Raw genomic sequence first — 144,179 nt, 5'->3', positions numbered from 1 at the left:
TATGTCCTAGTCATGCCAATAAATCCAGCCAGAAAACTCTGTTTAATACTTGCATGAGTAGCTGGTATTTTAAGAAGACACCCACACAGAGGGGAGAGGTACAGGGAAAAATCAGATTTTCAAGGACTCAATAGGGGAGTTTGCTTATTCTGTTAAACTCCACCTGCAGTCTAAGCAAGAGTTTGGTGCCGAGTCTGCAATAGCACTATGTGCTTCCTTTATGTCTTGTGTGGGATCTGATAAATTTTTCAGGATCCAGTCCAGCTGTGCTCTCATCACATTGATTTAATGGCCCTTAAGAGAAACCATAAAAGCGCTTTCTGGTTAGTGGGGCCCAGCTGTTTCTCATAGTATTGCATAAGACAGCAAGCTGAGTTAGCTATAGATTAATGATATTAACAATTCAACTTTTCCCATATTGTTTTCTTTTCATACCAAAAAAGACTTAAAGAAAATATGTGATTTGTTAAGTTAGGTTATAAAACCCAAAGTGAAAGGACCCAAAGAGATTATCTGATTTGATTTGATCCAAATAAGCTAATTGAAGCCCTCAAATAAACACTGAGTCATATTAAAATATCTAGTACGTGTATGAATGTGTGTGTGCGTGTGTGTGTGTGCGTGTGTGCATGTGTGTGTGTGTGTGTGTTCCCCAAGGGTGATGTGAAGGCTGAGGGATGGAAGGAAGGCTCTGTTTTCATTACCAGGCAACAGTGTAAGAAGCCAACAAAATTATTTGAGGATTATCAGACTTTCTGATGAGGTTAAGAACACTGAAAGTCAATATGAAATGAATAGCTGTGTAGATTTACAGTGTCATTGATGTCATTTGAGACCTTTGGTTTTCTGCAAGCAAAAGGGTGATTGCACTACCAGGCAATCTGTTAACTGTTAAGTCTGGGTATGAAAATGTTTCTACTCAGAACCAGACATGAAGCATTTAGAGCTTTTTTACTTCAGGTACTTCAGGCAACAAAGTACTCAGTAGTAGAGTAAAATGTTTTCTCCCTCCTGTTTAAACAAGAAGAGGTAGGGAGATGGGGAGAGTTAGAAAAGAAAAGCACTAATTCTAAAACCATGATTTTTTAGTATTTTACCAGATTATAGTTCCTAAATTTAGGGAGTACAATATGTACTCCCTGAAATTAGAAGTAATAGAAATAAATGGCTGGAGAATTATATGACTAATAATTGGTGATCAACACTCTGATTCTAATAGCCTCTTTGACTATGACCACATAGAAGTGATTGATCCTTTGTGATTGTGGGATCACAGAAGGTGAAAGATTATGCATATCAGACTGTTGTGATTTTTAAATATTTGTAGTTTATATAGGAAATAACTACCCTTCTATTGTTCAGTGAAAAAAGATTTTGCTAAATGGGCACCTGCATGCGTTAGTAGGTTAAGCATCCAATTCTTGACTTTGGCTCAGGTGATAATCTCTGGGTCATGAGATCCAGCCCCTTTCCGGGCTCTTCACTGGGTGTGGAGCCTGTTTAAGATTCTCCCTCTCTCTCTCCTTCCCTCGACACCCACCCCCACTTGTGTGTGTGCCCTCTCTCACTAAAAAAAAAAAAAAAAAAAAAAAAAAAAAATCGCTAAGCAAAAATATTTTTAGAAGGAGCTTAACTTAGATACACCCATTTAAATGTAGAGCTTGATATATTCTTATCTACTCATTAATGTGATTTCCAGTAGTAATAACACTTTGATAGCTTATTTTAAACTTCAGTTGATTTTAAAACATCTAAAAGTTGTATACTTCAAATTTAAGGATTTTTTTTCTTCACAAGCTTAAACACTAAAGATATCTATGTGTTTTTTAGAGGCTGTTCCGGGCTTAAGTGAATAAAACTTTCTGAAAATCTACAGACTATCCCATTATAAGAAAGTCTGTGGAACTGTTCTCTGGATGGAGAGGAAATGGCACATTTGTGTAAAACTATGCAATGGTTTACATCGTATAGAACCATCGGTGTTTTTCCTCTGAGGCAACTGAACAAAGACTTTAGAGTTCTTAACAGGAACCTACAGACGGAATGGGAGCAAGAGAGATGATGTTACCAGGGGTGTTTTAAGGTCAGTATTTCAGTAGCTGCTGTTTTTGATTAAGTATCCTGTAGACCAGTTCCTCTCTACTGCATAACATTAGCTTGAAAAATCAAAGGCTTGGTGGCTTAAATAGACAATAATAGCCAATATCTTAACTTTGCCAGATACTTCTGTGGGAAATGCTAAGCCATGTCAATATTGCCATTGTTAACAATTCTATCCAATGCTCTAAAGGCGGAGTCCTGTTGCTTGGTCATGATATGGGAGTGGTGAGGATGAGGGTTCTCTCTGTTCTATTGTTTGCCAACAAAGTCAAGTTTTCTTTTGCCATCAAGAACAGTGCAGTTTGGGCTCTCTGTACTTCTCTGTGGTCTGCATTCAGTCCTGAATTTAGAGACCAGAATAAGAAAGCTGCTGGCAACCACCAGCATGCAAGTCAGAAAAATGCCAGGCTGATGTAATGCAGGCTTCTATTTCACTTCAGAATGAAAATTTAATGTTCTTTGAGAGTGTTTTACAGAGGAATTCATTATGGTTATCTTATGAATGATGGGTTCTGAAAAAATAATGTTTGCACTACATATTTTTGTGGTTATTTCAGAAAATCCATTAAAAAAGCAAACAGCCAGCAGCATGCACCATGCTTCAGACTAAGTTAGAAATAGATCTGGTTCAGCACAAATGAAGTTTTTGTTTATTTGTTTAGGTCAAAGGTAAAGGGCTCTGGAGTGTAGCATGCACTTTTGGGAAGGGTGCCTGTCGTGTAAGGGTTTTTCCCTTCTCTCTTTTGCCCACTTCGAGCAACTGACTCATTTTGAAGTTTTTCTAATTAGTATCATTCTATGTGCTCATTTTGAAAACATGGAAAATGAAAAAAAAAAAAAAGGAGAGTGGAAGTATATCATTCTGACCACATATATGCAACTATTGTCAACATGTTGATGGATTTCCTTCCAATAAAATATTTTGATATATATATGTGTGTGTATATATATATATATATATATACATATAGGCTATAAAAACACCATATGATCATGGTATCAGATCAATATAAAAACATATATGATCCTTACTAGTATCGGATTAATTTTTCATTCAACACTAAGTTCCAAGCATTTTTCATATTTAAAGGAGATATTTCCAGATTCTAACATTAATACCCAAATATTAATAGCCCAGTATCTCAGGTTATTTGATTAGCAGGAAGACTTTTAACAGGCTTCATTCCACAAGTATTTTTCAGATCCTTGGGGAATAGTCACGTGTTGTCACCTTACTGCAATATCACCATAGGTTGCTGCTCTACTGCTGCTCTCCCTTACCACTTTATAAACAGCATTTCCAGCATACATTAGTTCTATCCTGACTGCCATAACTCAAGAATGCACACATGCTAAATTTCCCCAGTAAGAACTAATTCCAGGCAATTAACAGGTAATAAAACTTTGTTAGAATTTGAGGATTACCAGAAAATGCAATGTAACAAAGAAAGAAAAATTAAAATTTTTTAAAAAGCTATCAATATTCTATTGAGGGAAACAATCTGGAATTTCTTAATTGTTGCCCTGTCATTAAGCATTTAGGTTGCTCTCAACTTTTTGTTTTTTAAAATAATTCTCATACAGGTGCAAAATTTTTATAATTTTTTTTACACACCATCTCTGCAGAAAAGGTTCTTAGCCCTTCTCTACCAGAACATTTTATGGGAAAGAAATCTTAGAGGAAGAATTTCTAGATTCATTTACTTCAGTGCTTAACAATTGTTTGTGTTTTCTACTTCTACTTGAGTCAATTTGATAAATTATGTTTTTCTAGGAATTTGAGCCTTTTGTCCAAGTTTCCAAATTTACTGCCATAATCTGTTTATAGTATTCTATTACCTGTTTCTCAGCTGTAGTTACTATTTCTCATTTTTTATATCCAGTATTGTGTGTGTGTGTGTGTGTGTGTGTGTGTGTGCATGCATGTGTGTACCCTTTTTATTTTCCTTGATTGGTTTCCCCAGAGTTTTATTAATTTTTCCAGGGAAAAAATTATGGTTTTATTTTTATGTTTTATTAATACCTTCTTTTATCTTTTTTTATCTTTAAATTGTTCTCTTTTTTCTTTTTATTTTTTTAAATTTTTAATAAACATGTAATGTATTTTTAGCCCCAGGGGTACAGGTCTGTGATTCGCCAGGTTTACACATTTCACAGCACCCATCATAGCACACACCCTCCCCAATGCCCATATCCCCACCACCCTCTCCCATCCACCTTCCCCCCAGCAACCCTCAGTCTGTTTTTTGAGATGAGTCTTTTATGGTTTGTCTCCCTCCTGATCCCATCTTCTTTCATTTTTGCTTTTCCTACTTCCCAAACCCCTCACATTGCATTCCACTTCCTCATATCAGGGAGATCATATGATAGTTGTCTTTCTCTGATTGACTTATTTAGCTCAGCATAATACCCTCTAGCTCCATCCACATCGTCACAAATGAAAAGATTTCATTTCTTTTGATGGCTGCATAGTATTTCATTGTATATATATCCATTCACCTGTTGATGGACATCTAGGTTCTTTCCATAGTTTGGCTATTTTGGACATTGCTGCTATAAACATCCGGGTGCACGTGCCCCTTCGGAGCACCACATTTGTATCTTTAGGATAAATAGTGTGTGATTGCTGGGTCATATGGTAGCTCTATTTTAAGTTTTTTGAGGAATCTCCACACTGTTTTCCAGAGTGGTTGCACCAGCTTGCATTCCCACCAAGAGTGTAGGAGGGTTCCTCTCTCTCTGCATCCTCGCCAGAATCTGTCATTTCTTGACTTGTTAATTTTAGCCATTCTGACTGGTGTGAGGTGGTATCTAATTGTGGTTTTGATTTGTATTTCCCTGATGCCGAGTGATATGGAGCATTTTGTCATGCGTCTGTTGGCCATCTGGATGTCTTCTTTGCAGAAATGTCTGTTTATGTCCTCTGCCTATTTCTTGATTGGATTACTTGTTCTTTGGGTGTTGAGTTTGCTAAGCTCTTTATAGATTTTGGATACTTGCCCTTTATCTGATATGCCATTTGCAAATATCTTCTCCCATTCTGTCAGTTGTCTTTTGGTTTTGTTAACTGTTTCCTTTGCTGTGCAAAAGCTTTTGATCTTAATGAAATCCCAATAGTTCATTTTTGCCCTTGCTTCCCTTGCCTTTGGAGATGTTCCTAGAAAGAAGTTGCTATGGTTGAGGTCAAAGAGGTTGCTGACTGTGTTCTCCTCAAGGATTTTGATGGATTCTTTTCTCACATTGAGGTCCTTCATCCATTTTGAGTCTATTTTCATGTGTGGTGTAAGGAAATAGTCCAATTTCATTTTTCTGCATGTGGCAGTCCAATTTTCCCAGCACCATTTGTTGAAGAGGCAGTCTTTTTTCCATTGGACATTCCTTCCTGCTTTGTCAAAGATTAGTTGACCACAGAGTTGAGGGTCTAATTCTGGGCTCTCTATTCTGTTCTATTGATCTATGTGTCTGTTTTTTGTGCCAGTACCATACTGTCTTGATGATGACAGCTTTGTAATGGAGCTTGAAGTCTGGAATTGTGATGCCAGCAACTTTGGCTTTCTTTTTCAATATTTCTTTGGCTATTCGAGGTCTTTTCTGGATCCATATAAATTTTAGGGTTATTTGTTCTATTTCTTTGGAAAAAAGGATGGGATTTAGATAGGGATTACACTAAATGTGTAGATTGCTTTAGGTAGAATAGACATTTTCACAATATTTGTTCTTGCAATCCATGAGCATGGAACATTTTTCCATTTCTTTGTGTCTTCCTCAAATTCTTTCACGAATACTTTATAGTTTGCTGAGTATAGATTCTTTGCCTCTTTGGTTAGGTTTATTCCTAGGTATCTTATGGTTTTGGGTGCAATTGTAAATGGGATTGACTTCTTAATTTCTCCTTCTTCTGTCTTATTGTTAGTGTAAAGAAATGCAACTGATTTTTGTGCATTGACTTTATATCCTGACACTTTACTGAATTCCTGTACATGTTCTAGCACTTTTGGAGTGGAGCCATTTGGGTTTTCCACATATAGTTTGATTTTTTCTTTGCCAATTTGGATGCCCTTAATTTCTTTTTGTTGTCTGATTGCTGAGGCTAGGACTTCTAGTACTATGTTGTATAGCAGTGGTGATAAAGGACATCCCTGCCATGTTTCTGACCTATGTGGGAAAGCTTTCAGTTTTTCTCCATTGAGAATGATAATTGCAGTGGGTTTTTCATAGATGGCTTTGATAATATTGAGGTATGTGCCCTCTATCCCTATACTTTGAAGAGTATTAATGAGGAAGGGATGCTGTACTTTGTCAAATGCTTTTTCAGCATCTATTGAGAGGATCGTATGGTTCTTGTTCTTTCTTTTATTAATGTATTGTATCACATTGATTGATTTGTGGATGTTGAACCAACCTTGCAGCCCTGGAATAAATCCCACTTGGTTGTGGTGAATAATCTTTTTAATGTACTATTGGATCCTATTGGCCAGTATTTTGGTGAGAATTTTTGCATCTGTGTTCATCAAGGATATTGGTCTGTAATTCTCTTTTTTGATGGGGTACTTGTCTGGGGTTGGGATCAAAGTGATGCTGGCCTCATAAAATGAGTTTGGAAGATTTCCTTTCATTTCTATTTTTTGGAACAGTTTCAGGAGAAAATTAATGAATTCTTCTTTAAATGTTTGGTAGAATTCTCCTGGGAAGCCATCTGGCTCTGGGATTTTGATTGTTTGGAGATTTTTGATGACTGTTTCAAGCTCCTTACTTGTTATGGGTCTGTTCAGGTTTTCTATTTCTTCCTGCTTCAGTTGTGGTAGTTTATATGTCTCTAGAAATGTATCCATTTCTTCCAGATTGTCAATTTTGCTCATAGAGTTGCTCATAGTATGTTCTTATAATTGTTTGTATTTCTTTGGTGTTGGTGTGACATCTCCTCTTTCATTCATTATTTTATTTATTTGGGTCCTTTCTCTTTTCTTTTTGATAAGTCTGGCCAGGGGTTTATCAATCTCATTAATTCTTTCAAAGAACCAGCTTCTAGTTTTGTGGATTTGTTCTATTGTTTTTTGTGGGCTTTTTTTTTTTTTTTTTTGGTTCTATTTCATTGATTTCTGCTCTGATTTTTATGATTTCTTTTTTCCTGCTGGGTTTAGGCTTTCTTTGTTGTTCTTTCTTCAGCTCCTTTAGGTGTAGCTTTAGATTGTGTATTTGAGATCTTTCTTGTTTCTTGAGAAATGCTTGTACCATTATATATTTTTCTCTCAGGACTGCCTTTGTTGTGTCCCACAGATTTTGAACCATTGTGTTTTCATTATCATTTGTTTCTGTGAATATTTTCAATTCTTCTTAGGATGCTCTTTAGTCTCCATGTATTTGGGTTCTTTCCAAATTTCCTCTTGTGACTGAGTTCTAGCTTCAGAGCATTGTGATCTGAAAATATGCATGGAATGATCCCAATCTTTTGATACCAGTTGAGACCTGATTTAGGACCCAGGATGTGATCTATTCTGGAGAATGCTCCATGTGCACTAGAGAAGAATGTGTATTCTGTTGCTTTGGGATGAACTGTTCTGAATGTATCTGTGATGTCCATCTGGTCCAGTGTGTCGTTTAAGGCCTTTATTTCCTTGTTGATCTTTTGCTTGGATGATCTGTCCATTTCAGTGAGGGGAGTGTTAAAGTCCCCTACTATTATTGCATTATTGTTGATGTATTTATTTGATTTTGTTATTAATTGGTTTATATAGTTGGCTGCTCCCATGTTAAGGGCATAGATTTTAAAAATTCTTAGGTCCTCTTGTTGGGCAGACCCTTTGAGTATGATATAGTGTCCTTCCTCATCTCTTATTATAGTCTTTGGCTTAAAATCTATCTAATTGATCTGATATAAGGATTGTCACTCCTGCTTTCTTCTGATGTCCATTAGCATGGTAAATTCTTTTCCACCCCCTCACTTTAAATCTGGAGGTGTCCTTGGGTCTAAAATGAGTTTCTTATAGACAGCATATTGTTGGGTTTTGTTTTTTCATCCATTCCGATGCCCTGTTTCTTTTGATTGGGGCATTTAGCCCATAACATTCAGGGTAACTATTGAGAGGTATGAATTTAGTGCCATTATATTACCTGAGTGGTGACTGTTACTGTATATTGTCTCTGTTCCTTTCTGATCTACTACTTTTAGAGTCTCTCATTGCTTAGAGGGCCCCTTTCAATATTTCCTGTAGAGCTGGTTTGGTGTTTGCAAATTCTTTCAGTTTTTGTTTGTTCTGGAAGCTTTTAATCTCTCCTATTTTCGATGATAACCTAGCTGGATATAGTATTCTTGGCTGCATGTTTTTCTCATTTAGTGCTCTGAATATATTCTTTATATAGTGAATATATAGTTCTTTCTGGCCTGCCCAGTCTCTGTGGATAAGTCTGCTGCCAATCTAATGTTTTTACCCTTTTATGTTACAGACTTCTTTTCCCGGGCTGCTTGCAGGATTTTCTCTTTGTCGCTAAGAGTTGTAAATTTTACTGTCAGGTGACAGTGTGTGTACCTATTTTTATTGATTTTGAGGGGCATTCTTTGCATTTCCTGGATTTTGATGTTTGTTCCCTTTGCCATATTAGGGAAAATCTCTATAATAATTCTCTCCAATATACCTTTTGCTCCCCTCTCTCTTTCTTCTTCTTCTGGAATCCCAATTTTTCTAATGTTGTTTTATCTTATGGTGTCACTTATCTCTCAAATTCTCTCCTCGTGGTCCAGTATTTGTTTGTCTCTCTTTTGCTCAGCTTCTTTATTCTCTGTCATTTTGTCTTCTAAGTCACTAATTCTTTCTTCTGCCTCATTTATCCTAGCAGTAAGAGCTTCCTTTTTTATTGCACCTCATTAATAGCTTTTTTTTATTTTAACTTGGTTAGATTTTCATTCTTTTATTTCTCCAGAAAGGGCTTTTATCTCTTCAGAGAGGGTTTCTCTAATATCTTCTATGCCTTTTTTGAGCCCAGCTAGAATCTTGAGAATTATCATTCTGAACTCTAGATCTGTCATATTACCAATGTCCATATTGATTAGGTCCTCAGTCTTCAGTACTGCCTCTTGTTCTTTTTTTTTTTTTGTGGTGAGTTTTTCCACCTTGTCATTTTGTCCAGATAAGATTTGCTTTCTCCTCCTCTGGAATTCCTCTGTTCTCCTTGGTGAGTGAAGTTGGTCTTGGCTGGGTTTCTTGTTGATCTTCTGGGGGAGGGGCCTTTTGTATTGATTCTCAAGTGTCTTTGCCTCAGGCAGAACTGCACTGCCCTTACCAGGGGTTGGGCTAAGTAATCCGCTCAGGTTTGCTTTCGGGAGCTTTTGTTCCCTGAACGTTTTCCGTAGAGTTCCGGAAGATGGGAATGAAAATCGCAGCCTCCGGCCCAGAGGAGCCGAGAGCTCGGGGTCTGCTCCTCAGTGTGCCCTCAGAGAAAAGTGCCCAACCGCCTCCATCTCCTTGCTTTGGTCATGCTTGGAGAAAAGCTCTCAATCACTAGCGCTTGGAGAAAAGCTCTCAGTTACTTCTGTCTCCCTGGCCTCCAGCCGCATGCTTGGAGAAAAGTGCTCAGTCACTCCATCTCCCTGGCCTCTGGCCACGTTCCAAGCTCACCCAACCTGTGACCAGTTCAAGGTAACCCTGAGCTGAGAGCTCACTCCTCAGTTTTGTCGCTGTATCCAGTTTCCTCACTCTAGTACCTGTGAGCTCTGCAACACTCAGACACCCCCAGTCCTTCTGTGACCCCATGGGACCTGGGGTTACGCTGATCCCGCCTGGGCTTCCCCCCGGTTTAGCCTCTGGAGCAATGTCCCTCAGTGGAGCAGACTTTTAAAAGTCCTGATTTTGTGCTGTGTTGTTCCGCCATTTGCCGGGAGGCAGCCCCTCCCCCCGCGGTCTATCTTCCTGTCACTTTGGATTCACTTCTCCGCAGGTCCTACCTTTCAGAAAGTGATCGATTTTCTGTTTCTAGAATTGTTGCTCTTCTTCTCTTTGATTTCCCATTGGATTTGTAGGTGTTTGCAATGGTTAGATAAGCTATCTAGCTGATCTCCTGCTACCTGATGTCATCTCAGCCTGCTACTTCTCTGCCATCTTGACTCCTAAATTTCTACCTTCTCTTATCTTTATTACTTACTTCCTCCTACTGCTTTTTATTCATTATTTTTCTATTTTAAACTTCTCTATTTGAATGCTTAATTTTCAGTCCTTATCCTTTTCTGTTAGATACATGGCTATATGTATATTTGTCCTAAGCACTTCTTTAGCAGCACCCAGATGTTTTTAATTTATAGTGTTTTTAATATTCTACTTATTAATAAAATACCTTCAGATATTTTCAAATTTCCATGACAATTTATAATTTTTTCTGTCCTTATGCTTATTTAGAAATGTTTTGCTCAATTTCCAAATTTAAGATTTCCTAGTGATCACCTTATCATTTTCTATCTTAATTACACAGAATAATATATATTGTAGTAGTGTGTATTATAAGGTATATAGTATAAGAATACATTATATTACATATGATATTCTATGTTTTACAGTATGCATTGTACCTATCCTTTGAAAGTAATTGAAAGTGGACTTGTGGCCTGTTTTGTGCCCAATTTTTAGTATTCATATGTGCGTGAAAAAACTATGAAATCTACTGTGGTTGGGTATAGTATTTTAAATATAATCCCAGTGGATCAAGTTTACTAATCATGTTATTTAAATCTTCTGTTTCTTTAATGACTTTTTGTCTGTTTTTCCAGTTATTTACTAAAAAATGTATGTTAAAATCTTCAATATGACATGAACTTATATATTTTTCTTATTCTGAAAAATCCATTTTGCTTAAGACTATATTATTTAAGCATATAAAGGTATACAATTGTTATAAATTCTTCAACTTATAATTGAAATCTTTATCATTATGTGCTAACCCTATTTATCTCTAGTAATGATATTTTAAAGATTTTATTTTATTTATTTGACAGAGAGAGACACAGTGAAAGAGGGAATACAAGCAGGGGGAGTGGGAGAGGGAGAAGCAGGCCCCCTGTTGAGTAGGGAGCCCAATGAAGTGCTCTATCCCAAGATCCTAGGATCATCACCTGAGCCAAAGGCAGATGTTTGACAACTGAGCCACCCAGGAACTCCTCTAGTAATGATTTATATTTCAAGTTTAAAAAAAAATGCTAACAAAGCTCCATTAGTTTTGTTTGGTTAGTATTTACTTGATATGTCTTCTTCCTTTATTATTCTCTTTCTATCTTGTTGTATTCTTAGTTCAGAAATGTTACTTGCACACAGAGCACAGGTAGTTTTTTTTTTTTTTTGCACAGATAGATTTTTAAAAGTTGAGATTGACTATCTTGTAATTTATTCTGTTTGATATTCATCAGTTTTCTTGAATTTTCGGATTCATTATGAATTCTAACTAGATGTATGTTGGATCTTCTCATTCTAATGTCATATCTCTTCATCTCCCTATTATATCTTCCATATTTGTTTCTCTAAACTGTATTTCTGATATTTTCTTCAGATCGATGTACTAGTTCAAGAATCCTTTTGGGTTTTATCTAACTTCTGTTTAATACATAAAATATGTTCTTAATTTCAGTTATATTATTTATGTTTTTATTTCCAAGTTTCTTAGTCCTAAAGGCATTCTATCACAAGTTGTTCTGACCTCCAGAGGTTCCTACTGCTTTGGTTTTATAAACTAACAATCTTTGCTTATAGATGACTCATAAATCTCTCAAGACGAGATCCCATACAAAGTCAAAAAGAGATTGGGAAATGTGGCCTTCCTATTGCTGGATTTTCACAGCACTCATTATTTATAAGTGAATTTTAAATTCACTGGTGTTCTCAGTAGTTTGTTTTGACTTTTTTCCCCCAAAATGAACAAAAATGTGTTTTAAATTAAAATAAAATAAAAGATTATTGAATGTGATTACTATGTATGCTATGACAACATTCACTCTTACACTTAGATATGCTGTGACTCAAGTTTTCCTTGCACTTGGCATGCTATTTAATTTATACACATCTTTGACTAAGACTTTTAAACTTTAAATTACTAAGTTTGGCCTCTGGAACCAAGACTTAGAACTTCATCTGTTTGTTGCCAACAGCATATATGAGAGAAAAAAAGCTTAACCTCTTTTGATGAACCTAGAACATATCCTGATATGAATAATATTAAAAGCAATATGTAGTTGAAAGCAAAGGTGAAGTACAGTCAATATACACTGTAGTTCAAAAAGAGGGAAGATCTTGAGGGCAAAAGTGGTGAGGAAATTTTTTATGAAAGAAGATAAACATAAGAGAAATAAGTAGGATTATAAAGGAGATAAGTAATATTATAAAAGAAGAAAACTGACAAGAGAGGAAAAATTATTTGCTCAAGGACAAATCATAAGCCTCAACTTTAGGAACTGAGAACTTCTATTTATAACTAAACTGGGAACAGTGATCATTAAGATTGGGTTACATAATTCTAGGTAATACTAAGACTTGGTTTCTCTCTGCAGAGAAGGAGTTGCCAGCTCTTTTCCTGAGAATTGAAAGAAGAATGGGTATGGAAACATTTTGAAGTCAGAATAAAAAGACAAGGCAGCAAGTTCCTTCGGGTAAGTAAAATAGGGAAAGAGTAGGCATTTGTCAATAGGTGATAAAACAGGTGAAGAGAAATGACAATGGAATTTAGATGAGCAAGAGATAATTTAATTAAATGGCTCCTTCCTATGAATGCTGGATTTACCAAGGATAGTAAGTAGCAGCAATCATGGTAGAAAGAAAACTTGCATATGGGATGCTAGAATCCTCAAGGAATATGATAGTGAATATTAAATCAGAATGTGAAATTTCTGTAAATTTTCATTTCATGCAAATGCTTTATTTTTTATATTTAGGGGAAAGTTAGGGGAACATGGAAATATTTTCAATGTTACATTTATTTTTGTATTCCTTTAAAAATCTATAGTTACCATGTTAATATTTTTAAAAAGATAATTACATGTAATTTTTCTCACAAATATATTTATAAGGAAAGGTTAGGAGGTCAAATTTGTGCATACAAACTTAATACTGATTACATTTTAATGGTTATCTGTCTAATGCAAATAGAAAAATAGGCTGTTGAAATTTACTAATTCTACCATCTCTTAGTTTTTGTAATTTTTATGAGAATCTGGAAAAATGTGAGAAGAGATGATGTCCCCATAACCACTGTTACCACTTCTACAACTCTTGCTAATTCCACTAATAGCACTATTCCAATAGTAGCTTCTGCTGGGTTTCTCTATTGAGTCTGTCTGATGAGCAAACGTTGTACTCAGCAATTTACCTCTCAATTCTTTTCAGCTTTGGAAAAGTCTTTTGAGATAGGTGGCATTACTGTCTTCACTGCCCAGATGAAAAAGGTGAGACTTCAGGAACTTACTTTTGCCAAACTTATGATTTATATATTGTTTACTAATATTTTATCTGTTTTTTTATTACTTTCGAAGATGTGTGTTAACATTTTCCACTGTCATTGTAGATTTTAAAATTTTTCCTTGTAATTTTGGCAAGTTTAATTTTCTTCATTTGGGGATAATTTTGAAAGTTTATGGGAGCTTTATCATTAATTGGTTTCATTAATTTTGTAAATATTCAGTAAATCTCTTTATCTCATGACTATTTTTGCTTTGAGGTCTTTTGTATTTGATATTAATGGGGCTTTGCTAGTTAGTATGTTACTTTGTATTAAGGAAAATTTAGCTGGATATTTTTAAAACTTTAATCTAACTGCTGAATTTAATCCATTTATATTTATTGTGATTACTGATAGAGTTTGATTTATTTCTACATTGTGACACAGTTCCGTTTATAAGTGAGATTGCTTTACAATCTCCTTTTTTAAACTCTTCAGTCATTTGCTGGGTTTGATTTTGTTTTGGTATCATTAAAAAAATGTGGTATCACTTTTTAAAAAAGAAAGGAAAAACACTTAAAATAAGTTCTATCTAAAGACAGCAAATGCATGTGATACAGTTTGGCTAAAGATATATAAAGGGAAGACTGCTGTGGAACTTTTGGTTCTCTGCATGGTGTCATATCTTTTTCTTTCTCTTTTTCCCTTCCAGAAAGTGGATGTGCTGATTGCAGCTATAGCAGTTATCTCGTAACCAAAGGAACAACAAAGACATTGTTAGCCTTAGAACAGAACTTAGCAGCTACCTACCTCTTGTTTTCTTATTATGTGAGAAAAATAATCTGTTTTAAGCTACTGTTGTGGGTTATAAAGAGCCAAACACAGCTAAACTTATATCTTTTTTCCTGCTGTCTTAATTTCTATTTGATGGTAATCCCATCTACTTTTCTTCTTCTGTTAATTTTTTAAAAATAATTCTTATTTATTTGACACAGAGAGAGAGAGATCACAAGTAGGCAGAGAGGCAGGCAGAGAGAGGAAGGGAAGCAGTCTCCCTGCTAGGCAGAGAGCCGGATGCTCCATCCCAGACCCTGGGATCATGACCTGAGCCGAAGGCAGAGGCTTTACCCCACTGAGCCACTCAGGTACCCCGTTCCTCTGTTGATTTTGAAACTGTATGTTAACTGTACATTTAGTTTTAGTTCTTAAGTTGTTATTCTTAATATTTTAAAAACTAGTTTAACTATTGGTTACAAAATAATTGATATCTGTATCCTTCTATATATACAATAAATTTAATATGCTTTAGTCTCAATTATCCTCATCATTCCTTCCCATCTTCTGAATATGCTGTCTTATATTTTAGTTCCAGTTTGTTTTAACCTAGCCATAGTGAATTTTATTGTTGCATCTACCATTAAATCATGTTTAGATCATGTTTAGATTTGCTGATATTTTTCAAATTGCTTTTGTAGACTTCCTTCTGATTTTACTTCTTACCAAATTTCATTCGGTAGTGGTTCTTTCAGTGAGGCCTTTGAAATTTAACTTAGTCTCTGTTTTTCTGATAATATATTATTTAAGCTTTGCATTTGAATGAGTTTAGCCATATAGAATTCTAAGTTAACATTTATATTTCCTTGGCACTTTAAAGATGTTATTGCATTGTCTCTAGCTTCCATTGTGGTTCTCAACAATCTTGTTTCATCTAATTGTCCCTTGTGTGTCTTTTCTCTCTGGTTGCTTTTATGATATCCACCTTGTCTTTGATTTCCCTTCTCTTTCTGCTCCTGGCAGTGGCAGCAACGATGTTCCATCAATGTCAGCACCTCAGACTTCTGGTTCTGCTGTCTAGCAGCTTCAATAGGTAATCTCTAGTGGTAGGAGTAGCAGGCCACAATGGTAGCATGGATAGAGCAGCAACAGTGGGACTATGGCTCCCAGGTATTTCAGTGCCCATAAGAGTGTAAACTATTGGATTCCTGCAATACTGTTGTGTTGTTAGCTTTTCCAACAGCCACAGAGAGAGCAACACTTAGATAACACTACTTTCCCTTTTGCTGTTCTAGCCCTTTTAAAACACTGTGAATAATTCTCTATATTATATACTGCTGCTTGAAATATTTAGAGTGGTTTCTGTTTACCAATTAGATACTAATTAATACAATCTATGTGAGAATATGCTAGATAATATTAATGTGGGAAGATTATACAGTTTTTTTCCATTGGTGTCAATATTAGCCATGTGACTTGTTGCAACCAGTGAAATAGGTACAGAAGTGACATGTGTAATAGCTTAGTGGAAGCTTTAAGAGCCATTTATGTTTCCACATCATTCACTTTACCCTGTGCAAAGAGACCCACAGTGTCCCAGAGAAGAGCTGCCCATTAATTATTAGGATTTGGGAGTGCATGCATGAACCTGAGACATAGTAAGCTTATAATGGATAAATAACCTGAGTAAAAACTATACTGTTGTTTTAGCAAAATACTAAGATTCTTTAGTAATTTATTACTGTAGTATAATTTAACTTAAGATAGCTGATATAGTTTGGGTTTATTTTTATTATACATGAGAATCACTTTATTTTTTTATTCTGAGAAAATGTTATTCTTCAATTCTAAATTGAAGAATTCAGAAATTCTGAAATTCAAAAAATTCAAAAAATTCTGTAATTAAGTCTTTGAATATTGCCTTCTTTTACTCTCAAGTCTCTCTAAAACTAAAATTAAAAATATATTGACTTTTTAGGAATATTAATTTCGCATATATGTGAATTTTCCAATTTCCTTCTATTGTTGACTTTTAGTTTTATTCCATTGTGTTGGAAAAGGAACGTGGCATGATTTCAATCTTTTAAAATTTATTAAGACTTATTTTGTGACCTAATATGTGATCTATCTTGGAAAATGTCCCATGTGTGCTTGAGAGAAATGTTTACTCTGCCACTGTTGGGTGGATGTTCTATACATGTCTTAATATGTATGATCAAACATACATTAGGTATGTTTGATCAATTGTGTTGTACAATACTGATTATTGAATTTTGTTGTGTCCTTTCTATATCCTATATATGTTCTGTCCATTTGTAAAAGTGGCGTATTAAAGTCTCCTACTGTTACTGTAATTGCTGTCTGTTTCTCCTTTCAGTTCTGTAAATGCTTGCTTTAATTCTTAGGTGTTTTGATGTTGGATGCATATGTATTTGTAAATGTTATATTTTCTCAATGAATTGACCATTTTATCATTATATAATGTCCTTCCTGGTTTTTTTTTTTTTTTAATTTTTTATTTTTTATAAACATATATTTTTATCCCCAGGGGTACAGGTCTGTGAATCACCAGGTTTACACACTTCACAGCACTCACCAAATCACATACCCTCCCCAATGTCCATAATCCCACCCCCTTCTCCCAAACCCCCTCCCCCCGGCAACCCTCAGTTTGTTTTGTGAGATTAATGGTTTGTCTCACTCCCAATCCCATCTTGTTTCATTTATTCTTCTTCTACCCACTTAATCCTCCATGTTGCATCACCACTGGGTGGCTCAGTCCGTTAAGCATCTGCCTTCAGCTCAGGTCATGATCCCTGGGTCCTGGGATCGAGCCCTGCATTGGGTTCTCTGCTCAGCAGGGAGCCTGCTTCCCCCTCTCCTTCCTGGTTTTTAAAATGTTTTTTTACTTAGTCTATTTTGCCTGTTTTTAAATTTCAAGTCCCCTTTGTGTGATATAAGTATAGCCAGCCCTATTTTCTTTTAGTTACCATTTGTGTGGAATACTTCTTTCCATCCCTTCACTTTCAGTCTATGTATGTCCTTAAATCTAAAGTGAATCACTTGTAGACAGCATATGGTGAGTCTTGTTCTTTTGTTCATTTCATCCACTCTATGTGTTTTGACTCAAGAATTTAGACTATTTGCATTTAAAGTAATTATTGATAAGTATGTATTTACTTAGCCACCTTGTTAATTTTATACTCTGTGCCTTGTAATTCTTTTGTTCCTATTTTCCTCTTTCCTTCTTTTTGTTTGTTTCATTGATTTTTTGTAGTGATATGCTTTGATTCTTTTACCTTTTTCTTTTGTGTATCTTCTATAGGTATTTACTTTGCAGTTTTCATTAGCTTACATAGAATATGTTATAATTTTAGTAGTCTATTTGAAAAGGATAACAACTTCAGCTGCATACAAAAATGCTATACTTTTACACTCTCCACACTTTGTGTTATTAATGTCACAACTTACATCTTTTATATTGTGTATTCACTAACAATTATTTTTGTTATAGTTATTATTGATATCTTTTTGAACATTTATACTAAAATAAAAGTGATTTACATATCATTGCAGGATTACAACATTCTTTATATATCTAGTTTTATTCATGAGTTTGATACTTTCATTGTCTTTCATAATGCTTTCATTTCATTTCAGAGAACTACTTATAACATTTCTTGTAAGGCATATCTAGTGGTGATGAAATCCTTCAACTTTTGTTTTTTGGGGGAAATATGTATTTCTCATTTATTTTTTAGGGACAGTTTTGTTTGGTATAATGTACTTGGCAGTTTTTGTTTTTCAGCACTCAGAATAGGTTATCCAATTTCCTTCTGTGTTTTAAAATCCACTGATAGTCTTATGGGGTTTCCCTTCTATGTGATAAGTTACTTATCTCTCTGTGCTTTCAAAATTCTCTCTTTACCTGTGACTTTTGACAATTTCGTTATATGTTTTGATGTTGAATTATTTGAGTTCACCCTTTTTGGAATCTTTTGGGATTCATTAATCTGGATGTCCATTTTCCTCCTCAGATTTGAGAATTTTTCAGCTATTATTACTAAATAATCTTTCTGTCCCATTCTTTCTTTTTTCTTTTGAGACTCCCAGAATGAATGCAGTGATTTCTTCATGGTAGGCTTTCTTCACCTTTTTTCTTTCTTTTTGTTCTCTGGGTAATTTCAAATAAATTGTCTTCAAGGTAGCTGATTTGTTTTCTTCTGCTGCTTCATCTAGCTTACTATTGAAGTTATTGAATTTTTCATTTTGATTATTATATTCTTTAGCTCCATAATGTCTATTTTTCTCTTTTTATGTTTTCTATTTCTTTGTTGATATTGTTATTTTGTTGTTTTAGTATTTCCTAATTTCATTTGTCTGTGTTCTCTTATATTTTACTGAGTTTCTTTAAAGCAATTATTTTGGATTCTTTGTCAGGTTATTCATAAATTTCCACTTCATTAAGGTTGATTGTTGGAGGTTTATTTTATTCCTTTGGATGTATCACATTTCCACATTCTTCATGTTCCATGTAGCTTTTGTTGGTGTCTGGACATATGAAGAAACAACCACCTCTGTCTATATTTAAGGGCTGCCTTAACAAAGAAAGAACTTCATCACTCAGCCTGGCTAGATTCTGGGAGGCTTTCAGATTTTTTCTATGGATACTCACACTTCAGTCCTTTCACTCACTGGGGGAAAAGTCTTAGGTTTGTGCATCTTCTCCAAATTTTACAGATTCCTACTGGTAGCAGTAAGCCACCCTTTCCTTTTTTCTTTTCTTTTCTTTTCTTTTCTTTTCTTTTCTTTTCTTTCTTTCTTTCTTTCTTTCTTTCTTTCTTTCTTTTGTCTTTCTTTCTTTTTTTATTTTTATTATTATTTTTTTTTTTTTCTGCCTCAGACATCTAGGTCTTGCCAGGTCTGTCAGTGATCTGTGTGAGGCAAGACATAAAACGGCATCTAGCCAGTTGACTGAAAGGCCTGGGATGTTGGATGCACACTCCTCTCTCTTCCTCAAGGGGGAAATTTTGGATCAAATTGATATTTCTTGGTGCTGATCTGTGCTGGCTTGTGGAAGGAACTGATGCAGCTAAAGTAAAATTCCTCGTCTTACCCATTTTATTTCAGCTATTCTTGATGTGCTCATCTAAGGAAATGCAACTTCTTAACTGAAATCTGTATCCTTCATAAAGCTTTTTGATCAATCTATCATTGTTATTTCAGTATTTCTATGAGATGTATGGGCTGGGACATCCTATTCTGCCATCCTTCTGGTGTCACCTTTCACATTCTTCTTGGTGATGTATTTTCTATCCTTGTGTACTTAGTCTTCAGGTATTTTTTTTTTCTTTACTTGAGATCAGTAGTTTTTCAAGATAAAGATTGGCTCAAATACCTAGTTTTACTTCATTGTTCCACTTTGTTAGAAATCACTCACAAGTTAAAACACAACTTTAAGGAGTCCCCAAAATGTTGAACATATGGTTTTGTCATTTAAATTATTAACATTTAAATTCTGGCTAAGCATGTTGTTGGTATTATAGTAGAATACTAAATATTAATCGTCTTTAAGAGAATATAATTTTAAGATATCTTGTAAATATTAGAATTGTTTATTAATGAATTTAAATTAGTGGCTCTCAAACTTGAGTAGTCATGGGCCCTGAGAATGTATTTACATTTCCCTGAGGGAACCACAGACCCCAGTTTGAGAAATACTAGGCTTAAATCTTGATTTCTATTAAAGGCTTCTCATTAATATACTTCATAAAGTTATACAACTAGAGTTGGCTAAATTTGCTTCTTTTAGCAGCTGAAGACCGCTATTGTTAGGGATAATGATGCTTTTGTTCAACTTAATGATAATTGTATGCAAATTTTAGAATTTGCCACAAGCTTACTATTTGTGGTAAACTTGTGGGAGTAGTTATATTTCCTTTTTCTTTTCAGGAAAACTGCCAGTATCAGGAATCACTGTCTGCCTCAAAATTGCAGCTGTGGTTGTTCTCTCAGATTACAAGGAAATTATAGCAAAGTTTCTAGCAAACTTGAATATTATTATACAGCAAAGAGTTGTTACTAAGAAACACAATTAATGAATAAAGACAGAGGAAAAGAAAGAATAAAAATAAGAGAAAGATCAAGAAATTGTTAAATTAACTAACTGGTCTTATCCTAGAAAAAAGAAGTAATAAAATGTTACAAAAATGCTATCTTTGAATTTCCTCTCCTGAAACTGGATTTCTCATAAACTCTCCTGTTCTTTTTATTTTTATGTATGTATGTATGTATGTGTGTATGTATTTTTATTTGTCAGAGAGAACACAAATAGGCAGAGAGGCAGGCAGAGAGGGGTAAGCAGGCTCCCTGCTGAGCAGAGAGCCTGATGTGGGGTTTGATCACAAGACCCTGAGATCATGACTTGAGTTGAAGGCAGAGGCTTAACCTGCTGAGACATCCAGACACACCCCTTCTGTTCTTTTTAAAAATTTAATCTTTCTATAGGTGATTATTTATTCTTACATATGGATAAAGTTTGAAGAAAAGTTTTAAGCAAAATAGAGATACATAATATGTAATAAATCATGTAAAAATTAATAAGAATTAATAATTATTAGAATTGAAATGTAGTCAGAGATAATGCATCGACTTGTAATAGAAGTCACTACTCCAATTAAATGAAGTAATGCACAAAAAAAATAAATATGTATGAATAATATTAAAATTTATAACATTGCTTCTCTCTAACCTTCTTAGATATGAAGGTATATGTGTTCTATCCAGAGCCAGACTTCATTATGTGAAATTTATTAAAAGTTTGAATGATATTTATTAAGTACTCTAGAAAACCCATTCCACTTCATACAAAGATCTTAAATATGTCGTGAAGATTCTGTGACTTAAGGTACATAACACTTTAAAATAATATTTAAAACAAAAGAAAATTATGTTAAATATTCTGAGGTTATTCATCATTAAAATAATGTTTACTATATGTTCAGGCATAACAGTTGATTTAATTAAAGAAGCTAATTTGGCTTTTAAAATAAGACATTTTCCTCCCTAGTATTATATGCTGAGTCTTTCGATCTTTATCCTCTGACCATGGCTTCATTAAATTTGAACATCAGTTTTCTTCCCTCTGTCAACATTTTTAAGGCAAAAGTTTTCTTCATTGTATCAAACTGACTTATTTTTTTCACAAACCAAATTTTCCTAGGTTCATTGGTCACTTAAAATTATTTTAAAGTCATGGTGAGCTTTTGGGAGATAAATAAGAACCTAGTTTCTTCCTGGTCAATTGTCAGTTAGGATTGGCATTCATATTATCTTAAGATAAATCAGACAATTTGTTTTATACATAGATAGTTCTTAAAAAGACAAAAAAATTGGGTTGGTTTTGCACACAAAATACTCGTTTCCAAATGTGTAAAATGCACAGTTTTTAAAATCCAGCAAGTGATTTTCCAGGAAAACATGCAAAAATGATAAATGCTAAAAACATATGTTAATTTTGCTAACCTCAGATTATTATGGGAATGCCAAATATAAATTTAAGAAAAGAAACTTCTCAGGGACTCCTCTCTGCTTCCTAGATGGGATGATGTCTGATTTGTGAATTCTTTAATAAAGCTAACTAGATCTTCAAATTTACTTGGATGAAAAAGAAAGAAAAAAGAAAAGAAAAGAAAAGGAAGAAAGAAGAAATAAATAAATAAAGAAAGAAAGAAAGAAAGAAAGAAAAAGAAAGAAAGAAAGAAAGAAAAAGAAAGAAAGAAAGAAAGAAAGAAAGAAAGAAAGAAAGAAAGAAAGAAAAGAACTTCTCTTGGTAAGTTTTGACACCCCAAATTTGGTTGTATACTGTTTCTTTAAATAATAATTATGTCAACTAATTTATTGTATTATTTTATATACATACATCTTTTAAGATAAATAATAATAATTTATATTTGCATGACATAAAATGTATCAAATAATCTAACTTTTTTCCTTATCTAAATATATTATTATACTGTAGAATAAATAGATAACAGCACTTGAGGAGCCTCCTATAATTCTGACCTACACTCAAACATCCTATTTCCTAATTTCCTGAAGGTTAGTTTTAAGCTTATGATTCCTTTTGCTAAGGTTTTGAATTAAAAACTTAATAAAAATGTGCACCATAAGAATTTTTAATCTGTGGTAATTTAATAAATCTGTAATTATCTTGATAAAAAGTCTAAAAAAAAGTATTGTCATTATGATTTGGCATGTTGTGATAGCACTTAATGAAAAATTATGAGTGCACTGCATTAGAAAAAAGTATATAGTCCTTATCTGAGAAAGACTCTTTCAAGTGTATTGTAAATGCTGAAAAAACACTATAGAAAAATATTTCACTTGGACTTAAAGTATCAAATATTTTGAAAAAATGCCTATCAGCAAATTTAAGCTATCTTTTTATGGTTGGTGAAATGAACTGAGAGGATATTCTTTATTTAATATAAAATGTGCAGAAAAGTAGTTTAATACATGATAGTAAGGAGATTTATGATGAGTAACACCGTGAGTTCTTGCCTTGCCTCAGTATGTGAATCACATTAATAAAAAATTGTTTAATTACACAAAAGGGGTAATATTCATAGTGTTATCTTAGAGGACTGGATATCAAAATTGGATTTGGTCAGAAAACAACCGTGGTGCCACTGAAACTAAGTTAAAGGTAAGCCAAAGTGTTCAGCCAGCAGATGTCAAAGATTTGATCTCCATCATCATAGATGGCACATTAGTAGCATATTAGAATGGAAAATGAAACCCCACAATTTATACTGGCTGATGGTTGATTGATGACACTGGAAAATTTGAAATGCAGAAATAAAATAGAGGAAAAGGAGAAGAGAAAGAAAATATGAAAGAAAGTGAGTGTATGTGTGTGTGTGAGAGATTCATAGATTGACACACCTTATTTTCTTTTATTAAAGTTTCTGTCAGACTTCAGGCATTATGTAAAGTGAACACCATTGGGTTGAACTATATAAAATTACCGATGATTGGCATCTTTTATCAACAAATATGATTTTTCATATGCTTCAACATAATATAAAGCCCTTACCTGGTCTTTTAATAAGGTTTCAATAGTAGACATTTTCTTACTTTTTCTCATATAATTCATGATACAGTTATTTTCACCCCTCTCATGTTAGCATTCTATAACCCTGCAGAGATTCTAGGGTTCCAGAGTGCTGTTGAAAAAGGAATAGAAATAGAACTTCCTGAAGACCAGAACAAGAGAGGAAAAATAATCCCAGCATTCAATAAATGTTTATTGAACTTTTACAAATGAAACAGAAGAGACAACCTCAGGGAATGTGACCAGAAGTGTCCACTATGTAAAACGAAACATCTTCCCCAAATCCCAGGTTTATCTTTAAATAGCATGTGATTTTTGCAGTCTAAAGTATGTCCATTTTTTCTGTTGTTTTTATGGTCTCAAAATCTTAGGGAAAAAATAATTTCCACAAAAGTATATAAATGTATCATGTGGTTTCTAAAGATTTCTAGATTACCAATTCGTTAACTACCTGGCCAAATTTGAAAAACATGGGACAACTTCAGAAAACACAACTGGAAAAAGGGCTTCTGAAAAGCATAGGCATTGTGAGTTGGAGTAGTTAGATATTGATGGAAGAGACAGAACTTAAGTGTACTTTTAAAGAGGAGTGGAGTTTAGCTAGAGGTAGGGAGTGGAGTCCAAATAAGAATGAGAAATAGAAAAAAAGGAGTGAGAAAAAGTTGGAATCTGTTTTGCATGTGGAAGAAAACCAGCCAAAGATGGATTTGGATTGGAAGAGTTAATATGGTGAAAATGTCCATACTACCTAAAGTGATCTATAGATTCAACGCAGTCCTTACCAAAGTTCTAATCGTATTTTTAAAAAATAGAATAAAATATCTTACAATTTGTATGGAACCACAAGATACCCTGAATAGCCAAAGAAATCTTAAGAAAGGAGAACAAAACTGGAGACATCACACTTCCCAATTGAACTAAATAACAAAGTTAGAATAAAACAGTATGGTACTAGCATAAAAATAGGCACATAAATCAGTGGAACAGAATAGAGAGCTAAGAAATAAATCCAAGCATATATAGTCAACTAACGTTTGACAAAGCCCCAAGAACGTATAATTAGGAGAGTTTAGTCTCCAAAAAATGATGTTTGGAAAACTGGTTATCCACATGCAAAAGAATTAAACTGAATCTTTATCTTATATCACTCAAAAAAAAAAATCAACTCAATATGGATTAAAGACTTAAATGTAAGACCTGAAACTGTAAAACTCCTAGAAGAAAATAAGGTGTAAACTTGACATTGGTCTTGGCAATGGTTTTTTGATTTTGACACCAAAAACATGGGAAAGAAAGCAAAAATAGATAAGTGGGTCTACATCAAACTGAAACACTTCTGCATAGCAAAGGAAACAATCAGCAGAATGGGAGAAAATACTTGCAAACCATCTATCTGAAAAGGACTTAGTATCCAAATTATGTAAAGAGCTCATACAACTCAATAACCAAAAAAACAAATAATCTAATTAAAAGTGGGCAAATGGCCTGAATAGACATTTTTACAAAAAGATGTACACATGACAAAGAAGTACATGAGAAGGTGCTCAAGATTACTAATTAAAACCCAAAAAGATATTATACCAGTTAGGATGGCTTTTACCAGAAAGACAAAAGATAACAAATGTCAGTGAGGAATTAGAGAAAAGAGAACACTTCTACCATGTTGGTGGGGATATAAATTGGTATCTGTACCATTATGCCATTATGGAAAAGTACAGTGGTTCCTCAAAAAATTAAAAATAGAACTACCATATGATATAGCAGTCACAATCCTGGGCATATATCTGAAAGAAATGAAATCAGTGTTTCCAAGAGCAATATAGGAAATCCTGTCATTTGTGACAACATGAACGAAACTGGAGGACATTATGCTAAGTGAAATAAGCCAGACAAAGAAAGACAAATGCTGCATAGTAACATTTATAAGTGGAATCTAAAATATTTTTTTTTAAGTTTCATAAAAACAGAGAATAAAATGGTGGTTGCCTGGCTGGACTAAGGGAGAAATGGGGAAATGTCAACAGATACAACTTTCAGCTATAAGAATAAGTTTGGAGGACCTAATGTACAGCATGGTAGCTTTAGTTAATAATATGGTATTGTACACTTGGAAGTTTCTAAAAGTAGATCTTCAGTGTTCTCACCACACACACACACACATGCACACACACACACACAGAGAGTGAGAGAGAGAAATATGCAGACACACACAGAGCTAACTATGTGAGATGTGATGGATATTTTAATTATTTTAATCTTGGTAATCATTTCATAATGTATATCAAATCATCATGTTGTACACTGTAAGTATCTACAAGTTTTAATTGTCAATTACTTCTCAAAAAAGTTAAAAAAAAAGAAGGGTACAACACACAATGTGGATTTTTCCTCAAATATATCTGGCCTACCCATCTTTTAAGGGATTCTGGCTTTACAAACTGGATCAAGTCATGAAATCGGATTAAGAGGATAGAACTCTCCATTTTGATGACTGAAGACAGGCTTTATATTTATTCCTAGAGTTTGAATCATCAATTAACTACTGCCAACAATCCCTGTAGTTGAAATTTATCTGCTTACTGATCTAGCCATGAAAATTATTTTGATAACCAACTCACCTTGTCTCTGATGATTAAAAGACACTTCTAGCTTGTTGCCACTCTTGGATTCCATTCCTTCCATTAAAATGTACATAAATTTAAAAAAAAAACTACTTAAATTATACATGTAACAGTTCATTCTCAGCCTTTGTCCACAGAGGGTAGCAAATAAATGCTTTCAATAGTGGCTGTGCTTCTCTCACTATGGATTTTGTAATTCCTTGATAATGACACAATCTCTTGGGGTGGGGATGGGAGGATAAAGAATGCTTTAAGGAGAATGATGATAAAATACTAGTCAGTATATAAATTTATATAACTGTCTTCTTTAGCATTATCCAGGACCTGCTTTGATGCCAAAACTATATTCTTGCAATACGCGTGTGTTTACATGTAAGCTTCTATTTAAAACTATCTTAAAAACAAGTGCCTATTCTTATATATATAGTACATTGAGAATAGGTGCTATCTTTTCATTTCTTTTGGTGGTTGTATTCCAAATTTCAGTGCTATTAGGACAGAAAGAACAAAAATAGGTGAAATTTGAAGTATAACATCATGCTCAAAAGCATGGTTTTCATTAGATACGTTTTTGTTGTTTATTTTGGAGTCTTTGATTCACAGGCTATTATTAAGAAAGGCTACTCTATCAATCATTTGGATTTGTTTAAGTAGAACAATGACTTTAGCATAATCATTCTTTTTTTTTTTCTGAAACAGCCTAGCATATATTTATTTGCCTTTAAGAAAATTAAAGAGTGCTGAATCTCCAAGACATCTTTTACTTTATATATCATTTAGTTAGTACTTTACAAGATTTTATGTGCCATTTGCCTTGAGTGGAATAGCAATATGAATACATTTGTGATGTATGCTATGCTTGATTTCACCCAAAATTCTTTGGTTGACTTAGAGCATAAATTGCCAGTAACTCTAGGATACATTTCTCATCCCTGCACTTTTTTATACATGAAATCTGTAACATAAAGTAATAATTGGGAACTAAAATTGGAATTGAAAAGAAGAGAGTCAGTGAGCACACAAGCAATTACACTGTGACCTAACCACTAATACTGGCAGTAAATAACACCTGTGGAAGACCTTTTTAGACCTAGCTGGTAGGAAAAGGAAGAAATGAAATAAGAAAGAAATTGCATCAAAAAAGCAGGAGAAGCAAAAGGAAGAGTAGGATGAAAAGGAGAAGAATAGAGGTTTAGTAATGAAGGAAGGCATGACAGTAGGCTTCCGAGACAACTGTCCAACCTCTTTCAGATCCATGGGTCCTTCTAAAGGAGAGCGAGTTTGGGATTTAAATAATTAAATATATGCCTGACTACAATCTCCTAATAATCTTTGCTATCTCTTCAATCCCTGTGTGCATTTAGCTCCCTCTATTGGACTGGTATTGTTTACACACAAGTGATATTTGCTCTTGGAGAACACAGTCAACATTTCCTTCTAATATTTTACATTTGATGAGGAAAATACTCTCTTCTTAGTGTTTCCACATTTGTATAAATCTTCTAAGCAGTGACCAAGATGAACCGTTTGCACAACTCAAGACTTTTCCTCCAGGTCTTTGTTCTAGTAGAGAAATTTTAGTATTCTGTGTCTTTACCACACTGATTCTCTCGCACCAAGTATTCAAAATTGCAACCACATTAAGGGAGAAGTTTGGAAATTTTCCTATTACAAGGCAATCACAATAATTTTCAGTAACCACTAGACCTCTTGTGATTTTGTGATTTTAATGTAATAACAAAGCTCTCATTCCCAAATGGGTGAAAGGTACACATTTTTCTAATAGCTTTAAGTCATATCTGGAGATAAAACATAAGGCGTAGGAACCCCAGAATTCTGGAAGATTTTGTAGCAGCCAAAATAATTAGAATATATTTATCTATGAATGCTTGGTAATGTGTAATATATGATGCTAGAGTTGTATGCCTTGTATTATTGTATGCCTGTATTATTTTGTGAAGTCTCTCAAGAAATTTTTTATTAGTATACTGATTTTATAAAAAAAATCCTGAAAAAATCAACTTGTAATTTCATTTTTATGATATTTACAAACATTGCTCACTATTTGCTTTTCTGAAACAGCACACTTGATATCTTAAACTGGAGTGCGGGTGAGAGTCCAAAGATTGGAACTGACCCAATCATAAGAGTTCTAGGATTCCTCAAAATTTGAGTATATCTTGGACTGCCTCATGTTGTCTATAGTGGAATAAACTGAAGGATGAACCCTGAAGTTTCTCCCAAGGCCATAGTGTTTCTCTTACTAAGAATGATAACAGTGTACTATATGTTGACCCTTCCATGACTCTCATACTTCATATCTCTGGGAATTCCCTAGATCTTAGGTGTGCATAGGGCTTTATATAAAATTTTGGCTCTTATGTAAATCACATAAATTATATATTTTTTCTCTGTAGCATTTATTTTGCAGACACTATAGTATATTAAAAATGGAAGATCTCATATTGGAAGGCACTGATTGCGTTACGTTACTCAGGTATACGACTATAAGAAAAGAAGAATCTCTCAAGCTACATTTAGTAAATGAGATTTATGGTAGGAAAACAAGGAAACATCATGAAATCCAAACGGAGAAAAGATGAGCTAGCCAAAAATGATTCTGAAATGATGGACTGTTAATGTTGTTTGAGAACTGAAAATGATAATCTCTTGATTTCTTTCCTTCTGGGAACACATGACTCTTCATCTCTATGGACGTCTATTTCATGCCTCTCTGTTCACAGAGCTAATTTTACCACATTCATATGGTTCTGTGTAGCTGCCCCAACCCTTTGTAAACTTCCAAGCCTGGCAGTCATAACTAAGTTAATACGGTTCCTGTGGGGGACCTAGGTTAAAGCCTCTGCCTTCAACTCAGGTCATGATCCCAGGGTCCCGAGATCGAGCCCCTCATTGGGCTCTCTGCTCAGCAGGGAGCCTGCTTCCTCTTCTCTCTCTGCCTGTCCCTCTGCCTGCTTGTGATCTCTGTCTGTCAAATAAATAAATAAAACCTTTAAAAATATATATGATTCCTATGTACTGCTTTTACATTCCTAAGAGAAAGAATATGGTAACTTCAGCTTGTGTCATGTACACTCATAGGCTTAATCAGAGAACTTGGCTTTGAGTCTAGAACAGGAATATTTCAATATCTGCTTACTGGAAAGTTGGTATCAGATTCTCCAAAAGGGGTGTGAAGAAGTCATCAATGGCAGATTCAATATTTCTCCTTCCATGTATAAACAATTCTTTTTAAAGAAGAGAGAGATGAAGGTAATTCTACCACTGAAAGTTAAATGAAAATTGACATTACTTTTAATAATATTCAATTCATTTGAGTAGATGCCAGAAATCATACCAATTTACTAAAAGAAATATGCTAAGTCTATTTTCTTTTCCACAGTACTCTGAGACTTCTAAAATATGGGAGTTTTAAGAACAGCTTTCTTACCTATAATATAGGTAGCCCAGCCAACTGCCCATGAATTAAATTCTGCTATTATTTCCACTTCTAACTGAATAAAAGCATAATAGAAAATTAGCCTATAACAAACACAATGTGAAAGTTTTGAAATATATTTTGAGTTCTCTTGACACCATTTGTAGAGCTGTAGAAAATTTAAACCACTTACAGACTGTGTTAGGTTTCAGAACTTGCATACACACAAATATTCATTCAATTTCATAGAGAAAATTTAGAGCCAGTAATAACTTTGGTATTTATTAAAAGCAGGTCACCCTTTTAATGGTGAAATATCTTGTGCTAAAAGCAGGAATAGTTCTCTTTACTAGATTTGTTAAAGAAGGCTCAAAGAACAAAGAAATGTTTCTTGGAAAGGATAGTTTATAGCACTCAAAATATCCATGAAACCAAATATTTTTATCATATTTTCTATACTGATTAGAGAGCACCTTTATATAAACGAACTATCTGTTAATGTTGAAAAGTACAGGAACAATTTTGTGTTGTTACAGCCAAGTTCTGTCTTAGAGACAATGCTAAATTATTAAAAATAATATCCATTAATCTCTAGGCATATTAAAATACTTACCTTTTCTACATTTTTGTCTGCTGATTGCTTCTACTAAATTCAATCTCTAACATTCTTCATTGACTAAATAATTGTCTTAATATCTTCCTTTTCAAAACATTCTGTTAAAGGAAGGAGGACAGGAAGAATGAATTAACAGTTGTGTAACTATTAAATAAGCCAAGTGCTTTCCACAAGCAAGCATACTTCATCCTTATGACAATGCATGAGAAATATTATTATTTTATTTATAGAAGAAAATTAAGCATCAGAGAGACCAGAAAATTGTCCAAAATCAAATAGCTAGTATGTATCAGAATCAGAAGTCATTAAGTTCTGTGCATCTATAAAGATTTTTTTTTAACTCTGTATATCCTATGTCAATAATTTCTCATTTCTTGTCATGTCAAGTTGAATCTGCTCAGCCTGGCTTTCAAAATCATCTGTTATCTGGTATCTCCTTGGTTAATCAGCCTTCCTTTTCACTGCTCTCCAGCATGAAGTTTCTTCAGCCATCAGTCTATTTCTATCTCCAGGCCTTTATTTTATTCATTCTGGAGCTAGAAGCCTCAAGCCCTCTTTTATATCAATCCAAATCCTAAATACTCCATGACAATCCCTTCCCTTATTATAAATAACATTCCCGGATCTTTCTGAATTCACTTTACTGTCTGCCTGCTGTTTTTCCATGTTTCTCTTCTCTTATTGTGTTCTAGCAACACCCCTTCAGGCTTACCATCCTGTCCTCTTTTCCTCTATGGTATCCCTTTATTACTCTGTCTCTCACTACCTGATTTGAAAATGGGCTGCTTTTCCTCTAAATCCCTTGGATACTACATAATTAGTAACCATATGACCATACTGTTGTGTGCAGAGTAGGGTATAGAAATGTTTATCATCTAAAAGGATTGATTTAACACCTGCTTTTATGAATTTTTAATTCTCTGAAGAAACAAAATATGCAGGTTTTATGTGTGTAAATTGTAATAAAATCCAACATGAAGGCAGAGTTTTATCTAAGTGTGAAGGTATAAAGGAGAACTTTGTTGTTTTTCCTGTTACACACACACACACAATTATGTTACTTTGTATCGTAAGGGATTGTAGGAAGGAAAGAGGAAGGCAAAGACAGATCTTACACCTACCAGAGTACATATCTTTCAATAACTTTCTTGCTTCTCATCACTTCTGTATTGTTATCTATCTTCTTGCTGTATATGACTGACATTAATTCAAGGTTTTGAAAATGAGATAGGTAATTGGACCACATTAAGTTTAGGAAAAATCTTGCATGATAACTTGAGGGAACTGACTTTTAACTCTCATGTCAGTAATAGCAATTTCTCCAGAAAAAGATCAGGGCTGAGGATCTCATGATTCTGCTGCCAAATTTAAGAATCATCAAATGTTTTGTGGTTTCAGACACCATTTTTCCCCTGGTGAATTACTACTTACATGGGGCAGTGTAATTCATGTTTTCCTATATTTAGCTACATTCCAAAGAATTTCATAAGCATTTCCCTGAGCTCATTTTCCCATCCTCAGTCTGATGGCATGAAGCAAGAGGGGATTTTTGATGAATGTACTAATATTTTGTATCTTGGAATGTAGATTAGGGGTATTTTCATAGAGAGCGGAAAAGGGATTGGAAGTGGTGGGAATGAAAGTCATTTCTTCTGGGAATCCTCATTTGTGCACAAGAAGAGGGGCTTCTGTATTGACATGCTTCTCCACTTCCATCTTTTATTTTATCCAAACCTACTTGCATAAATATTATATCATGCTTTACCTCCCCATCCACGAGAGGCTGCTTCTCTAACTTGTCTGTAATAACTGTACTGTGAATGAAGATAAAGGCCACAAGAAGAAAGAGGAATCAATTGTTATTTTTTCATAATTAATCCTCCCCCCCACAATTAAGGCAGAAAATATTCATTAGCGGGGTGCCTGCGTGGCTATCAGCTAAGCATTGGCCTTTGGCTTGGTCATGATCTTGAAGTCCTGGTATAGAGCCCCATGTGGGGCTCCCCACTGGGCAGGGAGCCTACTTCTCCCTCTCCCTCTGCCTCTCCCCCTGTTTGTGTTTTCTCTCTGTGTATCAAATGAGTCAATAAAAACCTTCAAAAAAAAAAAAGAAAGAAAATATTCATTAGCTACTTGACCCCAAAATCATTAAACTTGGCGTTTCTCATCCTCAAAAAAGGAATGTGCTGGTTTTCCTTGGTTCTGACCTCCAGCTTCCTGATGGTGCGCATGAAGTGTGTGTCATCTCCACAAACAAGTTGGGGGAAAGATGAACAGTGGTGCCCACCACTTTCGGAATAGTAAACTGTGTTACCTATTGAAAACTAGCCACATAATCTCCGCCTTCCGGGAGGAATCGTTAGCTCTTATTGTAGTTATACATATCCCGGTTTTATTATCTTTCTTTAGGTTTCTGTTATAGTAAAATTGTATGTAAGTCAAATCAGTCCCTAAAGCTCCACATTAAGGCATCTCATCTAAATCAGGCCAAGAGCAAAACTAATCAACTCCATTTAGAAATTTGATTCCAAATACCAGTTTTTAGAATGTGAAGGTAGGAGGTACTTACAGTTCTAATATCATGTAGATGTAGGAAATTTGTAACTGTTCTGTTATTTGGTCTTTTCCAGTAGATTTTTTTGATGGATCACTGGCCTTTTACAGTATTTGTATATTTCTTTTTTTTTCTCCTATATAATTACATTTTAACTAAATTAAAAACTCTGTAGAATGAGGTTATGTCTTATCTTTTTTAAACTTCTCTTTTCTAAATTAATACACTTTTTGGTTTATTTTGTTTTGTTTTGTTTTTACATCAGAAGAAGTCAGTACATTTTTGTTGTACACATGAATGAATGAATAAATGACAAATTAATTCTGCGTAGGAATGCTCAAGTAATAAGTAACTTTTAAATTTACCATTTCAAAACATTCTGGTTGTAATCTGATACCAATAAATCCCCTCAAATATGACTCATATTTCATCAACAACAAACATACCCAGGCACAGAATAAGCATTTTGGGTAGCATAAGAATATATTAGACTCAGCCCTTGTCTTTCATCAGCTTTCAATCTAGTTGCAAGTTCCTGGGAAATACTTCAGTTTTGACACTAAAGAAATCTCGTGTCAGAAATTTCTGCCGGTACCAATTAAAAATATTTTCCCTCAAGTTCCCTAAGGCTAAAGTATTCAAGGTCTGCAAATTACCTGATTATGGAAATGAGATCTAGAATAAGCATTGCAAAAAAAAAAAAATCCCCAAATTATCAACCAAAGCATTTTTTTTAAAAAAATCAAACATTCTCGGGGCGCCTGGGTGGCTCAGTGGGTTAAAGCCTCTGCCTTCCCCTCATATCATGATCCCAGGGTCCTGGGATTGAGCCCCACATTGAACTCTCTGCTTAGCAGGGATCCTGCTTCCTCCTCTCTCTCTGCTTACTTGTGATCTCTCTTTGTCAAATAAATAAATAAAGTTTTTTAAAACATAAAAAAAAAATCAAACATTCTCAATAGTGGTGCCAGGAGATATACCAGTCAAAGGGGGGGGGGAGCATATTTCACCTGACTACATGTATTTCCTTGTCGGAGCTGCTTAACCTTTTCTTTGGTAGCCAGTGTGCTTATACTAGAAAACCAGAGATGTCAAAGATCTTTTCAAAGCCCATGAAGCTTTTATTTCTTACTTGAAGGAGCCTCAGTATTTCTAAAGATACACAGATTTGCACTGTCTAATTTAAAAAAAAAAATGACTTTGTTCTCCATGCTAACCAAGAAGTTCCTGACAGTGTCAAAAGGCTGGAACTTACTGGATCAATGAGAAGGGACTTCTGGCTTCTCAGTTAGACAAGGATCAGTAGAAGCTGAGCCATGGAAGCCCACCAAAACCACAAAGCATTAACACTGCTGCTCTGCTTCAATCCCTGCTACAGAAGTCATCTGAAGCATTTTTTTTTAATACAGTTCTCAACTTTTAAGAAATTAAGCCCAAAGCATCTTAGTAAACCTTGTGCTTTGATTTAGTAAACATTTAAGAATGCATTTTCTTCCTTTCGTAGATTTGTGTCATGGTTTTATTTTAAAAATGCATGACTTTGTCTCTACTTATTCTTTCCCAGAAATGGTTCCATGTGTACAATACATTCACAGTCTTTTCATTCTCTGAGGATCTCAGCACACTAAAGGAGGAAGAAAATAGTGTGAACACCAAACCAAGAAATTGCTGGCATCTGAACAAGCCTTGCTGCTGGGACCTAGTAAAGATAAATACTCATCCATCCAGTGCCTTCATTTCTGCAATGTCTCACTGTCCAAGTTAATAAATGCTTTCTTGCTAGTTTTTTTGGCATCTCTTTGAATGAGGAATGTAAACTGAAAAGGCCTAGGAGACAAAAACTGGCAAAAAACTCTATGATGAATAATATCAGGAGACACAGAGACTGGCTCAGGAGTCCCATATACAGTGCCACAAGCTCTATCAGAGGACAGATAGATTTGCTGCCTGGGATGGGGCTGTTATATAATTTCTAGATACATGAAAAAATAAAGAAAAGAATAAGAACAAATCCAGGTCCAATTTTATGAAGATAGAAGTATAAAACAAGAGATTTATAGAAAGGATATTAAAGATAACTTAAGCTTGATAAACAGAAGCATCAACATGTATATAATCTTTAGACATTGGGAAATGAAAACAATGTGGATTTTTTGAAGAACACTTAGAAATCTGGGGAGAAACTTCCAGCAAAATTAGACTAAAACTATTATTTAGTTATCTCTGTTTTTGCACTGTATTATAAACTAGTACTGTTTAAAAGCCTAAAAAGCCCCTGGAAAATCAGGCTCATCTTTCCCAAGTTGAATACCATTAAAAAGAAAACTTTCATCTTGGTGCTGAAGAGTCTGACTAAACTTTAGTTCAAATGTTTCACTCAAAGAAGCCCTCAATTATATATTTTTGAAGTTTTTTTTTCTTTTCTTTTCCCATATTAGAAAGTTTTACCCAGGCCATCATGTTCAAATCCTGGCTTAGAATACAAAAATCATATGTCCAGATGATTTGAAATGAGTATTTCTTAATTCAGACCCACTGAGTAAATGGGTAGTTTGATTAATCAATATCTTTTAGGCCTCTAGGAGAACAGTTTTGAAGTGTGTTGCAGAAGATGGAAGTGGAAAATCAGGTAGCTTTCCCTGGGAATGGTTCTCCAACAAAGTTCATTGGTGGGAGGTTGGGGTTGAATATGGTGGCAATAAAGGATGTATTATTTACATTTTGGGCGTTCTATCAAACCAGTAATACAGAGCCCTGATAACTGGAAAGTTTAACTCGTGTTCCAAGATGGTTCTTGGGTGGCATACAGAGAGTTTCAAATAAAGTGGACTTGATTTAGGGAAAAAAAAATGATGGTTCTTGGAACTCCACCCTTTGTATCAATCAGAAAGTAGAAGAGAGAGTTGAAGGTAGAAACACCCTTTTTCTATATGGACATTCCCTAGGAGTTGTGCAGACTTTCTTCTTAAAACAAATTGGCCAGAACTGAGGATCACATCTAGTTGCTAGCAAGGCCAAGAAATGTAGTTATTTCTTCAAATAACCATGGGCCCAGTACAAAATTGAGACTTTAAGGAATAAAAAGAACATGGATATTGGTGATCAAATAGCAGTATGTATCTCAGTAAGAAAAGACTAGAACGATTTGCTTAAATGGAGAACAAGCTTATCTATAATGCTCATTATTGCTCTTCAAAAATAAAAATAACTTTTCTAAATTTTGTTGGTATATTGGAATTATGTTAACTTTACATTACCTTGAAGAAGTTATTGTTAGCCAAAATTTTCTCAATTCTTATGTATCTTTTAACATTCATGCACCATCTGTTAACATACATGACAATGAATCATTTCTAAATAATGAGATTTCAACTAGCACACACATTTGTTGGCACAATATATTTACCTCTCTTGTTAATTATAATCTATTCTTAAGTTTCAATTACATTCTAAATTTAGTCTATTGTTAATTTTCTCCTTTGTTGTTTATTCTCCATAAGAAAAGTTATAGGAACTACATGGGACTATGTATTAGTACATGAAAGTTGGGAGGGGACTGGTTTGGAATGCTTATGACAAGGATCTTTTGGCTAAACCGAATATGTCAGTTTCTTGCAGCCTTGCTTCCTAGAGTCAAGGAGAACAGGAAAGGTGCAATTGGACTGTGGTTCATATTTATTAATTTTAATACTAAACACACTTAAGTTGCCTGTAGATAGTATTCTCTGTAAGTACTCATTTATGTCTGCCATATGAGCTGAACTGGAAGTACACTGTTGGCTAAAATCATGACAACAGTCTTAAAAAAAAAAAAACGTAGTTCCAATAAACTGGTGAATAAAAGTCATGACACAGCCTTGCAATCTAGCCTTAGTTTGTCTCCTATAAAACAGGCATCAAAAGATTCATTGTTATTTAGATGAGACATATTTACATGTTAACAGTCATGTTTATTAACAATCTCAACAAGAAAATATATGAAGTTTACCATTTCCACTATGTATAAGAAAAAATAGTTTTGGCACCAGGACAATTCAGTGTATGTATAGAGTGAGACTCTAGAACATTAGGAAGGTGGTTATTGCAGCTGTGAAAAAAGCACAAACTTGGGACAAGATTTAGGGCACATTTGATGCCTGGTGGATGAAAGACACATGTTTAAGTGATTTCATGCAATTCTGCTTGCTTCCTACAGACTTTTTGCTGTAGTATGATGTATTAGTTACCTATTACTATGTAACAAATTATCCCAAAACTTAATAGCTTTAAAATAACATATTTATTATCTCATAATTGTGATGAATCAGGAATCAAGATATAGCTTAGTTGGCTATCTTTGCCTTGGCCTCTCCCAAAGGCTACAATTGAAGTGTTGGCTAGGACTGTCATTTCAAGGCTCCCTTGAGGGAGAATGGGCATTCAACTCATATGGCTTTTGGCTGGTCTGAAGTTCTTGATGACTCTGCTTGAGACATCAGCTCTTTGCCATGTGAGCCTTTCTACTGGGTCCCTCATCAGAGGAAAGCCAGCTTTCTTCAGAATGAGTGATTAAAAGGGCAAGAGAAGGAGTAATCCAGATGGAAGATACTGTCTCTTTGTTACCTACTTTTGGAAGCCACATTACATCACTCTTTCCAATTTCTATTTACTTCAAGGGCATCACTAGGCCTAGTCCACACCCAAGAGGAGGAAATTACACAAGGGAACAAATATCAGGAGGCAGAGAATCTTTAGGGAGTATTTTAGAGGTTGTCTACCACCTCTTGTGAGGTAACCTGATAAAGAAAACACATGGACTCTTGGACATTCTCTCAGATTTAAGGTAGAATTTGGACTCTGCACCTTACTAGCTGCATGATAATGTGCAATTCTCCAGTCTCCACTGTGAAGATAAATAAATGAATGCTAATGTACCATACCATCCCTCAGTTCAACATATATAGAATGGACACAATAATCTATATCTCTTAGGTGTGTGTAATTAGGATTAAATACAGTAACTTATGCTTAACATATAGGAGGCATGCAGCAGATATCCCCCATCCCTGGTAGAATTAACAGGTTTGTTTGTAAATTCAAGAAAAGCAGCTGTTCACAGTGACTGTCCTGTGAACTTCCTGGGTTCGGCATTGATGCCTTCTTGCAGAATAGCCAACATATTTATATCTTCAGAATTCAGTAAAAGTGGTGGTTATTTTGGACCACTTTCTGTCAGAAGCAGAATATTATGACCCAACTGAAAGGAGATATTTTTTCTAAGGTTTTTTTTTCCTCTCTTCCTGGTACTTGAGTTCAGCCAAGATACAGCAATTCCTCATTATTCTCAGTTAATAGTTAGGCCTCTAAATAGTCTACTTTTTATTTGGCACTGACAACCCAATTGGAGTGTTTTGATAATTTCTAGATGTTACATTTTAGAAGGGGGCATGGACAAATGGGAACGTGTTCAGAAAAATGATCAGACTGACGAGTGGACTATAAAACCAGCCATATGTCATATGAAATATGAACTACCAGAAAAAGAATATTTAACTTAAGGAAGAAAAGACTTAAGGATACATGGTAACTACCTTCAAATATTTTAAACTATTATGTTGAAGAGAGATAATATTTATTTTTTATTGTTTGGAAATCTAAAGCCGGGACAAATGTGTTGGGAAAGATTTCAGGTCAATGTAAAGAAAATTTTCAGAGAGAGTTAAAATGGTGGGAGCTGAATTAGAATCTTGTGCCTCCTACTAGCTGATCTTAAGAAATTTCAACTATCATCTCTGAGACTTGGTCTCTGAATCTGTAAATTTATAATAATCGTCATATATTATGGATGCATGTGCCAGGTACTGAATAAGTTGCTTTGTACATAATATTAATAATGCTAAGGGTGGTTCTTCTTCTTTTACACATAAGGAAAGAGCTTTGCAGCAGTAGGTTTCAACCTTCAGCTGAGGAGTGTCTTCATTATTTGTGTTGGTGCCTGAGACATGCTGGTGCAGAATATTTTTTTTCTAAGTGAAGTTATTGCCTATGCTAGTGATTAAACCTGTCAGTATCACAATTTTATTTGGCTCATAGTCTATTAGTAGAAATTGAAAATGAGTACCTGGAGTGGGCCTTTAAAGGCATAACAGCTATGCTGAAACAGTAATAGGTGAGTATATGTGTGTGCATTTGTGTGTGTATGAGTGTGTGTCTGATATCAGAAAACTATGAGAGCTTTGATTGGTTGATTAATTATAAAATCTTGAAAAAGTTAGCTGGTCTCTTTAAATATCAGAATTTTTTATTTGAATCTCCCTGATGGCTAATGATGATAAGATACCCCCTTATATCAGTTAGAATAACCAAAATCAATAAGACAGTAAACAACAAGTTTTGGAGAGGAAGTGGAGAAAGGAGAAACCTCTTACACTGTTGGTGGGAATGCAACTTGGTGCAGCCACTTTGGAAGACAGTGTGGAGATTCCTTAAGAAATTAAAAATAGAGCTTCCCTATGACCCTGTAATTGTACTGCTGGGTATTTATCCAAAAGATAAGATGTAGTGAAAAAAAGGGCCATATGTACCCCAGTATTCATAGCAGCAGTGGCCTCAGTCTCCCAAGTGTGGAAAGAGCCAAGATGCCCTTCAATAGATGAACGGATAAAGAAGTTATGGTCCATATATACAATGGGGTATTATGCTTCCATCAGAAAGGATGAATACCTAACTTTTGTATCAACATGGACGGGACTGGAAGAGATTATGTGAGTGAAATAAGTCAAGCAGAGAGAGTCAATTATCATATGGTTTTACTTACTTGTTGAGCATAAGGAATAATATGGAAGACATTGGGAGATGGTGAGGAGAAGTGAGTTGGGGGAAATCAGAGGAGGAGACAAACCATGAAAAACTATGGACTCTGAGAAACAAACTGAGGGTTTTGGAGGGGTGGGGTTTACATGTTGGGTGAGCCTGGTGGTGGGTGTTATGGAGGGCACATATTGCATGAAGTACTGGGTGTGGTGCATAAACAATGAATCTTGGAACACTGAAAAAAAATTTAAATAAATAAATAGGTAAATAAGTAAATAAATAAATTAAATATCAGATTTTTTCCTATGAAATGAGGAAACTGTTATAGGTAGTTTCTCTTCATTTCATATCTGGAGCTCTATAAATAGACTGAAAATTACTACATGAGTTGGAAATGATAAATTAATAGGCTTCCTTAGATTTTACTTCTTGCATTTATATATCATAATTTAAGTGAAATGAAATGTCACTGTTTATTATTATTTATATTTATCAGATGGAGTGTTCTTCTGACATTCTTCAGGTTGCCCAGGGTTTATTTCATCAGGACTCGAGTGGAGAATACCATATATTTTATTTTGCAGATAAAGTGATTTCAGTCATAAGTATGACTATGAAATTTAAAATTTAAAATATTATATAACACTTGCTATCTTAACATGGATTTTAATTTTGTTTATATATTATAAAGAGGCAGTGATGTGACACTACATAAGTGAAAGGAAAATGAAGAGAAAAAGGATCCAATTGATTTATAATTGGAGTCCTCAATAAAAGAAACAAAACTTAAAGAAGAACCCCCATAATTACAATTATAATTCAAGATTTTTTAAAGAAATAAAATATATATGAATCTGAATATTAAAAAATGTGCAAGGCATTGTGAAAAATGATTCAGGATGGTCAATACTAAGACATTATTGGACTTGAAAGATAAAGAGCGGATCCCTTTTCAAGATTCTACCAAAAAAAAAACCAAAGAAATAAAAATCACCTAGTAAGTAGTGCATCAGACTGGTCCACATTTTCCCTGCTGTAGTATTCAGTGTCATTCAAACAAATAACATCTAAAAAATTTGATTAAAAAGTGTCAACCCAAGGATGTCATATCCAGCCATACTATCCTTCAAGTTATAAAATACTATACAATAATTTACGTGCAAAGATTCCCTTGAGCTTTTCTGAGAAAACTATCAGTGTGAAGTTCAGCCCACCATGTGATGAATAAAAAAACTATAACAAAAGGACTATGTGAGTACTATATATAAATTTTTAAATACAACTAAAATACATAGAAAACACGTATACAGTACTTCTTTTGTACTAGCCACTGTTCTAAATTCTTGACATATGTTAACTGTAGATACTAGAGTGACTGACAAAAATGTAAATATAATATGCTTTCACAATTTACACATATGCCTCACAATTTAAAGGTAGGGCTTAGAGAAGGTTTGCAGTAAATGTGTTTCATGTAAATGTCGGGATCAAATGACTTAATTTCAAACATACTGAAATAAATCAACTATCAGAATATAAATTGATTTAACCATATAAAATTAAATACTACAAAAGATAATATTACCTAAATTTGGATGGAATGAAGGGAGGTTAAAGAAAAGAAATAGAAGGGGCGCCTGGGTGGCTCAGTGGGTTAAAGCCTCTGCCTTTGGCTCAGGTCATGATTTCAGGGTCTTGGGATCAAGCCCTGCATCGGGCTCTCTGTTTATTGGGGAGTCTGCTTCCCTCACCCCTTCTCTGCCTGCCTCTCTGCCTATTTGTGATCTGTCTGTCAAATAAATAAGTAAAATCTTAAAAAAAAAAATAAAAGAAATAGAAAAAAAAAAGAAATAGGATAATGCTGTATTGATTGTGATAGAAGTATGATGGACACAGTTTTGAAATACCAGGCTGAAAGTAAGACATAAAGTTGTAAAAGTTATCGCTATAATAAAAATATAAAAAATTAAGCATATTAATAATTACAAATATATATAACAAGTAAAGAAAAAAGACTACTGAAAGAATTTTAAAAAACCATAAAAACAAAAAATACAACATAAAATAGAGTCAGAACTAAGGGAAGACATAGGTTCATATATATAGATATTATTTAAAAGAAAAGACAAAGATTTACTAAAAGAAAAGGATTCTCAGACTGAGTCATAAAGTAAAATCTAACTCTGTACCAAATACATGAGATACACCTAAATCCTAAATGAAAGGTAGGAAATGTATAGGTTTACCATGATTATCAGGCAAATGCTAATAAACAAAAGCAAAAATATTATACTATCAAAAATGGCAACATAACTTGTTACAGAACAATCTTTGTTTTGAAAATAAGCAGCAAGAATCACAAACATACAAACACATACACATGTACACACACACACAGAATCTGTTTTGAGACACTGGAGAACAAGGCAGAAAGATCTCAAAGAGGATCAAAGATACTGGACAGAAGGGTGATAAAGAGAAAATCCAATATTCAGCCCATTTTTCTATTTGACATTTGTTAGTTTGCAAGCTGCTGCTGAGAAGGTGAGAAACAACAAAGTCTCCAGGAGTCCTTTGAGAATGTAGAAACAAAAGTTGGACTTCAGACTTTCCAAAGAGAGAGATCTGGCATATAATCCAGGCTTTCAGATGAGATTCCCATTGGGTTACACTCTAAGAGTAAGGGAGAAACAGAAATAGACCAACTCCCCTAAAAATGAAGCCCAATCTAGAAAAGGTAAGGTGATCTGACTTCAGCCTATTTGTGTAAAACAAGATGATTCCTCTCTTGAGGAAGGTAACATCCTCTAAAACTTCAAATTATCCCTATAACCTTTCATTTATTTTTTTTATTTTTATATTTTTACAGTCTTGAGGCTTTTTTTTTTTTACACTTATCATGCTATGAATTCATAGAGAATAGGTTCCAAAAACTCAGGCTCCCGCCCATTAGTTCTTACAAAATGTGTTTTTCTGGGTGGAGTGGGCTGATGCTTCAGTTGAATGCAAGTATCTTTCTTGTAGGCTTCCTTCTTTTTCTGATCATTTTCCTTCAGACACTTTAGGAAGCTACTTTGGCTCTTCAAATGCTTAATATGCTAATACGTGAATTCTGTTGGCAGGAATCTTGCCCTTAACATGTTTGTTTAAAGCAATGCAAACAGCATTTTATATTTTAGTCTAATATTTTAGACTCTTCCAGTTTTGCTATGGTAACATCTGTGGGGCATTCCTGTTTGAACAGTGCCCATTCCCTTGATGTCTACAATACTACCTTTCTTATAGATTTGCATGTATGTGGCCAAAGAAACAACTCTACGTTTTCTAAAAGGTCTAGAGAACACAAAGCAAGTGCCTCTCCTCTTTCCATCTGTGTTGGTCATTTTAGTGAATGACTGGAAGATAAAGGTTCTAGCTGAAAAAGCCCTATAACTTTTCATTTAAAATGTCTGTACTTTAGTGAAAAAATTACCAGGCAAATTTGGAGGCAGAACACGTGACAAAAAAGCTAAGAGGGAAAAACAACTAATAGAAGCAGAACCACAAGAGATACAGACATTTAAGTTACTAGATGCAAGTATGGATTGACTGTGCACTTCTGACTAGGATGTGAAAGACTGTCAAACCTAAGCACTCACAACTCACAACTAAGAGAAAAAGAGAAATTACAAAAAATAATTTTGAAAAGGCAGCCTACAGCCATCGAAGTCATAACTAAATTATATAGAGAGGAAAAACATTCAAAGGTGAGTATATAAATAGCAGCTCAGTTTGTTTGTTTGATATGGGGAATTTGCTAGTTCTTGATGTGAGCTCAAGTGTGTAGCTTGCTCACACAGAGAGCAGAAGTTAAAAGGAGAAACCAATGTAGCAGTTAGCAGTCTCTCGGGGGGTAGAGAGACAAAATTAAAGGCTTGAGGTCTACAGATACATAACCATTTTCCACAAAAGATATTTGCTATATTCTAAGACTACATAAAAGGCTAAAATCCAAACAAAAAGTTTTGAAAGTGAAATCTATTGCAGTCTCATACTTAGGAAACAAAGACCTAAAAACAGAAAAGGCAAGAAATGAAAGCCATAGATGTGGTGTATTGACACTGAGAATCAACAGCCCTTTTTACTAACCAATGCTGAGTACACCAAAAAGTTGAGAAACCAAACCTCTGGCAGACCATTACTGCTGGGATAAAACCATTGGATAAACGTATTTGAGAAGTAGGTTATTTATACAGTCTGGGGGGAAAAATGTTTTCACATATTGTTTAGTAGTAACCGAGGGAAAAATGATATTTATACAGTGAAAAGCAAAACAAAACAAAACAAAAAACAAAAAAAAAAAAAACCCCAAACCTTTGTCTTAACAAAGTGCCGAAAATTGACTTCATCAGCAATAGGGCAAAAAAATATTGTGTGCTTCTAAAATTGGTATACTAAGAAGGTCACAGCATCACTTATATATAGAGAGAGTATTCCTTCCGAGATGGTCATAATCTGAATCTCATCTTGGAAAAAAGCAGCCAACAACCTAAATTGATGGATTTCATATAAAACATCTGACATATATTCTTTATAAAAGTCACATATGAAAGACAAAGTGTTATGTCAGTTCCAGCCTATTGATAGTGATGTTTCTGGCCAGGCTTGCCTAAGGTTCTCACCCAAGGTTTAATATTTACTTGTAGTGAGCCCCACATACATTCCCCCCAACAATACCAAGGACCAATGTTGTGGCTGGACTGGTCCTTAGGGTTCTTATTATGATGATAGGACACACCTAAGCAAAACCACCAGGGAACTTTGAAAAACAAGATTATTTTACCAGTAGGTGCTGGAATATAGACAGCAAACAGTGAGGTCACAGATGGATAGAGAGAGAAGTAGCATGGACCAGGGATTCTGCTTTGATTAGGGTCTGAAGATGGAATGCTTAGAGTTCCAGAGGTTCACCCTTTATTGGTGAATTTAGGGCATTAAGAATGGAAATTAAGTCCCAGGAGAAGAAAAGTGGGGTCACTTAAGTGGCCCATGATCTATATTACCACTGTTTTCTCAAGAGGGAACTTCATGGGTAGGGGTGACCTGGTTCCTTATCTAATTGTTTTACTGTAGCTGTGCCATACAGCTAGCAATAGTTTATTCAGAATGAATGTCTTTGAAATGGATGCCTCAGCAATCAAAAGCTTAATGTCAGACACTTATATTACAATCAAAAAGCTTAATGTCAAGCACTTGCACTACACAAAGAAAGACTAAAAAACTTTTAACTTAAAAGAGATTAAAGACATATGACAAATAAATGGATGCATGATTCTACACTGGATACTTGATCAGAAAAAAAAATTCTACAAAGGACAACATTGAGACAATAGATCAAATAGTTTTGTATTCATGTTTAATTTTTCTGAACTTAGTAGGTGTGCCACGTTCTATGCAAGAAAATGTCCTTTTTTCTTAGGAAACATACACTGAAGTATATGGGGTGAAGAGTCATGATATTTGACACTCTCAAATGTTTCAGCTGATATATAACGTGTATGTATTGTGTATGTGTAGAAAAGAAGGTGTGGCAAAAAATTACCAATTGTCACTCTAGGTGAGTATACGTGGGAGTTCATTGTACTATTCTTGAAATTTTCTTGCAGCTTAAATATTTTTTTAACAAAAGTTTCAAAAAAAAAAAAAAGCATGAGAAAACTCTGGAGAACTACTTATAAGAACAGAAACATGCCAGAGCTAGCCTTAGTCTTGCCATTTAGGTGAGATTATGTTCATTTTGGTGACTAGTTCATCACTGATTGGAGAGTAGTGATCATCTAGTGGACCTGCACTATAAAAGATATTAAGAGTAATCTTTACGCAGCAGGAATATGATACTCAATAAAAACTTGGACCTACATAAAGAAATAAAGAGTGCGGAAAAGAAATAAAGGAGGGTAAAATCAGTTTTTCCCTCTCTGTAGTAGCTCATACGGATCCCCTCTTCTGGTATGTATTACTTACCCTGACTACTCACCTTTGGAACTTTTATCTATTCAGATAAAATTCAGATTTATTCAATTCAGATGTCACCTCTTTTAAGAAATCTTTTCTAAAATTTTTATTCCTAACAGGCAGAATAGGTTTCCTTGTTTGTATGAATCTATAGGAACTTTTATACCTCTTGGCTATACCTCTGACTTGATTTGTGGCCCTTGGAAGGTATTTAATATCCCTAAATCTCAGTATTCTCATGTATAGGATAGTAATAATACCTAAATTACAAGGCTGTTCTGAGAATGCCTGTGCATGACTTAACAAAAAGATTGGGCCAGAGGAAGCATTTAAACCATATGAAATGATGTATAATAATATTATGATGAAGATAGTTACTCCTTTTTCATGATGGATAATATTGGCCAGAAGTAAACTTTATTTTGTTTTGCGATACTTTTATAAAATATGCTTTATTAGCAACTGTGTAAAGAAAAGTTATAATAATGTGATTAGGTGTATTTGGATTTTTTTGTTATTTTAATAGCAATAAAATCTACTAAATCAGAAGAACATGTCTTACTCAGTAAGATATATGAAGAGGCAGGTAAGATAAGGAAGGATAAATGTTATGGTCCCTGTAATTTCTCAACCACCAAAGAAAAGTAAGCCAAGAACATAGCTGGAAGGAGACCAAGTGAAGCAGGGTCCAAATGAGCTTGTCAGCTATAAACCCTGATTGCACCAGACACAAAGCCCTGTTCACACCAAGGAGCAAGGCAAATAGAGATGGACAAAGTCTTGACTAATACCATGTCAAGAGAGCAACAATATTAAAATTTGAAAGGGATATTGAATAGAGGTGATAAGAGTCGAGTGGTGAATAAAAATGAACAAAATGCATCCTTGGGAATATCTTGGGTGTGTCATGTGTCTATTGTTTAGTTGGTATTTTTAAGATCTGGATTAATAAAACAAATATGGAGATACATGTTGCCTCGTGTCTTAGTAGCTCTCCTTAAAAAAAATAAAAAAATACCCTAATTATGTAATCAAGAAAGACAAGATAAAAGCATATTTTTCTCCTTTCTTCTCAGCAGACTTAAAATGTAATTGTATACAATAGTATGCATATTAGGCCTATGAATGTATATAAATAAATGTGGTGTTTGGCCTATAATATATTAAAATGTGATATATTTGCCAGTAATAACGCAAAGGAGGTCAACAGGAACAAAACTGAATCAGACTAAATTATGTGATATTGAGTTTGTAATATTAATTGATGTAATAGATAACATTAATAGATGAACAATAATACAAAAGAGGGGGAAATAGTATAGTTATATAGGAGTCACGTGTTTCTGTATCTCACTGGAATCAAGCCAGCGTAGAGCTAAAGCAGATTAGTCAATATATAGACAGTAAACCCTAGAACAACAATTAATATATGTTATATGTGTATGTACATGTATAGATAAATAGATAAAGTTCAAAAATCATTAAATAAGTTTAAATGTTTCATTGGAAAAAACTTAATACAAAAGAAACCAGTGAAGTAGAAATAAAGGAACAAAAAGACAGGAGACACATGGAAAACCAAAAGCAAGGTGGCAGATGTAATCCAACTGTATCAATAATAACATTAGGTATGAATGGATTAAACAATCAAATAAAAATATAGAGACTGTCAGAGTGGATTAAAAAAAAACCTGATCTAACTATATATTGTCTATAGGAGACACTTTATAGCAGCATTATTTATAATAGTCAAATAGTGGAAACAAACACACATCCATTAACTGACGATGGATAAATAAAATGTACTCTATCCATAAAATGAGATATTATAAACCATAAAAGTGAATGAAGTAGGGATGCCTGGATGGCTCATCAGTTAAGGATCCAATTCTTGGTTTCAGCTCAACTCTCCAGGTCCTGAGATGGAACCCTGGGGTTCCATGCTCAGTGTGGAGTCTTCTTGCTTCCCTCCCTCTGTTTCTGCCCCTCCTTTCTCTCTCTAGAGTAAATAAATAAAATCTTTGAAAGAAAATGAATGAAGTAATGATTTGTGCTACACCATGAATGAAACTTGAAAACTTTATGCTAAGTGAAAAAAAACAGTCACAAAAAACCACATATTGTATATGTCTACTTATATGAAATATTGAGGACAAGAAAATCTAAAGACACAGAAAGTAGATTAATGGTTGCTTAGGAATGGGAGTGAGATGGAGAGATAGGGGATGATATCTAAAGGGTAAGGGGTTTCTTTTTGATGTGATGAATATGTTCTCAAGTTGACTGTGGTGCATATATCTGTGAATGAATATCCTAAAAACCATTAAATTGCACACTTTGGGGAAATGATATGGTATATGTATATTTTAATGAAGCTATTTTTAAAAAATAAAGGAGGTACAGAAAAATGAATGACTAAAATTGAGAAATTCATGAAAGGAACACCATTAAATCTAATTTAGAATATTATTTTGGCCAGAACTAAGAAATCTTTCATAGTTTCTTTCTGGGAAAGAACAAGAAATAGTATCAGAACCTCACTGTATAAAATACACAATCCATTGTGTGTAGTTTTTTTTGAAAAGATCTTACTAATTTATTTGAGGCAGGAAAAGGAGAGGGAGAATCTGAAGCAGATTTTGCACTAAATCTGGACCCCCACTCAGAGCTCGATCCCACAACCACAACATCATGACCTGAGCCAAAACCAAGAGCCGGGCATTCAACCAACTGAGACACCCAGGCACCCCTCCATTGTATGCATTTTAAGTTATTAAATTTATACGGTTAAAAATAAACTTAAAAGCACAATGACAATACACAATACTTCTTAGGCCTATTTATGTATAGAGTTAAAGTAGAAGAAAGTTTTGGGGACATAGTTCATGTTGAGGAGGAATTTTCTTTCCTAGGCCTTACAGGTTCAAGTCTAGGCACATCCAGAATAAGACTGCTTGCTTTTCTCAACCCACTCACCATTTTTCCAAAGAGAACAAGAGGTAGTTGGATTAGTGATTTGAGGAGAAAGATTGATAGTTGCTCTGTTCCATCTCTCTTTTCCTCCTCTTGAGATCTGCCTCTGTCAGAAAGAAGGACACTTTTCTCTCCTTCACATGGTAAGTTGGCTCTTTTTTCTTTTTTTTTTTTTTGCCAGAAATTCTACTCCGGGAAATGCTAGAATATCAGATGGCCAGATGAAAAAGCATCTACTTCTGTCTGATTTCTGTGTTTGTCTTTTACTTGGTTCTGAACTTGGCAGGGAGGGCGGGTATTGCTCATTGAACACGCTCAAAACCCAGTAGTTAAAAAGAGTTACCCACTATTCAGCAGTATGAACCTGCCATTTTAGTGCTCTCTAAAGAGTCAGAGTTTTCTCCACATTTCAGTCATTAACATCAGAAAACATGAGATTCATTTTCCTTGTTAAAACTGACAAACAATCAAAACCAGCATTTACCTCTTCATAAAGCAAATGAGGAGAGAGAATATGATCAGGGCAATGTGGTTCCAGGATCTTCAACTCCACTTGCAACATTTAATTCATTAAGCTCCTTATTACTTATATTGATGCTTATTATGCCCTTCCTGGTATATTTTTGTGTTGTCTGAAATATGTTTTAATATTTTTTAAAGGAAAGAAAGGGTGTAACTGGACTCAAGATATGGAGTGCTATTACAAAAGGGGAAAATTGGAGAACTTTCAGATCTTTAGAGTGCACTATTTCTGATTGTAAGTTTTCTGAAATATTTCATAGACCTACAATATAGAAGCCACCATTTGCAAGTGCTTGAAAAGTGTATATTTCTATGTAAACATTTATAGAAACAACTGAGCAGAAAAGAATTTCAAGCCCATGTGATGACCATGCCTTAGATTTGTGTATTGAAGCTAAACCAAAAACCTCTATTCTGCTTGAAGTTTCCTGTATTGTCACACGCAACAAATTAAAAAGCTGTTTAAAATAATTCCCATTATGGGACGCCTGGGTGGCTCATTGTGTTAAGCCTCTGCCTTTGGCTCAGGTCATGATTTCAGGGTCCTGAGATCGAGCCCCGGGATTGAGCCCCACATTGGGCTCTCTGCTCAGCAGGGAGCCTACTAACCTGCACCCCGCCTGCCTCTCTTTCTGCTTGTGATCTCTCTCTCTCTGTCAAATAAATAAAAAATCTTAAAAAAAAATTCTCATTATGTTTAAGATTTTTTTTTTCACTGTGAGAAAGCTTGCAGAGGACATTCATGTATACTTACTTTAAGACAAGTAGAATTGTCAACCACAAAGGATAGAAGCAGTAAAAACCATGCATCACTGCCAATATGTTGTCTAAGTTAGTGCTTCTCAAGGCTGTTCTTGGTGAAGGGCAGTCATTAAATTTTAAACATTTAAAAATTTTCAGTTTTAGGGCCTCCTGGATGGCTCTGTTGGTTAAGAAACTGCCTCGGTTCAGGTCATGATCCCGGAGTCCTGGGATCGAGTCCCACATTGGGCTCCCAACTCCATGGGGAGTCTGTGTCTCCCTCTGACTTTCTCCCTTCTCATTTTCTCTCTCTCTCTCTCAAATAAATATATAAAATCTTTTTAAAAAATTAAAAATAATAAAAATAATTCAGTTTTAAACATTAATTTTTTTTCAATTTATCACTTTGACTTCTAAAATATATATAATTAAAAGTGACTTCCAAAGAAATCAAATAGAAAATGTGCAGATATCAAACCAATCTTTTATCAGATTCATCAGATTCGACAGGCACAAAATTACACTGTCCAATTGCTTAAACATTTTTAAATGCTTACTTTAATTTTCAAAGAAAATGCATACTCTTTCATTCTGTACTTATTTCACAGACCTTTAAAACTGTGGACCAGCACTGGCCTACAGACCACTATTTGAGTACCACAGATCGAAGCCATTCTTTACTTTTTTCCTATATTTATTTTTTTTGCCTTGACGGTAGTACCCAAATATGCTTAATCTTGAGTTTAACTTGCTGTGACCTTTGTATTTCTTCCTTTAAAGTAAAGTATTCAGCCTGTTTTTCCTTTTCCAATTAAAAGAAAATGATGCCTCTCCTCTTTTCTTCTCTTGACAGATAACAGCATCCCTGAGATCAAACTGATCTAACAAGCAGTATTCACAGATGAACTGTTTCCCTCAATTTCTACCTTTGTCTCACTCTTCTTCTTTCCTTAACAAATAGTATTTCAATATCTACTCTGTACCAGGAGCTACAGATCCATTGATAAGACACCAGGTCCCTCTCCTTGTGATACTACTGAGTCTGCTAGGAAAACACTAGTTGAGCAAATAATTTATTACTTGAAACAGGTATAAGTTGTACAAAGGAGAAATAGAGACTACTTTGACAGGGTTAATATACATGATGAGACTTGCTAAACTATCTAATTCTAGAAGACAAAAGGTTGGATTTATTTTTAAGAAATGAATTATGTTTATATGTACCATCTTTAAAATGAACCTTATAACTTTTCAAAATGACATTTTTAATTTTAAAAGCCTGAAATGAATGATTTCTTTAATTTTGATTGACTCAGCTTAAGGAACTGAGAACAGTAATACAATTTTCAAAAAAAAATCTCTTAACCCAAAGGATTTTAAAAATCAGATTACAACCTGATTTATACTCAAACGCATTAATATTTTTTCTTAGTATTTTTTAAAAGATTTTATTTATTTATTTGACAGAGAGATCACAAGTAGGCAGAGCAGCAGGCAAAGAGAGAGGAGGAAGCAGGCTCCCCACCAAGCAGAGAACCCGATGCGGGGCTCAATCCCAGGACCCTGAGATCATGACCTGAGCCAAAGGCAGAGGTTTAACCCACTGAGCCACCCAGGTGCCCCTTTAAAAGATAAACAAAGATCTATAATTGTTTTAGTTTCAGTAATATGAATTTCCAAACTCAGTTCACCTATTACTGTTAAATTAAAAATATCTCTTGTTGTGAATTTCAATAATTAAACATGTTGTCAATATTTACTTTTTTTTCTTTGATCCTTCAGTTTAGTTTGCTGGGCTGAAATTTTTGGCAATTTTGTTCTTTCTTTAAAATCATTATCTCATAGAAATGTCAACTCTAAACTTTCACTCATCTGTGTCGATAAAGAAAACAAGGATGATTTTATCCAGATATAAAGCAAGTGTCTTATATTATCCAATTATTCCAACATGAAACATTTCATAAATGTAGACATTCTTAGTTTTTTATCAAATTATTCTTGCTCTTACTCTCTTTTTAAAGAAGTAGCAAAATTTCAAAATAGTTTTGATGATTGATAGGAAGAGAACAAGAATATTATCTATTTAAGCACTGAAGAGTTACCAGTAAATAATAGTACAAGTGGATAAAGTGATCTCTGTACCATTATTGAAGATGTCCATTTTGGAAAACCGTGTAGTTTCTCTCGATTATATGAACAAAGGAGAGAAACAATAATTAGCAGCATAGAATGATGACAGCAAGATTCCCAGGTGACTCCCTATCTCCAACTTGGTGTAGTAGTGATGAACCTATGCATTATTTTAAGGTAGTCTATCCAGAAAAATACAAATACTTATATTCTTCAGAAAACTGACAACTGTGTTTTACATGAGATTGCTAACACCCAATAAGAAGCAAAAGGTAAATGTCTATGAACATGTTTGTGTCTGTATATTTATTTGTAACCTATATCTGGTTTTGTAAAAAACATAGATATATTTATAAATCAGGATTTTAAAGTGTTTTAAGATTGTAAGTTCAAATAAATACTACTCAAATTTTAAAAAGTACTCACTAAAAAATCAAATTTTCTGATGTATCTCAAGAATACAATATTAGACTGCCAGAAATCTAAGATTTTTGAAATAGTTTGATGCTGGATCAGTTTAGAAAAATAAAACTTACTTTTATTGCCGAAGTATGGAATACAGACTAATGAAAACAGTAAACAGAAGCTGATTTCTTTTCTACCATCTGTGCTGACAAAAACCACATAGTCCACTCTTGGTCAATCATTTTAACTATTTGTTCAGTAGTATGTGCTCTGGAACTATAGTCCTGAGAACATAATTATTAACTTTATTGATACTTAGGTCTATACTTTCTTTTGACAGACATATTTCATACGGATATATCTTATACAGTGTCATTCAAGAATGCCTCTTTTAATCTCCTGAGAGTTCAGAACAATATCAGGAAAACCTGAAAGAGTAGAGTGTTTCTATAGCTAAGGAAATATTTTTTCCATCATGATTTTGTTGTACTACTACTACTGCATGTTGTACATAGGAAGTATCCTCAGGTGAACTAGTGAAAAGGGCTTATTAATGTATTTATGTATGTATTCACGTATTTATTTTAAGCTACTATGTCATTAGCTTTTATACAAATAGGATGTATTAAAAGTGAGAAAAATACATATATATAATTTTTTTAGTGAAAATATATTTTAAAACTCACTTTGGCAATAAGGAATTAAATTTTTGAGTGAAATTTTAAATAAAATGTTGTACTATGGTACAATATGTCATATGTAATCTCCCTGTGTTCACTCTTCATATTCATGGATTTCATGGCTGATCTTTTTGTCAGGTATCTCAGGTGTTTACTGACTTCATGTTTCCAGCCATCTCTCTTGTTTCAGTTCTTCTCAACTATATAACCAGTAACAAGTATATATATACATATATATTTATATATACTATTCATATATATTATATATATTTATAAAATATATTTATTTTATATATAAATAATATATAAATAAATATACACATACATATATATATAAATACATATATATATTTAATTTCTTGGACTACATCACTGTAAGCCTACCTGCAGACCAATGAGATCCCCAATTAATATATATTGTCAGCTGGGTCTGGAAATACTAAGTGTGATTCTCGACACTCCCAACTTCACTCCATGTATCTCTGGCAGAGTGCAAAGCAGCATGACTGATCCACAGGCAAGTAGCATTGGCTCTTCTAAGAACAAACTCATGGCTTAAAGGAGAAACAAACATACGGAGCCTGGAAAAGGTTGGGATTGGAGCCATCATGATGCCATGGTTAGCCAATTCCATAGGCACATCTGGTAAGCAATTGCAGTCCATGAACCCTGTAAAACTGTAAACGTGGCCTGTTGAGTATAAGGGCCCTTTATATCTGACATTATATTGACCAGGCTCTTGCTATTCCCTCTAGAGAGGCCCTTCACCCTGCTCTGTAAACAGAGAAGGAAGTCAGAGGCCCGCTCTTGCATGCAAGCGGTCAGCAGCTCACCCTGAACTTGCTTCAGCCAGAGCACACTCAGGCGTCATGGTCAGTGGATATCTTGGGGCTTCAAAGGTGAGTCCACTGCTCAAAAGGAGACATTTCGATGACCCAGGATTCCTGGCAGATTTTATTTCAGTTGCTGGAAAGTTCTCAAAAAAGCTCAAAAGCTCTCCAGCTGCCCAGAGAGTCTGAAATGCATGCAGTGGGTCTCCCAGACAAAGCTTTAGAAAGCTGCTAGCAGCACAGATCCAACACAGTCTCTGCATCTTGATTTCACTAGAACAGATGTTATCTGCAAGCAATTAACATACTTGTCATCACCAGTGAAACAGATACAGAATTCCTCAGGTTTTTTTTTTTTTTTAAATGCACCCTAAAGAAAAGTGTTTGTACGTAAAACAAAATGTTCACATTAGTATTAAAATAATATTCAGTGAAGAAAGTTGCATGTGTCAATTTTTCAGTTTTTTTTTTCTAATTTTTTTGTAGTAAAGACTGCAATAATTTTTAGAAAACTGTGAGGGAATAAATGTCACCAGCAATATAAATATTTGTAGCAACTCCCTATTCTATTAAAGCAGTATTTATTTTTTATTATTTTGTATTTTCATATCTTGGCTGATAAAATTTGCCATTTGGTGCATTTTCTTCAAATTTAAATTTTTCAAAATTGATTGATTTTATAGAATTCCATGGGAAATAATGGGATTTGCTTTACAATAATAATTCAAATGTCAAATAGTAAAATATTGATCAAAATACGACCCTTAAGATGGGTTCAAGTGAAAAGTTTGGTAAAACTTAATGTATAATTATCTTAAGTGATAAAAACAAAAACAAAAATAAAACAGAAATCCTAAGCTTGAGTTGCTCCAAAAGAAAAAAAAAAACCCACATAGCATAATACGTATGTATTATATAATTGTACTCTTGAGATCAACTCAATTTCTTATAGGCTAGCTTCGTAACACAACATTCCTGATTTATCTTTCCACATAAAATTCAGTTTTCATTCAGCATTCATACCCTCAACACTTCTTTTTTTAACTAATGAAAACTGGAAGACTTGATTTCTAGCATTTCAACTTCAGATCAAAAATTTTTCTGCAGAGTTTAAATTCATTTTTTTTCCTTTAAAAATTTTTGTAAAATTTGACAGTAATGTTTCGGCCATACCGACAGCTTAACTACTTTGAAAATACAAACACATCACCTAAGCAAATGCTATGACTGATACATTCCTCTGAACAGAACGCTTATATGAAGTGAAATGAATGTTCACTGCAACTAAATGGGAGGCAGATGTGGAGTAGTAAAAGATCATCGAATTAGTGCCTAATATTCTGATTCACTCTCACCGGTCTGGTGGGTGATCTTGAACATGGCTTAACATTTTATGACAATCTTCTTAACTGATTTACTCTGAGTTAATATAATTTATACGAAAACACTTTATTATCATGGCACATTATATAAATGAAAATAACATTTTAATCATAAAATATTTTACAAAATATATACTCATTAAGTACTTAGTGTAAAATTTTGCCACATCTATTGGGTGATGCTAGCTCAAGTGCTCCATTGGTTCTTGAGGCTTTCTCTCCAACAGGAAGTGTTTACTTGGCTCAACTTTACTATTAGGTAAATTGGTTTTTTAATAATCTACTGGCAATCTCGCCTCTGTCATACAGATGGTTGTTCACACTCTTCTCCCAATATTTTCTTTCTCTATCTTTGTGCAAATCCTCATGTCTTTATGTTCTGCTCAAGTTTGCTCATCCTTGGTGCTCAGTGTGTGTCAGGAAGTCAAATCATTTGAGTTTAAATTCTCCACGGCATTTATTAGGTATTTTACTGCTTAAAACAAGGCTATCTTATATTTTAACATCTTTTACTGATTTCCATTTACAAAAGTTATTTCAGAATCCCCCTGTGGTTTCTTATTCTTATTCTTCTACATAGTCTCAACCTCTATTAAACTGCCCAGTAAGAAATAACTACTTAAATGTCAACTAATATTAATGATTTGAAATCTCCAAAGTCAGAACCTGGATATTATGGGCGAGTTTTTGTCCAAGTGATTTTAGATCAATCCTTTTGCAAGACAGGCAAAATAACCAATGAAATAAACAGGGTACTATGATGGAGATGAGCAGGTAAAGGAGGGCACTTAGTGGAGTCTAGAAGTGACAGTATAAATTGAAATGTAAAGGAGGAGAAGCAGCCTGTCAAACCAAGGGCAAGACAAAGAACAAAAGGTTCAAAATCCATTAGCGGCTGTCTTTTTTCCATTGGACATTCTTTCCTGCTTTGTCGAAGATTAGTTGACCATAGAGTTGAGGGTCTATTTCTGGGCTCTCTATTCTTTTCCATTGATCTATGTGTCTGTTTTTGTGCCAGTACCATGCTGTCTTGATGATGACAGCTTTGTAATAGAGCTTGAAGTCCGGAATTGTGATGCCACCAACATTGGCTTTCTTTTTCAATATCCCTTTGGCTATTCGAGGTCTTTTCTGGTTCCATATAAATTTTAGAATTATTTGTTCCATTTCTTTGAAAAAGATGGATGGTACTTTGATAGGAATTGCATTAAATGTGTAGATTGCTTTAGGTAGCATAGACATTTTCACAATATTTATTCTTCCAATCCAGGAGCATGGAACATTTTTCCATTTCTTTGTGTCTTCCTCAATTTCTTTCATGAGTACTTTATAGTTTTCTGAGTATAGATTCTGTGTCTCTTTGGTTAGGTTTATTCCTAGGTATCTTATGGTTTTGGATGCAATTGTAATTGGGATTGACTCCTTAATATCTCTTTCTTCTGTCTTGCTGTTGGTGTAGAGAAATGCAACTGATTTCTGTGCATTGATTTTATATCCTGACACTTTACTGAATTCCTGTATAAGTTCTAGCAGTTTTGGAGTGGAGTCTTTTGGATTTTCCACATATAGTATTATATCATCTGCGAAGAGTGATAATTTTACTTCTTCTTTGCCGATTTGGATGCCATTAATTTCCTTTTGTTGTCTGATTGCTGAGGCTAGGACCTCTAGTACTATGTTGAATAGCAGTGGTGATAATGGACATCCCTGCCGAGTTCCTGACCTTAGCGGAAAAGCTTTCAGTTTTTCTCCATTGAGAATGATATTTGCGGTGGGTTTTTCATAGATGGCTTTGATAATATTGAGGTATGTGCCCTCTATCCCTACACTTTGAAGAGTTTTGATCAGGAAGGGATGTTGTACTTTGTCAAATGCTTTTTCAGCATCTATTGAGAGTATCATATGGTTCTTGTTCTTTCTTTTATTGATGTGTTGTATCACATTGACTGATTTGCAGATGTTGAACCAACCTTGCAGCCCTGGAATAAATCGCACTTGGTCGTGGTGAATAATCTTTTTAATGTACTGTTGAATCCTATTGGCTAGTATTTTGTTGAGTATTTTCGCATCTGTGTTCATCAAGGATATCGGTCTATAGCTCTCTTTTTTGGTGGGATCCTTGTCTGGTTTTGGGATCAAGGTGATGCTGGCCTCAGAAAATGAGTTTGGAAGTTTTCCTTCCATTTCTATTTTTTGGAACAGTTTCAGGAGAATAGGAATTAGTTCTTCTTTAAATGTTTGGTAGAATTCCCCCGGGAAGCCGTCTGGCCCTGGGCTTTTGTTTGTTTGGAGATTTTTAATGACTGTTTCAATCTCCTTACTGGTTATGGGTCTGTTCAGGCTTTCTATTTCTTCCTGGTTCAGTTGTGGTAGTTTATATGTTTCTAGGAATGCATCCATTTCTTCCAGATTGTCAAATTTATTGCCGTAGAGTTGCTCATAGTATGTTCTTATAATAGTTTGTATTTCTTTGGTGTCAATAAATGGTGCTGGGAAAATTGGACAGCCACATGCAGAAAAATGAAATTGGACCATTTCCTTGCACCACACACAAAAATAGACTCAAAATGGATGAAGGACCTCAATGTGCAAAAGGAATCCATCAAAATCCTTGAGGAGAACACGGGCAGCAACCTCTTCGACCTCTGCCGCAGCAACATCTTCCTAGGAACAACGCAAAAGGCAAGGGAAGCAAGGGCAAAAATGAACTATTGGGATTTCATCAAGATCAAAAGCTTTTGCACAGCAAAGGAAACAGTTAACAAAATCAAAAGACAACTGACAGAATGGGAGAAGATATTTGCAAACGACATATCAGATAAAGGACTAGTGTCCAGAATCTATAAAGAACTTAGCAAACTCAACACCCAAAGAACAAATAATCCAATCAAGAAATGGGCAGAGGACATGAAAAGACATTTCTGCAAAGAAGACATCCAGATGGCCAACAGACACATGAAAAAGTGCTCCATATCACTCGGCATCAGGGAAATACAAATCAAAACCACAATAAGATATCACCTCACACCAGTCAGAATGGCTAAAATCAACAAGTCAGGAAATGACAGATGCTGGCGAGGATGCGGAGAAAGGGGAACCCTCCTACACTGTTGGTGGGAATGCAAGCTGGTGCAGCCACTCTGGAAAACAGCATGGAGGTTCCTCAAAATGTTGAAAATAGAACTGCCCTATGACCCAGCAATTGCACTATTGGGTATTTACCCTAAAGATACAAATGTAGTGATCCAAAGGGGCACATGCACCCGAATGTTTATAGCAGCAATGTCCACAATAGCCAAACTATGGAAAGAACCTAGATGTCCATCAACAGATGTATGGATCAAGAAGATGTGGTATATATACACAATGGAATACTATGCAGCCATCAAAAGAAATGAAATCTTGCCATTTGCGACAACATGGATGGAACTAGAGCATATCATGCTTAGCGAAATAAGTCAAGCAGAGAAAGACAACTATCATATGATCTCCCTGATATGAGGAAGTGGTGATGCAACATGGAGGCTTAAGTGGGTAGGAGAAGAATCAATGAAACAAGATGGGATTGGGAGGGAGACAAACCATAAGTGACTCTTAATGTCACAAAACAAACTGAGGGTTGCTGGGGGGAGGGGGTTTGGGAGAAGGGGGTGGGTTTATGGACATTGGGGAGGGTATGTGCTTTGGTGAGTGCTGTGAAGTGTGTAAACCTGGTGATTCACAGACCTGTACCCCTGGGGGTAAAAATATATGTTTATAAAAAATAAAAAATTAAAAAAAAACATTATAACTTTAAAAAAAAATAAAAAATTAAAAAAAAAATCCATTAGTGGAAAAGAACTTACCTATTCTAACAGGGCTGTGTAGATAAATAAAGCACAGTGAAAGGAGAAGTAAAGGCATGAAATAATGAAAGATAATATGGCAGTTTTGTCTGCTAACATTTATTGTGTGCTTTCTATTGCCGGATACAATGCTGCTTATCTCATTTGATCCTCAGGAAAATCCTAGGAGGTAAATATTATAAACAACATTTTACAGATGAAGAAGCTAATGCTTACAAAGGCTAAATAGGTAGGGACTCCAATCACAGAATGAATTACAGGATGTGGTAAAGAATTCAACTTTTGTCTTAGTACAATAGGAAGCATTGAAAGATTTCGGGTCACAGAAGGATGTGATTCATTTCTATTAATAGAAAAATTTATCCTGAATGATGGGCAAACATGGATTGCTTAATTTCTCCCTGTTCTCTTCACACCTGGTTTGTTTTGTGCCCACTGGATTCTGAGCCACTTTGAAAAAACAGAGATCTAGTCTTGTTTATTACCTTATGTTCAGTGCTTAGCATGGTATGTAACATATTTTGGATGCTCATTTAATACTGATTGAGTGAATGGCTGAATGAACTTGACACTTGCTGGTTTCCACTTGGGTCTCTGATGTTAAAAGTTATATTAGCTTTCATTTTTTGAGCCCCATATCTAATCCAATGTCCATTTACTTACCAAAGATTTTATTGTGTGCTCAATTGCATACAGTAATGGGTGTATATTGTTCCTTTTTAGCTTGACCACAATGGCTATGACAAATTCTATATGGCTGGGAAAGGGTTGATATGGGGGCTACAGCCAAAGAGGTCAGATAGGAGGTTACAGAAGTGAAATGGATAAGAATCATCAGGGCAGAGTCTAGGGAAGTATAGGAAAACTACATTTCTATGTTTCTTTAGATTGCAAAGTCCCATTCCGCCCAAGGACCCCACTCTGTCTTGCTTTGTTCATTAGGCTATCTGTCTGAGTATTTTGTTCCCTCCAAGTCAGTAATTCTTCAATAATCATAGCTATTACCTTTTACTGGATATAATGAACTATGAAGGTCTTCGTACTGGTAGAGAAGTAAAGCTCATAAATTAGAATTTAATCCTTTTTATGGCATTATAGGATTATATCCACTTTGAAGGGAAAAGGCAAAAATTCTAGTTTTTTGTTATTATAGGAATCACCAAAATTTTGAAAACTTCAATGATTTTTTTATTTGTGAAAGGTAATACTAGATCTAGCACTTGCTCAGTATTAGTCAGAATAGGCTATAGCTTGTTGTTATAGCAAATTAACCCCAATTGTCAGTGCTTTATCATAAACTCACCAATATAGACATAACTCTGGTCTGCATAGCTGCATGTAGTATCCTAGGATTACCGAGGCTTCATCATTTTGAAATAGCACTTTCTGAAACATGTAGCATCTTTGATTGTTGAGGAGGCGGAAATGCACATGGCAAATGCATTGGTGGGATTTTCATTCCTCAATCTGGAAGTTACACATATACCTTCCACTATCATTTTATTGTCCAAGCTTGGTCACATGCTTGTGATGAACTGCAAGAAATATGGACAAGTAGGTGAAATTCAGTTGGGCATCAGGTCTTCTGTAATGCTCCTCAAATACCACTTTAAGAAGGGTAACAAGCCCAAGATTTTTAGTTGATAGTAGTGGGATCACATTACTCTTTCAATTCTGTACTCTCAGATTTTCTTCTGCTGTTCTTTAGAGTCAGGGTATACTGATTATTACACAGTCAGTGGAAGTACCAGATGTTTCCATAGTTCCCCTTCATGTAGGAGATTAAATAAACAGATGCCATTTCTAATTAGAAACTTCCATTTCTTCCTACTTAATATAAAATGTATCAAATTATTTCCAAATTAGAAAATTTTTTCTCTCATGGTTTGGTAGTAAGGCTCTCTAAGAGGGGTAGTCTTAAATCTTTTGCTTGTCCCCAGTGTATTGTTCATATGCTGACTGATTTGAAACACAACTTCAAGAAATGTGAAAGCATCTTCCAATTTTTAAATAAGATGCAGTTGTGCTGTTTCTTAAATGATATACTGTGTTGGCATGGTAGCTATATGGTGTCATCATTATTGTAATATTGAAGGTTTAGGCAAGTGTTCAATTGTGTTTTCACTTATTTTGGAAAATTGTATTACATTAATAAATTTAGCAGGAAAAGGGATACATTCAAATATTTTAAAAATCTTTTTCAAATATAGTTCTAGAATTCAAGTTGAACATCATTGTAGAATGTTTTTAGAAATGTTGGAAAGCCATCTGTAGTATGCTTTCAAAGGAATTATTCTATCAATTGGGAGGTTAAATTGGAGGACTTCTGGATTTTCCTGGAAAGTTTTATTCATTTCTGTGGTTCTTTTGCTTTAGGATCTGACATGCTTCAGATTTACTTACTTACTTACTTCTTTTACTTCTTCATTTATTCTGTCTTTAATCATTAGGTCTTGGGTTCAGACATAGAGCACAGTCCCACCTTTTTTATAACAAAAATTTGAAAATAGATTATTATGACTTTTGAGTTAACTTGATAGGTAAGAATTGTACATTTGATTAATACAATAGATGAAATACTCTGAAGTTCCCTCTAACTAATCTGTAAATAAAGACTGGCTTATTTATAGTAAACATAATTTTTAATCACTGATTTTCTTACTAAAAGTTGAAAATTAGTAAGGGTAAAAAGAACAGACAGCACTGAGAGTCAAGATGCTGAAGAAGGCTTAGATCAGTGTCTAATTCTATCATATTTGTAGGAAGACTCAATATCTTAAAAAACATCAGTTCTCTTCAAATTGATATGTGGGACAATGGCAACTATGTTAAAAATCAAAGCTGGATTATAAAAAATAAAAAATTAAAAAAAAATCAAAGCTGGATTTTTATTAAAGATTTGATACACAGATTTAAAATTTATGAAGAAGTTTAAGGGTTCAAGAATGGTCAAAATATGGAAAAAGAACAATCATGTTGGAGGGATTGTTTTAGCAGATTTAAGGTGTATCTTTATGAATTGGAATATGCTTTAAAAAATGACCCAAAAAACCAGAATAGAAAGCCCAGAAATAGAAGCATTAATCTATGGAAATGAATATATGTCAGAATCCTCATTGCAAGTAACAGGGGAAAACAGGAATCATCAAACACCTGTGCAGGACAGCTGATTATTTATATGGAAAAAATTAAATTAGAACACTACCTCAGATCATACACAAATATCAGTTTCTGACTGACAAAAAATATTTCTTTCTAATTTTAAGAAAAATGTAGGAAAGTATCCTTAAACATCACGATACAGTAAGAGTTCCTAAACAAAGTAGAAAATGTTGCTAGCTACAGAAGAAAAGACTACAAGTAAATTTATGACCTTTGGTTAATAACCATTAAAAAAATAAAGACACATGTAACAAGGGATTTAAATTATTTAAAATTATTTAAAATATGTAAAGATACCATTTAATACTCTCCAGAGCAGTGAAGGTAAGACATTTTTGTCAAAGGTTTGCAAAAGATGAGAAGCAGTGGAAACCATAATATACTTCAGGAATGAAAATTTTTATAACTACTGTGGAAAATACTTGGGCATTATATAGTGAAGTTGAATTGTACTATACCCTACATTTATAATATTATAATAACAATACTAATATTATGTTATATATGTAATAATATACATGTAATAATAATAATAATATAAAAGAACTCCACTTATAAATATTCTGTCAGGATTCTACCAAAGAAATAGAACCTTTAGGAAAAATAGACACACCTGTCCTCTCTTCCCCAACACACTTTTGTTTGTTTGTCTATATGTGGGCTTATGTGATTATGGGAGTTGACTAAAAGTAAGTCCAAAATCCATAGGTCAGGCCATCAGAAAAGGTAAGCTAGAAATTGTTGGACAGGACTTGAAGCTACATTCCACGGGTGGAATTTCTTTTCCCTTAGAAAAACCTAATCTCTTCTCTTAACGCCTTTCAAATGATTGGCTCTGGATGACCTAAAATATTGAGGATAATCTTGTTAAAGTCAACTGATTGAAGTTGTTAATCATGTTTACAAAATATCTTCACAGCAGCACGAAGATTAAAGTCTTAATATCTGGAGACTATATCCTAGACAAATTAACACATAAAACTGACTATCACAAGTATAAAGTCTGGAGAAATTCTTCCCAAGTACCCTAAGAAAAATGTATAAGAAATTTTATGGAAATTTTTATATTTCCAAATAGAAATTAACACAATGTTCACCAAGAATTAATGAAGAGATAAATTATGAGCTAGTCACACAGTGAAATACTATGCAATAATAAAAATGGACTCTAGCTACTCAAAATAGCATGGATGAAGTTTAAAACATAATGTGAATGAAAATCAACTCCTAGAAGACTACATTACGCTCATTTTAAATTTTTTTTTTTTTTATAAACATATAATGTATTATTACCCCCCAGGGATACAGGTCTGTGAATCACCAGTTTTACACACTTCACAGCACTCACCAAAGCACATACCCTCCCCAATGTCCATAACCCCACCACCCTCTCCCTACCCACCCCCAGTTTGTTTTGTGAGATTAAGAGTCTCTTATGGTTTGTCTCCCTCCTGACACCATCTTGTTTCATTTATTCTTCTCCTAACCCCCCCAAACCCGCCACATTGCATCTCCACTTCCTCATATCAGGGAGGTCATATGACAGTTGTCTTTCTCCGATTGACTTATTTTGCTAAGCATAATACCCTCTAGTTCCATCCACATCATCACAAATGGCAAAATTTCATTTCTTTTGATGGCTGCATAGTATTCCTTGTATATATATATATACCACCTATTCTTTATCCATTCATCTGTTGATGGACATCTAGGTTCTTTCCATAGTTTGGCTATTGTGGACATTGCTGCTATAAACATTCGGGTGCACGTGCCTCTTCGGATTACTACGTTTGTATCTTTAGGGTAAATACCCAGTAGTGCAATTGCTGGGTCATAAGGTAGCTCTATCTTCAACTTTTTGAGGAACCTCCATGCTGTTTTCCAGTCACTCTCATTTCTAAAATGTCAAAAGCAAGAGCTTTACTAGTTTATACATGTAAGAAAACAAATAAAAAAGAAATGAAGGAATAATAAATTCAGAATCTTGGTTAATTATGTTAGCTTTGGAGAGTCAGGGGCATTGAGTGAAAGCACATATCATAGATTTAATGGTGCTAAAATTACCCAGGTTTTATGTGTTGATGTGTTTGCAAGTGCTTTTTTTATAGATACCTCATAGCTTACATAGTACCTATACATATATTTTTCTTTTTTAAAGATTTGATTTATTTATTTGACAGAGAGAAATCACAAGTAGTCAGAGAGGCAGGCAGAGAGAGAGAGGAGGAAGCAGGCTCCCTGTGGAGCAGGGAGCCCAACGCGTGGCTTGATCCCAAGACCCCGGGATCATGACCTGAGCCAAAGGCAGAGGCTTTAACCCACTGAGCCACGGAGGCACCCCATTACATAGTATCTATAGTTTTATGTATCAAATTTTATAAAATAAAAAGGTAAGATTAAGGAACCAATCATTCTTGTCATTCACTTGATAGGCATCATCATTTTTGGAAAGTGTGGAGCCCAGATGCATGTTCAAACCTGGTAAATGGAATTTATTGAGCAGGGGTCTCAGTAGCTGTCTTGATAAAAATGACTGTGATTTGTGCAAATTGCAAATACTTCCATAACTCTTGTATACTTTCTTGGTTCCCCTAGCTTCTCTCTTTATTTTTTTCCTGTTAGTGTTCTTCCCTAATTTCCAAGAAATCTCCAATTCTGAGCTGGGCTTTATCTAGGTTGTAGGAAACAGCCTCATTCCAATGAATTTGGGATCAGACTATAAGGAGGGTTTGAAATGTTCTGATTGGAAAGCAAGCAACAAAACAGGTACTCGCTTTTGAGTCCCAGCTATGTGTTTCTTAGTTTGACCACTGATGTTCTGATTCATTGTTAATTGATTGGGCTCTCACACCACTGCTTGCCATATTTTTTTATATCTTAACAACAATGTGTCAGTGAAACTTACTATGATAATGCCATTATCAAGATTGTGAGGGGAAGTTGTTGCTCTCATTCCTTGCTCCCTCACTGCTGAGGGTCTCAAATCTATGCTGAATATTTTGTTTTGGCCGGCTCTGGTATTATCCTTGTCCTAGGCATTTCTGGTATCCCTGTTCTCAATCTGCTCCATTTCTGCTCTTTTTACTTCCATCTCACTACTGAAAATACAAAGGCACATACTTAGCTATAGTTCTTAAGATGGGGTAACAATAAATATGCAGACAGGATTAGAAATTTGAAATATATGTAATTAGATTTTTACTCTAATAATTTTATTATTTACCTCATTCTTGCTAGTTTCCTATTCAATGTTTTCAGTGACAAAAAAAAAAAAAACAAAAAAAAATGTTCTTTTCTAATACTCAGTTCTTGTCCTTACTTAAATTACTGTTCACATATACCGAGGGAAAAATGCTAAATATTAATACTAAATAATATATTAAATAAATAAATATAAAACAATTGCAACAAAGACTCTTTTTTCCAGTGGACCTTAATTGCTGGACCATTAATAGTGGACCATTTCTCACAGGGCTCTCAATCTCTTCTACCCCTTCATCCTGGCTTATCCTGGGCATTCCTACCTAGTGGCATCTCTGAGCAGCTTATCAAAAAAGAGCATAAGCCTTGCTTCCTTCCCATAGGTCTTCTCAGTATGAGGGGTTCCAAGGCACTGAACCCCAAGACTGAGGGTATCTTGAATGGTCCAGTCAGAATTCAGACCCTGGGCTGTAGCTAGGTTTATACAGTCCCCTGAGTCCTGCAGGTAAATACAGAGCTGCACAAACTTTGTCTAGTTAACTCTACACCTGTCATGGGAAGGGGAGTGCCTAGGTCAGGAAGTAGAGTATAAAGAACTACATTCGACATTTTGAATTCTGGATTCTCTAGAGAGAGGACAAATGACAGAAATACAGACTTACTAAATCTACTTGTATGAGACGACCTTCTATTTTTCCCTCTTTTCAAATTACATTGATTAGAACAATATTAATTGATGTTAATGATAACAGGTGATTTGTTTAGCATGATGATACCTTTTTAGATAGGGGATAGTGAGAGAAGAGGTAGGGATCCCCAAGGACTAGGAAAAATGGCAAAAGAAAGCTGAGGCCAGGCTCATGAATATATATTATCATTTTATCTCAATTTTTAAAAGGACTGTTGCTGCTTCTAAGTGTTTAGGATGAATAGAAGCTACTAGTTCAAGATGAAAAATGAAACCCCTTCCTTTCCACAGTCTCAGTAAAATTTCAGAACAGAATACATTTAAATTGTTTCATCTATTTAATTTTGACTATATTTTTGAGTTATATATATATTTTTATATATATATACATATATATGTATGTAACATATAAATTAAATTTTTTTTAATCAAATACCACAGCAGTGTTTATACTCAAAAGTAAGTTTCCTGTTAACCCCGTGCCTCCTACTCTTTGTCCCAGGGGCAACCACTCTTCACAGGGTCTTGTGAGCATTTACAGAATACTTTTTGTACAAACCATTTTCATGAAACTTATAGATGACTTCTATATAGACGGTTCTGTCCTTTGATTATTTTTTGCGTAGTAATGTATTTCAGAAATCATTCTCTATCAGTATGTAGATCTGCCTCATTTTTTTTAATGGAGATCATGTGGAGGAACCATAATTTATAGGACCAATTCTTATTGTTGGGTGTTTAGGTTATTTTCATTCTTTAGTTACCACAACCAATGCTGTTAATAATTGAAGAGTTTAGAGTGTAAGTGTGAGTATATTGGTAGGATGCCATAAGTGGACTTGGTGGGTAGAGGGATATATGCCTTTTGACAGAGTATGAAAAGGATTACATAAAGAGGTTATTTAACAGTAATGCTTACAATACTCAAGAGTGCCAGTTCCACCTACCTAAGCCTAACAGAGTTGATTTATCATCAAGCTGGGTGATCTTTATCAAGATGATAGATATAAAATGGTATGATATTCTATGCATAATCTGCATTTCCTAATTTCAGAATGACTTTGAACAACTGTCATGCATCCAAAATTGCTGAATGTTTCTTTACCTATCCTTTGACTCAATTCCACTAGAATGTTGGGTCTTTCCTTACTGGGATATGTTTACATACTACTCGATTGGCCTCTCTCTGTTATATGTATTGCACATACTTCCCAGATCATCGTTTGTCTTTTGCTTTCAAATATCACATTTGTTTCTTGCATATTAAAAAGTTATGTAGACAAATTATCAATATTTTTATCTATGGCTGCTACAGATTGTATATCAACTAGATATATAGGTCTCATAATGAGACCTAACAGTTTTATAGTTTCAAATTTTATGTTTATTCCTGGAGTCATCTGAAATTTATTTGGTATAAGGTTTGAGGGAGTGAATAAATGTATTTTATTTTATTTTTTTTTTCTTTCTAAATCTTTAATTTTTTATTTTTTATAAACATATATTTTTATCCCCAGGGGTACAGGTCTGTGAATCACCAGGTTTACACACTTCACAGCACTCACCAAAGCACATACCCTCCCCAATGTCCATAATCCCACCCCCTTCTCCCAAACCCCCTCCCCCCCCCCCGTATTTTAATATAGCTTTTGTTTTTCCCATAAAATTAATTCAGTGATCCATTATTGACCAAAGATTGCAAATACTATGTATATAATTTTATAAATCCTGACACAAATTTGGGTTATATAGAGACACTGTATTCTATTACATTGGTATGTTTGTATATTGATATTCCAGTATGAATCCTATTTTAATTAATAAAGCTTTACATTACAGTTTGTTATCTGATAAAGCAACTCTATTTTTCTTTCTTTCCTCTTTCAGACATTTTCTGCCTATTCCTGTGCAGGAGTATTTTTCCATAAAAATCATAGAATTGCTTAGTCTAATTTTTAAAAATGTATTTTAAAATTATTTAAGATAATCCATTCACCATTTTTATTGGGATGTGTAAAAATCCTATATAAATTTCAAGTCTTCCTATCAAAGAACAGAATGTATATTTCCAGATCCTCACACATTTCTTGCTTAATTTACTAATTTTATTTATTTGTATCTTTTATTGTTATTTATAATGGGTTCTTTTCTCTTTTATTTTGTTTTGCAAAGTGAGAGTCATTTCCATATAAGAAGGTTATTAATTTTGGTATGTTGATATGTACTCATTCAACTTACTGAATTCTCTTATCCTTGGTTATAGTTTCCTGAGTGAATGCCTTGGAATTTTCAGTTAGGATATTACATTTTGATGTAATATAATTTCAATTTTTCTTTAAAAACTGTGTATTCTTTATTTTTCCTTCTTAATTGCATTTACTAGAATAATGTTAGTTAGTCCTTATGTTAGTGAGTTTTTAAATAATGTTTCTGATTCTAGAGCAGCACTGTCATAAAACTTCATGCAATGATGACAATGTTCCATGTCTGTGTTATACAATATGGTAACCACTAGCTGCATGTGACTATTGAGCAGTTGAAATTTGGTTAGTGATACTGAATATTTAATTTTATTGAATTTTTACTAATTTAAACAAAAATTTAAATTAACAAATGTGGCTAGTGTACTACATTGGGTGGTACAGTTCTAGAATTTTAACATTAAGCATGATGATATGTGTTCTTCAACTACCCTATAGTTTTTCTTCAATTGTTTTATGTCATTGATTTTTGTTGCTTTTCTATTTTACTTAACTAAATTCTTTATTTATTTATTTTCATTCTTTTTAACTTATTATTGTAAGAAGTACTTAAACACTTTTTCTACTGTGTCTCATGTATTTTGAAATGTCATAATTCATTAGTTATAGATTTTATGTAACAGCTTTGGTACTGTCTTTGACAAGATGTGGTGGGGTAGTCTTATTTTTCTAATTGTTAATTCATTGAAATATGCACAAGGCATATTTCAATATATATATTTATTTCAATATTATTTCAATATATAAATATAAATATATATATATTTACTTTTCTCCCTTCTCACTACCCTACAAGCCCCTTCTCCCCAATAACTGGGCAGCCTGGAAGGTGTAAGGTAATCCAGTGCAAACCTTAAAGTTTTAGCTGAAATATTTGTTAACTTGGAGAATAGAGATAAGAAATTATTTAGAGGTGAGAACTGCTATTGGAGAAAATCTGGTGTTTCTGAAGTTTAGTTCAGGTTAGTGCAAGAGCAGAGAAATAAATCCAATGTGAGAAAAAGACATTAAAAGCGAAAAGGAAAGAAGAAAAAGTAGGAACTGGATATTGTAGTGGTTAAATATTCTCTTGGGTCATTTCTAGAACATGAGTGTGAGCATAAGGAAGGCCAATTTCCCTTGTTAATTTACTGGTTCTACATCAGTGCAAGACAATAACCTCTCTAAAAAACCAAGAATCAGAACTACCATAATAGCCTGGGCCCTATCCGTATCTTAGCAGAAAGAAGTGTATGCTCCCCATTTTTTTCAGATGAGTCAACCAAGACCTTTAAAAAATGGCTGACACATAGAGATTGCTTCCAAATATTAGCTTGATGAAAAGGTGAATGAATAAGTGGTTCAGCCAAAGTCAGAGAGCTGGAGATAGTTGGAGAATTAGGGGGAAGTGATCCTGGTGTCTTGCCTCTTGATGCCTTATTCTTTCTAGCACACCATATTCACTATTTATTAAATATAACAGACTTAAAATTTCATTTAATTGGATAGATATTGTTTCAGTTTCTGCTTTTCCTAATCTTAAATATGAGAAAAAGAAACAGCCAGGGCAAGAGCTTGTGAGTATATTAATTGAAGTGTTTAGGAAACATGTACTGAAGGGAAGAACTGTAAAGGCATATGATGGGAACGTCCAGACACACAAAAAAAATATCATATGAAGTATTATCACTGCACTCCACAACACACTCACAGTTAAGAGTTGAAGATCCCTCAGAGTAATTGCATATAGTAAGAAAATAGAGTACAGGTTATATTTGCTATACCAACTCTGGTGGTTTGGTGGTGGCTTTCTGGAATACAGCTGAGAAAAATTCAGAGCTCATGCATGAGATCAGCAAGAAAGTATACATGACTGATTAAAATGTCTAGTATGGCTATGGTGGAAAATGCAATATTATTAATACCATAAATTTTCAACTCTGACTTATATTTTGCCTAATTGCTTTTACATTATTCAGTGAATTAGCTAAGCTGACAGAAGACTAAGCCATAGTAGACAATTTGTAGGTATTTGTTGAACTAACTTTTGTTGAAATAAATGCTTTACTTACAACAGTGGCTGGATAAAATTTCATGAGTTACATATGTAGTGATCAAAGATTTTGGAGGTATGCTGATAGGAATATAAATTTGAAAAGATAAGAAATAAGAATTGCATAGCTGTATTGCCTGGAAAAGAAGAGGAAGAGAGAGATTTCTTGATATCAGGGAAAGATGATTGACATTGCCTCACATGCCAGTGGTCAGAACAAAAATGCATTTTAATTGCAATATTTTAGAGAAGTTCAATTAAGTCTACATTTTGAAAAGATTTGGGCTGAAGTCAATTAAAAAGTACAAGAGAACTAGGTTAAACTTGTGGTTAATGTGGTTGCACCATTCAGTGACATGTGGGACACATTCTTGGATGGAAGAAACCATCATCCAAGTTTAGAATTATTTGGAACCTGCGGCTTTTGAGATCTGAACCCAACCTGAACTTCTTGGTGCCGCGTATTTTCTTTTTGTTTTATTTCCTGGCATGAGAACTTGTCGTGTGTGTGTTTGTTTTCATACTAACGTTAGAATGAAATGACTTTTTTTATTTTAAAAAAGTTTATCATAAAGCCAATTGGGAAATATATTTTTATTAAATACACTTTGATGAGTTAACTGTAAATAAATTAATATTAAGAGGATTAAATTTCCACTAAAACATAGAAAAATTTAAAAATTGAAAAGAGAGATACTTAGAAAAACATAGCTTAGGTTTTATCCAAACCAGAACATTTGTAAAAATAGCTAAAAAGATATTAGTTGATCCCAAATTGTGGTCTAGCTCAAAACCTTAAGTTACATTGTTTTCCAATATTCAGATTCTCTAGGATCCCCAAGCAATAGAAGGTAAAACTATTACTTTTTGGGGAAGAGAATTTCAGATCTCTGATTTTGGTCTTCTGCTCATTCATCAAACCACACTGGAACCTGTCCTTGGTTGGATAATATATAGGGCCACCATGCAAGTTCTAAGAGCCACCTGGGAAAAATGATTAAAATCATGTGGCTAAGCTCTTCAAAACATATAGAAAAATTGATATGCCTGACCCTGTGGGAGGAAAAGAAATCCACAAGAATAATGACCTTAGTGGAGCCTTGGGTGTTGCTTGACTTCCAGTGTGTATCCTGCAGTGTTGCCAAATCTTCTAATCTGGCGTTGGCCAGGAGGAGAGTAAAATAAATGTATGGAATATGGGACACTGTTTGCATGTGGTTTTGTGAGCATATGATTGTTTTAAGTAGTAAGTATTTTACTATTTTACTCAGTTCATTGTGGTATTTTAAACTTTTTTTTTTTTTTTTTTTTTTTTTTTTTTTTTTTTCAGTTTTTCTCCATTGAGAATGATATTTGCGGTGGGTTTTTCATAGGTGGCTTTGATGATATTGAGGTATGTGCTCTCTATCCCTACACTTTGAAGAGTTTTGATCAGGAAGGGATGCTGTACTTTGTCAAATGCTTTTTCAGCATCTATTGAGAGTATCATATGGTTCTTGTTCTTTCTTTTATTGATGTGTTGTATCACATTGACTGATTTGCGGATGTTGAACCAACCTTGCAGCCCTGGAATAAATCGCACTTGGTCGTGGTGAATAATCTTTTTAATGTACTGTTGAATCCTATTGGCTAGTATTTTGTTGAGTATTTTCGCATCTGTGTTCATCAAGGATATCGGTCTATAGCTCTCTTTTTTGGTGGGATCCTTGTCTGGTTTTGGGATCAAGGTGATGCTGGCCTCAGAAAATGAGTTTGGAAGTTTTCCTTCCATTTCTATTTTTTGGAACAGTTTCAGGAGAATAGGAATTAGTTCTTCTTTAAATGTTTGGTAGAATTCCCCCGGAAAGCCATCACAGGTACCATTTTAATTTAATATGGTGGAGTGGAAAGAGCATGGGTTTTGGAGTCAAGCATATTTGACTCTGTCATTTACTAAGCTGAGTGAATTTGGGCAAGAACTGTACCTGGCATATGGTGTAAATAAATACTTGTTAAAGGAGAGAATGAATGAATTAAAGCAAATAACCTCTCTTAGCCTCAATAAAATTTACCCATGCCTGACAGCTTTTGTTTAGTTTTCATGTAATGGGACCAGATCACTAAGCATTTAGTACAGAAGACATGAGAACAGAACCTCTCCTCTTGCCAAAGGTCTTGACAACATGGTAGCAAGTTAGAGAACAAAACTGGCTTTATCATATATGAGAGAGAGATTAAGAGATCACATTTAGAATGGTTCTTTGCCAGTGTTTTGATTATGTAAATATTCAGCATTGCTGTTCAGTGCTGTTGTAACATTTTGCTCTTAGATCCTCTAAAATGAAACCAATCAATGCTGGTTTTTGTAATCTAGTTTTGGGACAGCTATAACCATCAGGTGAAAAACAGTATTTTGTAATCAATTGTTAAGATTATCAAATAAGAAATGTTTTCCATTGTTTACTCATCTTACCCAGGCCAGTTTCTAGATATTGCTGATTGCCCTAGAATATTTATATCTATTCCAGAATAATGTTCTTATTAGCCCAGAGGATGTCTGTTAGTACAGAGCATCCAGGATGCCACTAAATCCATATAGGTTATTAGCAGTTATATATCAACTTGGATGTTTGAGGGGCACATATATGCCTGGTGTGTTTTCCATTATGGGACCTCAGTTCCTAACTAGTGAATGTTAATTATTTCTGATCCTTAATATAAATCTACACTGTTGGTGAGAATGAAAGTTGGTGCAGCCACCTTGGAAAACAGTGTGGAGATCCCTGAAGAAATTAAAAATAGAACTACCTTAATGACACTGCAATTGCACTACTGTGTATTTACTCCAAAGATACAGATGTAATGAAAAGAAGGCCATATGTACCCCAATATTCACAGCAGCAATAGCCACAATCGCCAGAATGTGGAAAGAGCCAATATGCCTTTCAACAGATGAATGGATAAAGAAGATATGGTTCATAGATGCAATGGAATATTACACCTCCATTAGAAAGGATGAATACCCAACTTTTATATCAACATGGATGGGACTGGAGATTATGTTCGTGAAATAAGTCAAGAAGAGAGGGTCAATTATCATATGGTTTCACTTTTTTGTGGAGCATAAGGAATTACATGAGGGCACTAGGAGAGGGAAACAAAAAGTGAATTGGGGGATATCAGAGGGGGGAGACAAATCATGAGAGAATGTGGACTCTGAGAAACAAACTGAGGGTATTGGAAGGGAGGGGCTGGGGGATGAGTGAGCCTCGTGGTGGGTATTAAGAAGGACACGGATTGCATAGAGCATTGGGTATGGTGCATAAACAATGAATTCTTTTTTTTTTTTTTAGTATAGTTGACACATGATGTTACATTAGTTCAGGTATACAGAACAGAGATTCAGCATCTCTGTACATTATGCTATGCTCCCCACAAGTATGGCTCCCATCTGTCACCATACAACACTATTACAGTACCATTGACTAGATTCCCTGTGCTGTGCCTTTTATTCCTGTGACTTATTCATTCTATCACTGGAAGCATCTGTCTCCACTCCCCTTCACCTATTTTTCCCATCTCCCCATTGACAACCATCAGTTTTTTTCTCCATATTTACAAGTCTGATTCTGCTTTTTGTTTATCTATTTATTTGCTTTGTATTTTAGTTTCTACATATAAGTGAAATAATATGGTATTTTTTTTGTCTAACTTATTTCACTTAGCATAATACCCTTTAGGTATATCCAGGTTTTCATAAATGGGACGATTTCATCCTTTTTACCCCTGAGTGATAGTCCATTATATATATATATATATATATATATATATATATATATACTACATTTTCTTCATTCATTCATCTGTGAATGGACATTGGGCTGCTTTTTATAAATAATGCTACATAATGCTATTATAAATAAAGCTACAATAAACATAGGGTGCATAAATCTTTACAAATTAGTACTTTGGGGGGGATAAATATCCAGTAGTGGAATTATTAGAGTATATATTTCTATCTTTAATTTGTTGAGGAACCTCCATTCTGCTTCCACAGTGGCTGTACCAATTTACACTTTCCACCAACAGTGAACCAGGTTCCTTTTTCTCCACATCCTCACCAATACTTGTTATTTCTTATATTTTTGTTTCTAGCCATTCTGAAAGGTGTAAGGTAAAATCTCATTATGGTTTTGAGATGATATTTATAGATGATATATTTGACAAGGGGTTAATATTCAAAATATATGAATAACTTATACAATTCAACTCCTTGTATTCTTTTTTTTTAATATAATTTTTTATTTTTTATAAACATATATTTTTATCCCCAGGGGTACAGGTCTGTGTATTCTTTTTATTACTACTTCTGTCTTTGTGTTTGAGACTCTCATCGGTTCATCACTTGGTTTTCCATAACTCAAACTATCTCATAGTTCAAGAAAGTAGAGTATTGAGGATGAAAATATGGGCTCTGAGCCAAATGCCTCATTGTGAATCTCAGCTTTGCCAATTCCTCCATGCATGAATATGGGGTACTTAACATTTTCTGTCAGTTTCCTCATTTTTTTGTTATACAGACGAAAAGAGTTAATACAAAGTAAAGAAATAAGAATTTTGGCAAATTGTAGCTGTTCAGGGAAAATAATTCTTACAGCAGAAAGCAATGAGACTGACACATGTCCAGGTAGTTGATATCTACTTGAGTTCTATGTATACTAAAGATAACATGATTCATTCTCTCGAAGTCTGATAATCCCTTGGCACTGGCAATAATGAATTTTTGAATCTTCCAAGTTGTGAGCCAGGTGATCCAGCAGAACTGCCATTATGTTAGCTGTTTCCCAGACACCTCTCAGTGGATCTGTATAAGTCCGTAATGAAGTGTTCCACAACCTGAAGCAAAATGAAAACATAAAGAATGGACTTTTCACAAACCAAAGATTGTTAATAGGGTATTTTTTGTTTGTTTGTTTGCTTCCAGACAAAACTTATACTGAATTTGTTTTACTTTATTAGAATGTGAGCTCCCACCTTTTTTGCCTGGCTCTTCCTAACTAATCACTACCAAATTATTTCCTGAGCTCCATTCAGCCAGAATTTCTTACTTTCCCCTGACATATTTGAGCAGAATCTTCACATTTCATCAAAGTCTTATCCAAGTATTTCTTGGAGGCCCAGAATCTATCCAATAATGTCATCCCTATTAAATCCATGGTGCTACCACACCAAACCTAAAAAGTACTGTATAAGCCCCACCCCATCATGCGAGTGGGCTATTCCTACCTGCTCTTGCAGATGCTATAGTTTTTGTTGGCCCTTCTTCAGACGCCAGCTGCCAGGGGTGCCACGTTGGGAAAATAGCCCTTTTTCCTTTATATTTCTCTTTGATATGGCCCAAAGAAGCATTATTTGGGGCCCTGGTGTCATTCGTTGGTATTCAAATACCAGCCCCCACAGTAATTCACATGTCTACTCTTCTCCTGTGACTTGAATAAGTCACTGGGTCAAGTTCATCATGCCTGGCTTCGTCTCTCGCAGGGGGAATCCTCTCTGGGAAATTTATTCAGGACCTTGTGCTAAAAGGCTTTGAGAAGGCCACCCCACCAGTATTATCCACCAGTGTGTCTGAACTAAAACAGTAGATTGAATTTTTTTTCCAGAGGGTACAGATGTATGTCCATTAAGACTGTTTCATTAGCTTAACAAACATACTTGAAGTCCAGTGGTTGGTAGGAGGAGCCCACACATAGCTCAAGCTGAGTCATTACTATCATCATTTAGGAAGATTTGGATATGTAAATAGCACCCAAACATTTAGTCTCGAGTTCATTTCGACTGTCCATGGCAAATTACTTAATCTCTCCAGATGTTAGTGTTTTTATTTACAAAATGGGGATAATAATAGTGCCTACCTTATAGGTAAATTAAAAGGGTTTATATATTTTAATATGTATCATAATATGTTTTAGGTTAACATATTTTAATAGTGCTGTGTGTTGTAAATACTATGTACAGATCAGATATTATGTAATTATTAACTCTGTCACACTATCTCCTAGGATAGAAGCAGGCAGATATGTTTGATTATCTTCATATTAAGTTGAGTGAGGGTATTCTGATATCATTTCTTTAATACACACATAATGCATTAAAAGAGAAACTGTTATAATTAATTATGTTGTATTATTACATTTACTTTACACTTTACTCTGAAGAGTTTTTAGACTAACAGAGGAAATCTTGGAATACAGCACATAAATAAGTCAATCAATTAGTTATAATATTATTCTACATGACTAGCTGTGTAAATTGGTAAAAGCATTACATCAGATGATGGGATATGTAAGCTAATAGAATGGAAAATTTCCTTCATACTATAGATTGTCCTTCTCCTTCTTGCTTTTTACCCAGGAAGTGGCAGGGAAGTTCAAATGACTGCTCACATTGTAGCTTTAGTTCAAGTCACGGCTCAACCTCACAGAGGCAAAACTGACAATTCCAGATGTCCATTAGTCACGGCACCATGAAGACAGACCCCACTGATCAGTTTGTAAGCTGTGGGCATATCATGAAATTGTCTTGCCACCATACAGATAAACAAAACATATGTGCTATTAGTTCAGAGCTGAAGATAGAATAAGAATATTAACTTCAAAATCAAATGAGAACATGCAAGAAACAATACAATTTTTATTTTAAAAGGAGAAAACACAAACTCTGAGGACATAAACAAAGGTAGTGGTAATGTAGAAGAGAGCCTGATTTTTGTGGTAGTTTCGCCGTCTTTGATTATTGTATGGGGTAGACTCATGCTGGCTAAAATTATGTCTAGCACTTTACAGCAGCAGATTGGACTAGCCAGAGGCTTGGAACCTTGTGGATTTGTGGCTCTTCAGAAGTGCTTCTGTATTGGAATGTGTTTGTGTTTGCCTTTATTTGTTTTTAATAAAAAAAACTTGAAGAAAAAGTTTCTGCCTTGGTAGATTTTCTTTGGAATCCCAGAAAGGGCTCTTGAGGGCTCTGTGGCTCTTTTGTGATGATAAACCAAAGCTTTGAGCTTGTCCCAGTTGGAATTCCAGACACTAAAAAAGCCAGCTTCTATTATTATTATTGTTGCCTACAGAACTAAGCCCCCTTCTGATTATTCAGGTTTATACTAATAGTCTTCTAAACATATTAAGTTTTTTATTTTTTCCAGCAAAGCTAGGACTACAAAACAAAGCAGGGGAAACTTCACAATAATGCTTCAGAGGTGCCAGTTTTCTGAGTCTCCCTGGCAGGTACCTGTGGTGTGGCCGGTTTTATTGGGAGGGAAACATTAATAAAAATATTCTTCCACAGTGAAGAACAAGTTTCATAAACGAGTGGAAGAAATTATTACACGGGAGAAGATGGCAGCTGAGATAAAGGTAGTGTCTCTGAAAGAAAAAAATTATTGCAATATTGGAGTCTCCAAACTGAGTCATTAATAGTTGTGAGGATAATCATAGACTCTTAGTAGTTATATATGGAAAGTTAAAGATTTTCAAATACAACCTTAATGTTTTGCAAGATCTAGCTGTACCATGTGCCAGATAGAGTACTTTGTTTTTAATTAAGCCCATATCCTAGCAGAGAATTATCTACCATACAAGAAAACCCTTTCCAGGTGAGAACAACTCTGAAACAAAGATCAGCTCCATACAGGGCCAAAGTTATTTCATTTTAATTTTGACCCATTAACCATGATTCTGTCCTCTGAAGTTACTCCTTCTTTCATGTAATTTCTGTCATTTATAAAAGATAGTTATCATTCCATCCCATTCCCTGAAGCCTTTTCTTCTCAAGAATCCTTAGCTCCTGCAACCGCTAAGTTAAATTAAATCAAATTAACATTTGCTGAATACTGACCATGAGCTATGCTCTGTGGTACGATCTTGGAATAGAAAAATTGATGGTCTGTATTCTTAAGATCACAATTGGGATAGAAGGACATTAATGATGTATATAGTCTTATCATTGCAATACCTTCTCACGGATGTTAGGAGACCTGGGCAGATTGGATGGTGGCAAGGGAGCAATTAGATCTGCCAGGGAGTGGGGCGCCTGGGTGGCTCAGTGGGTTAAGCCACTGCCTTCGGCTCAGGTCGATCTCAGGGTACTGGGATCGAGTCCCGCATCGGGCTCTCTGCTCAGCAGGGAGCCTGCTTCCTCCTCTCTCTCTCTGCCTGCCTCTCTGCCTACTTGTGATCTCTCTCTGTCAAATAAATAAATAAAATCTTTAAAAAAAATAGATCTGCCAGGGAAGCTGGGAAATTCTTGTCTAAACAATAGCATTTTCCAAACGAAAAATTAAGGAAAATCATTCCAGGTGAATTGAAATACTGTGTATGGCATAGCTGTGTGAAAAGCAAATTGTATTAAGAGATAGGGTCACATGTATTATGAAGTTTTTTCTATAAAGCTTGAATGATCCCAGAAATATTATTAACATAAAATCAGCTAGGGGCTCTTTTCCAATTTTCTAACCTATCTTGAATCTCCATCTCCTCTTAAAAATGTTTATTCTGCCTTTTCCAGTTTAAGAATAATTCTACTTCATAGGGAAGGCAGAGTGAAAGTGTAATTGAGAATTTGGGCTGTCTCACAAATTCCTTAAAAAATCACACCCTCCTACTTCAGTTGATTGGTCCATTTCTCTCTTTTCCTAATTCTCGTACCCCCATAGCTTTAAAGTGCTTCTCTTCTGCTGATCATGAAGCTCATCACAGGGGGCTTATCTTTCTATTCTTACTCTTATTCTTACACTTTGTCTATGATTGATTGTGGTTTCTGCGTTTCTTATGTTTACCTATTTTAAATGGTCATTGAAAGTCATCAGTACTTTTTAATAGTTAATTATTTAACTATTACTGATCATTGCTCCAAGAACTTTAGGTATATTATTTCATTCAATCTTTAGAATAGCTCTATAAAATAATAATTATTATTATTTGCAATTTACAGATGAAGAGATCTGAAAAAATAGGCCATTTAGCCACAAAATTTGACTCTGGTGTTGGCTTTCTTCTCTGGTGTACTGTACTGATAATACTGGAACTTTCAGATCTTTTTTATCTTTAGTCCTTTGGCCCCATTGGTAATGGAAGATGAGAAGATTTTATTTTTAACACATTGCTTACTTTTTTTTCTATTCTGGAGTCTTTAACCATGTAAACAATCCCTCTCCCCACCACCCAGTTTTGAAATCTTGTTTGTGCTTTTAGCCAATAACTCATTGAACACTCCTGGAATGACCCTGTCTGCAGACGCTCTCCTGAGGTTCCTAGATGTGCCTGACAAATAAGACATTTTCTTAGAAACCAAGGCTTATTTTGGGTGATTTCTGCAATTAAATAACGTATTGTTTGGGATTTGTGGTTTCTATTTATGCGTAACTGCTTTTATTAAAAATCTTATATTCAAATCAAAAATGTTAAAATCAGTAACAAAATTTAAACTGAAAATTAGAAAATTATAATGAAGCATTCTTGCCAACTATAGAAATCCAGTATTTTATGTGCTTTTGCTGATCTCCCAAATTTCCAGACTCCCAGATTCTCATCCAACCCAGAAAGGCCCACTGGATAGCCACAGACCTTAGCATCTCCTTAGACTTTAATATCTTAGTTGTTATTTTTAAGCTAAAAATAACTTGTGTTTGGGATCATTGCAAACATTTGTTGGTAAATACTAAAGACACAAATGGAAAATTCTGTTACATTAGCTTTTATAAGATGTGAGAAGTGTGTTGTATCAAAGGAAAGGACACACTTAGGGTACTTCTGTGGACAAAAAGGATGGCAATTTATTGGAAGACATCAGAGGAAATTGAGCTGGAAGAAGAACAAACAGAAACAAAGTTGGAGCTTTGTTAAAAGAAAGTACACTTGTTATTAGTCTCCATGTTTTCAATCTTTTGAAGAGAAGTAAGCTCTGAAAAGCAGGACATTGTCTGTCTCTGGTGCCTGACAACATGAGAACGGAAATGGGAACATTAATGTTCTATCAAATGGCCAGTGCAGGAAGCACATTCTGTCCTCCTAAAAGACATAATGGACCCCAAAGAGGTGGAAAGGAAGCTCGGAAGGAAGAGCTCAGAAGGAAAATGTAGAATGTATTAAAACAGATACATAATCTTAAAGAAAATTAACACATAGTTAATTACATAATTTTATAACATAAAAGTACTAAGAATTGCTTCCGATCTGGTTTGTAATCCCATGATTTCTTTTAATGTGGAAATGTTTGCCAGACATTTCTTCAAAAAAGTGAAATAATGCCCTTGCCAATCCAAGAAGAGGAGAAAGGAATAACTCCTGTGGAGAAAGAAGGGGGGAGAAGAAGGTGTGAATGGTGTTGAAGTAAAGGAATGCTGTTTTGTCATCTCATCCATGTCAGTGACAGCAGGTGCCACAGAGGAAAAGACAACCAAATAAAGGGCAAGGAAACCAGGAGAGCAGACACAAAGAGGGAAACACATCCATCTGCCCTGTGCCTCATTAATCTTGTCACAAATACTTGCTGCCGAGAAATGCTAATCTTCTCACTACCCAAACTAGCCTCCTTCACAAGAATGTTTTCAAGGTCTGGTATATCTAATGACTGAACCATTTAATAAATTACTTACTTATGTTACTATGAAAGCCAGGCCAGCAGCTGTAACCTACATGCAAAGCACTAAATCCTTATACCTGGCTTTCTAAAGGTTCCTCTAAATCATATTTAGTGACAGGGTGAGGTACACAGGAATCAGGATTTAGTGGCCGGGCATACTTCATGCTGTTTTGGGTAGGTCAGAAGGTCTGATTTGGATTTCTTCCCAGTAACCTGATCTAGGTGAATCAGCAGGTTATAAATGAAAGTCAGTTTCTAAGATCTCCTGATTTTCTCTATCAGAAACTTTATAAAAACAGCGAAAAATGGGAAAAGACGGAGAGATAATAAATACCACTGACTGATATTATGATATTGCAATTTCTTCTTCCTCAGACATTGTGAAATGAGATGCCATTTTGTATCAGCTAAATATTTGTATAGATTCCTGAGTTTGTTTGTTTTTTTTTCTATTGTTAGCCAGAAAAAATACTCAAATGACTGAAAAGTACTTAAGAGCTCATGTTACCTTTTCTAGGTCACAAAATACAACGTTGGATTGTGAGTTTTCAAGGGCAGGTTCTAAAGACTTTTGTGTATTTTATCACTCAGTGTTTGAAAATACCTCCTTAACATGATAAATCATAGGAAAAAGAAAGAATAAAGGGGAAGACAAAAGAAACAAAATGCATTAGACTTTATCAAATTCAAAGCACTGACGTTCATTGCATCATCCCATCTTCATGACAACCCTTAGATGAATTAAGAAACTTTAGTTCAAGGTCACAATGACAACGATAAAATTAGTGTTTGAAAGTTTCATCGGATTTGAAAGCTTGAGCAATTTGCTCAGAAAGGAAGACATTTGAGTACAAGCAAACCTTCCACGCCCCAGAAGTCATGCCTCATTGAAAACTGTCCTCTTGTCCAACACATGCCATGACTGCACCAATTTATAGAGCATTTCTAAAGGATCATTGGTCCTTCTCTTACCCTCAATTAAGAGACTTCTGAATTAGCATAGAATGTTAAATCTAAAAATTGCATTTATAGAATCTCAGAGAAGCAGAGTTACCAGTAACATGCTTTCTTCGTTGTCAAAGGGACAATTACACTTCTTGTTGTTGAACCCCATGAACACATTGGGAATATCTGGCCACTTTGTAAGTGTAGGAAAATTGTATGAAATATGAAGAAACTCTCATCATATGAAAATGGTAATAATAACAATAATGAATACTAACTATGCTGAAATGATTGACCAGCTACTGTGTGTAAAGCAGCTCACAACACAGAAAAAGTGTTGTCGATGCTAGTTTTTATTAACGCTATTTTCATAATTACATGTTTCTATACTCTGAGATAAGAGTTCACTAGCTTCAGAATCCTAAAGTAAAACACTTTCTTCTGTTTATCTTCCCTCCAATCACAACTTCTTTATTTCTATTTTGTATTCCAGGAGAGTGATCAGGCCTTTTATAAAGGAAGTACAAAAATAAGCTATAGATGAGAAGAAACTGCATATATTTGCAAATTCAGCCGCTAGTAGCTAGTATATTTATAAATAGCTCAATATTTTTGCATCCAGACATACCAAAAGGACAAGTGAAATTCATTTTCTACACATCTCCCAACCTTCTCCTATACCTCAAAATAATATAGGAAACTATGACTCTAGCTAAATAATAAAGCTCTGCCTTTATTGCTTACCTTTTTCTGAAGGTTTTATTGCATTTCAGGAATGTCCATCCTTGGTCTTACTAGTCCACTTCTCTGAAATATCTGATTTTATTTTATATTTATTGTATACTGGGGTGAGGATAGTCAGGTAAAGGCTGGGTTGTGTGGTATTCAGAGGCTGGAAATTGAAACCCCCTGTTTCTCACAGCCCAGGTGTGGTGCAGACAGCCCTGGCCTCCACATTTCCTCACCATGCCCCAAAAATGACCTTAACCCTGACATAGAAAGAGAAGCAACATAACTGTGAAAGGCTGTTGTTGGCTGGCTATGGGAAACAGAGCACTTTTCTGAACACTGGAGCTGTATCTCATTGCTCTCCCCTGAGTGTTAACACTTACAGTCTCTCCATTGACCTGGAGTCTGTGAAGCCAAAGAGGGGTCAAAGCTAATCCTCAGTGCCCATCAAACTCACTTTATGAGTTGGTCCTTGAAGCAGTGGGAAAATGACTCAGATCAATTCTCTCTCCTTCTATTCAATCTTAAAATCTATCCAAAAGCATCATTTTCTTCTAAGATATTTCACCAAATACACTCTATCTTTTTTTACCTCTTGCTCTATCCTCATAAGTAAGTAAATAAATAATAATTTATGTGTGCACAAAACACTGATGTTAAACAATATTCCATCACTCTAACAAACTGCTTTTTCCTTGCCCCGCTTAATCATTTTTCATTTATTACATATCTTTACCTGTCATAAATCTGACAGCAATAACAAAAATATCTTTTTGGCTTCTTTAAAGAGTATGTGTTCTTATTTTTTCTTTGAAGACAGATGTTTAGAATGATAGAAGGTCATCAAACCAGGGAGCGGAAGAATTTAAGCACACGGAATTTTCTTTTCCAAAATTTATTGAAACAACATGGACAGGTTTTACTCTTTTGAAAAATAACTGGCAAAGTTAGCTTTATAAAGTATTTCTTGCAAACATTTGATTAAATTTAAAACCTATGCAGAATAATTCAAGCCTTACATAGTGTCGCCTCCTCTTTGCAAAAAAGAACCGTTTTAGGGAAAGAGTTATTTCTAAAATGTCTACTTGATTTCTGTAGTAAGGCTCCAGCATGCATGCTCCGGACTCCTGGCAACCTTCTCTTCATCTTTCAGCATGTCTGACTACTAAAAACAGGAAATGAAGGACCAAGAACTCTGATAGATTTCATGACATTGGTGATCATGGAAGTGTGATGTCTTGGTGCAGATAATGTGATCTCCCATTGTCCTTCGCTCCTAGGTTCTTCCTCAGAAAGATTACTAAGTAGAAAATCAGTTTCTATTGCCAATCTATTCATATGCCATTGACCTGTTGAGCATTCATATGCTAAAGTAGAATATTTATGGATTGGTTCTTGACTATTCCAAAAGTAAGGACTAATGTGAACTGATGACTAATGACAGCATCAGAGCACTATGACTTTTATTCAAGTAGTATTCAAAAGGTGATATTTCAGCCCAGTCTCAAAATCTGGGCCTAGGTTCAGTGAATAGCAGAACACTGGCTTTAGACGTGGTGTTTTACTTTGGACTTGTTGGTACAGCAGAAAGACCAGAATGAGCAATTCTTTTTTAGGGGTTGACCTTGAAGGAGATGAAGGAGATGATGGGTGAATTACCACGGACACTAAGAAGATGTGCAGCTTTTCATTACGTTTACTTCCTTTATTATCTACCTTTCCCAGAAATGTATTTTTATTGGTAACTAGGTTTTGAAATTTTTACCAAGCTGCTAGTATAAACCATTTCTCTAAATAAATTCCTCCAATATTTGATGTGTAGGTATAGGCAAGTATGAGCCAACCATGCTATTAGGAAACTAATAAATATGTCTCCTTTGTTTTCTATTAAAAGAGAAAAGGCAAGACAATAGGGCTCATGCCAGATCAGGTTATCACTGGTATGTGCTTATCCTTTACATAACAAGTGTATTTTATAAGAAAAAACACAAGGGAAATATTTTTATTTATTTTATTAGTTGTACAATAGCCATGTTGGCAACTGAAGAACTAATAAACCAAAATTGTCTCATGTGGTTCTTATTATGGAATCAAATAGTAATGTAAAAGGCAAGCACACACCAATCATAACCCCGTATGGCTGAAAGAACAGGAAAATGTGGCTCCATTTTCATTAGTGAATAGAGGCATATATTTCATGATGTGTTCAAACCTGGCTCCAAAGAAACTCCCAGTACACTATGGCATTTTGTACCACTCAAGGGGTGCCACACTTATACAGGTTATTGTTGATGTGGGTTGGAAAGACAGGGCTGCTCTCAGTCTTGCAACAGTATTAACAGAGCACCAGTGGAGAACAGAGCAACATTCCTTGGCAGTCTTGGAAGAAAAGCATGCTAACCCAGTACGTGATATATACAGTCTTTGCAATATACAGTTGGCTGATTTGCAACAAGTAAGTTGACATGCATGTAACCACCCAAATTTCATTCCAGAATGTTTAGTCTTTTCAATAACCAGACAAAACTATCCAAGCTCTGGAATCAAAAGACTGCGTGCATAAATATTTTCTAAGTTCCTTCCATGCAATTTTCAGCTTATCTCTAAGGAAATATAAGGGTATCTATTATCAGTGGAAGTTAGGTATTCATTACAGCAAGACACTGCACTAATGAATCATCCTTGGGATAACAAAGAGTGGTCATTGGGCTTCTAGGAAGTGTTGACATGGAAGAGCACTAGATTTTCATTAGGTACAGAAAATATTGGGTGCTAAGAATCAAAGTTGGCTCTTTCTAGCTTCTCTTTCTGATTTGCTTTTTCTTTTCTTTTCTTACCTACTTGTGAATACGTGGCTAGATGATCATGTCAGCCAGACATGAGTAAGTCTCCTGACTTGTGAACAGTATGTGCCACAACTGAGGTAGAATTATGTTCTTATCTTGGACTTGTTCTGGAGTGCAGAGGAAATGACAAATTCATTCTTGACATATTTTATTAAATTACACATAGGTTTATGTAGAACATTGATTAATTGGGCAAGAAAATTAGTACAGAAGAGAACTCAAGTCACACAAAATTTCTAGATTTATAATCCGAGTTTTAAAATCTACGCTTTTGGTAAACAATCTTTTAGAGATTGTTTCAACTTTCAGTGTCACAAATGTGACATTGTGACTCATAACAACAGAATGAAGAGGGGAATGGAGGAGTGGGGCAAGAAGAAGAAATAAGACAAAAGATGTGATTCAACAGACAAATCACAGACAATCATTTGTCAACAGACAAATAATTAAACCATGACCAGAATTACTTCTAAGAAATTAACACTAACCAGTGCTTTTATAAGCAGCATCCACGATTACTGAGTACATCGAGAATCTATACTGCTGCACCTATTTACTTGGTAACTAAATATTTAACCAAAGATATTACTGGAACTGAAATGACCGCCCCATTGGATAATGACCAACTCTTAGGATTCTAAACCGGTTCTTAAGGATTTCAGAGTAATTCCTAAGTGAAAAGAAAATGTCATTTGCCCTCTTGGGATCTAATGTATCTGGAACAACTGGGGGCAATATGCAAAAAGCATGCGGGTTTTTGACACCATTTTTATTCTCCTTTACTGAGAAAGAAAAACAGGTTAATTCCTGGCTCCTATAAGGGGAAACCTAGACTTGAATGTTAAAACTGCTACCTAATGACTGCAACATTATTATTGCTTTCTTTTGTTTTTTAAAATATTTTACTTATTTATTTGCAGAGAGATTGAGCACAAGCAGCAGGAGCGGGAGAGGGAGAAGCAGGCTCCCGACTGAGCAGGGAGCCTGATGTCGGGCTTTATCCCAGAAACCTGGTATCATCACCTGAGCCGGAGGCAGACAGTTAATTGGCTGAGTCAGCCCCCCTTGCTTTCTTTTGGTAAACCAATGAGAGAATGGATGACTGGGATTTCTGTTTGTTATTTTACCCCTAAACCTTGCCCCAGTGTTTGGCATACAATAGATATTCAAAATATATTTTTTAGAAAAAAATAAGTGAATGAATTAATAACCCTAAATTTAATTTTTCTTATTTATAAGTTAGAAATACTAATATTTACTTTACTGTGTTATTTTAAAAACCAAAGATGATATGTGTAAATCCTGGCACAGTTCTTGACATACTATTGGTGATAGTTAGAAACAATTAATGGTGTTTATTTATAAAGCAGATTATCCACTTACAAATGAAATAGTTTATTTTTTTTTCTTTATCTGGAACTTCCTTGACAATTAATGTGCCCCTGAAGGTGAAGATGAGGTAAACTTTGAAGAAATAAGACAAAAGATGTGATTCAAGATTAATATTATATCAATTTGGAAGACACACACATACCCCCAAATATGTTTGTTTCCTAAAATACCCAAAAATTGACCAATGTAGTATATTTTCATGGAGTCCCAGGAGCTTGTTATATACCACTCAAAAATTAGTGGACTATATTGTAAAAAGCATTTCAATTCAACTGATATGAGCTCAACAGAATTGGGGAGAGAGATACACAACAACTATATACTTTCTTTTATGAAGAGAATTTTTTTTTCTTGAGGCACATTATTCGTATGATGTAGATCAGCACATGTAAAAGAAAAGATCAGATTGAAGGAAGAAGTATTAGTATTTCACTGCTGTAAAATGTGACATTGTGACTCATAACAACAGAATGAAGAGGGGAATGGAGGAGCGGGGCAAGTCCATAGTACTGCAGACATGGGATTGAGGAACAAAACCAGCCTAAACCGAAAGGGTATGCTGCCCTTACCAGAAATGCAACACAGCAAGGAGGGAGGGCACACGTTTTCTGTACCAGCTTCTGAGACTGCGGATGTGTATGTCCCCAGGCCTCCTATGCATAGGCCACTGATTAATCCTTTGAACAGCATTGCTTCTGTTTCTAAAGGCAAGGCTGGAGCTCAGCATAGCCGCCGTGCCAAGCCACTAGAAAGGAAAACCAGAACTGGCACTGATCTTTCAGCACTATGTTCCCATCTACAGTGTTTATTTCTCTAAATCTTTTAACAATTAAAATACTCTCAATTAGTATACAAGCATCTTTATGATTTGCTATATTCTTTCAACTTTCAGTGTAACATTATTTATTTTAACTTCAGTTTGCGTTTGATGTGGTGCATGTATACAATTTACCACAGAACCCATTTTAACATTTAACAGCACGCTTCCTTTTTCCTTTCTCAAAGTATTTAAAATCACATGTTTTACATTTTCATTGGATTCAGATATGTTTTCAGCAGATAGACAGTAAAACAAACAGAAATAAATTGATTTGGGTAAACAGCGGAGATGTAACACGAGGCAAAAGTTCAATTTACACTTTTCATGTTTCTCTTATCCTTTTTATTGCCAGAGAATACAATTTTCTTTTTAACAGATAAGATAATCTAAGCTAGAGGAGATAATCAGACAGCTAAAGTCTAGCATTTTCCTTTGTTTGATGGTCTCTTCTTTATCTGAATTATAACACCACGCCAGCATTTCCCTAACAGTTGGTACATGGGAGGGTTGTAATAAAAAAATGTCATGTTTATTTAAAATACAAAGCATAACTACCACCACCAACATCAACAATAAAAATTCCTTGTTAAAAACAAGTGAACTAAAAACCTTCGGAAATTGGGTCTGATTCTTAAAAATCTATTGTTAGTGAATGCAATCATGGTATTTCATTCAAGTCAAATAAAAGTGAGATAACATTTCTAACTGCCCACCAAACAAGGACCCCTTCCCCCAGGGACTCAATCTTACCACCATATGTTTCAAAGGGCTCATTGGGAAGACTTTCTCCTTGTTTCAGAATGTTTTAAGTGAGTGGAATCCAAGGAAATAAAAATGGAGGAAGGGGGTCACAGTGATGCTCCATATATGGCTTGGAAATCCTGATTTTCCTAAGAGACTCCATGGTGTTAAAAAATGTATGGCCAAACCTTCTACAAATGCTTTCAAGTAAATTAATACTTATTCTCTATTTATACTGGGAGAAAAGGAAGTCCAGACATGTTAATAACTGACTTGTGGTCACACAGAAGAGCAATCATTTGACCGTGGATCTGACAGAACCAAACCCATGGATATCCTACTCAGTATAGCTCACTCTCACCCACAAACCACATTTTGAGGGAGTTTACATGTACACTTCAAAAGGAGGAGAGGGGCAGGGAAGATGATTCAGGTCACTGTGAGTTCTCCTTTATTTCTTATCACCTCCTTTACTTATCGTGAGCTCCTTCTTAACCTCTTGCTCAGTTAAAACTCCCTTTTCCTGGTGATGACTGTATTAGTTTCTATCACTTCATAATAAAATTACCACAAACTTAACACCTTTTAAAACAGCATCCATTTATTATCTCACAGTTCTGCAGATCAGAAGTCTCCAGGGTACGGGGGTTCTCTCAGCGTATCACGAGTCTGAAATCGAGATGTTGGCCAGGCTGAGTTTTTGTCTGGAGGCTCTGAGGTAATATCATCTTCTAAGATGATTCTTGTTGTTGGCAGAATTCAGTCCCTTGCAGTTGTAAGGTTGTCCCCATTTCATTGCTGGCTCTCAGCTCCTAGATGTTCCTCTCGGGTAACTTTCCGCATGGTCTCCATAGACAGTTTATAATATGGGTGTTTGCCTTCTTGTAGGTCAGCTGCAACTTGTCTCTTTCCTCTTCTTCTACCAGGCAGTGAACACTCTGTTTTAAAAGACTCATGTGAGTCATTTAGCATATTTAGATCATCTCCTTTTCTGATATTCAACTGTACCATTTGACATAACTTAATCACTAAACTAAAATCCATTTTCTTTACAGTCCCAGAAATTAGAGCAGGAATGCTTGGAGTCATTATAGACTTTAGCCCGCCTATTGTGAGACATCATCTAGTGTTGCTCCAATAATTATTTTAAAGTTTATTTACTTATTTTGGAGAGAGAGAGAGATTGTGTGTGTGTGTGTGTGTGTGTGTGTGTGTATGAGTGGGGGAGGAGCAGATGGAGGGAAGCTTCAAGAAGACTCCCTGCTGAGAATGGAGTCTAACATAGGGGCTTGATCCCACCACCCATGAGATCATGACCTGAGCTGAAACCAGGAGTCAGACACTTAACAGGAACCCCTCTTCCAATAGTCTTTAAATGAATTTAGATTAGGAAAAAATGTACACAGAAAGCATGTATTCAAATTTTTAATTATATTATTAAGTCACATCATTTGATAATTGATGGAATCTATGGGAAAGACATTTTAGGGGTAGCACGGTGAAGCACTTTGGGCTAATGTAATGACTGAAAAATGCCAGAAATTGCTTAGTGTATTTCATTTCTGATGATCATTTATATGATCAATATGGTAGGATTTAAGTTAAAAATATTCATATAATGTTGACATAGCATCAAAATCAGTACTGTTATGGTATTTGTATAAGTGAAACTACTGGAAGTGGTTAAGTGAGAATCATTTTATGGATTGGTGACTGCTGTGTGCCTCCTAATTTCTCCCTTTTTGAAGGGAGATATAAGGCCAGGAACATTTGTACCATTAATGAGTATCAGGTATTTGAGAAGTGGATAACTCAACTACTTAGTCCTCATGTCTTCAGATAAGAGGAGTGTTACTGAAGAAGATGTACTTGAGGAACTGCACCCAAGGAGCCTCATCTGCACCTGAACCTGCTTTAGATGAAGAAATACCAGATGTTTAAGTAGATACCAAAGTAGAATGAAATTTGGATGTCTCAGGGAAGAAGATGAATGCACCTTGCATGTGGTAGGTACAATATGAATTTTTGTAGCCAGAGGTTGGATGGTGACTTCTATATTTTCCAAAGATGGCCTGCATGTTCTCACAATAACAGTTAAATAAAAGATCACATCTCTAACTACCCTCAAAATCTTGATACTGCTCCCACTGAGTGGTGAAGTCATGTTCCCTCTTTCTCTACCAGCAGAGCTTTGGATAGTCTCATATAATAAAGTATGGCAGAAATGATACTGACTCTTAGGCTAAATCACAAAAAATGTCCTGTATCCCTCCTTGGCTCTTTTGGGATACCATCACTTTTCTGTGAGAAATTCCACACTAGTACACAGAGACAGACTACATGAAGAGTCACATGCACGTATTCTTCCTGGTTGATAGCCAAGCTGAGGTTCCAACCAATAGTCAGCACCAACCATCAGACATGTGAATGGAGACATGTGAAGATGCCCCCAAGATGATTTTAGTCCTAGCTGTTGAATCCCTTCAGCTTTAAAGTCTTTCCTGCTAAGACCCCAGACATTGTGGAACAAAAACCACTCATTCCTGCTACTCCCAGTATGAATTTTTCACCCACAGGATCTGTGAGCCCAATATAATTGTTGTTTTCATCAAGTTTTGGATGGTTTGTTAAATGGCAATAATAACTGGAACATTGAAAAATTAGAATACAAATAACTATTTCAGCCCTTCACTTTATTCGGATAATCCTCTGTAGTGCCCTCTCAACACAATGTATTATATACACTATGGACTCTGTTGAAACCAAAAAGCTTATTAGAAAGTTAAACAATGCACATTTAATGATATGTATTGTCCTTATTGCTAAGTAAGGAGGCATAAAGTTAAAATAATTTAAGTAAGTGATTTTAATTTATAACATATTCAAGTTTTTATCTTGTCAGTTAGTTCTCAATATTTTTATTTGTATTTCTTATAATTTGTGGTAGGTTTCTATGCTACATTGATAAACTACTACTCTGGATTCCACGGATGAGATTAAATTTCACTCAACTATAGTCAGACTAAGTAGACTAAGTAGTCCATCCCACCCAGGAAGAGGATATATACGTCTACAATTGCTTTAGATGTTGTCATAAGCCAGGTGTAGGAAACAAGAGGCTGGGGGTCTTATATGAGGTAAGTGGATAAAGATGTCCATGGGGAGCTGATAACAAGTCTTTCCTGTCATGGTGGACCAGAGTAGTTAGAGAAAGAGCTGTCTACTCCTGATTTCTAAGAGAGAAGTTAAATGTGAGATACAATCAAAGAAAACATGCAAGAATTCAGAAAGAAGTAAGCCACCAAATAGTAAAAACAAGCAGTGAAGTAACAGCATGGAAATCTCAAGTAGGTAAAAACTCTCAACATGCCAATTTAGAGAAATAAAGAAGAAAAAATCCACCTCAACTGACCAACCAATATTAATAAACAAATAAAAACAGAGAACTCTTGATTGCCATGTGTGGCATTCTGAGAGGAACAGTTATCAGGAAGGCCCAAATAGCTTCTGTTGAGAGGATGCTATGATCATACCTGTGAGGTAAGTCACATGAGATCTCTAATTCAAGGGACAGAGCTGGACAATCAGTTTCTTTGTGTCAAAGGGAATTTACTTTCCCTCTTGGTCATAATGAATTTATTTCCCTCATCTCAGCCAGTAAGCTGTCATCCCCTAGACCTGCACTCTCAACATTTTGATGACTCCCCTTCAGAAACAAGTGATTCACTGTAGACATTTTTCCCGAGGTTCATACACATGCTGGTGAGAACAAGCCACTAGGTAGAGAACACTCTATCTCAACCCCCCAACACCACTGTGACATACAGTATTAGAGGCAATTTCAAAATGTTAGGTACTTTTTCTTATCACGCTTTCATGTAGTATTAAGCTTAGGCTGTCACATTATCATAATTTCATAGCCTGCTTTCACCTCTAAGCCTGAGACCCCCATCTACTCTAATCTTGCCAATAAACTTCTATGTCCTCTCCTACCCCCTGAACAATCTCATTTTATCCTCTCACCCTCCAAAATAAGAAAGCTGTTGCCTTTGGAGGTTAATTCTGGGCTGAGTGCCTTACAATCTGCAAATTTTCAGAGCAGATACTGGGTCAGAGGTAGGAGCCATGCATCTTACAAGGGGGAGCACCTGCAACGGGAAGGTGAGCATAAGCGAGGAGAGAGAGCATTATAAGAAAGGATCTGACTGTGAGCAGAGTATTCAGTCATTGAGACTAAAGGATAAAGGATAGAAGTGTGAAGAGGGAGAGAAGGAACTGACACTTCTTCCTCCCTCCCCCAATGTGCATCTCAAGTTGCTTCTGAATTAAGCCTTCACACTCCAAAATGCTGAAGCAAATCCATCTGTAGCTTCACTTTAAAGTAACTAGGCTTTTAAATGGAGATTAAGTGCCAAAAAGTAGAAGGGTAACACATTAGTGTTATAATGCAAACTCCTAACACAGATAACATATCAGTGTGAAGCAAGCTCATTCAAAATGTGCATAATGATATCTGATCACTTCCTGCTTTTTTGGAGGAGGGGGGAGGGATGTAACTAGGATTTTGCTTCAATCCAAAGCCTAGACATTAAATTGAATATACAAATGGTTACATACTGTTTAATAGTTCTGGCCTTTACATACCTTCGTTCATTTCACAATGAGATATTTATCTCACAATGAACTCATGCTCTCCCATTATCCACCCCCAATTTCGGGATGATGGAACTATCACCCAAACAGTTTAAGTAACTTGCCTGTGCCCAGGCAACCAAGGAATGGGTAGAACTGCCACTGGGACTCAGGACATTTGACTTGAGTTCTTATATTCCTTCTGTCTCACGAGAGCAGCTTCCTGTTTACCTGACTTGGGTACAAAGACAGAACAGTGCCTAGTGGTTCTTGATGGCCTTCACTCTTTGAGGTCTGTACCCTCAAATAAATCCTGGGCACTGTCTTCCATGTTATAATAATAATTGCCTGGGCAGTGGATGAGATGTTCTGATGCTGTGTGTTGCCTTTCATTTTGAGAAAATACCACACAGGGTACCCATAGTCGAGGGCTGACAAATGTGATATAGGGGATCAGAAAGAAAAGCCAGGATTTCAGTATTCTTAAAACTCTTGCTATTTATCTCTTAGTTTAATACAATCTGATTAAAATTGGTCTTTCACATATTTTAAAGTGAGAAAAATATGATATAGTCCATTACAGACTAAGGTTTTAAGTAATTTCAGTGGATACATTCAGGTTTTGTAACTGCTGAATAATGGCTAATCCATGGCTTACCATGTGCCAGCCTCTAGTTAAATAGACCAACTCTTTTCATTTTTATAACAGTCACCACATGGGCTAAGTGCTACTATTAATCTGGATTTTGCCAAGGAGGAAACTGGAGCCTCAAACTGTTAAGTGACTTGTCTACAAGTTCACCATTAGCAAACTGCCTCACTGGGGTTTGAAGACAGGTGATCGGACTCCCGGATCCACTCTCTATACCACAATGCCTAAACTATCTTCCATGACGAAGAAAAGTGAGATCCTTCCAGATGGGCCTCAACTTTTGGATGACTTCTCCTTGTCATTGACTATGTGGTTACTGTGCATTTTCCACACACACTGTATTTCTTTCCAAACTCATGGTCTTCCCTAGCTACTAATTGTTGTATTTTGCTTTGATATCTCTATTTTTTCCTATTGTTTTTCATCTCTTGCAACCAGGAACAGAGTTTCTGTTTCAGTCCCAAATGTAAATGGGCTTGGAATATAGTTTTTGAAAGGCCTATCTAATATTTAATGAAGAAATGCATATGTGAATTATCATGTGAGAGAGTTAAATGCTTATAAACCTGGTTGGACATAGTTTTCTGGGAGAGGAGGCCCTGTTTGAACTCTATAGGGAGGTCAGGGAGGAAAAGTACAGGAATGCTAGAAAGCCGGAATGAGTGTATTAACTGGCAGTCTTTAGGAATGGAACAAATTTCCCTGGGTTATATTTCCTTACCTGTGAAATTAAGCTTTGGCCTATGAATTCTTTGATCCCTCTCAGTTCAGAATTATATGATGCTATGATTCTATATCAAAATTTATAACAAAATTTCAATGGCCATTTTTTAAGGGCCTTAAGCATTTTGTTCCTGTAACTTGACTTTTGCTGGACTTTCTTTCTTCTCTCTCTCTTTCTGATTTCTTTTTCTATCTCCTTCTCTCACTTTCTCCCTTTCAAAGAGAAAAAAAAATGACTCCCCAAGTGTGACAGTGATTTTTCAGGCTCTCTCACAGCTGAAATTATTCACCACATAAAAACCCTGAACTAAAGTAGTGACATATCCCTTGTAAAGTATTCACAAGCTATTCAACCAACATTAAAAGTGGAAAATACACCTTTCCTCACAAGGGTACATTGGCAAAGATTAAATCGACTTCTATGAAGTTCAGAGGGTGAAAGCCATATTACATCATTATCAAAGTTAGACATTTTTCTTCAAGTAATGGGTAACAAGAGAGCCATCTTCTGTCCTTGCAGTGCATGTGGAAATCTGTTGGATGACAGTGGAGACTTTGCATGAAGAACTGATCACAGAATGCTCCTTTTGCTTATTTATTTATTTGATTCATTAAATTTGTCTGAGCCTCTGGAGTCATGAATGTAAACTATAAAAAATATTAGTGTGCATAGATCTCAGTCTCTTTCCCAACCTCACAGTTGGGATTCTCCATATCAAACAGACAAAAGCCTGGATACAGCCCAGAGTATTAATGAAAGTTGTATTCTCATTTTGCAGTCCTAAACAGAATTACATTTGTTAACACATTTTCCTCTCTGATCATTGTCCAGAATGCCTCAGGTTTTCTAATGTTTATTTTGCTTTTTCTAATTCATTTTCCACTTCCAAGGGTCGATTGTACTACAAAATGAAGAAGGATTGATGGAATCTTCTTTTCATCAAGACTAGAGTCTTAAAGGCATTTCCTTGGGAAGTATGACCCAAAGTAAAAAACACAGAGAGAAACTGGCTGGCAATTCTCCTTTGTACCATATATCCAGATTGCTAGTATTGATAGTGATATACTATTAGATCTTCTGAAGCTAGAAATATTGGTCACCAACAGGTACTGGTTACCTATCTGTTCCTCTTCTTGAAGCTAGGTCTAAAATTTCCAAGGGTCACTTAAGAGAAAGACCAGCTCTATGGGCACATAACTTGTGCAGTCACAGAGGGTTCCACACTGAGAAGGCTCCATACTTGATTTAATGCTCTGTTATTATAGTCATGAAAGTCTGGATAGTTTTTGAATAAAAAACCCTATATTTGCACTAGGCCCTGTAAATTATGTAGCCAGTCCTGCTTAAGAGTACAATGTAGGGGCACCTGGGTGTCTCAGTTGGTTAAGCAACTGCCTTGGGCTCAGGTCATGATCCCAGAGTCCTGGGATTGAGCCTCATACCCAGCTCCTTGCTTAATGGGGAGCCTGCTTCTCCTTCTCCGTCTGCCTGCTATTCCCCCTGCTTGTGTTCTCTCTCTCTCTCTCTCTCTGTATCAAATAAATAAATAAAATCTTTTTTTAAAAAAAGAGTATGGGGGCACCTAGGTGGCTCAGTGGGTTGAGCCTCTGCCTTCAGCTCAGGTCATGATCTCAAGGTTCTGGGATCGAGCCCCGCATCGGGCTCTCTGCTCGGTGGCGAGCCTGCTTCCTCCTCTCTTCCTCTTTGCCTGCCTCTCTACCTACTTGTGATCTCTCTCTCTCTGTCAAATAAATAAATAAAGTCTTTAAAAAAAATTAAAAAAGAGTATGATCTAATTAAGCAATTTCAGTGATGTCATAGATACTAATTTTATTTTTGAAAGAGGGCAAATTAAACTAGAATATCAGTAGCAGCTGCCATTCACTGATTTACATACACCCAGAGCTGTATAATGGACCATGTATGTGGTACATAGTATTACCTTGAAACCCGAAGATACCATTTTTCTCGCTTTTAAGGATAAGAAATCTGAGCCCCAGAGATTTTCAATAGCTTGTCCAAAGTTACTCCAATAGAAATATTGAAGACAGAACATGGACATATATATGCCTTTAGATTCTAAGGTCCATACTGTGTCCTGTGTGTGACACCCCCTTTCTATGAGTGTTTGCTTTAAACTTGTGTTGGAGCAGGATTTAGGGAGGATCCTCTGGTGCAGGTATAGTCAGTAGGAGTTTCAGTAGACTTGGATGGATCTCATTCACCAAAACCCAAATGTCACAGGATAGTCACTTGATCTATGTGTGGTTTCTTTTGCCATCGTAAGACAAGTTAGCTCAGAGTTGAAGCCTCTATTTATTCACAAGTAAAGATATTACTTTATTAGTGTTCCCTTTGACTATAAAGACTATTGTGACATTCTCAGCGCACTTTGCACCTAGTGAGTCATGAGAAAAACAGTGGTTAAAGTGGAGCTATTTCTCCACTACTGAGAATTCAGTATTAATACTGTTTTATTTTTCTCATACCATTCTTAAGAAACTAATGTAATGTTGTGTGTTAACTATAGTCAGATTTAAAAAAAAAAAAAAAGGTAACTTGAGGCTTTCTCCTCTAGTCACGCCTCTTCAACAATGTTTCCTGTCAACCTCTCTAGTCTTGCCAATGTCATCAATCTTTTCACTGTAGGACTTTGTAGACCTCTAAGCATCTGACTAGAAAGAAATCCTTCTGCCAACTCTTATGTTTCTTTTGTCTTTTTTTTACTCTTGGTGATAATATGTTTGACTTTTACCTTCCTATGTTACGTTATAAACTTCCTTGACAGCCTTATATTTCTTTCTCTTTTAAAACTTAATTTAAATAAAGTGGTAGACCAAGTATTTGTTGTAACTCACTTAGCTTTTTTTTAATGCTTATTCTGCCTTCTGCCAAAATGGAGCTTGCTTTCAGTGCACATTTTTGATGACCTGATAGGAAACATTTAATAATATTCCATCCCCTTTACTAATGAGGAATGTAGCATGCTTACGCAATATAGAAGTGCATATACAAAGACAAATAACAGCAAAAGCTCTTTTTACACTGGATAGACAGAAAAAGAAGGCCAATTCAAAAGGCCTTGTAATAGGCTGGTAAGGCTTTACAGTCTCTTTGGAAAGAGTGCATGTTTCAGTGAATGGAGAAATTATAGTCATCAATTTTTACAAAAATATTTTAAATACTGAGGAATAAAGTTCTATATATTTAGGTATTATTAAAAATCTCATGTTAGCAAATAGTTAGCAAATCTCATGTTAGCAAATGTTGGGAAAATGAATAAGCTTTAATTTTTTTTTCCTGTTACTTATCTTCAGCAAATACACTTCAGGTATTCAGCAAACAGTGTGACTAGTGGGTATATTCTAAAGTTTCCCCTTGTGATTGTTCTCAGAATATGGCCTAGGAATTCATCTGCCTCCCACATATTTAAAAGAAGCAAGAAAACTTAACAGGTATAGAAAAAAATTGAAGTTACTTATACATGACTTTTATTTGACTAAAGCCATTAAAAAAAAAAAAGGTTTTGAGTATACAAGAGAATTATTTTCCCTCTGAGGGAAAAATATAATAATTTTCAATTATCTAATTGACCATTATCCACAGTGCTACACATCCAGCTTTTTTCCCTTATCTTTTGAACAAAATCTATCAAAGGGTGGACAGAAACATGATATTGACAGAGGTTGATAATGCTTTCTTCAGAGTCTACCTACCTTTTCATTGTTTCATATTCTTGGTTCATTCCCTTCTCCAGTGGAATCCAAAATTATTGAAAGGGGTTTCTTTCTGGATTATTAAGAAAGTGGAAATCCCCAGTAAACTTCAGGAGCTGAAGAAAATATCACTTGTTGAGCATCAACAAACATAAAATAATAGAATGTGTGAGAGGGAAGGGCTCATAGATACCACTGGGTCTTAGGTTTGCCCTCCTAACACAGGGCTAGGGCCTGGAGAAGCCTTAGATTAATGGGAGGGTTCTGGGAACCCACATGCCTCTTATGAAATACAGACCGAGTGGGGTTTTCAAAGGTATACAGATAACAAAATACAGGTTTATTGGAAAATCATTACTTAAAGAAGCTGCCCTTTGTAATTATAAAGTTTGTCATTCAACAAATACGTGGATGATATAGGAAGGTGCATTTACTTTTTTTCTCCTAAGCATGGATTTTTGCGTTAATTAAGAAGCAGGGATGGCAATGATGGAATGTGTGGGAATTGGCGTCAGTCTACCAGGGGATGAACTTTACATTAAAAACTTCCTTGCTATATTAACTTGGACAAGTTATCTTCCCTCTCTTGCTTCTATTTCTCCTGTGTTGAATGAGGATAATGACATCTACCCCTTAATGTCATTGTGGGTACTATTATTAGTAATTAAAATCCAAACATTTAGATGAGCTACTGGGCCAAAAAATAAATGCTACAAACTTTAAGATGTTAGTACATGTTTTGTTCTAACATGTAAACATGTTCTAACATGTAACACATTCTAACATAAAGTAGTTCTATGACCCTCACTTGTCGGTTAAATGAGTTTGAGAAATTGGTTCTTTTTTTAGGTTACACAATCTAACCAAGCTTGTGAAGAAGCCCTCTTTCCTGTACCATCATTAACAGCACACTTTATATAGATTGAAGTATTTAAGCAAGAATGTATGATAATATTCTGGCTATGATTTGGGATTTGAGTGGCAAATTCATCTCAAGAATTCACAGAAGTCACTTTGTTGCTTTTAAGTGTCACCTGATGATTCTGTCCTGGACTCTTCCCTTCTTCAAGTTCACAGCCATATTCCCAACCAGGCCTTTCTTCTTTTCCTCAAATCCCCAAACACACATGGCTTGAGTGCACTTCATGACAAGTCTGGGACTATGCCCTCTGAGAGCCAGAAAAATGGGCACACACAATCCAAGGGTCACAGTAATAAAGAGAATGCTGATTTGTTCATGGAAGCCATTCAAAGAGTTCCAGAGCCTATCCACAAAGGCTGTCACATTGTTATACCACATTAAACACAGGCCTGTGCAATATTGATGTGTTTCGTAACTTCAGAAATAACAAAAACCTCAACTGCTTCCAGGCTTTTAATTTCCTTTTGTAACCATTGTTAACTGACTCTCCAATGCAAAATTAAAAGCTAACCCTCAATCAGCTAACCCCTCCAATTCCTCCCCCTGCCTCTAATTCCTTCCCCAACACCCACTTAAAAAATAACCTAGTCTCCCCTTAGCCTCATTTCTGAGTGGAGAAGTCATTCTTCTTCCAAGCAGATTCTCCCAGTGTGGTATGGTCTGTCGCTGTGGTCAGCCTGCATGCCAGGCCTGCCCAAAGGCTTGCCGTGTCTGGAGCTGTTGGAGATCATCAAACAGGAGAATGCTTTGAATCCCCTGAGTTGTTCCATGTATCACTATCTCCAGATGCACCTGGGGATAGTCAGTGATAGACAGGAATAGCCTGTCAAGGGGAGCTATAGCCATGCCTTTCCTGAAAGAGTCTACACTCCTTATCCCAGGGGGAAAAGAAAAAGAAAAGCAATTAACAAAATAGTGAAGTACAAAATTCAGGTTCACAAGAACTAACTATATTATAAATGCAACATAAATATTGTAAACCAAAGATGACAGGATAGAAATTATCTACAGGCCAAAATAAAGTCTTTTAAAATTTTCCTGGATTTTTCTCCTCCTTCTGCCTTCTTCTTCCCATTTAACCAGTGTGATCCCCATTTCCCCCACAGTGTTCTCACACCATCCCTTGTGTATCCAAGACACTCAATAGAATTTCCAAATCACTGAGTGAGTTTTTCCAAATGGCCCTCATCGCTCTCACCCAGAGTTTTCTGAACTCATTTCTTTGAAGTTTACTTAGTCTAGATCTCTCGGGTCCTTGAAGGTGACTAGATGCTCAGAAAATCTAAACTGTGCTAACATTTTAAGAACTATCAAGATAATAAGCTAATCCTCTGAAAGGTACTTGTATTTTCCCTCAGAAGTCATAGAGAAAAATATTTTGTGCTAAATTATAGAAGAATTCAAGGAAACTGAAGACAAGAGATTTGGGGTTAAATGAAAAATACATCCCACACACATACGTAAATTAGGCTCTTCAGAGACGGTGTGGCAAATACAGTCATTCCAGACAGAAGATTGATAGATGCTGGGTGTTGGGGAACAGTCAGGGGTATGGATATTAGTTGATATTTAAAGTAGAATTTGGGGGATGCCTCAATGGTTCAGTTGATTAAGCCTCTGCCTTCAGCCCAGGTTGTGATCCTAGGGTCCTAGGATTGAGTCCCACATCAGACTCCTTGCTCAGTGGGGAGCCTGCTTCTTCTTCCTCTTTCTGCTCCCCCTGCTTGTGTGCTCTCTCTTTCTCTCTCTCTCTGATATAAATAAATAAATAAGTAAAATCTTTAAAAAACTAAAGTAGGATTTTATACTTGGGAAAGTGCCAATAAAGTATTACTTTTCATAACATCACAGAAAGTATAATTCTACAAAATTTCCTGAGCCATTTAGCCATCCTCAATGCCATCTAGGTGAGGAAGTGAATCTCTCAGAAACCTGACAGTTTCCCTCCTTATGTTTCTCCATTGAAGACTATGATGAGACAAAAAAATAGAGGAAGATGCATGGCCGTGGAAGGCAGATGAACTTAAAAGAGAGTTCTTGCTCAGTTCTTACGAAGCTGTATGATATTCTGTAGGCTATTTCATTTCTCCGCATCTGCTTCTTTACCTGTAATACAGAAATGATTCTCAAACCTATTTTGGAAGATTGTGGAGATATCGAATGTGAAGGACCTACCACAATGCTTCACTTACAGCAAACGGTCAGTCACCAGTAGCTCTTGTTATCGGTATTATGCTTCTAAGAATGAAGCCTGAATTACTGTTTAATGGCCCTTGGACGTTGCCAGCAAGGCCCAGAGCTACTCCCAGTTTCTGATTTGTCTTTTGAGTTGTGAAAGCATGATTAAATGGCAATTTACACAGTGATTTTATGCCTTTTCAAAATTCATCTCTGCCGAGCCACTCAACATAGCACAGTGTTTTGTGCTTAGTAGGTATTCACTAAATGTTTGCCAAGCTGATAAATTTGACAACTGGAAATATCCACACGAGATACAGGGCTGTTCTGTTGATTTAGTTGGAACACTCCCAGCCTCAAGTCAATGTGGTATTCTTGAGTGTCAGCAGTAAAAGTTATGGGGGGACATCAGGTTTTTATTTTCGGTGGAGAAACACATTTGCATGCATGTGTATGTGTAAAACTAAAATGTTCTGGCGTCAAGCAAATATCCAAGGGGCAAACTATGAGGAGGTTATTTATTTATTACAAGTTATGGATGAGTTCTCAGGGCTTCCTCATAGCTCAACCATGTGTGAGAGCCATGTAACAAAGAAAAAGATCTTAACCAACATGTGGAAATAACAGAACTTGTCCTGGTCAGGCCACAAGATAGACATCCCGCCTCCTTAAACAGCCCTGTTGGGGGCAGGAAGGTGATTTCGGAGAAGCCTATGTCTTCTGTTATTGCAGAACACTGTGGGGCTGACCCTCATATTTGAATATTAAATTAGTGAAGGCAGAATCTACACAATACCAATAGTATTAGTCATGTCTGCTGGGGCATCCAATACCAGATGTCACTTTTCTGATCTTTCAGGCTGGGCCTTCACTGTTTTTGGCACGTCAGAGTTCGCATCTGAGTACAATTTAAGTTGTAACAATGCAATCAGCGTGCCTAACGATTTTTTTGCCTTCCTCTCCCGCTATTTTGGGAGCTGAAACTATGAAGTTCCTCTGCCTATTAATCTGGGAAGTTAGAGATGATTTTCCTCGACTCCCTTCCCCCATCCCTTTTGAGGGAATAGAGAACCTGCTCTCTGCTGCCTTGCAAACATTCATTTGTAAGATTTACGGCAATCTTGCAAATAACCATTCTCCAATGGAAAGTAATAATTTATGTTGGGTGAGTAGAAAAGAGTTCTGATTCCACTCCTTTTCCCACCTGCGCACCTCCTGGGAGAGAGGCACTGGTCAAAAAAATGAATGTGTGCTAGTGAACTGATTGCAGTTATTTTCAAGTTTGACTTTAAGAATGATAGTCGAGAATTCACCCATCTGCTATACCTCTTAAACTGAGTCTAATTTGCAGGTAAGAAAGAGACATAACTCCAGGTCTATCTCATAGTTTCTAATTATTAAACAATAAAACTGAAGGGAATGTTTCCAGGAGTCTTCAAAGTTTGGTCTGTGGATTACATTCTAAAAAGCCCTGGGACAATGCTCATGTGCAACCAGTTCTAACACAATTGTTACTTCTCTGTGTGTAGTAAACAATGACATGTGGCATTTGTTTGAGTGACATGTCATCTTTCAGATTTTGAACTTCTTGAGAGCAGGTATCATGGTTTTGTGCCATCATTTAGTATGTGCTGGGTGCAAAGTAAGACTAAAACAAAGCCTTCATTGAACTATATTGACATTACCTGTATATATATATATATATATATATATATATATATATATATATATATTTTTACGATCTAGAATATATTAAATTTTTTTAATATAATTTTTTATTTTTTATAAACATATATTTTTATCCCCAGGGGTACAGGTCTGTGAATCACCAGGTTTACACACTTCACAGCACTCACCAAAACACATACCCTCCCCAATGTCCATAATACCACCCCCTTCTCCTGTATATATTTTTGTCATTTCTACAGCCATGGTTTTCAAAAATCAAGTCTACCACCAAGTTCCAGGTTCCACTATGAAGAGTTTGTTTGTTTGTCTATTTGTTTTCCCCCTCACCATGCATCTTAGCAGTTCCAGCTCTAAGACACTGTTTGAAAACACCCTGTGTCAGAGTCTCAGGAGAACTCAAATGGCACTTGCAAACTGGGTAGTGTGAAGACAGCTTCCAAAGGTGTGGGCAGGGTGTAGGAAAATACAAGGAAGCAGAGAACCCTGTAGTTAGGAACAGCAGAATATTGTTACCAAACCATAGGATGAAGAAGGGAGCTTCTTCCTGAATATGGGTTGGAGAGCATAATGTGGAAAGCACTGCCTGATATGAACTTAGGCATTTGAGGACCTCATCAAGCCTTTGGCAATGCATCAGAGAGGCAGCCGGGGAATAAATATCCCAATTCTCCCCATTGGCTAAAAATAATATAAGATAAAGGGCAAGGGAACATATCAGGGTGGGAAAAGCAGAGAATGGCACAAATTGAAGCTATCAACATACTTAGTATCTCCCACTTCCTTAGTTAGCTTCAGTGGAGTTCTGCTTCCAGTTAAGGTCTAGAAGGATATGAAAGCTGTCCATTTCTATCAAAACAGTAAGACTTCAAGGGATAAACCAAAAGTTCCTAGTAATTAGGCATTCTGGACACAAAGAAATCTAAAACTGCTAAAGTTGAACCAAAACTTCAGGGAGATGAGCAAGCAAAGAAGAGGAGATGGCTGAGGTTGGAAGCAGTCAGAGAAGCAAACCTGACAGAGAATGATGATCTTTGTTCAAATAAGAAATCTGACAGACATTTTCTAATCCTACAGTCTGAATTTGGAGAAGGTGTAAATCCAGAGATCATTCTGCCGAGTGACAATCTCTCGGACTTGCAGTCTTGGTGATTTTGGAGCCTTGCAGTCCTATGGTGTTGAAGTCTTGTGATCTAGAAGTGATCTCACAAATCTAATTGTTTCACACTTGTGGTCTCACAAGTCCAGTTGTTTCACACTCAACACACCCCCATTCCCAAGGTCTGGCAGCTATAGAGGTATACATGCTCGTGATGTGTCGTATCTGATCTCTAATAGTCTTGAAATCTCTATCTTGAGGTCCAGGTGTCTTGCCTTCTTGCAGTGTGGAGGTCAAACAAATTCAAGGTCTTACACATTGGAGTCTGACAGTACTTGTTTGTGGTGTGCAGTGCTGGAGAAAAAGGTTTGTAACCACTTTCAAAGCATTGGATGCTAGATGAAAATGGAGTCTAATCAAATCTTCAACAAAAATGCCACCACCCCATTCAATGTCTGGTAAAATCAGTAAAAATCGTCTCAGTGGCTATGCAGGAAACTGGCGCTGGAATGAAAAGCCTGTGGTGCTTGAATTCTAAGATCTCGTTGGAGGGACTCAAGTCATAGCCTGCCCCAAAGTAGCTAAATTGATGATTAAATCCAACTGATCACCTATATGTCTAATATAGAAAATTGTGTTCCTCATTGAGAAAATATACTTAATATATAATGCAATATGATATAATATATTATAAAATAATATAACAATATATGCATACAGATGTATAATACTTTTTAAAAAATCTACTACAACACCTACTATTCTTTTCTTTCTTTCTTTTTTTCCCTACTATTCTTTTCAACACAATATCCAACATGTAATATTAATAAAACATGTGAGGAAGTTTGAAAAATAGAAAAAAAACACAGAATCAAGAGATAGATAATCTGAATGAACTAAATATTGAAACAATCAGAAAAGGAATTTAAAATAACTAAGATAAATGTGTTGAAGAATTTACAGGACAAGGTGTAGATAACAGTAAAAAGGTAATTAGTGATGTTACTTTTTGGAGAAAAAAATAAACAAATAGAAACACTAGAATGAGAAACATAGTATCAAAAATACAAAATTTACTGGATGGCATTGAACAGAACAGAAGAAAGAATGCCTGAACTGAAGCAGGTCAATAGAAATCATCAAAGCTGAAGCAAAGAAAAGACCTTTTTAATAAAGACCTTTCAATAACATATTGACCCGTATCAAGGAGAAGTCCCAAAAGAAGAAGAAAGAATGGGCCAGAAAAACAAGAATTACTGGCTGAAAAGTCTTCTAATTTGATAAAATGCAAAACCCACAGACCCAAGATGCTCAGTGAAGCTCAAGAAGAATAATAACCTCTTCGATATCAGCCACAGCAACTTCTTTCAAGATATGTCTCCAAAGGCAGAGGAAACAAAAGTGAAGATGAACTTTTGGGACTTCATCAAGATCAAAGCTTCTGCACAGCAAAGGAAACAGTCAACAAAGCAAAGAGGCAACCCACAGAATGGGAGAAGATATTTGCAAATGACAGTACAGACAAAAGGTTGATATCCAGGATCTAGAAAGAACTCCTCAAACTCAACACACACAAAGCAGACAATCATATAAAAAAAAAAATGGGCAGAAGATATGAACAGACACTTCTCCAATGAAGACATACAAATGGCTATCAGACACATGAAAACATGTTCATCATCACTAGCCATCAGGGAGATTCAAATTAAAGCCACACTGAGATACCAACTTATACCAGTTAGAACGGCCAAAGTTATCAAGACAGGAAACAACATGTGTTGGAGAGGATGTGGAGAAAGGGGAACCCTCTTACACTGTTGGTGGGAATGCAAGTTGGTGCAGCCACTTTGGAGAACAGTGTGGAGATTCCTCAAGAAATTAAAAACAGAGATTCCCTAGGAGCCTGCAATTGCACTATTGGGTATTTACCCCAAAGATACAGATGTAGTGAAAAGAAGGGCCATCTGTACCCCAATGTTTATATTGGGATGTCCACAGTTGCCAAACTGTGGAAAGAACCAAGATGCCCTTCAACGGATGAATGGATAAAGAAGATGAGGTCCATATACATTATGGAGTATTATGCCTCCATCAGAAAGAATGAATACCCAACTTTTGTAGCAACATGGACGGGACTGGAAGAGAATATGCTGAGTGAAATAAGTCAAGCAGAGAGAGTCAATTATCATATGGTTTCACTTATTTGTGGAGCATAACAAATAGCATGGAGGACAAGGGGAGATGGAGAGGAGAAGGGAGTTTGAGGGAAATTGGAAGGGGAGGTGAACCATGAGAGACTATGGACTCTGAACAACAATCTGAGAGTTTTGAAGGTTCAGCGGGTGGGAGGTTGGGGGAATCAGGTGGTGGGTATTAGAGAGGGCACGGATTGCATGGAGCACTGGGTGTGGTGCAAAAACAATGAATACTGTTACCCTGCAAAGAAATAAAAAATTTAAAAAAAGAAGAAGAAGAAGAATTACCAAGAAAACCACCTCTAAACACAAAATTGTCCCACTGCTGTAAATTAGTCATAAAATCTCAAAAGAAGTAAGAAAAGAAGTCATATTACATGAAAGAAACCTATGATAGAAACACGGGCACCCCTTTCATCAGAAACAATGCAAACTCAACAGAAGTGGAATAGCATATTTACAGAGACAGAGGAAGAGAATTGCCAATTATATGTTCAGTGAAAATACTTTTCAAAAATGAAAGCAAATTAAAGGTATTTTCTGATAAACAAAAGGCTGAGAGTGGACCTGCACTATAAGATATGCTAGGGAGAGGTGGCTCAGTCACTTATGTGTCTCCTTTGGCTCAGGTCATGATCCTAGGGTCCTGGGATCCTGCCCTGCATTGGGCTCCCTGCTCAGAAGGAAGCCTGTTTCTCCCTCTCCCTCTGTTGCTCTCCCTGCTTGTAGTCTGGCTCTCTGTCAAATAGATGGATAAATAAAATCTTTTTTAAAAAAAAGAGAGAGATTCTAAGAAGAGTTCTCAGGTCAAAGGAAATTATTCCAGAAGGAAATTGATCTATAGAAAACAATAAAGGATGGAGGGTGGGAGCTTGGGGGATCCAGGTGGTGGATATTGGAGAGGGCCTGTATTGCATGGAGCACTGGGTGTGGTGCAAAAACAATGAAAACTGTTATGCTGAAAAGAAATTTAAAAAATTTAAAAAAAAGAAAACAATAAAGGTCCTCTGAATAGTAATATGAGAAAATATGATTTATTTTCTTTTCTGAATTTTTAAAAAGTCAATGATTTCAAGTAAAGTCATAACAATATATTGTTTATAATATGTTTAAAGTTTATAATATGCATAGAGATAAATATACAATAAACAGAACACATAACAAAAAGGCAGGAAAACATGTAAACAAAGCAATAGGTTCTTACATTAAATAAGAGCAATATAACTTTATTTGAGGCAAACTGTGAGAAGGTCAAAATACCCATTGTAATTGCTAGAGTAGTCACTAACTGCTAATGAAATATAGCTAAAAAGGCAATAGAGGAGATAGAATGTAATAATACTAGGAAATATTCAATACATGTAAAATAGGAAAGAAAAGAGTTATAAAGAACAGAGGACATAAAAAGAAAACAAATGGCTATCAGTGGACTTCGCTACACATTGAGTAGAAATGGACTAAACATTCCAATTAAAAGAAAAGTTGTTAAACTGGTTAATGGAGGAAAACCAAGACAAACACAGGTTGTAAATAAAAGGGTGGAAAACAATACACCATAAAACACTAAGAATAAGCAAGTGATTGATTATACTGAAATCAAGCAGCTCAAGAGAAGTGTATGACAGAGATAGAGGGTCAAAAGATATCTTTTTAGACTGTAGCTGAAAGATTTCACAAAAAATTTTACAATCTTCAAATAAAGCTTAAGTAAAATGTGAAGAAGAAAACAAAATAAATTAAACGGGGAAAAGGGAGGTTTTAATATTGCCTCTCAATAATTAGTAGTTCATGCAGATAAAAAACAGTAAGGGTATAGATTAAAATCATCAAGTGAGTTGATCTAATAGGTATTTATAAAACACTATAACCTAACAAATGTGGAACACAAAATCTTTTCATGTGTATAGGGAATATATAATAAAACAGATCATATGCTGGTCCATAAAACTGGTATCAATAATTAAAAAGGAATTTAATCCTATAGAGTATGTTCTCTGACAATAAATAATTAAATTAAAAATCAGTAATAATATAAACCTCAAATACTTTGAAGTTAAACAACCACTTCTAAATAATTCATAAATCAAAGAATAAATCCAAGAGAAATTAGAAAATATTTTGAACTCAGTGGTAATTAACACATGACATATCAGAATTTGTCTGATGGAGCTAAAGCAGACCTTAAAAGAAAATTTATAATATTAAGTGTTTATATAGATAAGAACTGAGTATTAAATCAATGAGATAAGATTCCACTTTAAGAAGTTAGAATAATAATGGTCAGAAGAAAAGAAATAATAAAAAGCAGAAATCCTGACTAACTGATCTAAAATGAGGAGGATATAAATTATCAATATCAGGAATAAAAGTGTATATATCACAATTGGTCCCAGAGACATTAAAAGCACAGGAGGATATTTTGATCAACTTTATGTTAATAAGCACATTTAGGGAAAAAATAGACAATTATTTAAAAAATACAACCCACCAGAGCTGACATATAAAGAAATAGACAATTTAAATGGAACTAAAATATTAAAAGCATTGATTTCATTATTGAAATTCTCCCCACCAAGAAATATTTCAAATTGGAAAGATTCACTGGTGAAATTTGTCAGTTTTTCTATTATGGTAAAATATATATAACATAAATTTATCATTTTAACTATTTTTAAGTGTACAGTTGAGTGGTTTTAAGTACATTCACAATGTTGTGCAACCATAATCACCATTCATTCTCTGAACATTTCTCATTTTCCCAGACTGACACTCTATGCTCATTACATAGTAAGTCCTTACCCTTCTCACAGCCCCTAACAATTATCACTCTGTTTTTTAGCTCTATAAATGTGACCAGTCTGGGTACCTCATAGAAATGGTATGATATAGTATTTGTTATTTTATAACTGTCCTATTTCACTTAACATAATGTCTTCAAGGTTCATCCATGTTATAGCATGTGTCAGAATTTTTTTCCTTTTTAAGATTGAGTAACATCCTAATGCTACTGTGAACATGAGTGTGCAAATAATCTTAGTCCCTGCTTTCAATTCTTTTGAGTAAAGAAGTGGAATTGTTCAATCATGTGGTAATTCGATTTTTAATTTTTTGAGGAACTACCATATTTTCCATAGTGGCTGCACAATTTCACAACCTCAATTAGCAATGCAGAAGGGTTCCAATTTCTCCACATTTTCACCAATAGTTATTATTTTCTGTTTCTTTAGTAGTAGCCATTCTGATGGATATGAAGTAGTACCTCATTTTATTCTAATTTGCCTTTCCCTAATGATTAATAATGTTAAGCAAATTTTCATGTTTTTTGGACACTGTATATCTTCTTTGGACAAATGTCTATTCAATTCCTTTAACCACTTTTTAAATTGGGTTTTTTGTTGTTTTTGAGTTTCAGAAGTTCTTATATATTTTGGATATTAACATTTTATTAGGTATATGATTTCTAAATATTTTCTCCCATTTTATGGCTTGCCCTCTTACTCTGTTGCTAGTGTCCTATAATGCACAGAAGTTTTAATTTTGATGTAGTGCAATTGATCTATTTTTTCTTTGGTTGTATGTGACTTTGGTGTCATATCCAAGAAAAAAAGCACCAAATCCAATGTCTTGAAGTTTTTCTTCTGTGTTTCCTTCTAAGAGCTGTATAATTTTAGTTCTTAGGTGTAGATCTTTGATCCATTTTGAGTTAATTTTTTGTATACGATGTGAGGTAAGAGAGCAACTTCATTCTTTTGTACATGGGTATCCAGTTTCTCCAATGCCATTTGTTAAAAAGACTGTCATTTTCCCATTTAATGGTTCTGGCAACCTGTCAAAAATCATTTGACCATATGTGTGAGGGTTTATTTCTGGACTTTCTATTCTATTCCAAAGGTTTATATGTCCATCTTTATACCTGTACCACATTGTGCTGATTACTCTCTCTCTCTGTAGCAAATTTGTGAAACCTCCAACTTTGTTCTTCTTTTTCAGAAGTGTTTTAGTTATTGGGGGGGGGGAGTCCCTTAAGCTTCCATTTGAATTTTGGCATGGATGGACTATCAGACTTCTAAAAAGAGTTGTCAATGACCTGTGGGAAGTCTTATGAAAGAAGCTTTGTGATTATGAGTTTAATGTCTTTTATAGATATAGAGTAATTTACATTTAAATTTCTTTTTATGTCCGTTTTTAAAACTTTTTCCTAAAAATTTGTTTATCAAAATTTTCAATGCATTGACATATTTTCCAAAATTCTTCCTTAATTCAAAAACCATGAAACTTTGCTAATAGAAATTAAAGAAGATGTAACTAACTGGAAAGATACCCACTAATTATGAAATTAAAAAACTCAATATTTTTAAGAGATTAATTCTTAATCAGTGTATTTCCCACCCAAATTCTGGTAGGCTTTTGAAGAAATTGATATACTGATGCCAAAATTCATATGGAAATTCAAAGGACTTATATTAAACAATACAACTTTGTAAAAGAAGAACAAAGTTGGAGGATTTATACCATCTGATTTCAAGACTTGCTATAGAGCTAACTAATTAAGATAATGTGGTATTGGCATAGGAATAGACAAATAGATCAATGAAACAGGATTTTAAAAAGTCTAAAAATAAAGTTGTATACATAGTTAATTAATTTTTGAAAAAGCACCAGGATAATTCAATGTGGAAATAATAGTCTTTTCAACAAATGGTAGTAGAAGAGATATATATTCGTTTCAAAAGAGAACCTTGACCTCTATCTCTATAACTAGAAACATATATAGACCTAAAACTATAAAACTTCTAGAAGAAAAAATAGAATACTATCTTTATGATGATATCTTTTTGATCTTAGAGCAAGAAAAAAGACACCAATAAAAAAAGAAGAAAGAAAGGAAGGAAGGAAGGAGAAAATATTATACATTGGAGTTCATATGGATTAAAATTATTGCCCTTCAAAAGATACTAAGTAAATGAAAAAGTAAGTCATAGATTAGGAGAAAATAATCACAATGTAGGCATCTGTAAAAGAACTTACATTTAGAATATATTTTTAAAAACTCCTGCAACTCACTAATAAAAAGATAATATACTTTTTAAATGAGCAAAATATTCAAAAGACACTTCATATACATAGACACACAGACACACACAGACACAAACACAGACACACATGTACACACAATGGCACAAGAAAACTAGGAAGTACAGTTCTTGGCTACAAAAGCATGTACTTTGAACTCAATATCATTAGTTAACCAATAAGCCCATGAAAAGTTACTCAACATTAGTCAGCAAGGAAATACAAATTAAAACTAACATGAACTGGAACTATTATTTATTTTTCACAGGAGTGTAAAATTGTGCACTTTTGAAAATAATTTACAAATTTCTCATAAAGTTAAACAAAAACCTATCTTATGACTCAGCATTTCCACTGTTAGATATTTATTAATAATAACCAAATCTGGAAACATTTTACATGTATGTCAGCAGGTGATTGGATGAACAAATCGTGGTCCATTCATATAAAGAATACTGCTCAGCTATACAAATTACTGAACTACCCATATGCTCAACAACATGGATGAAATTCGGAAAAGCTATGTTGAAGGAAAGAAGTCACGCAAAATGGCCCATACTATATGATTGCATATGATGTTCTAGAACAGAAAAGACTAAGCTATGGTTACAGAAATCAAAGGATGGAAAGGTTTTGACAGCAAAGGGATGTGATAAAACTTTCAGGGGTGGTAGAACTGTTCCTTATCCTTAATGGAGTGGTGGCTAAAGAAGAATATACTTTGAACTGTACCTTAAAATCTGTACATTTTTCAAATATAATTTAAAATCAAAAAAGTTGATTTTTAAAAAAAGATCATTCCATCTTCTTTTCCCAAAGAAAAGCAGTCCACTGATTGGATCAGGATTAGGACTTAGTGTTTTCTACTATTATTCTCTCAAGAAATGTCATTAGAGTATATACCAATCTACTTTTTTTTTCCTGTGAATTTAGGTATGCTAATATCCTGGGCAAGAGTCCTGAAGCCTTCTTGAGGTAGAGGACATTGCTCTTCCAATGCACAGTCACGTTTCCCAAAACTCCCTAAAGCATGTAGGCAGATATACTTATGTAGTTTTTGTTATACTGATTTTAATTAGTTATATCAACTTAACATTCATTTTGTCAAAGGGGAAATCACCACGTTAGTTATGTAACTAAAAAATAGCACATTTTTTCTCTGTAATAAGTCCAGCAAACTTCTTTGTTTACTGTTTTTGCAATGATGAGCCATTCCAATAGAGATTCACTATTCAGCAGGATCCTTGTTATATAGTAGAATTTTAGTATGTAATCAGCTTCAATCCATCCTTTCGCTTTCAAGCAGAATTGCCTGAAGTCATTCCAGATTGATTCAATGTATTTAAGTACTCACCAGGAGCAAAATTTCCCTCTCCTCCTTTCTAACTTTCAGAATTATAGTCTTTGCAGCTCTTATTTCAAGAAAACTTCTTTGCTCCAAGTCAAATCCTCTGTTCTGAGGTTCAGTCACAAAGGCAGGGCAAGGGATTTGTCAGCCTGGCACTGATAATCAGCAGATCCCAGAAGTGATAAGTCAGTTAACATAATAGGAGTGGGGCCCAAGAATAGCAAAGACAGGAAGATGATTTAATTTATCCGGATAGGCTAGTTTACACCATGGTAGTAGCAATCCAAAAAAACCTTAGAGGATTAAAACAATAAAGGTTTGTTTCTCACTCATGCTGCATTTCTATCAAAGATTGGTGGGGGTTAAGATGTGTTGACCAAGTCATCCTCATTCAGGAATCTAGACAAATGGAATTTTCAATATCTGGACTATAATTGTCACTTTCAATAAATATCACTGAGCAACTCACAAGTCCAGACAGTAAGCAGTAAATTACTATCCTCCCAGGATAGAGGAGGGATGGATATTGGTGAATAGTAGGATTGGTTGACCATATTCTTGGTCACATTGGTTTCTAAAAATACAGGAACGTCAAAGACCCTCAAAGGATTGTATGTACCTGAAAGTAGCAAAGTTTTAAGCCTTCATGAAGCAACTAGGCTGAAGGATGGACCCTGAGCTCCCATCTCAAGACTGGTGAAACAAGAGGAATTAGAAGACTGGAGAGAAACTTGAGAGTGAATAAAATGACATCTCTGGCCTCACAAGCTATGGCAGTGGGGACAGTGTTCCTTGGGCTCTTAGCAGCAGGAATGAGATCATTAATATCAGAGTATCAATGAGAAGATCTTGGATCGAGGCACAGGTTGAGAGCACAAAGGCCAGTCCTAAAGTGCTGGGTCTTGAGGCAACTGATAAAAAGAACCCCTAGGTTGTACCTGGTGGAACTCTCTGGGTAGAAATTGAAGTCTCCAACATTTTTTTGTGCTTCATGCTGGTGTTTTGTGGAAGAGGGGCAAGTAAGCCTTTAAATGGAGGGGTTTAAATGAAAAGAAACTATAGGAAGAGGGAACAGAGGTAAAGAACCGGGTTTGGCAGTCCCTGATGTCTGGTGTCTTACAGTTTACTTGTCAGGGAGGAAAAGAAAGTGCATACATGAAATGATGAACAATTGACTGCTTCACCGTCCATAGGTGATCTAGAGCTGATGCAGAGAAGAGTAGCTTCCTGAAAAAACTTCATGGATGAGGTTGGTCTGTTTCAGTTGTTCAGCTAGGATAACTTCCCATGGCAATGTGTCTAGTCCACTGTCTTACCACAGAGACACTCTCTAGTTGCTCAACAGGATGAGAGACTTTATAGGAATGTAGATCCAGAAACAACAGGTACACTGGATGTTGCCTTCTGCATCCATCTAAGAAAATGATGTTTAGGATATTTGTTTCAGTTCAACCTCAAACCTGGAAAACCCTTTCTCAGGTGGATCAGGGTTAATACCTGTGATCTGAGTAGAAGAAAGACTGCTGCTTCATTCAGGAAGAGGCTTAGAGTCCTGTTGTAGTGTATAGTTAGGTAGAGAAGAAACCAGACAATGATATGTACTTCCACGGCTTCCAAGTTTCTCTCTCCCTGAAACTTCCAACTCTGAGTCCTATTCTAGACTTTTCTCTCAAAACTTTACTTGCATACTCAGCTTCTCTACATGTATGTTCTATACTCCCTTCAAATCAACATATCCCGAAATAATGAAGCATATTCCCCACAAAGCCTATCTCTCCCCCTTGCCTAAGGAGAGCAACACATTTACTTCGGTGAGAAATTTCTGATCCTTTCTTGTTTCCTGCTTCTAAATACCCCAAACCGGTCAGTCACCACATCCTAGTAATTCCAACTCTTTAATAGCTTTAAATGGGCCCACTTTCTCCATCCACACTGTTCCAGACCCTCATGTTTCTTGCCAAGATTGTTTGATTACACTTGTTCTCCCACATGCATCCCCTCCTGGGGCCTGTCTGGTTTTCATACAACAACTGGAGGCCGCTGCTTAGCAGGCAACACTATCATCTTAATCTCTGAAATCAGCTGTTGCCCTAAGAATAAACTCCAAACTGGCCCTTTCTGATCTGGTTTCAGTGGATCTCCCTGACCCTGATTCTTGCTCTTTCAATAAACCCTGCTTTTTTGGCTTTTTGCTTTTTCTTTTTGGGCACTCTCACATCTTTTTTGGATCTCTTTCCTTGGGTGAAGTGCCTGACTAGTGCTGTAATTCAGGAAGCTAAGCTGATGTGTCATCTCGCACATTATGGTAGAACCAACCAACAAACCAACCAACTGTGTTGATGGAATTCCATTTCCATCTACTGCTTTGGCCCACATTTATCTGAACACTTGTTATTCAGTGTTAGATCCCAAAGGCTATCGACCAATTTTCATGACCCTGTTGATTTTCTCCAGCCTTTAGAGATAATAGTATTGGTGCACAGCAATTTTTAAAATATCTAACCACCAGGTCATCTCTAGAGACATTACACCTAAATTCTTTATAGCATAATGATAGTCTTAAAATATAAATTAGACAAGTCTTATTTTTATTGAAAATATGATGAGATTTAAATATACCCAAATCTCATTGACTAGACTATGTTATGTATTTTTCTCGGAAATCTATTTCAGGATGATCAGTTTTGCTCTTCAGCTATAGTCTAAAAAGTAAACCCAACCAGCTGTTCTGAAAATACCTATCAAAAGAGAAATAAGATAAAAGAATGTATATAGATGCATATAGGTCCATGGGTCCATTCTCATTACTGAAAATTCAACCCACCCTTCTTTTTGAATGGTATATGGGTAAAATGACATATATGAAGGATAAAGAGTTTTTTTTTTAAATCAAGTTAAAACAAAACTCAAAGCCTGATAACATTCACAGAAAGAAAGAAAGAAAGAGAGAGAGAGAGAGAAAGAGAAAGAAAGAAAGAAAGAAAGAGAAAGAAAGAAAGAAAGAAAAGAAAGAAAGAAGAAGGAAGGACAAAGGAAGGAAGGAAGGAGGGAGGGAAAGAAAGAGGTACTTACATGTTGGGTTTAATAATTTAACATGGAAAACAAATTGCCTAGCTTTGGGTAAGGTACATTTAATCCTTATTAAACATATTAGCTCCTGAAAACAGCCTGGGCTTTGAAGATACCAATTCTAGGTTTTGTTAAATTGTATACAAATCAATAAATGTCCCTTAATGGCCAAAGGGAGCCCTGAGAGAGGATTAGCCCATTAAGAACATTCAGGATTTCTACCTCATCTGCTGCATGGTTCTACAGAAGACTGAGTATTTTATTTTTTTGCTGTAGAGGATTATGATCCACCCCATGATCAACATTTAATGCAAGAATTATACTAAGTTATAGAAAAGGTAACCAAAATTTTTTACCAGCAGAAAGTTGTGGTTCTATGAGTGAGGAATACAGAAATGAAATAAAAGCAATAAGCTGACTTTACAATTTTAAACATTAAGGCATGGCCAGATTTGGCATCCATTTCACTGACTGCCTCCCCCACCCACTAACTTTTTGGTTCAGAGTTAGATTAGAGATGGAATGGGGCCGAGGGTCTGGAAGATGGAAGTGGAGAGAGGAGAAATGATGGCAAGGAAATCTCTTCAACTTAGCAGCCAAACTGAGCAAAGGATCCCAGAGTGCAGGGTGCTTCAGATAGGTTCAAGATTCAGAACCCACCAATTATGAGGTGGCTTCATGGTCCCCAAACTGATAATAGGGAATCCCGATGGCTCTAGGTGACAAGAATCTAAATGTCTGTACAAGATTCAAGTGATCTTTCAAATTTCAGTTAGATGAGGGAACATACAGGAAAACAACTGGCACATAATTGGTGCCGAGCAAAAGCATAATTCCCATTCCAGAGTAAACCAAACCCTTGGGTCATTATGAATCATAGCAGTGACCCCGGGTCTTAAATCCCAGGGCAGGTTCATGATTCATGGGTGGATACTGTTAGTGACTTAAAACGGGATACCAAGGGGAAAACTTCTTTCTGTTGATGAAGGCAGCAATTCACTCCCAGGCAGTTCTAAACTCTATTTTGCAGGGGCTTTTTGACCAGCCAATATGAGTCCCTAAATGATAAAAAAGCAAAAACTGGTCATTCTTGAAGTTAAGTTGTCCTGAAAGACTTTTAATTCACTTTGGTATATGATCTTCACCTGTTTCTGTTAAACATAGCATATCATCCACATATCCCAATTAATTAACAGTTATTGAGCATAGTTTCAAGATTAAGTGCTTACTGTAATTTACCTATAGAAAGGAAATGTAATATACTGCCCATGATAGCTTGTATCTCACACACACACACACACACACACACACGCACACCAAAAAGACAAAACAAAACAAAAACAAAACAAAACAAACAAACAAAAAATACCTCACTGGTTGTTGCATTGTGCTTACAAATATTTTGATTGCTGTTACTTGCATTCAATAAAATGTAATGAGGTGCTCTTAGCCTCTGGGCAAAACTGACACAGAATTTCATTTGCACTAGTCAGCTGAAGGCACAAAATGTTCCCGGGGAAAATTCTGCTGTGCCACACAAACATGGGACTCTTACTGACAGGTTCTTGGAAATCCTGTGCACAAACTTCCTATGCAAGCAAGGGGTGGGGGTGAGGTTTGTTCTGCTAACCACAAACACTACTGGAGTTGAAGTAGAGTGTTCATGTATTTGACAGAATAAACTACATTGTTTCGAGACCTTAGTTTGCTCCCTAAAGGTCAATATTTTCATTTTGCAACTTCTAGCTAAAAGCATTGGCAAATAAAGCAAAACAGGGTGTGTGTGTCTTTTTAAGGAAATTTGGTAGGAAAGAGATTACTTGAAAATAATTCTAAATTACTTTTTTGGTGGTTTGTACATGACCTCCCACAGTCATGAGAACTAGAGGCCAAGGTGACTTTCTGTCAGTAACTGACTAGGATAGGGTTGTTGGTTTTTTTTTTTTTTTTTCCCCTGAAGAGTCAGGATTATGTGACCTTATAAATCGGTCTCATTACAGAGCTACTGACAGACAGACATATTGGTTGCAGCCAGTAGGCATATGGGCTGAAGTTTGGAGGAGGAGGGGAGAACAGATGGAGTGGAGAAACAGAGTGACGGACGGGCCCCTCACACAGGGCCCAGCTGGTAGGGAGCAGGTCATGTCTGTTACTGCTACACTGAGAAAGATAAGAGTGTCAGCAGTGGGGAAGGTGACTCCATCAATCAGCCTCTTCATTATAGCAAGAATGAGCCTCATGGTCTGAGGGTGGGAGAAGGGAACTGGTCATCCCACACCCCACAGGTGGCAACTCTGAAGGGGCTTACCTTTCACACTGCCGAAAGGAAGAAGAATGTGCGTTCCATAAATTCCCTTTAGTGGCTGCAGGTCTTTCAGAGAAAACTCTGCTGATGATTGACTATCTTAAATTTTGTTTTCAAGGGTTTTTACCGTAAGTATAATATTACATGAATGTCAGACTGGGTAAAAATAAGAAAGTCACATTACAAAGGGTTTCAGGTGAACCCCAGGCTGTCTTCTACATCTATGGTGAAGTCCAAGGAAATGGGGTGGAAGCAGGGAGGCTAGTTCAGTATTTCTGGAATGTAAGATTCTTGAGAGAAGTGATTGCTGGTCTTGCACTGGTACCCAGGTGCCTAAAACAGAAGTGTGTAGTACATATTTATTGAAGGAAAAAGTAAAAAAAAAAAAATAGGAAATGCTCCAAAATGACTTTAACTTCCAAGCAAATGTATTTTCTGGCTCTTTTCCTGATAGCTATTTTCACTTTCCCAACTTTTCTTTGCTGCTATTTGAACCTATGTTCAACGGGTCTGACCTAGGTAAGGAGCAGCAGTGAGTGGAAGATTTGAGACAAAAAGTAATTAGTAGATACACTCAACTGGTGGCGTTCTGTGCTGAAGTTTCACACTGTGGTGAGGATATGATGACATTTGGGGAAAGGAATGCTTTTTTTAATTTGGGGGAATATACATGATACTGAGAGACTGGTTAGGTTTGCTTCAGTTTCCTCGAAGACAGAATATAGTCTTATTTGTTTTATTACTCAATACAATGTCTTGAAAATAATTATATTTAATAAATTCTGACTCAAAGAGTTTAAATAATTACTTTCTATTCACAGAGATTTCTCGGAAAGGGTAAGTTTCCATAAACTAATTTGGTGTTCTTAAATATTTCAGGGAGGAAAAAAAAATGAACATAAAGGATTAGGAATGTGATCCAAAGATCATTCAATTTGGACATATTTTGATCTTTAATTTTATTTATTTCAAGGGAGATACATTTATTCTCTTAAACAGTAACATTCTGGTGACCCTGTGGAAATTAGAACAACTTTGGAAGTCAGAACAGTAAAGAGTTGAATCTAACAAGCCAATCTTAATCCTTCATTATTAACATAGACCAATCAATGAAGATGTTAGGTATGATTAATTTGTAGATACATTTGAAGGTTATTGAACTGGTCAAATAGGTTAAATAGATGAGATTCATTTCTATTTTCTCTTATCTTCCAATTGGAAATTAATAACATAAATACCACACATAATACAAGAAAATAATCAACTTTTCAGAGGTTACTAAAGCAATTCTTTTTTTTTTTTTTTTTTTCCCACACGTATGTCTTTAAAAATCTCATTCTCAGCAAGGTTCTATTACATACTAACATGTCAGGATACTCAGTTCACTACTTTGTATATCCTAAAAGACAACTGTCTATTTATGAAATTAGAAGAGATTTTGAACAAATAACTAAAAAAGAGTTTGTTAAGTTTGAAAATGTGTCCATCTTTAAATTGGGGGGTCATTTGACTTCTGTGGGATAAAATTTGCTTCATGGATCTTTCTGGACTCTCAGGAAGGACACATTGCTGACCTCAGTAACTGGTTTAGATAGCGGTTTCCTAATTGATAATGAAGGGTTTGAACTAACAAATGCGTTTTAGATTGAAGGAAGCCTGCTCCTGAACATGTTAGGGGAGGAGACAAGTGATGAAGTGCTTGGGATCTAGAATGCAAAGGGCTTGACTCTGAATCTGGTCCTGTAACCCTAGGTGAGTTAATTAACCTATTATTCTCTTTTTTCTTGTGAGTTCGTGTTGACACTAAAGCAGATACTGCATTCAAAGCACCTATAGCAGTGTCTGGAACAGTCAGTGCTCATAGACAGTAATGGTTCACTGTCGCAGTTAGCTTGTTCAACTGTTAGCTGTTAGCTCTTTGGTTCTTAACTGCCCAAAGATCTTCAGTGCTTTTGTGCTCCTCCTCTCCAAAAACGACCTTTGAAGGAAATCTAGGAATTGAGTCTTTCTTCCTTTCCTTCCTTCTTTTTTGCTGCCTTTCTTCCTCCCTCCATCCCTCCTACCCTCTCTTCTTTCTTTTTCCATGTGTAAAGTCAACAGATTTTTAAATGGTTGCCAAATGGGGATCCAAAATGCTCATGCAGGTAGGACATTTAGAAATGCAGTTTCGTTGTTTGTAAACAGGATTACTTATGCTCTCTAGATTATCCCAGAAGGGGAAAAATACTTTATAATTATAAGAAAAAAATGCCCGATATAAGGATAATATATCTCTTCTAAATGTAGACGAGACTTTGAATTCCTGAGAGTATTTTTCATTCAGTAATGTTGATCCTACTGTAAAAAACCATGATAGATTAAAAGTATGCCCTCTCCCCAGTTTCCTGGTGGCCTGGAGGACCCTCACCTCCTTGACCATCCTAAAATATGTATTAGCATTTGCCCTGAATATATTTGCTTCTCCCCCTATGGGAGATATTCACATGCTGGTATCCTTTAAAATAAACTTGCTGCCATTTATTTTAGGATTCTGTGCCAATCCTCTAAAGAGGACTTGCTCCCCACCCCCTTGATTTCATTTGTCCACAGTCATTTTGATTTCCATTGATCCTAAGATAACATGGAAGTATACATATTAAAAATAGGAGTGCTCAAGTATTTATATATCTGTGTATTGAACCTGTGATCTGAAATTTCTGATATCGACTTTCGGAAATTGAGAATTGATATGGAGAAGAGAGTCCAACCACAATCTGGATTATTTTTCAAATGCCTTGGGTTTGGCGAAAACTAGAATGCTTGTTGCCAAGCCCCTTTCCTCTTAATTTTTAAAAATCGTGTGTTTCAAGGGAAATTTAATCCACATGTTTCTGATTCATTTGCACTTAAGCTGTCAAGCCGTTTTGTAATCACAAGTCTCTATCTTTCTCTCTCCACAGAAAGTTGGGTTTTTCCAAGTGTGCACAGACAATAACCTCTCAGAAGAATGAACTGAATTTCAAATTCGGAAATCAAGGATGGGCAAAAATGTTTATATCTCACCTGCTCTCAGCTGAGGAAATGACTTTTGGACTTTTGACCCTAACTCGAACCTTTCGATGTAGACATTCACTTGCCCTTGGAAATATGTAGTTCTTCCTTCCAAGAAAAAGTATTTTTAGAGTTCAAAATATTCAGTAGAAGGTGCCAATGGAGAGAAAGATTCTATTCTTTAAAATTATAAGTAAATATGACTGTGAATAATAATTAGGGTTTTGTTTTCTAACAAAAAACTTATTTTAAACTTCAAAATCTCCACAGTTGGATTTATTTACCACTATCCGTTCTTCATGTCTTAGATGTGAGCTTAACAAAGCAAAAGTGCAAACTTTCTTTCCCCAAAATAATTTATCTAAAATTAGTTTAAGTTATAAATAGGAGAATTTACAGGGGGACATAAACACGATATTTTAAAAAGCCTGTTTCATCTCCAAAAATAGTACAGAATTTGCTCTATTTACATTTTTTTTTTCTTATAAGCCATTCTGTAGTGAGAGTTCAAATACTGAAGCTTACTGTGACAGAATGTCCCATTTGGGAACTCTAAGAACTTCTGTTTTATGGGAACACAGGGATAGTTACTCCCATTTGGATCTCTTAGGAAGTGCTAATTCCGAACACTTCCTCCTTTATCTTGAGATCAAACCCTTTGGACCACTTATTATCATGTACCCAGTAAAACTCAATCTGTTGTGTTAATTAGTTATGTAAACACATTTTATAATTCTGGGGACAAAGCAGAACTAGGCAACTGGGTAGGTGAGAAAAGATCAAAGATCTTCCTTAATAAATTGTTACGCTAATTAGTGTTTGTCTTGTAATGCCTCTCCAGGGGGTCTTTTAAACCCAAGCTTGGGAAAACCTGCTAAAGAAGAAGAAAGCTTGGGCAAAAAACAAATCTTGCCAAGTTCCCCAAACTGACTTACAATCAGTGAAGTGAGAGAAAAAGGAGCGCGGGCACACACACACACACACACGCACGCACGCGCGCGCGCGCGCGCGCACACACACACACACAGTTAAAAGGGACTAGAGATTCCTCTTGAAGAGACCCTGGTCCTAAGAGTAAAGTATGGAGAATTGTCAGATCACACGAAGCTTACTTTTTATATGTGAAATCACCTTCCCCTCGCCCCCACCTCCACCAGGAATGATTGTGTATAACTTATCCTGAAAATAATCCAGATACCCTAGTGTCCCTACCACTCAGAAAATGTTTCAAAAGGGACCTAAATTTTAGGAAGACAAAGGCCCCCTGGAGGTGTTCCCCCCACCCAATCACTATTGCCCAGGCTTTTCCCTGCCTTATTCTCCTTCCTAGCATTGACCACCATCCAACATACTACATAATTTACTTATCAGTATTCTTTCATTGTCTCTTCCAATTAGAAAGGGCGTGAAGTCAGAGATTTTTTTTTTTTTTTGCCTATTTATTTACGACTGGTTTGTTCAATGGCTGAGTAAAAGAATAAAAATGTAATAATGTTCTAAACATTTTAGAAACAACATGGCACAACATAAAATGGTCCCACCACTTGCTAGATGTGAAATGACCTTGGGCAATTCACTTCATCTTTCTGAATTGTACTCTATATCACGTGGCTATGTGGTACTTATCATCTGAGAGTGGAGATGATTTACTTAAGCTACCCAGCAGTGTCAGCACTTGGGAGATACTCAGGTAAACTGTGCTTATTGTGTTATCCTTGTTGTCAGCATCAATTCTTTTTTCTTTGTCTTTATGCAAGCCAAGTAATACTAAGACCCTTGCTGTTTGTTTGTTTGTTTGTTTGTTTTACCTCACTTCTTCTTGTTGTTGTTTTATTCACATTTTCTTAATTTTACAGTACTATCTTGTTGGTTAGTCACTTCAAATGTTAAAGAGGCAACAATAAAAGAAATTTGATATAATTACAATTTATTAGGACTGTTCTTTAAGTTTCTTCAAAAATTTCCACACATTTATAAGTTACTACTAATTTTCCCAATTTCCAAATATATTAATAGGTAGTGGTGGGTACCTTCCATTTCCAAGGATTGATATTTCCAAACCGAGGGACAGTGAGTTACCATCCACTTTGCCCGCAGTTGCCAAGTATGATTTTGTGCGTGTCCTCAAGGCTTTGGTGGAGATAGACTAATTCCAGCCAGATCTGTATCTAAGATTCGCCTTGGCTTCAGCCTAGCTTTTAACTTCAGGTTTTATCTCTAAATTATAGTCCTGTCCCGAAACTCCCTCCAGGAAGTCTGGGAGTGCAGAAGAAAAGAGGAAGATAAAAAGGGCCCAAGAAGTTGTCCTTCTAGAATGTTCTTCATCTGGTCTAATTTTCAGGCTCCATGCCTGTTTCACAAGTTCCAGTTGTATAATAATAGTCAACTTAAAAATAACTTTTTACCTCTTATTAAAGTAATATGTAAAAAAAAATAGTAATATGTAATTATTGCAAATTTAGAAAATATGCACAAGCACAAAGAAAAAGAGTAAAAAATCCGTAATCTCACTAGATAGAATCTTCTTTCTGTGTACAAATATTTATTATCACAAAAAGTACTATAGTATATACATAGAAAATATTTCTGGGACTGTTTTTAAATTTATAACTTAGCATCCTTCTATCATTAAACACAAAACATCATTTTAATGGTATAGTATGCATATATTACTTTCTATTAAAGCAACCATTTACCTACAGATATGATGAAAAAATATATTTGAGCAAAAATTGAAAATAGGGATTTTGGGATGGTAGATAAACGGAAAAGAGTTAATAGTTTTAACTTACTTCCTGCCTAATAACTCTCTTTATTCTTACGGTATTGCTTTCCTTTTCTTTCAGATAAACCTTGTAGATAGGAGCCCTCACACACACAGAAATCAGAGACCCATCTCAGGAAACTGGAATTACAGTAAACAAATCTCTATCTTCTTTGTCTTGGGGCACCTGGGTGGCTCAGTCGATTGAGCCTCCAACTTTTTTTTTTTTTTTTTTCAAATTTATTTGACAGACAGAGATCACAAGTAGGCAGAGAAGCAGGCAGAGAGAGAGAGAGAGGGAAGCAGGCTCCCTGCTGAGCAGAGAGCCCAATGTGGGACTCGATCCCAGGACCCTGAGATCATGACCTGAGCCGAAAGCAGAGGCTTTAACCCACTGAGCCACCCAGGTGCCCCATGAGCCTCCAACTTTTGATTTATGCTCAGGTCATGATCTCAGCTGGTGAGACTGAGCCCTGTGTTGGGCTCTGGGCATGGAACCTCCTTAAGAGTCTCTCTCTTCCTCTACCTCTGCACCCGCCTCCCATTTGCACACCCTCTCTCTCTTAAAAAGAAAAAAAAATTCTTCTCTGTCTTGTTCAACATTTTCTCCCTCAACATTACTACTCAAACAGTAGTTCTCAATAAAGACAGCTGAACAAATGAAGCTAAATCACAGACAAATACTATCTCACGACTTCTACGATTACAATTTTACCAACCAGTTTGTTTTGCCACTACGGAAATTAATGAATTGACATTTGCTCCTTTTTCATTCTTAAGTCTTTGTCATTTTTGTGCAGGCTGAAAGCTGCCAGTCAGTGTTCTCCAAAACGTAGACCATCTGGATCAGAATTACATGGAATGCTGGTTATAAATGCAGATTCCTGGGTCCCAGCCTAGACCCACTCACACAGAATTTCTGAATTTGGAGCCCAGGAAAGTCTGAGAACTTCTCTGGGGTGCGGCCAGTAACCAACTAAATTTTGCATATCAGTTAATAGAATGAGTATAGAACATACTGCACTTCTCAGGATGTGTGGAATTAACTTATCATGGGGAAAGATAGAATAGGGGAGAAAAATATGTGTTTTCTTAAAAACAGTGGCATTATCTTCATGATTAGAGGATGGTGAGGAACTAGTGAGGGAAAGAAGTCCCATTGGAAGGTCAATATTGTTTTATCTGGAAACAATTTCATTGGGCAATTCTAATCAAGGGAAGAAAAAGAACACAATCTAGGTTTTAAGAGTTTCTTTTCAAAGCTTTTTTCTCTATCTGTTGTATCTTTTGAAACTCCAGTGAAAGTTATTAAGAAAAATGTCCAATTCACTGGTTATAAGCAAGAATCTAACATATTAAAGATGTTTTCTCCTATGCTTTTTGTACATGATATGGCTTTCAGAGGGTACCTAAGTTTGCTCAGGTGTTGTTCAATCTATGAAAGCATTAACTCTATCACTCTGTCTAATCAATCTGACAGAACCAAAAACCAACCTTTAAAAAAAGGTTTTTTTGCAAGAAGATGTGAAAATTAATATGGCGCGTAGGTGCTGTTGCTTCCAATTAAAATCAATATCTGTTCTGATTTGTGCCTCTTGTCTCTATGACAGCAAGGGGGCTGGCTAAGGGGATACATCTGCTCCTCTCTCCCAAAGGGGCTCCAAACAAGTGAATGACCCGCAGTGTTTATTATTAAGTTTTCAAAGGGAAAGTTGTTTTGGTCTAATTGAAGCAATAATAGGAGAGAGGTTATTTCTGGTCAGTTCCCTGCTGTTTTCACTCTGGAGAATATATTCCAGGTGTGGCTGTGTTGCATTCAGTACAGCACTGCCCTCCCTCGAGTGTAGGCATGTTAGTGCCCACGGAGCAATAAACTACTAGCTTTAGGAGTCTAAGCCAGTTTTGGCGTGTCAGAAACAGGATGGTTTTTTTTTTGTTTGTTTGTTTGTTTTTTGTTTTTTTTTTTTTTTTTAGTTAACTTTGTAGTAAACCAGATGGTTAATGACCACATTCGTTTTTAAGAATTCCAGTTACTATGGAATAAAGCAATGAGACTTTATAAATCTCTATTGCATTAAAGGAACAATTTCTTTTATTTCCCTGCCCTCCGAGTCTTTGCCACACCAAAGTCGCTGTGGTGTCAATCACTGTGCTTAATTTTTTCAAGAATGGTTTTGTTTTATTGTTTTTTTTTTCCCCAATCCGGATGAATGGTCCACTTCAAGCAAGTGAGGAAAAAAAATTAAAATTTCTCTAATTAGTCAAAATATTAGCTATCCTTGAATTCATAACTGCTGATTGTACTTCCCTGCTTTTGAAACATGTATTCTAGCTCCATGATTTTCAAATACACCTGGGGTGTCAAAAAATATCGAGTATGATTATTTAAGGATAGAGTCTCTGAATCTGAAAGTTGGACATAAATGCAAATATCCAGTATATAAGATTTGTCTCTGATTTACCTGATGTACATATGACTAGCCATTTCCAATAAGGAAGAAGCTTGTCACAAAGAACAGTTTGGGAATTTCAGAGGTGATCCTCCTCCACTTACTGGCTAGCAAAAAAAAGAAAAAAAGCCATAAACTTTTATTATTACTTTGAGAGATTCCCCGCCCCCCCCCGCCCCGAGTTGTAAAACTAAAAAGAACATATTTGTAGAAGTTGATCTTAATTTTAAGAATTGTATGCAATATTCATAGAAGAGACTTTAATTTCAATTAAATGCTCAGGTAACCCATATTGATAATCACAAAACCAAAACACCATTCCAAAGTGGAAATTCAACTTCTTCCTGGCTCCAAGTGGAATTTTGGACCTTGATTTTGCTTATTTTCATCTGTGAACCTAGTATGAACCCAGAGACCAAAATAGTCACATTAAGAATATGGGCTGGATTTCAGGCTAATCAGGGGAAATGCCTGGGGAGGGTGGTGGTGGTCTGCTGCTCGCCCGCTTAATCACACAGACTTTTTGAGTTCAGGATCCTTCCAGAGCTTGAGTGGTAGCGACTGCTCAGTTCACATTCCCAGATGTGCATGTCAAAGGGTCTAGCACCGAATGTCCTCAAAGGCAGGGCTCTGGGATGGGGATTGCTTTGCCTCTCCAGAAAGAGAATAATGAGTGGCACTCAGTGTCAAGGGCATCATATTTAAAAAGCACTTCGGGTTCTTTGGATGAGGTTCAAGGTGCTATGCAGGATCAGGATTATTACTTATGTATTTTCACTCACTCCAAGGAGAGGCCAGTAACCCAGCCCCAGTGACTGTGTATCAGGCAAAGGAAGCTGACACGCACATTCCTCTCATTATTCTTTCCCTGTCCTTCCAAATACCACACACATAGGGAGCAGGTGAGTTGTGCAAATTAACACAGAGGGCACAGTTGTAGAAGTTGTCAGAGGGGGGAACCCTGGGAGTAGAGAGGAGGAGGGAAGGCAGTGAGTGCCTGGTTGGGAAGGCAAGCAAGCCACAGGGCCCCCTTAATACATAGGACAGTTAATTTAAAAAGATTTAATTTATTGAACAGGAAACAAGCAAACAAAACAAAACCCTCCATACGATTCCATTCTGAGTGTTTCTAAAAGGTCTGTGATGTTATTGTCTCCATTTGAGATTTGTCCCAAAACAAAAATGAGGCTCCTTTTTAATTTGGAACTAACAAAAGAGAGAAAGAACTATTATCACCCAAATGATTTAAAACACTGAATTCTTGTAGCATAATGTTATTTTATTTCAGGGCCCATTGTTAGAGAGTATGCTTAGATTTTTTTTTTTTTTTTTTTTTTGGCTTCTTACAGGCTGTAGGCATATTGCAGAACTAATTATTTGCTATTATTTAATAGTCATAAAAGAACTTTCAGAAAATAAGGGTGAGGTAAGAAGGGAGGTATCTGTTACTCCCTCCCCCCCCACTTTTAAAACTCCTTGACAGATGATGCCAGAAAGCAGAGTAATCACTGCCAATCTTAATAGACGTTCATATCTAGGCTTTACTGCATCATGTCAAATTCATTGTCTCTCAAAAATTAGTATTCTCACGGATCATTTCAATAAGATATTAGGCAAACCATAAAGATTAGCTCCTGAGTGCTTATTATTCTGTGGTTCAAGATGGGCTACACTCCAGAAAAACTAGTTGTTGTTTTTTATTTATTTGTGAGAGAGAGAAGGAAAGCACATGCAACAGTGGGGATGAGGGAGGAGGAGCAGAGGCAGAGGGAGAAGGAGACTCCATGCTGAGCAAGGAGCCCGCCCAGATGTGGGTCTTGATCCCAGGACTCTGAGATAGTGACTTGTGCTGAAGGCAGATGCTGAACAGACTGAGCCACTCAGGCACCCCAAGGAAACCTAGTTTTTAAGATGAAAAGTTGGAGATGGAAAGGTCCTTTGTTTTGCATAAAAGAGCCACATTTTTAACAACTGGAGAAGGATAAGATGCTTGTAGTGCTCATCCTGTTGATTTTAAGTCATTGTTTTTATTATTGGAATGTTCTTCAGGACCATGCAGTAACTTAGAATAGTAATGAGCTTCAATTATCACTTTATTGGAGATATCTCAAAGAGATGTACAGCTGATAGAATGTGAGATAAAAGATCACTTACACTATTATTGATCAAAACACAAAGGTATTTTTCTCCTTATGACCTTTCTGAGGTATAGCAAATTATCTTGTGGGTTTTGTTTTTTTTAATAAGGAAACTGACTCAAAAGCTGATTTATTCATGGCAAAATAAAAGAACTTTGATCACCTGTATCTAAAACTGCTGTTTAATTATGGAGTTTTTAAGAAGTTGCTGATATTATCTATCACTGACATTATTTGCTGAATAAAAATCTTGCGGCATGAAGAAAATAAAAGGTAGTACACTTCTGATAGTGCTGGGCTATATGCATACAGACAATTTGATAACCATGAAGATGGCTTCACCATCTTAATATCCACAGTAACTATTGTTCTTGGGCTGGTGGGCGTATAGGTGACCTGCACACCCTTGACTGTTACAGATAACTTAGGAGTAGAGGCTGTTGGGTAGGGTTGGTTGAACATGGCAGAAGCCGTTGTTGAGTAGATATACATGATACCTGTATTGTTTTTGCAGCAGCTGTTGGTATGAGTACCCCATATTCACAGGTTTACTCTATAGTTTTCTTTCTTTAAAGATTTTTTTTACAGGATTTTATTTATTTATTTGACAGACAGAGATCACAAGTAAGCAGAGAGGCAGGCAGGGGTGGTGGGGGGAAGCAGGCTCTGAGCAGAAAGCCCTATGTGGGGCTTGATCTCAGGACCCTGGTATCATGACCTGAGCTGAAGGCAGAGGCTTTAACCCACTGAGCCACCCAGGTGCCCCAGACTTTATTATTTTTAAGTAATCTCTACATCCATTGTGGGCTCAAACTCACAAATCTCAAGATTAAGAGTCTCACACTTTACTCACTGGGTGAGCCAGACACCTCTTTACAGTTTTCAAAACTTATAGCATATCTTCTCAGACTTTGAAGACTTTGGAGATGAAATAGCCATGCCACTTGATTTTATAGGTAAAGGAGCTGAAACTCATAAATCTCACAGTGTCTTCTCTGAGGCCACACACAAATAAAAGGGACCAAGGGCTAAAATCCAAAATCTTGATTATTTACTCCATGACCCTGTACTGTTTTAATCAATATATCTTATTTGATCTTCATCACAACTATATGAAATAGAAATTGCTATTTATGCTTGTTTTATAAGCAGTAAAAATGGCTCCAAGAAGCTGCACAACTCCCCATCCAGAGTCTTAAAGCTTATTAAAGACAAAATTTGATTTGGTAGCCAGACCTTGTTAAAAATTTTAAAAGTCATCTGAAAAGGTTTTTAGTTACATTTTACCGAGAAACTATTTCAATTTATCTGTGTGTGATCTGTTAAGTGTCTATTGAAATGAGCATCAGTTAAATCTCTTTAAGACCTGTGAAACAAAAGTGGCTTCTATTAAATTATAACTTCTAGGGGACTGAAAGTTTCATCATAGTGCTAATTTTGTACAATGGTTAGCAGCAGATGAGCTAAGTTACTGCTGACCCTTGAACAATTCTGGGGTTAGGGTTTTCCAACCCACTATACAGTCAGAAAGCCATCTATAGCTTTTGACTTCCCCCAAATTTAACTACTAATAAACTGTTGTTGACCTGAAGTCCTCCCGATGACATAAACTGTCCATTTGTATATTATATGTATTATACATTATATTCTTACAACAAAGTAAGCTAGAGAAAAGAAAACATTATTAAGAAAACCACAAGAAAGAGAAAATACTTGTATAGTACTGTTCTTGTGTCTGAAATATTCTGAATTATTCACATTTCCTGGCCATGTGAGGATCTTGCCACTCTCAATAAAGACTTCAGGACATTCTGATTGCCTATTTATCTCATTGTTTACCTGTCATTTATTTATTCTATTACTATTTACTGAGCACCTTGCTCATGGCAGCTACTGTTCCAAGAGCTGAGAAAAGAGAACTGAAAATAGGGAAGTCCAGTTAGCTTGTAGCTGGGAGACCCATTCAATGTACAAATAAATGTGTAACACATTAGGTCTGAAAGCTGTAAAGGGTTAAATGAAGCTGGAGAGGAGGGTAGGGATTGTTGAGGTGAAGGAGGATTGTTGTTGTAAACACAGTAGTCAGGGAAGGCTTTGGGGATGAGGGGACATTTCAGCAGAGAACTGGAAGGGGCGAGTTGTGTAGAAATCTGAGGCAAAAGCAAACTGGAGGGATTAAGGTGGGCCTGTGCTTGGCATGGTCAAGGAATAGCTAAAGATGGGGAGAGTGTAGAAGAGGTCAGAAGTAAGCAGAACTTAGAAGGCCTTGTGGGCCATTTTTAGGGCATTGGATGAGAGGCATAAAGAGTCACTGAATGGGGTTAGAGCAGAGATATGAATAACAATAAAAATTTTTATTTTGAAAGATCTATTTTGAGTGTTTTATAAGAGTTCATTAGCAGGCACAAGAGTAGAAAAGCAGAGAGACCAGTTAAGAGGTTATAGAAAAAAAAAAAAAAAACCTCAAGTCAGAAAAAAACATCAAATTCTGGTCATATTTTGGATGGTAAAGATGAGAAGATTTATTCAAAGATTGTGAAGTGTCAGAGAAAAAAGCATTCAAAGATGCTTGTAAGGTGTTTGGCCTAGGAAACTAGAAGGATGGTGTTGTCCTTTATTTAGAAAAAAATGATGGAAGAACATCTTGATGGTGCAGAATCAGAAATCTGTCTTTTGACAACTTATGCTTGAGTTGCCTACATATAAATGGAGATTTTGAGTAAAGAGCTGGATTATGAGTATCAAGACTGGGGGACAAGATCATGAATGAACGTGGTTATCTGGGACTAGTCAGACTCAGAAGCTTGCCAAAGGACTAAGGATAAATACAGAAGTGAGAGGACTAGGCTTGTTAAAATATAAAGGAGATAAGGAGGAATTAGTGAGAGCATGGAGAAGGAATGGCCAGTGAGGAAAAAAGAGTGTGCTGTCTCAGAATCCAGCTGTAGAAAGAATTTTAAGGAACAATTAATTAATTGGATTTTCCTTCTTTGCTTTTTAAAATCAAACAGGATACTAAAAGATTGGTTCAAAATTAACATCAAGATTATGGTCTTTAAGTAGAATGACACATTTTAAAAAACTGCCCAGTAGGAAAGATTGATGGGAGCTTTGTTTATAGTTTTCTATTCAGAAAGTTACTGTTTATATTTACTGTCTTCCATGTAACTGTTGGGTCTGAGAAGATTTGCTCTAATGTAATTTTGCATTCTCATAATGAAGGCAATATGGAATAAGTTAATAATTCTGAGGACTATTCTTCCTAGAAAGACAATGTAGTTTAGTGTAAGAAACACAGACTTTGGAGAAGGGCAATCTAAGTGTGAATCCAGTTTCCATACACATATTAAACAGTGAGACGTTGGCCAAATTGCCTCACTTCTGTAAGATCACTCCCTTCCTTCTTAAAGTTAGGATATTTGCACTTACCTCTGAGTTTTACCATAAAGAGTATAAGTAAATATATAACTTGCTTAACACATTGTGAACATGTAATATTAATCTCTAAATAATTTAGTATAGTACTTTCACAGAGGTGACTTGCTCTGAAAGAATTACATTGCAGGGGCACCTGGGTGGCTCAGTGGGTTAAAGCCTCTGCCTTCGGCTCAGGTCATGGTTCCAGGGTCCTGGGATGGAGCCCCATATCAGGCTCTCTGCTCTGTGGGGAGCCTTCTTCCACCCCCCTCTCTGCCTGCCTCTCTGCCTATTTGTGATCTCTGCCTGTCAAATAAATAAATAAAATCTTTAAAAAAGTAAAAAAAGAATTGCATTGCATATTAGTTTCTATTAGGCCAATATGCAAATATCTTGACAGTGAACTATTTATTTAGTTGTTTAGGAAGCCTTCTTATAGCTTCTTATAGCTGATGGACAGAGTTCTTAAAATATTTAAGCAATTTTTTACTTTCTTCCAGTTTTGACTCTAGGATAAATAAGCGGAATACTTCTTACCTTTCCTTCACTTAGCCATTTTGGCAAAGTCTACCAACCTGAGAAGAGTGACTTTGTCTTTCCAAGATTTTGTTCAACCCAGCTGGAAGATATGAGTAAGAAAGACCTTTCTGAAACAGCTGTTGCCTCCACAATGAGCAGGATTCTCTGGGGAGAATATATTTTAAAAACATAAATGAAATGATTTTGTGACCATTTTTAACGTGCCCTGCGTGTATACTCTGTAAATCACTCTTTTGTGCAGACCCAATGAATAAGGAATCTGAATTATTTAACTCCTCTGAATCTCAGAAAGGAATCACAATTCGCAATTTGAATTCAGACGATGGACCTATAATCTATTACGAAATGAAAAAAAAATTCATCTTCAGAAGAAACCTGAATGAAGAGAAGATACTAATTAGATGCTATTTGCTTTTTTTTTTAATTTTTTATTTTTTATAAACATATATTTTTATCCCCAGGGGTACAGGTCTGTGCTATTTGCTTTTAATGGTGCTTCTTTTTTTTTCTTTTTTTTTTTTTTTTAATTCCTGGAGTGAATAAATTCCACTGTCACCAAGACACTCTATCATTCAATTGGTGTCCCTGTCCTCTCCAGGACCCACAACACAGTCTAATGGAGACTAGACCTGGATCTCTTCAGAGCTCATTAATGTGGGGCCTCTGTTGACTAGAGGTATAACTTTGGTTAAACTTAAAATACTTTTTTCTATCTCCTAAGAGGCTGGCTCCAGAGAGCTTTAGCCAAACTGATCAAAGATAATAAAGTCAAAGATCTAGAATGTATATCAAGCATGGAAGTGAGAAATGTTCCCTTTCTAATCTAGGCTAGACTGGAAATAAAGTGGAAAAAATGAAACTTTCATATAAAAAAGGAGGGAAAGGATTATTCTAATCTTTGACTCTCAGAAGCTTAATTTGCAGTTTACAAGGTTTACTTGGTATACTTTTCAAAAATTAGAATGGACTGCAGCTTTGAAATGGGAAACTTTTTCTTTGAATAAGTATAATGTCTAAACATTTTAAAAAATGATAATTAACATGTTATAATGAAAATATGGATCAAATATTAATCCATAGAAAGTATTTAATTAGGAAACAAGGAGGTAATTCATTGAGAATAAAGTATTTTCCTTGAATTCCAAATAGTGGCCTGTGCCTTTCCTTAAACACTAAATAAAATCAGAATACAAATTTTACGTTTATACTAGACAGATGGTTATTGAATTTAAAATGTCTATTGAGTCCTTGCCATGTGCAAAATTCTGTACTAGACACTGGGGACTATAACAATGAACAAAAAATAATCTCTTCATAAATGGAGCTCGGTTTCTGGTTGGCTTGGTCAAAGCTGAACCAAGAAAGAGAGAGAGAGAAATTAATTCCAAAACACAGTTAAGTGAACAAATCAAGGTACACAGAAGAAAAAGGCAGTCATCATTGATTGATAATCATGAAAGGCAATTGTTACTTGAGTTGCATAAAATATGCTTAAACAGGGAGAAAACAGGATATTTCTGGTTAATAGAAGAGCTGAAGCAAAGCTGTGAAGTTGTGAAATTTGTTTAGGAAATGGAGAAAGGACTTGGGTAGCCAGAGCAGAGAGTCCATGGAAGCACTAAAGAAGGAAAGAAGTTGGAATCATAACCTAGATATCTGAATGCCAGTTGAGGAGTCTGGACTTTATCTTATATAAACTTGGCAGGCTATTTTGGATAGGGGTGTATAGAGTTATGGTTAAGAAGAGATTGTCAGGAGTATATATGAATTCATCAATGGAAATGCAATTTGCCACATTAGCTCTAAATAATGAAGATAATTTTTTTTTTAATTTTCATTCAGTCTGCTCTGAGTTATTCCCTCTTCTTAAAATTTCAAACTGAGTTTAATATTCTTTCCTAACATTTAAAAATTTAAAAATACTTCTGTTCCCAACAGGGATAGAAATACCATTGGCATAGTGTTCTATAGACTGCTTTGATACACTTGGCATTTTGTCTTGTCAGCACTTGACTCATTCCACAGCCTCTGTCTTTCCCAGTTTGGTTCGGTAACTTTTCCATTAAGAGATTATCCGACCCCTCATTCTCATTCTCTGAAACAAAATAAATCTCTGAACCCACATTTCCAATATTCTGTTCAAGTTTGATATTCAAAGGTCTTTATGTTGATCACTGGGCTCTCTGTCTGCCAATCATACCCACGATCCAGAGTCCTGTGATGGCAGTGACCCATCAAGGGTCTTGCCAGCACTGGAATGAGAAAACCATTCCTGAACCCCATACCATTGATCATGGTCTTGCTGCCTATGATAATGGGATCTTGGTTGCCTATTGCTCCATCTCATTTGTAATTCTTGCCCATGTCCCATTGCAATGTGTAATCAGACTACATCCACAATCAATCTGGGTAGCTGGGAGAGTTCTCCAATTCTGTTTACTATGGGATAACATCTCTTGTCAATCTCAGGTCTCTCTTCTTTCTTGCATCTTTGCATTGTTTTAGGAGGCATCTGTAGGATGCATCTATAAGTGCCCATAATTAACATTGCAATTCTAGAATCTTCTGAAATACAGAAAATCAACAAAATATGAACTTTAACAGAAAATCAACAAAATATGAACTTTTTACACTACATGAATTAACGTGATGATCAAAGGCTGTTGAGTCTGCGTTTAGATTGAAGGAATCAGAAGTTAATGCTTTTCTTTAGTGCAAACAAGAAAACAAACATCTGCACTTCTATGTTCTATAAAAGGCTCTGTGTTGAGGTGACTTATTTCTCCTTATGTCTTGTCCTCACCTTACTTCCCAGCCAGAGTTCAAATTGTACTTAATCACATGAACATGCCTGGAATGCAAACAGGAAAAGAAGGAAAACAGGTCAATTGATTGTTGATTGGTCTGCTGACTAATCCCATAGTAAAAGAAGGTCTCTCCCACTTTATAGGCATCTAATTTATGACTTTGAAAGTATAAGGAAGGCCAACAAGGACAGTATACTAGAGGATAACAAAAATTTAAGAACAATTTTTAAAATAATTTCTGTTAATTGTATTTTCTCTGTCTTGTTGCTAATTACTTATTTTAAAATCTTAAATTCTACAGCATATGCTTGCCTTAAGGAAGTGTTGTGATTCCTGAAGCTGGAGGGTAAAGGCCTCCCTTCCAGGCCTCTGGAATGAAGATCTTCCAGTTGGGGTACCCTGATTTCAGGGTTTTTAATAAACTTCTTGTTATAGTAGAAAACACTGATACACAATATAGAAATATTAAAGTGTTATTAATTTATATCCTATATTTTAGTTGTTGGCTTCCTTTTTAAAGTTTTCTTTTAGAATCGGAATATTCTTTTCAGACAAATCAGTTGTGTTGATTTTTGATTGATTTTTAAGTTATATTTTCTACTTGAGAAAAAGAAAAATTAGAAAATCTGAGGTTAGGACAGAGAGAAGTTAGTGAGGAATGTGAGAAAAATTGATGAGGGAATAGTAAAAGAGGTTTGCAAGCATTTGCAGGAAGGATGGTTTTTTATTCTTCTATAAAATAATGGGTTTTGCCTAGGGGAGTTGGTAAACCAGGAACTTTACATTTAATAGCCATTACAACAGTTATTATAATTTGCACATGTTGCACACAAAATATGCAGGCTTTGTCTCACTGAAAAAATTGATACTATTATCTTGACAGTAATCATTTTCAGTTTTTAAAAATTAGAATCTAATAAAATAAAACTGGAAAGTCCTGCTAAACATTTCATAGGGCACCATTCATTCACGGATCTCCCAGACACAGACACCAGAAGAGATGAGGATGGCAGAGAGCAGTTATGATGAAAGCAGAAAAGGTTCAATAAAAATTTACACTTGAGCTACATGGAACCTGTCCAGGTAAGTCATTGAAGGCCAATGACACAAGCTAAAAGAATGAAGAAGCTTAGTCCCCTTGCTTAGGCCATATAACATATAAATATAAAAGGGGGAAAAACCAATATTCCCACTAAATAAGCCCCTGGTATATAAAATAATTTTAAGTCCTCTTACTGAAAAAGCCCAACAAGTTAGACAGATGATCCCCTATCATGCCTTAACCTTCCCAGACAAAGGCAAACCAAGAAATATTAAACTCAATTTTGAAGATCACCAGAGGGACAATTAACTCCTGCCTAATTATCTAATTCTGGTTTTTCCCAGTCCTTGTTGCAGGATAAATCTCACATCTATTCAATTTAAATCATTTCCTTAAGGCATTCACTTATTTTTTTTTTCCCTCATACTCCCTCAGTGGAGATGGAGAACTTCTGGTCAACCCATCTTTCAATGGTATTTATGAATAGACAGTTTCTTTCAAAATTCAAGGACTCCATGCAAATTTTTTAGAATTTTCCTCCTCAATTCAGTTTCCTTCCTTCCTTCCTTCCTTCCTTCCTTCCTTCTTTCCTTCCTTCCTTTCTTTTTTAATTAATTTGTTTTAGAGAGCAGGGAGGGGCAGAGGGAGAGGGTGAGAGAGAGAGAGAATCTTAAGCAGACATCAGGCCCATCAGGGATCCTAAGGCAGGGCTTGATCCCAGGACCCAGATATCATACATGACCTGAGCTGAAATCAAGGTCCAATGCTTAACCAACCAGGCCACCGAGGCAGCCCTCCCTTCTTTTTGTTTTTTGATGTAAGCACTTGCCTAATGGAGCTGAAGGGATAGAATTATACAAAATTATCTTTCATCTGAAATTCTCTTCTACTTATCTAATATCTACATATCTTATCTAAATACCTACATATTTCTAATCACTCTCCTAATATGTTGCAGTTTAGATAACTTCTAATCACTCTCCTAATATGTTGCAGTTATCTAAACTGCAACATATTAGGAGAGTGATTAGAAAATATGGACAATCCTTTTAGGTTGACATTTAATTATTCATAACAATGATTTAAAAGGACCTATGGAATGCAAACATTAAACAGTAAGCCCTTCTGTTGCAAACCTGAGTTTCTTATTGAGTAGACTTTGTAGGCAAATTGCTTTTCTCATTTCAAAATACAATGAGCAGATTTGTCATTCCTTAGCCCAGTTCTCTGCTCCTCTTTCTCTATTTTCTCTTACTTATGGGGATTTTCCAATTCTTTTATTTTTTTCTGGTAATCTCACAACTTACTTCTTCATCACTTACAGACCTTCTAGTTCTTTCCCCCTTTATGTTTTTGGAAAAACCCTACTTGCTAAGATCTGTATACTCCTAAAATAACAGTACTGCCTAAATGGAACGTATTGGTAAACACTGATGGTAAAATGATAAGGTCCTCTGCAGTAAGGAAAATAAAGGGAAACTGGAGTGGAATGCAGTCATTCAGCATCAGAGAAGAAGCCCTAGTGCTGTGCTTTAGGAAGCACTTAGCTATTTCTGATCTTAGGAAGGTGGGGTTGAGGTGTCAGTCCTTTATCTGCCCCTGTTCTATTAATAAAATATTTTCCTGTAGGAATGAGGGTATAAGGGGGTAGAGGATCTTTATTTCCTCTGGTAATAGATTCATCTGAGGGAAAAGAACTGCAACTTGATCTGGCCTTAGAATCAACTGCATATCAGATCGCCCAAGAAAGGCAAATGAAATCACTTAAAGTAAACAACTGCCTATTTGAGGTCATCAGGGAGGTTACTGTGGCCGTGTTAAGTTTGTTCTAAGGTATCTAGTGTGACTTAGTGGGTGACAGCAGCTTCATATGGGTGACCAGAAACCACCTGAGAGGGTTGCCTATGTCAATGGCAACATTCCCTCAGAGAATTTTTACCCAGTGTGAAACTATAGATTAATGTACAGTGGTTCAGTTTGGATACCTTACAGAATGGTATCAAATGAATGGTGTGCTAAATTTTCTAAGTAATATTCCTGCCTAAAAACAAAGAACATCATGCTGTCCTGGGAAATTTTCCCCTCCTCCGAAAGGTAATTTAGGAAATGAGCTATAAACTCTATGCACACAAGTGTACCATAAAAAGCCCATTAACTGAGGTGCATGTGAAGTGGATCTGACTACCATGTGTCCAGCATGCCATCTCAAAAGGTGCCACTTAATAGCATTCCTGACATCACCTCGAGCCCCCAATGAGAAGAAGGGGGTGGATTTTCTCTCCCACTCTTAGCAGATCAAGCAGCATTTCATCTAAAGCAAAGTCAAGATTGAAAAAGCAACAACATGATATATCTTGGTCTTCTTCCAGAATTTGTGAGAGTTTGCGCCAAAAAGCAAGAAACAGTATCTGAAATGTTTGAAAGGCAAGGGGCTGTGCCAGCCTTCATCCACGAGGTTACTTGAGATGTGGGTGAGGAACTCCTGAATGATTGACATGACTTGTTGCCATTATCAATTAAGGGTTAGGAAGTTCACTTGATATGCTTCGCCATTTTACCCAGAAATGCTGCCAGAAAAGCAGCATTTCTCCATGGTTGAGAGTGTTCAAGGTCTGTGTAACATAGCAAAGCAAAGACTGGCTCTAAATGCAACAACAGGTTTAACTGAATTTGCTTGACAACAGGCCATGGAAAATACGTTTTTCATTACACACTTTGGTCATGACCCTCTTTCCCTCAGGTCAAATGGCACCTACAAGGAGGGATACCCAGGGCTTCTCATCTTCTGGATAGACCACACAAAAATGCAACACTGGGACATGGCCAAGTCTTGCTCAAAGTGGAAGACATTGAGTTCTGGGGGTGAGGTACAGACAATGTCCCATCTGCTAGCAATCTGGTTCATTTTTCCTCTGAACCTCGACTCTTTTCAGGCCCCATAGGAGTACAGAAGGAGAGCCATCTGGGACAAGGTCAAGAGGAATATGTATATTTTGCATCTTTCCTTACTTCTCCTGCCTTCTATGTGAATACAAAACAGACTGGAGCTCTAGAAACAGTGGATAGTCATGACTAAATCATATGTATTTTACCCTTTCTTCCCTACTACTCTCTATTAGTCTGGAGAGATGAAAACTGAAAATATGGAGTCTTTAATCTAAGAAATACTTTTCCAGATCCTTCTACTCTGAGAAGTGATAAGTAGATAATTTCCTTGAGAGATGAATTAATTCCTTCATTTCAGAGAGATAAACAGTCCTTTTTCGATATCTTCTATCTGCTAAAACCCATGGACTTGAACACCAGCCTATCTCATCCATTATTACATTCAACACATATGTAAGGACCAGAAACTAAGCTAGGCTTTAGGGATCCAACAGTGATATGACATTAAGTAACTGATCAAGAAACTACATTAGCTTATGGAGATTGACATTACAAACAAATTGAAAATAATCTTCCTTTCTTCCCTCCCTCCCTCCCTTCCTTCTTCCTTTTGGTTGTTGTTTTCAAAGCGAGATTGACTCAGGTTATACAAGGCTTTAGCTTTCATCCATAGGTGAAATACCTAAATTTTGAGGTAAATTTAGTTGCTTTTTAAAGAAAATGTGCAACATTTTCTTTAGAATTTATAGCCTCAGAATATTTGGAAGTGACCCTAAAGAAAAATCTAACCTATTTTCTTAATTTAGAGATAAAAAAAATTGAGATCCAGAGATATTAAATTGAAACTTTGAGTTAAAGATGGTGGATTGAATGTACCTGAGAACCCACTTTCAAGACTGTGAAATGGTACACAAAGGCAAAGAATGGAAGAACCAGGGGAAACAATATTTAGGAGCCTAGAAAGCAGATGGCTGAGTAGTAACCAACTTGGCAGGTTTTAGAAAATGATACTATAAGCCAGTAGTGGAAAAAATGGAGACACAACTGAATTTGCATCTCAGAACTTCCACAAGCTGAGGGATGGGTGGTATGAGGTACACTATACATGGATATTGTTGTGGGGATAAAAAATTGTTGATAGCCTGACTGTCATCTGCATGGATGAGGCATATGCTGAAAAAAAAAATCAAATAAATCTTTAAAGAGAGAACTGGGACAAGAGCCTCAAAATCTGAGTTATCATAATATGTTTTATTCATTATGTATTTAGGGGTACAATGTGTGTGAGAGGGAGGGGAAACAAAGGGAGAGAAGGAGAAGGAAGTGAGGGGGAAAAAAGACCGATTCTTAATAATACATGAAAACACTAATTTAAAAAACTGGTCATGGGATGCCTGGGTGGCTCAGTGGGTTAAGCCTCTGCCTTCGGCTCAGGTCATGATCTCAGGGTCCTGGGATCGAGCCCCGCATCAGGCTCTCTGCTCAGCGGGGAGCCTGCTTCCCTCTCTCTCTCTCTCTGTCTGCCTCTCTGCCTGCTTGTGATCTCTCTGTCTTTATTTATTATAAAATCTTTAAAAATAAATAAATAAATAAATAAAAATAAAAAACTGGTCATGATAAAAGTCATCATGGAACTAAGACATTATTTGGACATTAAAAGGAAATCCCTGTCCCACTGCTTAGGTATTACCTGAAAAAAAAATTTGGAGTAAATATAGGGATGATTTTTTGCTTTTCATTTTATTGTAGGTTGATTTTGAGGCTGTGTGTTTTGTTTTGTTTTGTTTTTTTCTTGCTAGATCATGGAGCTCCTGAAGAGGTCTCATTTAAGTACCAACTAAGGGAACTCTGCAAGTTGGGTGGCCCACCACAGTTGTGGTTACATGGAGTTACAAGGCCCCCTGGGATAAAGAGCCAAGTCTACTCTTTGACTCACAAGTCTCCAGGTTATATTTCTCACACTGAGAGGTGAGAGGAAGGCTGTTTCAAAACTGTCAAGTTCGTTCTAATTTCATCACAGAAGAGTATGAACATGAAAGGGGAATAAAGTTACTTACAAGATATTGAACAAAGAAATAAAGTATTTACAGGCCAGAAAATCCAGGGACTATTAAAGGGAAAATGTTATCATTATGGAAAAACAATTTCTCCACTGCAACATAACCATACTCTAATTCTGGAGTTTAAAAAAATAACACACAGAAGGCAAGGAAGCTGGTAGAGAAAGGGAGGGGGAGGGGAAGGCAAGTGAGCAGAGACCAGTGATTATTGCAGGAGAGCAGACGGGTTTCCTGCGAACACTGGCTAACTGGAGAAGCTGTGGGACCAAGAGAAATTTAGGACATACCTAGGAAAAGAAAAAGAAATTGTGTTTGTGTGTGAAGAGAAATAAGAGCAGGGGTGATTAAATAAAGATATGTATGGGGGACTCGGAACCAAATTCTAAAACTGTCACCTGCATATTTTATAGATTTGGGGGACTATCTGGACAGTCTCAGATTTATGCTTGTTATCCAAGTTTGATTATTTATAGCACCCTTTTCACTTTCTGAAGTGTCTTGATGAGGACAATAAATTATACCACCATAGTCCCAGAGCTCTTATAGTTGGGGAAAGAAAGTTGAAGTGTTTTCAGAAGAAATGAGATGGATGAAGAGGTTGGAGAAGTAGGGTATTCATATAAATAATTTAAAGGAAATTCTATGGTTCTATAAGGACCAAGAAAAATATGCATGTTCTTAGAAAATATAAAGATCTCTATCACTCTGGAGCAAATTAAAAGTTCTGTGATAGTGATCTACTTTACAATTCTGAAGATCATTACTCTTTACTAGACTATATCTTAACCCCTAGAACTATCTTAAAACATTACTTTTTAAGTAATTTTTTCAGTGTAAATTCTCTTTTGTTTTTTGATTTTATTATGGATGGAATTTCAGTTTGTGGTTATGAAATAGAATTAAATCTGAAAATTATATTTATTCTTTTTTCCCAAGCATCGTTATTTGTTTGTATGTAAGATTTTGCCTTTATTACAGCCACTAGTCAATCAAATGGTGTTCTATCTCATACCACAAAAGCAGTAGGGAAAAAAGGATTATCTTTTTAAGATCATTGGCTAAGGTCAAAACTCTAATTATTTAACAATTAACACCAATAAGTGTATAAACTAAGAGACAAGGAACAGATATGTTATTCATTATATTCTACTTTAAAAAGAATTTGGTCTGCTGTTGAAATGTTCACATTAGGGTGACTAATTTGTTTTAGGCTACCTGGTACTTTCCCCATTTTGGAACTGAAGTCCCACATCTAAGGAAACCTCTCAATCCTTAACAAATCCAAACAATTGGCCACCCTAGATCATATCGGCCCATTATTACAAAAGGACCAGCAAAACATGTTGGTATTTAAGAAAGTTTTTTTTTACAAAAACCCAAGCTCCTACTAAGGATGTAAAACAATTAAAATGGCCTTTTGTCTTTGTTAATTTCTTGTTTGTGGTTTGTAAGCAGCAACAACCAGAGGTGCCAAAAAAGCTTTTCTAATAGCCCACCCTTACGTGGTTCCAAACCAGGCCCAGTAAGAAAGAGCCAGAAATATCCAGGCCAATTCTGGGGACTTAAAAGGTTCAGATAGTTCGGATAAGCTTTGGACAAGCAGCCAAATTCTGGAAGCGTATCTAAACTTCCTCCAAATCACAAAACTTTTGAGGCTTGCTCCTCCTTCCATCAAAGCCACTGCTACAGCCGACAGCCTCTTCACAGCTCTGCGTGAGCAATAATGAGTATGAGATTATCAGAGGCTCCGAGTCACGCCATCCCCTCATTGTTTGGATAATAAAGTTCAGGGGTACTGAGGATAATGTCACTAGGGAGACAGAGACCAACATTTACTTATCATTTTTCTGTTCACTTCCTTTTTAGCTAATTAAACCTTAGTTCTTCACAGGAAATAAAACTTTGCAACCTCCATAATGGTTTGGCTTGGTAATATTGTATATATCTTTCCCGGTTTGTCTGGAAAAACAGGAAACGAGAGGTGCCGGCATGAAGATCCAGAATAGAGGGTTATCTTTTAAATTAGCAAATTTTTCATTTGCACGTGGCCGGGGCTGGCTGTGCCACTGGGTCAGTGGGGACGCCTGCCCTGATCTTTGGAAGGCTTTAGAGAGAGCCATGGAAGGGAAAGGGGAGAATTTTTAAAGCAACATGTTGCCCTACATAAACCTCCCCAGAGGCAGAGTAGAAGACTATAGAGTGTGCTGTATAAGGAGGAAAATAGTAAGACAAACCCGTTTTCAAGTTTAGGCATATGTAAGTCATGTGAGAATTGTCTCTTTCTTATCACTTTCCTGGGGAATCTGAATCTATGTTAACAAGTAGCCCTGAACTTGCTGTTTCTTGTTTACTCAAAGCATAATGGAGTAAGCAAGAAGACAAATGTTATGGGACTAGGTCCTTCCACTAAGTCATACACACGGTGTGAGGAATTCTGTTTCAAAATTGATCTGTAGAAATTCTTTTTTTCCTAACATATTTCTAAAGAAAAGTGAGGAGAGGAGAAAATAAAAAGAAAGCTAGATTTAGCAGATACATTTTCATACAATTAGCACATTTAATCTATCACTTGGAATTTTACATACGGAATCCAGTAAAAATTAACAAATGTTCATACAAGATAGCAAACTGCCAAGAGATGTGCTAATTAAACAGATTTGGTGGAATAAATATGCTAAATTAGAAAGGAATTAGTACGTTTCTTTATTCCTATACTTTGGACAATCCTGTGATTTCGGCACCCCCACTGGCCATATTATTCAATGACAAGGATTACTTGTAGTTTTTAACTAGAATGTGGCTAAAACTATTTTATTTATTGTCAGTGGTTCTTAAGGTTAGAAATAATGGTATCTCAAATTATAAGATCATCTCATTTTATATCATAAATGGATTTTGGAAAAGTATTAAAGCAGCTTACTGTAAATTGAGTAACAGATTGCTATTTGAAAGCTAATTTTAGGAAATCCTGTTTTAAACTAAATACCTCTTTTGTGACATGCCTAAATACTTCCTGCTTTGTCTTTTTTTATGTAAATCTAAATTTTTGTGTATTGGATTTATTAAGAAGGAGCTGAATTTTACATGAGTGTA

General features: G+C 35.7%; 1 pseudogene; it reads right to left on the bottom strand.

Moving 5' to 3' along the window:
* Positions 1–42,314: 42,314 nt before the first annotated feature.
* LOC101676353 lies at positions 42,315–42,803 on the bottom strand (annotated as a pseudogene).
* Between the last annotated feature and the right edge of the window lie 101,376 nt (positions 42,804–144,179).

The sequence above is a fragment of the Mustela putorius genome, unplaced genomic scaffold (assembly GCF_011764305.1).
Source record: "Mustela putorius furo isolate JIRA1106 unplaced genomic scaffold, ASM1176430v1.1 tig00003863_pilon_pilon_pilon, whole genome shotgun sequence".
Lineage (NCBI taxonomy): Eukaryota > Metazoa > Chordata > Mammalia > Carnivora > Mustelidae > Mustela > Mustela putorius.
This window is presented reverse-complemented; position numbering and strand designations above follow the sequence as displayed.